The 121,896-nt window shown below is 46.1% G+C and overlaps 1 protein-coding gene across 1 annotated transcript; it reads left to right on the top strand.

Annotated features, from left to right (window-relative positions):
* The first annotated feature begins 6,405 nt into the window (after positions 1-6,405).
* Positions 6,406-110,610, top strand: Clmp (CXADR like membrane protein). The gene is made up of 7 exons (XM_052188624.1): positions 6,406-6,791; positions 87,949-88,106; positions 102,599-102,800; positions 103,612-103,779; positions 104,974-105,096; positions 108,722-108,863; positions 109,825-110,610. The coding sequence occupies exons 1-7, from the start codon at positions 6,767-6,769 to the stop codon at positions 110,123-110,125; spliced, it is 1,119 nt and encodes a 372-aa protein (XP_052044584.1). The 5' UTR covers positions 6,406-6,766; the 3' UTR covers positions 110,126-110,610.
* The last annotated feature ends 11,286 nt before the right edge of the window (positions 110,611-121,896 follow it).

Below are 121,896 nucleotides of genomic sequence, written 5' to 3'. Positions count from 1 at the left end.
CTCATCATTGTACAGATACTGTGGAACACATAGGTGGTTACCGTTGATCTTAGCACATAAAAAGGCTAGCAGAACGTCTGGTTCCTGTAACCCAGCATGTGGGAGGCAGAGAAAGGAAGACTATCGTGAGGACTGGATTATAAACACATTCTAAAACAACCCGGGCTCTGCAGCAAGACCCTGTCACAAAACAAACCTGGCACATGGAATACTGTATTAGGTCCCCTGTGCTCATTTTTGACGCCTCTTCTGTCCACCCCACCCTCTCCCATGCACAGTAACTGTTAGACACTTTGCCCTGTCTAATCGTCTTTCCATTTGTCTTCTGTTTGTTTCCCTATGTTCCTGACATCAAGCATTAAATAAGACACATACTAACTAGCTCCTAGGTCACCCCCAAAACATCCTGTACCCCCAACCTAATGCAGGCCCCAGGAGTTTCCTGGAGGAGAGGTTTAGGATGTTACTCTCTGGTGCCCCAGAGAGCAAGAATAAGTAAGAGTGCAGGGCATGTGTCTCTGCTTCATTTTGAGATAAGGTCCCCCCCCATCTGTAGCCCGCAACAGTCTTGAACTCAGAACAGTCTCCCCTAATATAGAGACTTCAAGCGCATGTCACCACAACCAGCTATACAACAAATGTTTCCTACCTTCTTTCTTTCCTTCTTCATATTCCTCCTCCTTTCCTTCCCTCCTCCTCTTCCTCCTCCTCCTCCTTACTTTCCTTGGAGGGCAGATCTCATGTAACCCACACTAGCATCAAATGTGATACTGAGGATGAACTTCTGATCCTCCTGTCTCTTCCTCCAGCAACTGAGATTGCAGAGTTCACCACCATGCCCACTTAAGGCTTCTTGCATGAGATGCATCTCTAGATGAGAGATTCTTTTTTTTTTTAATTTTCTCTATTCTTTGTTTGCATTCCAAATGATTTTCCCTTTCCCGGTTCCCCCCTCCCCATAAAAGTCCTCTTCCCTCCACTTCCCCAATCAACCCCACTTCCCCAATCAACCCCCTTCCACTTCTCTGTACTGGTAATCCCCTATAACGCTGCATCAAGCCTTTCCAGGACCAGGGCCCTCTCCTTCCTTCTTCTGGGGAATGATTTGATATGTGAATTGTGTCTTGGGTATTCAGAGCTTCTGAGCTAATATCCACTTATCAGTGACTACATTCCATGTGTGTTCTTTTGTGAATGAGTTACCTCACTTAGGATGATATTTTCCAGTTCCAAACATTTGCCTAAGATTTTCATGAATTCATTGTTTTTCATTGCTGAGTAGAATTCCATTATGTAAATAAACCACATTTTCTGTATCCATTCCTTTGTTGAGGGACATCTGAGTTCTTTCCAGCTTCTGGCTATTATAAATAAGGCTGCTATGAACATAGTGGGGCATGTGTCCTTATTGCATGCTGGGGAATCCTCTGGGTATATGCCCAGGAGAGGTATGGCAGGGTTCTCCGGAATTGTCATGCCCAGTTTTCTGAGGAACCACCAGACTGATTTCCAGAGTGGTTGTACCCAGCTGAGAGACTCTTGAAGCTGAATATTCTACAAAATCTGGAGACATCTGGACTTGGAAGTACATTACGTACCTGTAATCTAAACACTTCAGATGTGGAGGCAAGAAGATGAGAAGTGTAAGGTTTTCCTAGCTATATATCAAGTTAAGGCTATCCTGAGCTACAGGAAACCCTGACACAAAAGAAACCAAACCAAACCAGCCAACCGAACAAACAGAAAGTCAAAATTCTGAGACAATGTTTAATGTTCATCATAAGAAAGCTTAGCGTGGGAAGGTGAGCAGGCATGAGGGAGATGCTAAGCTAAGGGAGATCACCAACCCTTGTGGTCATCAAGATGTTTCGAGTTAACATGATTTTGATGCTGAACAAATTCCAGGAGCTTTTACCGGACGCTCAGTGGCTCAGTGGCTCAGTGGCTTTCTCAGTCCGATTTCAGCTCCATGTTCTAGGGCTTTTTGCTTCAATCATTTCATTTTCCTTTTCAAGCTGTGTGGACTCCACGGCTTGACCCACCTAGGGTCCTGGTTCAGTCCTGTTCATCCTCCAAGCTGAGGCATTGCTCTCCAACCACCACACTCCACAGTGTGCTCGGGATGCCCAGAGTTTATTTGTTTTTTAAAGATTTATTTATTTTATTTATATGATTACACACTGTAGCTGTCTTCAGAAACACCAGAAGAGGGCATCAGATACTACAGATGTTTTTGAGGCACCATGTGGTTGCTGGGAATTGAACTCAGGACCTCTGGAAGAGCAGTTAGTGCTCTTTTTTTTTCTTTTAAGATTTATCTATTTATTATATGTAAGTACACTGTAGCTGCCTTGAGACACAACAGAAAAGGGCATCAGATCTCATAATGGATGGTTGTGAGCCACCATGTGATTGCTGGGATTTGAACTCAGTACCTTTGGGAGATCAGTCAGTGCTGGTGCTCTTAATCGCTGAGTCATCTCTCCAGCCCCCAGAGTTTGTTTTTACTGGAAACTTAACTGTCTTCTGTTGTTGTTGAACTATTTCACAAGCTGATGTCTTCTCTCCATTGGACTTGATGGTCCACTAAAGGTGAGAGTGTCACATACATCCCTGGATTCTCCCAGGGGACCCAGCATCAGCAGGCAGTGGAATGTTATTACAGGTTGCCTCCAGAAGCTCTACTTTGGATTTAGGTCAATGGCAAACCCCTACCCCAGGAAGATGCATCTGCTCCCTAGTGGCCCCAGCATGTTAGACTTGTGGAAAGTGAGTGTTTAATCTCAGCAGGATCTAAGTACCTGGGTCAGTGGTTACCAACCTGGGACCCGAGGAGTCTTGATAGCCTCAGCTTGGGTGATATGGACCTAGACACACGTCCGCTGCACTTACACACGTCTGTCTTCAGGCACACATCCCTCCAGCCAGAGCGGCAACAACAAGAAAAGTAGCAGTGGGATAGAAGCGGTGCTTTAGAAGCATACAGAATCAAAACACACCTTTCCTAAGAAGGGATAAAGAGGGGAAACGGAGGAGAGGGCATCCAGAGGCTTTTGTACTGTTGTTACTTTGTGGTATGTCTGAAAAGATGTCAAGTTTTTTTAAAAAAAAAAAGCTGCAGATCAGAAATATCAAAAGAGTATCTTTCCTGTATCTCTCCTACTCTCTCAGCCTTTATAAAGAATTCATTTTTCAACATAGTTGTGAATATATTCTATTAGATAAGTGATTAAAAATGAAAATTTTACCTATGGTGTTACACACACCTTTAATCTTAGCACTCTGGAGGCAGATGCAGGAGGCTCTCTATTAACTTAAGGCAACCCTGCACAACATTGTAAGTTCTAGGCAAAATATGGCTATCCAGTCAGACTCTTTCTCAAACACCCCCCCCACAAACACAAACACACACACATGCACACACTTACATACACATACACTCACACACACATAGGCACATACATACACAAACATTCCTATACATAATAACATATACACACATATACACACACTCTCAAACACGTATATACACAGATACACACATATACACACACCGATATATATACATATACACTAACACACATATAAACACATATACACTGGTACACACATATACACACACTGATATACACACATATACACTAACACACATATACACACATGCACATATATACAGTAACACACATATACACACAACACAAATACATATACACTAACACACACATTCAACACAAATACACAAACATACACACATATACTCACACATACACACATATATGCACACACATATACACATGCACATATATATGTACAAACATACATATACACATACTCATACATATATACACACATATACACACATACACATATACACATACCTATACACACTCATACACATATATACACACACAAACACAACATATACACACACAACAATACAGCCATACACACACACACAAACATACATGCTCAACACATACAGAACACATACACACATATCCACACTCACACACATACATGACACATACACATACAAGCATACACACACATGTACGCACATACACATATGGGGCACATACATACACAAACACACAAGCATACACACATGCACACACATACATACACACACATGTACACACATATACATATGGGGCATATACATACACAAACACACATGCACACACATACATACACACACATGTACACACATACACATATGGGACACATACATACACAAACACACAAGCATACACATGCACACACATACATATACATATATATACACACACACACACACACACATTTACTCCAGAACCAAAGAAACCTTTTAAATATTTCATAATATAAATGTAGTGTTTTAAATGCTTGGTTTTTGAAAGGAGATTTTAACATTTTCTGAGCTGGAGCAGGATATTTTACCCTCCTAAAAGACAGTTTCCTTCCCTCTAAAACAAAATGAGAATGCCCATGCACGAAGTCTGGGTTGGATTTTCAGGATAGAATGTGGGGGAGGGGAAGGTTGGAGCTAATATCCTACAACCCCAAGGACGGCTCAGGCTTTTGTCAACATTTCAGGGTAATGTACAATTGTGTAAGAAGTCTCTCCTGGACTCTGCCTTCCTTGCCTGTGCAATGGGCCTGACTTTCAGTACATCTGGGACGGCCTAAGCCATCCTGAGGTGCTAAGGGGCCAGGAAGCAGCTGAGGGGCAGCCCGCCAGCCTCTAGGGGACCGTCAATTGCTCGTGTGAATTATGATTAGGCTCTGGCCCCAGCCCCGAGTCTAGGTGGTGGGACTAAAGGTGAGTGGCAGCAGCCTCAGCCAATCCTCCAGGGCCATCCGTAGGCTGGGACTACAAAGGACTGATCTTTTCTGCAGTGCCAGGACGAGTGCCAGGAAGAGCTCTGAGCCCTGGAGGCCTGAGCAGCCCCCCCACCCCCCCACTGCTCTTTTCTTCTCTGCTCCTTCCTCAGGTTAAGCACCAAGGGTGACTGACTCCGCGCTCTCCTCTGTGGGCCCACCAGTCTCTTGCCCTCTACCCATCTCTAATGCAGTTCCTGGACAGAAAAGGGAGATCGATTCGGTCTCATGCCGTCTCATTGAGAAGAGGGAGAGAGATACAGTGGCCCACTGCTGCCCCAATCCATGTCTTCGGTGTTCTGCACTAAGGCTTAAATAGAACCTGAGTTCTTATCTGCTTCCCAATGAGGAAGTGGTCCTGCCCATCGCCGTGCTTCTGTCTCTCCAGTAAGTTTGGGTCTGACAAACTGTAAATTCATTTTCAGGAAGACAGTTTTCTCTCTGGCTGACCCAGGCTCTTTCTTCTCCCAACATGAGATTCCCGAGGGGGAATTCCAGCTTATTGGCATTCATTGTTTTAAGAGTCTGAGGATGGCCAGATTGCAGAATTCAGGTGTCTAGCATTTCTTTATCCCTGCAAGGCTGGTTACAGTTAGCTCAGGCTGTCATGGAACTCACTAAAATAGCCCAGGGTCGATGTGAACTCCTGGCTATCCTCCTGCCTCAGTCACCCAAGTGGTGAGATATATGTGTGCATCACCATGATGCTTCTTAATGCATCGCCATCTCCTTGAACTCTGGATTCCCGCTTCTCTAGGAGAGTGGCTGGCTCGGCCCTGTACGGATTTAACAGCAGTTGACTATGAATAGCAAATGAAAAGGCCACTGTGGGCCACAAAGGGTCCAAACAGGGAAGCCTGAAGAACTGTTTTAATGACCCACTACTGCACAAACCCACTATTTATATGGTGCCCCTAGTGATTTCACACCGACCTAACCAGACCTGGAAGGAACAGAAGAGAAATAGGAGGCTGGGGGAAACAACGAGGTAGAGGAAGAAAGGAGGAGACAAGAGAAGCAAGAAAGTGAACAAGATCTGGTGTAGTGGTGAGCTCAGCGCCAGGTATGTCTTTGTGAGTTCGAGGCCAGCCTAGTCTACATAGATACACTTCCAGGCCAACAAAGAGCTACATGGTGCGACCCTTTCTACACCCCCCCCCCATTCCTCCCACCGGAACTGGGAGAGAGAGAAACAGAGAGAGAGAGAGAGAGAGAGAGAGAGAGAGAGAGAGAGAGAGAGAGAGAGAACCATAGAGCATTGTGCGGGAGAAAAATATACAAAAGAGCAGAGAGATTAGAGAGATCGAGGAGAAAAAAGACAGAATTGAAAAGGCCGCATCCACCGGCTCTTGGCCGAAGTGCTGCGGATTCTCTCCTGCACCGCATCGGTTGGCACCGAGCGCCCCCCTCAATCACCCCGGGCCGCGGCCCTCCCTCCCGGGTGGGAGGTAAAGCAGCCCCAGCAGCTAACCCCAAACGCAGAGAGGGAGGGCGTGAGCGAAGAGAAGGGAGGGCGAGGGGAGGGATGGAGGGAGGGGCTGCGGTAGGAGGCAGCCGTGTGGTTCCAGCTCATTTTTTTTTCTCTTTCTCCAGTCGGTTTTCTTTCCAAACAGGGAAAAGTGTTCCACGAAGCGGTAGCTCCTTGCTCCTCGCCTTCTTCTCCCTTACCCTGGGCCCGGCCCCCGTCCCGGCGGGAGCTGGTGGAGCCAGGGCTAGAAGCCCTCGGTGCCCCCGGAGCGCAGCGCGCAGGGGACCCGGGCGCGGGGCCAGCGCCCGCACATGGCTGCAGCCCCCCGCGCGCACCCCGAGGCGCCGCGCCCTGCTCACAGAAGGTCCGTCGGCTGGGCTCGGTCGCCCTGCAGCCAGGCTGCCCTGAGCCAGGAAGTGTCCGTGTCCGGGGATCGGGATGTCCCTCTTCTTCCTCTGGCTAGGTGAGTGCCTTGGGGAGGGCGGGAGTTCGGATGGCCCTGGGGACACGCCACCCTGCGTTTGGGTGGAGACCCGCCCTCAGCACCGTGGTCCCCGCAGTCCGGGAGTGCGGCAACCACTCAGTCCCTGCCTCCGCGCCACCGAGGGGCGCATCTGGCAGCGGAGGACCGCCCAGTCGGCCATCGAAACGTCTCACACATCTGGGCCCTCCAGCTAGCTACGGGGTGGGGGCGTTTCCTGGTGGAGTTTGGCGGAGAACCGTTTGGTGTGGAGGGTACTTTTCAGCGCGTGGTTTGGTTTCAGGAGTACCAGGGGAAAGTGGAGAGCTGGGGAGGAAAGGTTCATCCAGGGTTTTCTGTGCCAGGTTTTGAGGGTGGGGGGAGCTTTTTGTTTCAAACAGGCGCCTCTGAGCGCTCAGATTAGAAACAGATGTGTTGAAGGGGAAGAGGGAGGGAGAGGGAGGAGGGATGGAAGGAGAAAAGGGTAGAGAGGGAAACTGGGCAGGGTATAAGGAGCACCAAAGAGCCAGGTGACCCCAGAAGATGCAGGCTGAACGCGAGCCCGAGAAGGAGGGAAAGAAAGAACCAGAGAAGCAGAGAGAACGGAGGACGGAGGACGGAGGACGGGAAAGTGAGGGCGAGCCTGGGAGAAGGGAACCTGGAGTCCTTGAAACCAATGCAGCAAAGGAGGCTACAGAGGGAAAGAGCATACTCCGGCCCTCCTGAAGCTGGCTCGGGGCAGAAAGAGCCCTTCTAGGTGGTCCTCATTTAGGACCAGGCCGGTCCCCTGAGGCGGGGCGCGCGGGGCTGGGGGCGGGGGGGGGGTGATGCCCTAAGACACAGTCTGGCATTCTTGGGCTGGACTTGGCAGCTTTGTGACCCAGGACACAGGAGGAGTGCATGGAAAGAGCTAGAGGAGGTTGTGAACCTGTGAGGGACCAAGCCCGGAAGACTGCAGGACGACTGAACAAAGTCCAAGTGCCGGGCACTGGTCCACCAGGACTCAAAACCCAAAGTTAGCAGGCATTCAGAGTAGGGTAAGTGTGGTGGCCCCCGAGGGTGGCAGAGAACTAAACAGCAGATCCGAACTGACTGGCCAGGTGACTCTGGGCAGCTTCCTATGTAGGGCTTTGTTTGCTTAGCTCTCCACCCCCCCCCCCCCCAAAAAAAAGAGACCGTTTTTAGGGCGTTTCCAGACCGGAGAGCCAGTATCTCCTTGAGTTGAATGGAGACTGGAACCCAGAAAAAACAGCAGAGGTGAAAGAGAACTGAAAAGCCACTTGGTATAGTAACTACAGCTTGTAGACAGTCCCTGAAAACTTACACATTGGTTGGCAAGCCCGTGTGCCGCCCCCACACTGATAGCGGCTAAGGCGGGGGGGGGGGGAGAGAGAGAGAGAGAGAGAGAGAGAGAGAGAGAGAGAGAGAGAGAGAGAGAGAGAGAGAGAGAGCTACAGCCCAAGGAGGGGAGGGGCTCTTTTCCAAGCTCTTTGAGATATTGGCCAATTGTTGCAGCACAACTGGCATAGCTAGATGGCACCTTTGTCCGCCTCCCAGAGTCACCTCTAAGCTACCGATACTCAGATATGCAGTAGAATCAAACTCAGAACTGCCTTATCAGAGCCAAGTAGCCTCTAAGTCCTTTTTATACTGAGCATTTTGATGTGGATGAGTTCATTGATGCCTCAGCAATTTGGGTCAGCCCTACCAGATACCTGGTGAGCCTAAACTCATAGTGCACACGAAGAAAGCAAAGTGGACAGAAGCTGGGTGACTCCGGTGAAGCCACACGCTCACGATGAGCAGATGTGGGATTTGAAGGTAGATTGCACATGGTGTGCACATTGGAGTCAGCCGGCAGGTAGGCCTGGTTGTGACCAGAGATGGTGGCCATTCTCTTGGTTTATGAGAAAGGATCTGACTGAGGTGGAGATCAGAGGATATACCTAGCCACTGTTTCTTCTTTATGTGTTTTTTAATTTCACTTTTAGATTTGCTTATTTTACCCGTGTGAGTGTTTTGCCTGCTTGTGTATAGCTGTACCATGTAATGTGCCTGGAGCTCATGGGGCTCAGAGGAGGGCATCTGATCTCCCGAAACTGGAGTTATGCATGGTTTGTGAGCTACCATGTGGGTGCTGGGAACTGAGCCCAGTCCTCTGCAAGAGCAACAAGTGCTCTTACCCACTGAGCTATCCCTCCAGCCCTTGTTTCTTCTTTATTAAGCGCTTGCTAGGCGTAATCATTTCCTTAGTGAGAAAAGTAAGCTGCTGAGTGAACTCCCCACATATTTGCTTTCTTGGGTTCGCTCACCAAAGTAAAGACCCAGGGAGAAGAGAAGGGAGGTTGACCGGCCTGGATCTCATCTACATCTTCATCTACACCGCCTCTTAAGCTGTTGTGTCATCTGGCTAACAGCAGATTCAAGTTTGTGATGTCCTGGGTCCCAGGTGCCTCAACTATTCAAGTCAGAAAGAGCCATCAAAAGGGGGTGATTTTGCATTTGGGAGGCAGAGGGCGGGCAGATTTCTGAGTTCGAGGCCAGCCTAGTCTACAGAGTGAGTTCCAGAACAGCCAGGGCTACACAGAGAAACCCCGTCTCGAAAAGCAAAAACAAAACAAAACAAAACAAAAACAAAAAAACAAAAACAAAAAAAAGGGGGAGTGATTTTAAAGGAACCCTCACCCTGCAAATGACATTGTGCCTTGGGTCAGGAGTTCACAAGGAAACAGTTGTGCTGGCTGGATCAACTTCTCTCTGCAAAGCGGCTTTGAGCGTTGCTATGTTGAGAACCCTTCAGCAAAGTCAAATTAAAATCCAGATTGGCCAAACAAACAATCAACAAAACAAAACAAAAAGACCAACCCTTTCTTATTCCACTGCTCCTCTAAAGAGTTAATTTTTCATGCTGTTTCCTCTGCATTAGAGTGGCTCTGCATTAGAGCCTCTTTTTGTAAGGTACAGCACTGTATAGCAGGAGACCTGGGAGGGACGGGAGAGTTTAACAGACTGTGCAGGGGGTGGGGGCAGTTGGCTTCTTGGTTTGTTTGTGTGTTTGTGTGTTTGTTTGTTTGTTTGGTTTTAACCTGCTAATGAGTAATTCCATCCTGCACTCTGCTGTCTTGTCTGTAGCTGATAGGAGCCCAAGAGCAGCAAGCTCTCTGGGTTCCGGCTCCATCTCTCTTGTTTGTAAAAAGCTGGGTAGGGTAGAGGATCTTGAATTCAAAAAAAAATTTTTTTATTCGATGACATTTTGTTCCTCCAAAGTCCTTAAGAGTTCTCCTTTCTCTCTTTCTTTCTTTCTTTCTTTCTTTCTTTCTTTCTTTCTTTCTTTCTTTCTTTCTTTCTTTCTTTCCTTCCTTCCTTCCTTCCTTCCTTCCTTCCTACCTTCCTTCTTTCTTTCTTTCATTCTTTTCTTTCCTTCTTGTCATTTTAAGAACAAATTTTCGGTTAGATTGTAAATAAGCCATTGTGCCCCCCCCGTGTGCCTCCCCCCCTCCCTGTGTGTGTGTGTGTGTGTGTGTTGCTGGGAAGTGAACCTAGAATATACCAGGTGAGCTTGCTTCCTACTGAGCTCTATCCCTGACCCAGTGACCATTGCTTTTGATACTGGGCCTAAACCCTCCCTTCCCTCAGAGGACGGACAGGGGAGGAGCTGAGCTCCCCAGCACTGAGCTTGAGGAAAGCTGGTACGCAGATCTGAGCAGGACCACAGGTCTTCCCACATTAGTGATGGTGCTCACAATAGCAGTGTCATCCCAGTGGACTCATGTCTTGTCCTAACTTATTTATGTCTTAGGCTCAGCTGTGCGAAACATGAATGTGTTTCATCCAAGTACCTAATAATGGTGAACTATTAAACGGATGGTTTGAAACATAGACCCAAAGATTGTCACAAGGGGGAAAAATATTAACTACTACCTAAACCTCTGGTTCTTAAAAACTTAAACTCAGACCCCTCAGAGAGTCTAATGAAAACCAGTTCTTAGAAGAAGGCACAAGTGTAAGATTTTCCATTGATCTCCAGGGTTTTGCTGACTTCCTGGAAGCCTTCCTTGGTATCCAAATTCATCCTTCATCTAAAGGTACCTCTTCTTCTTTTATGGTGAAGAAGGACCAAAGTTCACAGAGACCCGGCTAAGGTTACCCAACTAGCTTAGCCAAAGAGCCAACACCAGTCCCCAGATTCCAGGATGTGTCCTGCTACACATCCATGAGGGAAAAAAAAAATGTCTTCCCTGCCCTTTCATCTTGCACAGTTAAGCTGCAAGATCACAACTGGCCTTCCAGTGTTTCAGTTAGATGAGCTAAATGCTGAGTAATTGGCATGCTTTTTCATGTTGAGAAATTGCTTGGAAAATAGGGCAGATGTCGAAACATTTCAATTCAGCCATCATAACTGGAAATCTTGGAAATTTTCTTAAGCATCATGTGTTTGATGTGTTCAGGAAAGGAAGAATTAGGAACCCAAGTTCCAAACATGTGGTTGTGTGCACACAAAGAACAGGATGGCCTGTCAGTGGCTCCCTTCTGACTTATGTTCGCTCTATTGTTCCAAGCTCGCTACACCCCACACTCCACAAGAATGTTCATCTCTGAGAAAGATGTGGTCTTACCACTGCGCTCGCTTGGTTCTTGCTTTGTTTCAGGTTCGGCCCTCGTGGAGCAATTGGTGGCAGGTGATTATAAACCCGTAAGAGTCAACTAAGTACTATGAACAAAGTGGCCCATAACTCATCTCACAGTTGTGGTGTGTGAGCCAGGGAACCTTTTTCAAGGTCAGACTGATGCCCCCCTTGTGCTTGGGGAGTTCATGACTAGAGCACCAGGCAAAGTTACCTTCAAAACAACCCCCTAAAAAGGGACACCCAGGAAAGACCAGTTTTGAGGGTTTATTGTGCAAAACTATTTGTAAGCATTAAACCCTTTTCTTCTGCTTAAAAAAAAAATACATCTATTTGTGTGTGTGTGTGTGTGTGTGTGTGTGTGTGTGTGAGAGAGAGAGAGAGAGAGAGAGAGAGAGAGAGAGAGAGAGAGAGAGAGAGAATGTTGATGGCCATGGTGAGGCTACTGAGTTCACAGGACAACCCACCAGAATTGGTTTTCTCCTTCGACCATATGAGTTCCGGGAATTGAACTCAGGTCCTTAGGCTTGTCTGGCAGCAAGTTTCTTTATCCCTAGCTGTCCTATTAACTTCCTCACCACCATCCCTTTTGTTTGCTTTACTTTATCCACAATTTACACATAATAAAATGCACCCATTAAAGCGCAGAGCTCTGTGGGTTCCTTGCATAGACCAGAATTTGTGTTTGTGCTTCCAAATTTAATCCTATATTATTCCCTACTTATAATTCACTGAGAGGATTCCATGAGTCTGAACAGTAGGGAGAGATTCCGGATAGTTTTGGTGTTTGTTTCTTTGAGAGAAGGTCTTACTCTGCAGCCCAGTCTGGCCTCAGACTCCCATCCCAGCATGCTTCTGCTCAAGGATCTCAAGTGCTGGGATACAGGTGTGAGCCAACACCCTTGATGCCATTTTTAGCATCCATACAAGGCTTGAGAGTTTATGAAAGAAACTCTGCTTCTTATGTTTGAAAGAAGAGGAAAGTGGCAATTGGTGGGTTAGGAAAAGACCCTTTCTTCCATCAAATTCATTTTTAGAAATTAGTTTGGTAGAAGAAAGGGTCTCCCAACTACAAGATCCAGAACCGGGCCGCCAGGTGGGAAGTCATTAGAGGCAAGATGTGACTTAAAGGTGAAGAGAGGCTTCCTTTTACAATTTAGAGAGGGCGACCTCCAATGGAGAAATAGCTTAATGTAAAAGGAAGCTAGCTGTCAGTGCTGAGGAGAAGCTCAGAGGAGAATGCCCCCTACCAGCAACTGGCAGGAAACTTCACATCACATCAGTTAGTCTGGGGTAGCCTACAGGACAAGGATGAGGAACCAGGTCCTGGGTGGGACCATAAAGGAAGGGTTGTTAATCCCTCTTACCACCATCACCACCACCACCATGCCCAGAAGCACATGGATCCTCTGTCCCAGAGAGAGGCTGCAGGGAGAAGTGTCCTGATTCCTTCCGCCTGTGGGATCTGGCCAAAGTGACCAGTGTCTTAAAGAGATAGGTACAAGTTCTCCCACGAAGTCTGCTCTCATGCCTTATACCATCCTCACATTGTTCTTCCATAGTATACGACTTACTACTCTACAAATAAATAAGCCAAGGCTCTGAGAAATGAGAATGAACTAGCAAAAAACACCCCAGGAAACAGATGAGCAGAGACACTAACCTAGGACTGGGGATTCCCAAGGCTGTGAGTGTCCCTTTTACCAGCAGACACAGTTACACGACAAGGCTCAGTCACTACTACTAAATGAGGGGGGGCTCTAGATGGCGGGCCACTTATCACACCCCTTTTCCCTGTCCCATTCAAACAGTTTGTTTGGATTACCAACTATTGTTTATAAATGTCTCTGTACACATCCTGTGTGCATCCATGGTCAGCGCTTGGTAATAACTGGAGGCCCATCGCTGTCCTCAGGGTTCTTGGTGAGATGCTTTGTCCTGTGTGGGGTCAGACCCAGGAGCCTCCTGTGTTAACACAAGGTCCTGTGGCTATGGATGTAAAGGTGTGGCGATCTGTGAGAATTGCTCATGTATTACAATTTTCTGGTTAAACCCCACTTTTAGCAGCTCTGACTTCCTTGTATCCTAAAGAGTACAGACCCTAACTCCCCTCAAAAAAAAGAAAGAAAAGAAAAGGAAAGAAAGAAAGAAAGAAAGAAAGGAAGGAAGGAAGGAAGGAAGGAAGGAAGGAAGAAAGAAAGAAAGAAAGAAAGAAAGAAAGAAAGAAAGAAAGAAAGAAAGAAAGAAAGAAAGAAAGAAAGAAAGAAAGAGAAAAGAAAAAAGGTTTGGGTTCTCTGAACTCCAACTGTCTGGATTCTGAAAACATAAAAGTTTATTTCCTTTGGCACCCTACAGACCAAAATAGGGAAGAATGCTGAAACGAACCTTTATTTTGTGAGTGGCAGACGGCTGGATCAGTCTGTGCAGCCTCAGCCAAAGTCTGGCTGTGATAAGGCTGAAAACTGCTTTGTCTCAGGAGAAGGCAGGGAAGAAAGCCTGCTCCCCATTGGGCCCCTGCTGGGAGGAGAAAATGGAACTGTTCTCCTCAGAACAGTTCCTCAGTGAGTGGAAGCTTTCTGAGGAGGGAGCAAAGGGAGTCTGAAGAGGTCAGGTCAAGAAAGCCAAGTGATGAGAAGGAAGAAGATGAGGACGGAGGAGGGCGAGGAGGAGAAGGAGAGGTGGGGAGAAACAATGGAGGCAAAGCAAAGCTGACTGACTGGGGTCTGCAGAGGAGCCTCTCTGGCACTGTCCTCAGGTTGGCTGCAGCGACCCATCAGCTTTTCTCTTTCGGCGCTCACGTTCATCCAAGATCCTTCTTTATTCACATCCCCTCCCTCACAAACAATTTCAGAGATGGGTACCACCCCTGAGCTGGGCTCTGAGATCCTGATAAAACAGAAGGCCAGTCCCTACCACAGAACCACTGAGCCGTGAGGGAGATGGTCAAAAACAAGGGCTTGCACACACAGGAGACGGTGAACCTGAGGGATGTTAGGAGGTCCCTACAGAGTTCTCAGAAGTCATATAATTCAGTCTGCATGGGAGTCAGGGTCTCCCCCTTGTGCCTTCAGGGACCTTATGAACTTCAATCTTTTACTACACGTCCACGTTATCAAGGTTGGCGCTAAGAAAGCAGCTGGCAGGCTGGTAGGGTGACCCATCAACATCAGAAAGGCTGGATTAATCAGTGTGTATCCTTGGCAACCTGCCAGGTGCTTCCTGGAGGGACTAAAGCTCCGGGCATCCTCTGTGCCCTTGCCTTCTGAACCGCACGGTGTCATTCTTCATCACAACCTGTCACCTCCATTGCCGCATCCCTCACGGGATGCTAAGAAGGAAAAGATGAAGAAGGACCATATCGGTGGGGTGATGTGTTCATTGAGACTGGTGGACTCCACGGCTGGGTTTGAAGTGGTTTTTACTCTACATGGAAAACAGATAGGATTAAGCCAAGAAGGACTTTTCTGTCCTCAGAGAAGTCCAGTGTACAGAGCAGAGCTCCAGCCCCTGACGTATTCTGATTTTTCTCTCCTGGGTGATGAAAGGCAGCAGGAAGAATCCAGTCCCTCTGAGGGACATTGTTTTGTGACTTCATTGTTTAAATTTGGGCTCGGGTTTGAGGGGGATCGTTCAGACTTGGAGCGTTGTGCCTTCTATCCCAAGCCCTGTCACTTCTCATTACTTCCAATGACAATTCCAATTATTTGCAATCACTCTTCAAGGGAAGAGCATGGGGAAGGCACAGAAGGCTTCCATGTGGACCAGCTATGGAACAACTGCTGTGAGAGCCAACCCTTGGGGTCCCAGACTCTGGCTCCATGCTAGCTTGGGGCACTTTGTAATTGTATGACTTTGGGCAAATTACTTCACCCCCCCTAAACTCCATTTTCTCAGCAGCCATCGCGTGTAGCCACAATGTCATAGCAGTGTGTGTGTGTGTGTGTGTGTGTATGTGTGTGTGTGTGTGTGTGTGTGTGTGTGTAAGCTAAATGAAGTAATGCTCTTCGAGTTTTAGCTCCCTGCATGCTACATAATCAGCAGTAAACGAATGTCTGTTGTCATTATCTTGACTGTCTTTGCTGAGGGACTGTCGGCCCATGGGGTATTTGGTGGGCAGCCTTCTGGAAGTAAGCTGACACCGCACCATTAGAGCCAGTCTGCAGTGGCCACTGCCGGTTCTCCATCCCACTAGCATGTCCCTCTGTGTCCTTTGGGGAATATTATTGTCCTTTAGGACCTCTCAAGGCTCATAGCCCCATCTGTACTCCATCTGTCTTGCTGTTTCTCTGGGAGAATAATTTTATGTGTTCTGTAGTTGTAGTTAAGATGGCCCTTCCTTGGCTGCTTAGCTTACTGTCTTCAGGTCCCTGGAGCAGTAGCGCAGCCTGAAAAATCTTTTTCCAGTGCCCTTTCCTGCATGCTCCATAGTGCCTGCCTGCGTGGAACGGCCCAGCTGGTGAGTGACGCTTTGTTGAGCAGTACTGTCACTAGCCACTCGTGCCAGAGCTTCATGCAGGTCGACTGCTGCCCAACAACCTCTGAGGTGGTTCTTCTTCTTTACCCTTAGAAATGGAGACAGGAAGCCAGGTGCCTGACAGGACACCGTACTGCCTGAGTGCACATGGTGAACCTTTGCTTTCTGCTTCAGGGTTGCTATGGAAGGCCAAGAACAAAGAGGCAGGGCTGGGAAGAGGGCTCTGCAAACAGGAGGCACTTAGTATGGATTCCTAGCACCTGGGTAAGAGCCCGGAAGTGCACTTCTGTGACTGCGGTGCTGGGAAGCAGAAACAGGTGGCTCCTCACAGCTCCCCAGCTCCTCACAGCTCCCCAGCTATCCCAAACAGATGGTGCACTGATAGACCAATCAATGAGAGAGCAAAGACACCTGAGGTTGACGTCTGGCCGTCACACAACTGTGCGTGTATGCCCTCCCATACATACAGAGAGGGGGAGAGGGAGGGAGGGAGAGAGAATGAAAGAGAAAGAAAGAAAAGAGCTAGATCGGGGGAGGGAGAGATGGGGAGGGAGAGATGGGGAAGAAGAAATGGGGAGGGAAAGAGAGTGGGAGAGGGAAGAGGAAGAGGCATCTTGGGTAACCTGTGCTACACGACAGGTGTTTCTGTCTGTACAAATAAGATGGCTAAAATATGACTAGGAGACATGTTCTCAGGCTCCCCGTGGTATCAACCATTGTAGTCTCCATCCTTACACAATGAATAGCTGACTGACACACAGGTAGAGCAGTCTGGGGTCTAGCCTTCCACAAATCCAAAATTCCTTTGTTCTTAGCTGGCCACATACTCACCAAAATTAGACTCCAAAGAGCCCAACAGCCAGATCCAAGACATGCTGAATTAAATTTCCTTTTTTTAAGGTTGGGGGGCGGGAGGAGACAAGAAAACCGCAAGGTGAGAAGAAAAGCCTTCTTTTTTTTTCCATTGACCCAAGGAGCAAAGTGTGATTTTTTTTTCTCCCTACAAAAGACAACGAGGCTGGTGTCCCAGATTCCCACAGGCCTCGAATTCCCACTCTGCACACTTTCTGGAGCCAAGATGCTGAAGTCTGGGTTGTTCTCTGAGGCCCAGTCTCCATCTGCCTTCCTCTGGGGGTAGTTCGATCTTCCATCCTGCAGCCAACAGCCAGCCCTGCTTCTCTCCACTCTCCACAGAGAAGAGGCCAGAAACCAGGCCATCACACCACAGCCGCCTTCTCTGCTCCACTGCCTCTCACACCCTGTTCCCAGAGCTCTGAAGTCCCCGTGGCCCCGAGGAATCTAAGTCCTCTGAACACGGCCACAGTAGCCTTATTATCTTCTTGTCCCTCTCTCTTCAGGCCCCAAATGACCTGCTCTTAGAGGAGGGAGAGAGGGAGGGAGAAGAGACCTGTGATGCTCACTTACTCTGTCCCTACACAACCAAAGCTGTTCCCTGCAGGGGACTCACCCCTGAAGGACCCCTAAGTTCATCACGTGACTTTGTCTTGGATCCTACACATTACTCATAGAGACCTCCACCTTGATGACCTTCTAGCCTCTTTGCCACATACCAAACTCCCTCGTGGCAAAGCCTTGCCAAACTCTCCAAGCAGAGAGCTCTGTGCCCTAGAAGTATCTTGTTCATACCTTCCCAGTACTTTGCATTACACTATAGTAGCATCCAGGCTCTTTCCTCTGTGATCATGTGGGTCACTGGCTTGTGTTGGAGACTTGAGGATGCAGGCAGCTGAGATGAAGAAACACATTAATGAATGGGGAAGAGGAAGCTTAGGAAAGGCAAGATGTTTCCTCTCCCAAGAGTCTCTTCGTCACCAGAAAGGTCCAGAGAGGGAAGGATAATGAGGATGCTGAACAAAGATGGAAAGGGCATCCGCAGGGAGAGGTGCTTCCCTGGCCAGTCTCAGGGTCAAGGCCCCAAAGGCCTCGCAGTCTTCAGAGCACTGACCCCAGAAGGGATGGGCTGGAGCTTGCAGCAAAGCGGATGTCAGAGAGGGTAGGCTATCACAGTCCTCTCTTGCCACCTGACTCTAGAGCCAGGAGCAATGCAACCCTTCCAAGTGGTTTATTTCCATTTAATAACTTTCATGACATGTGGCTTCTCCTTCCAACGGTGTCTTTAGTGGACAGGGCCAACCCAGCAGTGCTGCCTCGTTCCTGTTTTATCCATTTTAGGTCCTGAAGGCCAAGTGGCCAAAGGATAGGGCATAAGCTCCTAGCCAGTTCCCTAGTGTGTAGAACTTAGGGTCCTCTTCCTCCACCCCAACCCCACCACCCTGTCTCCCTCTCTTCTTCACTCTGTGTGCATCTGACTGACTGACTGACTGACTGACTGTCTGCCTGTCTGTACATGCACACGCTCACGCACATGTCCATGCCCATGCATGCACATTATGTCTGTATGTGCATTTGTGTGTTAGGAGGTATGGATGCTCCTATTCATCATACATGGCAGCCAGATGTTGATGCTGGGATGCCTTCCCCTCTCACTCTCCACCTCATTTCTGATGAGAAGCTCTTCCGTGAATGTGAAGCTCTTTGGAACTAGACAGACCCCCAAGTCTACCTGTCTCCATCCTCAGCACAGGGATTACAGATGCCCATGGCCACACCCAGATTACACCTGGGTGATGGGAATCCAAACTCCGATCCTCATGCTTGCCCAGCAAACGCTTTGTTCACTTGGGCATTTCCCCCAGCATCTCTGCTCTGGTGGGTTCTCCTCACTTATCACTCATCTTCCCGAGGTTTCACTGAAGCAGAGCAAGAAGAAACACTCGTCAGGCAGTCACCCCCCAAAGCTGGAGGGGGCTTTAAGAACGTGCACATTCCCTCGTTTGCTCTTGTGATTCTCATGAAAACACCTTGAGGCGCGTAGTGTCCGCATCCACTGCGCAGGTAAGGATCAGCTCAGCTTTCCTGATGTAATGCGGTAAGCAGGGAACAAGAAGCCAAACCTCCGGCTCCCGTCACTGGTCCCGTGCTTCACAAGATCGCGGGAAGCTGCTCGCATCCCAACTCATCAAATGGACCTTCCGAGAACTTCCTATGAAAGACAAGCATCGGTGCTCCCTACATGGGGAAGGCCTCCTGTTTAATGGATAGAATCACCAGCTACTCCAGTCTGCTGAGGACTGTGCGCTCCCTCAGGAGGCAGAGTGTGCTGAAACCTGGACAGCCCTGAGAAAGCCATCTGTCTGGTTACTCTCAGGTCTCCCCATTCACAATGGGAGCCTCAGACAGCAGTAGGACTTGAAGACCCACACACCAAGCCCCTGACAAGAATCTGCATATTTTATCATCTGAGAAGCTCTAGAGAAAAACTCACAGTACCGATGACAGGCACTGAGGAGTTGAAGGGCCACATTAGCTTATATGATCATTCCAGTGGCCACTCGAACAAAAGCCTTAGGTGCACAGACAGAGGAAGGCAGGAGTCCCCCATTTGACCCAGTTGGAAGGAAATGCTGGGGATCCCTAGTGTTGTGGGAGATGAATGAGCAATGGTTCATTCTTCTACCCCAACATCAGTGGTTCCCAACCTGTGATGACTCGAGAGCAGGCTGTGCATCTAAGTGCTGCAGTTCTTTGGTCCCCAAGCCTATACCCTTGGACATAGCTAGAGACTGGACCATGACAGCTGACTGCAGATAAGCAGTGTATACAGCAGGCTTAGGGATGGGAAGAACTGCCCAAGCCTACACTTGCCTCCGTTTACCGCACGTCTGGCTCCATTATAACAAGAAACAAGCTATCAAGGATGAGTGAAGCCTTCCATAGGGATAGCAAGTGTCATCTTATGCTCATCTCAAAAGAAACAAAACCATTTATGTATTTATTGTGTATACGTGCTATGCAGCACACTAGAGAGAGCAATATGAGGACAACCTGTAGGAATGGGTTCTCTTCTTATACCGTGTGGGTCTTGGGGACCAAACACATGTCTTCTGGCCTTATAGCAAGCGCCTTTATCTACTGACCCCTCTCATGGGCTCCTATTTATCTTTTCTTTTAATTTGTTTCCAAATCTAGTTCAACAATCAGATGTTAGCCTAACAGACACCAAAGGTGGGGAAAGATATTTGTATTTCTGGTACTGCAGAGCTGACTTAAACTAAAACAAGCAACAACCCACATTTGTCAACCTTCTCTCCAGTTCCAAATCACATGCCCGGTGGCCAGCTAGAAAGGAGGACAGTCCCGGGCAGGGGGAGGGGATGACTGGCAGGCTCCAAGATAGATGTGTTTATCACGCAGTCAGAGCTGTTTGAGACCAAGCTGATCTTTGCAGTGATCTGAGTCCTACCCTGACGCCAAGACATCAAGCTGTCACCTCTCTCAGAAGAGGGAGAACATCTCTGACCTCAGTTTGGTTTTATTGACAACTTTCTTCACGCATGTTATTTTTCTTTGGCTGGAGGTGGATCTTCTGAGAGGATAAATTTTCCAATCAAGGAGCAACTCCCTGAGCTTGATTCTGTGGGTGGATGTGGAACCACACATGACTCACAACTCTGCTCATTTCAGTGGGGTCAGGGGACCGGGTTGACAGAGGAGAAAGAAAATGGCGGCGGGGCTAAAATGTTTGCAGCAGACAAGGACAGGAACGGGAGTTCTGCAAAAGGATGGTTAGGAAGATGGATGATTCTTGGCTAGCAGAACAGCAAGAATATGTAGTGGGGGAGGCACAGTTGCACAAGAGCACTGGTCCAAGGACAGAGGCAGGGTGGGGATGGTGAGGGTGGCAGGGTACAGGGTGGAGCACGGAGCTTCAGAGAGCCTGGAGCAGAGGGTGGAGGGGAGGACCTGTGGGAGTGGTGGCTGTTGTGACATCTTGGTCTCACTCTGGAAATAGTACATATTTGTAGTTCACAGACTTAGGGGTGGGGGTCACCTCAGGCAGTGTTGGGGAGCATTGGTAGGCTGTGGTATAGATGTGTTTTTTCCACAGAGGTTCAGGTGCTAGATGCTTGGTCCCTTGTGTGGTGATGTTCAGAGGTGATGGGACTTTTAATGGCTGCTGTCCTTGGTAGGAAAGGAGAGAGGGAGGGAAGGAGAGCTGGGGGAAAGAGAGAGGGAATTACTGAGAGACCCTGGATAATTCCAGCAGTGATGAGTGACCCTGCTTCCTTGGTCACTAAGTGTCCTCTCTTGCGTTTGCTCTTGCCGTGATACATCCCGCCATGAGATCATAACCAGGAAACCTGCTCAACCTTGGATTTCCAGGATATTCACTTATAAATAAATATCTTTTGTTTATACATTAGCCAGCATTACTATTTTGCTATAGCAATGTAAACTGACTGAGCCAGAGGGGACTCTCACCCTGAGTGTCTGCGCCCATTCTGCAAAGACTGAAAGGGAAAATTTCTGGGTCCCTTCCCCCACTGTAGCTGCAGAGAGCTCTGGAGTTCATCTACAGAAAAGCCAAAGACCTACGGCTTCTCCTGGCTTCTCTAGTCCAGGTGAGAGCCAGGGCTTTTGCGGTTGAGGTTTGAGCCACAGCCCCCGTTGCCTAGATCCTTGTAGCACCGCAGCCTCTGCCCTCTGAGGCTTCCCTGCACTAAGAACAGAGTCTAGTCATCTTTCAGGTTCCCCATCCTGTGCCATCCAAGCCTGCTAAGACCTCTGCCCTCAATGATGCCACAGTGGCTTCTGCCTCAGGGTGTCTGCTCCACTCCCCTTTCCAAGAGTCTTCTTTGCCCAGATGGTTGCAAGCTTGGCTTTCTGCCTTTCAGGTTTGAGGGCGCATATTGCCTCACTGAGACCTTTCCTGAACTCCCTCCCCATTCTGCCCAGAACGCCTGCTTGCTTAGACATCACTGTCACTTTACCAGGCTATACTTTCTCCCCGACATCTTCAACACCCTTGAATATCTTTTCTCATGCCTGTCGGAGTGTGTCTTAGCCCATTCAGCATACTGTAGCAAACTGTCGTAGATTGGCAGCCCATAAACAACAAAAATGTCTATGTCTTTTACAGGTTGAGATAGTCAAGATCAAGTTTCGGGCCGATTCAGTGTCTGGTGAGGGCTGTCTTGTGGGTTGCTAACTGCTGTTTTTCCTTGCGTCCTCACTGCATCCCTCAGGGCCTGAGTACCTTCCAAGTGTCTTGCTCAAAATCATCACACACAGAGCTGAAATTGCAACACAGGAACATCAGTGGGGAGAACCCACAAACATCTGTCTATAGCGAGGCACATTTGTCTAGTGTCTGTTTTTACCACAGCCTGGACTTCATCTTTTCCTCTCTACCCCCTGAGTTTACAGCAGTGTCTGACACAAAAACTCCATATATACCTGGTGGGAACCCTTGTGCTCCTGTCTGCAGGGCTCATAGCAATGTGGCTCAGGATTGAACCGTCATTAGCTAAGCCTACAGAGCTCACATGTATCACAACATGTCTATCAAGTAGGTACCGTTGGGATCCTATCTGATGGATGAAGGGTTAGTCCTTGAGAAGCTATAGAGTGAGAGAGCTGCAGTGTGAGGACAGGACCCCAGGCCGTCCATCCTTCCATCCGTCCGTCTGTCCATCCGTCCATCCATCCGTCTGTCTCACTGATGCATGTTGTATGTAGCCTTGCTGAAAACCTTTCCAACAGAAATGGCTTTCGGGGACTTGATCTTCTGCCCTCCATTTGAGCACACAGCAGGAACAATCTCAATAGTCCTTCTTTAGACAGCTCTCAGCATGAGGAACAACTTTCTTCTCAGAGTATGTATGGGGTCTTCCTTCCCCAGCCACTAATCTGTTGAGGCTGCAGAGATTTACCACTTTGTAAGTGAAGAGAGATTTTAAACATTCATCCATGACATGCCCTATGCCTGCCAGGTTCATATGCATGTCACCTCAAGAAAAGCAACTTCTCCCTGAAGTATATTGTACCCATGAAGTATGTTGTACCCATGAAGTATGTTGTACCCATGAAGTATGTTGTACCCATGGACCTTTAACCGATATGGAGACTGAGACACAGAGTAGATTGGGGGATCCAGGCTAGGCTCAGTGACCCAGGCTAGGAAGCTTCAGAAGCCATGTTCTTTGTCTTTACATTGGCCTCGAATCCTTCTACCCAGAAACCTTTTAAGGTTTTTGTTTTGATTTGTTTGTTTGTTGAGACAGGATCTTACTCTGTATTTCTAGCTATCCTGAAACTCACTATGTAGTACAGTGGGACTTTCTGGTCCTACTTATTAATATCTATTATAGCTTAGGACTTTAGCTGAGTAGACTCTCAGCTAGCTCAGTCTAAATTGACTTGACTCTTCTAGCCTTCCATCCTGCAGCATGGATATCCTTTCTTTCGGTCCCAGAACCTCTATTTTTTTCTCTATGTTGTGCTGGTGAACCCCACTTCTGATTTCCTCTCCAGAGACCATTTCTCTGCCTGAAAGCTCCTCACTCTACTTCCTGCCTAGCTTTTTGTCACCATATCTTTATTAAGAAAACCAACAAGGTGGCTGTTTACAAAATATGAGGCCAGCGATGAATAACAATACCAAGATCTGGCTATTACTTAGCTCCCTGCCAGGATAACAATCAACAATTGAATAGGCAAAGACAACCTCACTTAATGTATGCCAGATGGAGACCAGGGTGGCCTCCCCGAGGCCTCACTCACAGAGTGAGTGGCTTGACTCCGCCTCCCAAGTCAGAAACTAGCAAGAGACTCCTTTGTCTTTGTCTCTCTTCTGTCTTCTCATTCTCCTTGAAACATTTCTCCTTGGTTTTCACAACCATGGTGGAAGCCATCATTACTTCAGGCTTTGTCAGGTGCCAGGCACCTGATATGCAGACTCAGCCAGTGTCCATCAGAACTGGGAAATAGCTGCAGTTTGCAGAAGAGCAACTGGTGACACTCAGGGATGTCATTTTTCCAGGGCATTCGGTTAGGGGCAGAGAGCTTGGGTGTCTCTGGGTGAAGTAAGAAAAGCAGGAGAGTGAAGGGGTGAGAGGCAGTGGGATCCTGGAGGGAGAAAACACAAACTTAGATGTCCCAGTGTTCCAGCATCTCTGTTGCACTGGCGTGTTTACCTTCCTTTAAAGAGTGTGTTAGCGCCGGGCAGTGGTGGCACACGCCTACACTCCCAGCACTCTGGGAGGCAGAGGCAGGCGGATTTTTGAGTTCGAGGCCAGCCTGGTCTACAGAGTGAGTTCCAGGACAGCCAGGGCTACACAGAGAAACCCTGTCTCGAAAAAACCAAATCCAAAAACCAAAACCAAAACCCAAACCAAACAAAGAAAAACCCAACAGTGGGTTAGCGATGAGGGTTCTTTTCCAGAGCCCAGTGTGTACCAGGAGCACTAACGACGTCACTCCGTGGAAGACATCTGATAGTAATTTGAAGTGGTTTGGTAAACAGCTTCATGGTGATATGATAGTGATACAATATACTTCATGTGTTTCAAGGGTACAGTTGGCTAGATTTGGACATATGTATGTATGATGTGTGATATGTATGTATAAGCCATCGCCACAGTGAGCTGTTGTAAATAGATAGGTCCACGAAGCATGGCGTGAGAGGAATCAGTGTTTGGGGTTCTCATTTTTTGGTTGGTTGCTTCATTCACTGGTTTCTCATCGTTTTAGTTTTTGGATTTGGGGTCTTTTTGAGACTGAGTCTCACTATGTAACTCGGGGATCCACCTGCCAAGTACTGGGATCAAAGGGGTGAGATATCCAGTGAGGTTTTCATCTTAATAAGAGAGATAAGAGGAGTCAGGAAGGTGGATGAAACTTGTATCTGATCCTGCCTGAGCCTTGGAGACAGGCAACCTAAGGCTCAGTCAGCTACGATCCTGGTGCTGCAGCGCCTGTCGGCCTCCCTTGGGGTTGTTTTTGTTTGTTTGTTTATATCCTATGTGTATGGGTGTTTACATGGATGTATATATGTGTACTGTATGTGCATAGTATTCATGGAGACCAAAAAGGGCATCTGATCCCCAGGATCTGGAGTTACAGATGGTTGTGAGTTGCCATGTGTGTGCTGGGAACCGAACCTGAGACTTTAGCAAGAACAACAAATGTAGTTAACTTCCATCGCTCCCTTAGGGGTGAAACTAGTTTTCTGTCTGATCTTCATCTCAGGGCCACAGCTCACATTTCCAGCCTTGCTTGGCCTCCTGGGATCCCCACGAACCCTTCATCTGAGTTCAAGAACCCATTCACACCAAGTCCTTAGGACTAAGGTTCAGCAACATGCAGCCTGAGGAGGCCTCTCCTCCAGCTTCCGTTCTCCTCTTTTCAGGATCCCCCACTCTGAGGAGGTGGAGTGACACACCAGGGCCTCCCAGAAGATACCCAGAGAAGCAGTGCATCACTTGTCCTCGGGAGATGGGGACAAATGTCTGTTTATCTGCGATATGGCCCCAGTGACAGACCAAAGAAAAGATCCCACTCTAGTCTAGCTTAGTGAACCAATGAGATTATTGTACTTACTTACAGGAGTTTGGGTGGGAGGCTACATACGGGAAAGTAGACGGTCCCAAGCAGATGCATCACCGAGCAGCATCACCCACCTCAGCATAGATGAGGACCCTTTAAAATGGCAGAGACAGAGTCTCCATTTCAGTTCACACTCTGCCTGGGAAAGAATTGCACACAGTCCAGTGGAGGAATAATGGCTCGAGTCTCAGATGAAATCTGCTGTTCTCCCTTTCCTCCTCTGAAGGAATGTTTGTAGGCTAAATCTTATGTGGGCCTCCTGAGGGCCACCAGGAGGTTTGATGAAGATGACCGCAACGCATTATATGTGCTGCAGACAGCATTCCAAAGCATGGGGGTATAGGGTGGGCGTGTGCTTCTCACCCTCCCCCATGCCCATCCCCCTCACTTCAAACCCCAAATATGTGCTACACCAAAAGGAGAGGGAAACACCCAACAGCACTGAGAATTTCAAGGGAGGTCTCTGAATTCAAAACTCAGGCTTGCTCTAAGATAGCCTAAGTGGTGGGATGTGACCTTTACCCTTGGGGCTCCCTCATTGCCCCGTCAAAGGCAGACATTTCAGAAGCAGCTATTCGTGCAGACACATGCTCTTTCTCACCTGCCAGGCAGGAAGCTCTCATTCCTCTCTGCATCCCCAAAGTGTGTGACACTACCCTCGGTGCTCGGATATACATGGAACAAGGGAATGGACCACAGTGTCCTCATCCTCAATGACGGCCTTGACCTTAGGGTCTCATAAACTTGCCACAAGCAGCCATATCACATGCAACGGTGATTCTCGTATGTGTGTGTGTGTGTGTGTGTGTGTGTGTGTGTGTGTGTGTGTGTGTGAGTGTGTGATACAGAGCCTCTAAGAAGGTGCTTACACTGTCTTCTTGATGTGCCCGCTGCCGCTGGTGAGGCTGCTTTGGGGAGATGCAGCTTCCATCTTTCCCCAACCTCAGGTGCTAAGGGGGCAAGAGAAACAGACACAGGGAATGAGAGGGGAGATGAGACGGGGGAGGGGATCTCAGCAGCTGGGACAGACCTCCACAGAACACTAGCTTCCTGGCCACCAGTGTCTCTGCCGCCTCCCGGACATATCCATTCCTTGTGAATGCATGTCTTACATTACTTAAAAAGGAATGTAGTTACTGAGTGGACAAAATTTCGTTTGAAGTGCAGTGCCTGGGTTAGTGTTTCCCAGACTTATATTTCAGGGATCCATAAAGTTTGCACTGGAATAGCACTGCAGAGAAATAAATGTGGGCACAAGGCTGAGTGTGGTGGCGCACATCTTTAATTCCGACACTCAGGAGGCAGAGGCAGGCAGATCTCTGAGCTCAAAGCCAGCCTGGTCTACAGAGTGAGTTCTAGGATAACTCGGGCTACACAGAGACAAAACAAAAATAATAAATTATTAACATGTAGAAAATCAGAAACTTACTATTACTAGCTATAGATGCAAACAAAACCACAAAACAGAGGGGGCTGGGGAGATGGATCCATGGTTAGGATCACTGTCTGCTTTTCCAAGACTGGGGGGTGGGGTTAAATTACCACCCACATGGCAGTTCACAACTGTCTATAATTCCAGTTCCAGGGGACCTGACACCCACACACAGACAAACATGGAGGCAGAACACCAATGCAAGTAAAATTTTAAAAAATTACCCACAAGTCATCATTCTTTTATTAAATTCATTCCTTAAAAGAAGTAGCATTTCAACCAGCATAAAAAGGTAGCTGGCTATACATGGACAGTTTTCTGTTCACAACGGCTAGCATTTATTAAGTGCTTACTGTATGCTAGGCGCCACTCTAACTATTTTATTGACAATCTTTCCTTTTCCATGCATGTAAATCACAGTCTTTTTTTTTTTCTTCCCTGTGATGCTATGAGCTTTTTCATTCTGGTCCAGCCCCTGCAGTTTATACCGTCCTGTCAGGATCACTAAAGGACCCTTCTTAGGTAACTTTACATTTTCCACCTGAAGACAGAAACCAGGATGTGACCCTTCAGAGTAACTTATTCTGGATCCAGATGACAAATGACTCCCCTTTGAAGTTCTCTTTGATGTATGTGGCCGTCAAGTTCTGCTCCCAGAAGACTCACGTGCCTGCAGCCTTTGTTGACAGCCGCAATGCCCCCAGGCAAACCTGAATCCAGCCGCTGCAAAATGCGTCCAACCTCCTTTGTGAGGCCTGGAAACTAGAGAGCTAGAAAAGCAATAGAAAGAGCCCCCTTCTCCTGCTGTACTATGCAAAGGAGAGCATCCCACTATCAGCTTTCTCAACAAACCCAAACCAGATGGCTCTAGTCAAAGGGGGAGAAAACATGAGGTTGAATAAGGAGGTATGAATTAAATAACTCTCAAGGACCTTTTTTTTTTAATCCTAAACATTCCCCTACTTTCTGGATTAAAGAAGACTTAAACAGAAAAGAGGCTCTAAAGGGCTTTGGATGTTGTCAGAGGGGTGTTCCCTGGAGACCGTACACCTCTTCCGGAAGAGGCAGCAAATAGAGACCATGTTTATTTTTTTTTTCAGTCCCAATGTCACCAAAACAGCTCAAGGAGACCCAATGTCAGGAATATGAAATATCACATTTCAGGAGATGGTGCTGTCACATACAGAAGAAAAAGGAGCCAGATTCAAAGCAGAATGTGATCTGTATAGACCATCTTGGCCAACAGCATCCCTTCCGGTTGGCCATCTTATTTCTGTTAATAGAAAAGATGAAGACAATCACAATTTCCTGTCATACATACTATGAAAAATAATGTCTCACTACATTTTGTCCCTGAAGTGGGACTGGCGGAAGGTCATGTGAGATGGCATACGTGGTAGAGAGAACACTCAAATATGCATAAAAGGAATGGCAGAGGGCGGGCTTTGACCTCTACTTAAGGCAGAACGCTAAGCTTCGAGGATGTTCACATGCTGGGGGCGAGGGGGTCAGTGGTAGAGGACTTGCTGGACATGTAAGTGGCCGTAGGTTCAACATTCAGTCCAGGGGGGAAAAGAAAACCAGTTTAGAATCTAAGCTTGAATTTTCATTTGCTGGAGGTAGGGAGGGGAGGGTGGTGCCATCTGTGTATTAGCTCTGAGATCTTAGGGAGCTATCTTGCCCCTGCCCTCAGTTTTTATATCTGTAAAGCCAGTATGTGAACTGCCGTGTGGCTGCAGGCTGAGGAAGCTGAGGCTCTCAGAAGCCACAGAGCTTGAGCAGTCCCAAAGTCACGTCCATCCAACTGCCACGCCTATGTGCTGTCCCTGAGTCACACAACCCTGCAAAGGAGAGACCAACCACATGTCAAAATGTCACCAGCCAGGCATGTGGTGGTTTCCTCCTAGTTCCATTTGGCACGTATGAAAGAAAGATCATCCCACATCTCCACCTGTATGTAAACACATTCATGTAAGGCTATTAACATCATTGTTGTGGTCTGGTTCGAGTAAATATATACATAGGCTAAAGAAGCCAGAAGCAAGAGTGATGGCTCAGAGGAGAAGGTCATGTGCAGCTCGTCCAGAGGACCTGAGTTCAATTCCCTGCACTGATTCAGGTGGCTCATAGTCACCTGTAACTCCAGCTCCAAAAGGATCCCACACCTCCAGCCTCTTCAGGTAAAAGGGTGTGGACATGCCAACCCTACTCCCTAACTAAAAATTGACAGACAGACAGACAGAACAAGCAGGCTAGAACCACAGATTTTCTCGACTAAGCTATTATGTGGTGGCTCCCACCATGAATCAGCCTACAACCAACACTCACTAATTTGTCCTCCACTAGGTGAGGCTAATTCTGAAGTGAAAACCTATCACCCTGTCCCAGGAAGGAACATTTTTTAATCATGCCTGCTCTATTGATAATTATTCTGAGGAAGTTTGAAGAAATACAGTAGACTTGGATGCTCCTGGCCCAGATCCACAATGGTGTGGGTGTGTGTGTGTGTGTGGGGGGGTGGTGTTAGGTTGATCTTGTTCCCTGAAGAACTGACATCAGAACGGTGATGGGAAGACAGGACAGCGGCCCTCACGGACTGTCACTCTGGGAATGCGGATGAATTTATTCATCGAGGGGAGAGATGCCAATCGGTACACAACCTTTTAAAGCAAAGATTAAAAGCTTGATTCAGCAATTTAAAAGACATTCATAATTTTGGCCCAAGGATCCCACTGTTAGAAACTTATGCTAAGGATACAATCTAACGTAATAGTCACCAAGCCAAAGGTATCGCTAGATAAAGAAATTAAGCAATTATGCCTGAGGCTCCCAGTTGGATCTCCAGCATGGTAAAAAACAGAAAACTTGCCTGACTCAAAAGTATATAAACAGAAAACAAAGCAAAAGACCAGCATGAGTTGAAAGCCCCAAATAGGAAAGTAGTTTGGTGACAGCCGGTCCTGAACCCAAAGCCATGAGTAGGATGTGCCCAGGAAAACAGGTAAAAGAGAAATTCTATGACCTGGGTAACTGCGCATGGTATAATGCTGATTAATAATATTACAGGACTGGAGGTACGCTAAGATGTGCATCCTATCAATGCGGTATTCTTCCGGATTACTCAGTACTTGCCTTACCACATCAGCCAGACCCTTTCAAGTCTGTTTTTCAAGCATGTTTTCCTCTACTGAAAATGCCCTTTCATCCCCCTGCACAGCCTTGTGCACTATCCGTGCGTGACGTGGGTGCATACGTGAGTGCGTGTGTGCGTGACATGGGTGTGTGCGCAGGCGCGTGCGTGGGTAAGCGCATACATGCATGTCCTCCCATGTAGTTCAGAAGTTGATATCAGTGTCTTTCTCAATTGCTCTCTTATCTTTTGACACACGGTCTCTCCCTGAACCTGGTGTTCCCCAATTCAGCTAGAGTCGCTGACCAGTGAGGTTCCAGGTCTTCTTATTTCCCTGTTTCCCGGGTACTAAGATTAAAGGTGCGTGCTATCTTTGGCTTTTTATCTGGATGCTGGGGATTGGAACTCAGGTCCCCAAATTTGCACAGCAAAAAACCTTCCCAAGTGAGCCATCTATCAAGCCTCCCTCGCCCTCTTTTTATACCGAGCTTAGGAGTTAGCCCTCCTGGGAAACCTTCCTCATCACCCCCAAGCAGCAGGGTGGTCGTTGTTTGCTGCACATCCTTACGGAGACTCTCACTCATCTCTCCATTTCCACAAACACCATAACTAGTGATTGTCCCCACGACGTATGTTTGGGAGGACGTACTCGTTCTTCTCTCTATGCCCGGTGCCTGGCACAGAGTCACTATCTGGTGACTGAAGGTGGCCACTGACCTGGAACCAAGGTGGCATCAGGCAGCTCCAGGGAGATGCTCCTTCTGTAAGGTGACAATGGCTAACTGATTTTCAAGCCCCAGCAAGGCTTTGCGGTTAGGTCTGCAAAGCTGGTCTGCTAGGGAGGGCCTTCCACGGGGTTCCATTCTTGGAGTGGATGCGTGGTGGGGGGTGGGAATCCCTTAGCAATGGAGAGTCCAACAGCTCCCTATCTAATAGATGTCAGGCACTGCCTCTTGGTCCCTGGGAGATGGACAAACCAATCTCAGTCAGGCCGAGGATGCAGTGTGCTTGCTCGCTAGCTCGCTCGCTGGGACTCTGCTTCCTGCTGGTGCCCCTCCGATGCTGCTGCTGCTGTAGGCCTGGCAGGTGTCCATGTCAGCTGCGCTTCTACGCTCAGATCTGCAATTTGAACCTACAGCCCTGCACACAAAGAAGCTGATGTTGAGAGTAGACCCAATGGCTCACAAAACGCAGTGGGGCGCTTGGCTCCACAACACTCATTAGCATCTTAAGTTCACATAAATATATATGAGGCCTGTGGGTTCCCCAGGGAGTCCCGGCGGCCCTCATAGCCAAAGAGAGCATCCTTCTCTTTGTACCTCCCCCTGGACCTCTGAAGTCAGCTGTGATGGTTCCCTAGGAGGGGCCCAGCAGCTCATTTTCAAAGTACAAGAATTAGACACACGGTCTTTTGGAGTTTCAGACTTTCTATGCTTTTCTTATAGTGGGCCTTCATATTAAAGGCCTCTGAAGACCAGGCAGTTCCCCATTACCACCTCATATGCCTGATCCCAGAGGATACATGGATACAAGTCTCTCTCTCTCTCTCTCTCTCTCTCTCTCTCACACACACACACACACACACACACACACATACACACACACACACCCGCACACGCGCGCGCACACACACACACACACACAGATTCTGACAACCCAGGGAGGGCAGGCACAGGGGAGGAGCAGAGGAGGAGCAGGGTAGGGGTAGGAGGTTTGGAAGATAAGGAGACAGACCCAAGACTTTCTGTTCTTAAAAGGCTCCTGGTCTATTGGAACATACAAACCAGAGAGAAACACAATGTAAAAAAGGGGTGGCCCGGCATCTACACCAGAGAATTGTCAATGGGAACACAATTAGCAGTTCACAGCCTTGTAAATTTCAGAGATGAGGCAGGACCAGAAGGAAGTGCCATGGAATCTGAGCTTATCCCAGAGGGCTCTTGTAAGAAGAGAACGTGGAGAGAGAGAGAGAGAGAGAGAGAGAGAGAGAGAGAGAGAGAGAGAGAGAGAGAGAGAGAGAGAGGTGGGAGAGAGGGAGAGAGGGGGGAGAGAGAGGGGGGGAGAGAGGGAGAGGGAGAGAGAGGAAGAGAGAGGGGGGGAAAGAGGGGGAGAGAGAGAGGGAGAGAGAGGAAGAGAGGGAGAGGGGGAGAGAGAGAGAGGGGAGAGGGAGGGAGGGGGGATCTTGGAGAGCACCTACTACGGACAATGACCTGCCTTTTCAGGGCAGTGCAGAACAGCTGAGTGACAGGGAGAAAAGCAGTCAGTCCCCAAGTTCCAGATTCCAACAGCTCTGCAGTTGAGCCAAGTGCCTCACCCAGCATTGCAATCTCCATTTCTGGGAAAAAGGGGTCTCAGAGAAAACTCCTAAAGAAAGCCACTCAAATCCACTGTGGGTGCTGTCTGGTAAAGTTAAGATGCCCTGGCCCCAGTGTCAATATAAAGCTTCAGCACCATCCAAACGATATTGTGGAGATCTCTCTCTCTCTCTCTCTCTCTCTCTCTCTCTCTCTCTCTCTCTCTGGAGATGCTTTCTAAGGAAAGTGCATAAAGCACATGGTAAACATTGGTAAGGCTGGAGGGGCTAGAGCAAAGAAATGAGTAATGGGATTGAATATTCAGCTCGACCGTTTTTCTGATCCGATCTGGTGCTGCTAAAAGAAAAGGTTTCCCCAACCCCGATGTCTCTGCTGATCTCAGCAAGTTGGCAGCCTGCAGTCAGTTTAAAAAGAGAACTTTCTAGGACTGGAGAGATGGCTCAGCAGTTAAAATCATGCAGCGCTTTTGCTGAGTTCAGATCCCAGCACCCACATCGTGTACCTTTAACCCCAGCCACAGGGGTTCTGACGCCCTCTTCTGCACTCTGCAGGCACATGCACACACACACACACACACACACACACATACGTGCATAGGCGCACACACACAAAAAAAACCTACATAGGAAAAAAAAACTATAGATACAAAGGGACCTTCTGCTTTCAGAGCATCATGTTTGTGTTTGTACTGGTTGCCAAAAACAAAGGGGTAAAAAGTATCACATAGAATGATCTGTAAGATTATTTTTGAGAGAACCAGGCATAATGACACCTGCCTCTAAACAGCACTTGGGAGGCACAGTCTGGCAGAGGTCAGCGAATTTCAGGCTACCTAGGGCTACATAGCTTGACCCTGTCTTGAAAAATGTAATTCATCATGCTAAATTGTAAACGATTAATAATGGGGGTTGGCAAGGCAGTTGAGCGGTTGAAGGCGATTGCCTCCAAGCCCTGCAGCCTGAGTTCAGTCCCCATACAAGTGCATAAGCACACACACACACACACAGATGCACAATAAATAATACAAGTGCATAAGCACACACACACACAGATGCACAATAAATAATACAAGTGCATAAGCACACACACACAGATGCACAATAAATAAATGCAATTGTTAAATTCAAAAACAAAAATGCTGTTGATGGGACTGGAGAGGCGGCCCAGTGGTGAGGAGCACAAGGCTGCTCTTCCTCAGGACTCACATAGCAGTTGACAACTATAACCTTCAGTTCCGGGGACCCGGCACCCTCTTCATGCCGCCTCAGGCCACCTCAGCACATGGTGTACAGACTTACACACATGTAAAACACCCATGTGCATATGATAAAAGTACACGTTCTTACAGAGGACGTGGATTCGATTCCCAGCAACCATATACTGGCTCACAACTGTCTCTAATGCCAATTCCTTAGGCTCACTTCCGTAGGCACTAGGAATATCTATGGTCTACATATATGCATACATACATATATATATGGAAGCAAAATACTCAAAACACATAAAATAATTGAATAAATATAAAAATTTAAATTAAGTAGTTGTAAAGGATTTCAAAAAGATTATCAATAACTGTAGCTATCATTTAATGAGTGCTTCCTGTGTGCTGAGTTCTGTGTAAATGCTATACACTCATTACCCCCAAAGTACTTAGCACTAAGTCTGGCACACAGTAATGTGAGTTGTAATGATCGCCACCCTCAGACCCAAGAAGTGTGTATTTTCTGTGAACAGGTCTCACTTTCAGCAGATAGTGAAAACCCTACTGTCGTGTTTCTGCAACTCCCATTCATGCCGTGCAGTCTTCCTGACCTGTTCCCCCCCACACACTGGGGAAAGGTCACTGGCCTTTGAGTACAAACACCAGCCTGCTCTTGTCCTGTTTAAACAAGGCCAGGAGGCAGGCAGGCAGCCTGGGGTTGAGGAGGAAGGAACAGGGCCTATTTGGGATTCCTTGCAGACTCTGGGCTATTGAAGCTGTCAGGCCGATATACAAGTTCTGTCAGGCTCATAGCTCTTGGCATTCTGGCTGCCTCCCCTTGATGACCATTTATAGTCAACCCCACTGAAGAGAGCAGAACCCTGGCATTGGGCAAAGAGACGAAGTTGGAGAAGAGGCACCTGGTGCCTGGGGAGGCAGGCAGTGATCGTGGAAAAATCTCCTTATATCCAAAAACCTGTTTCAGAGAACCATGGGCCCTGGCTGCTCCCACTTTGGGCCAAAGGGCAAGAACAAGCCAGTTACAGACTTCTATTTTCGCACAAGGAGGCACATCTCGCCTGGCTTGTTAGTACTGTTGCACTCAGGGTTTAAAGCATGAGAGGACGTTGGAATGTGGAAGGAAAGACGGGCCATGTTTATAAATAACATTCACATTCACATAACATTCACATATATTGATTATGCGTAATAATGGGTTTCATTGTGGCATTTTCTTACAGGAACATAATGTATTTCCATCATATCAGTCCCACTTGTCCTCTTCCTCCCATGAATCACTTTCCTCCTCTCCATTAACCCCTCTTCTACACGTGTGTGTGTGTGTGTGTGTGTGTGTGTGTGTGTGTGTGTGATGAGAGTTGAGAGTTGCTGTGATGGTTTGATTGACAGTGGCCCCATAGACTCATATATTTGAATGTTCGGTTCCCAGTTATTGGAAGTGTTTGGGAAGGATTAGGAGGTGTGGCCTGCTGGAAGATGCACGTTATTAGGAGTGGGCTTTGAGTGTTCAAAAACCCAAACCAAGCCCACCTCTCTCTGTCTCTCTGTCTCTCTCTGTCTCTCTCTCTCTCTCTGCCTGTCTCTCTCTCTGTCTCTCTTTGTGTGTTTCTCTGTGTGTCTCTATGCCTCTGTGTCTCTCTCTGTCTCTGTCTCTCTCTCTCTCTCTCTCTCTCTCACACACACACACACACACACACACACACACACCTTTCTGCCTGGAACTTGTGGATCAGATGTGAGGTGAGCTGTCAGGCACTGCTCCAGTCCCACGCCTGTCTCCCTGCAGCCATAGCTCTAACATGATAATCATGGACTAACCTCTGAACCTATAAAAAGACCACAATTAATTATGCGTTCTCTTTTAAGTTGCTTGTCCATGGTGTCTCCTCACAGCAACTAAGGCAGTTGCTAGGAAGAACATAGATGAGTAGCTAGACCACTGAAGAAAATCTCTCTCCTCTCATGCATCACTAACTGCATAGTCTTTTGCCTTTTCTTTTTCTTTTCCTTTTTCCTTTTTTTAATTTTTATTGGTTATTTTATTTATTTACCTTTCAACTGTTATCCCCCTTTCCCATTTCCCCCTCCTCCCTCCTCCTGCTTCTATGAGGCTACTGCCCCCACCCACCCACCCACTCCTGCCTCAGCAGCCTAGTGTTCCCTTATCCTGAGTCATTAAGCCTCTACTGGACCCAGGGGCTCCCCTCCCAGTGATGCCAGATAAGGCCATCCTCTGCTATATATGCAGCTGGAGCCCTGGGTCCTTCCCCGTGAACTCTTTGGATGGTGGTTTAGTCCCTGGGAGCTCTTGGGTAGTCTGGCTGGTTGATATTGTTGTTCTTCCTATGAGGCTGCAAACCCCTTCAACTCCTATAGTCCTTACCCTAACTTCCTCATCGGGGTCCCCACACTCAGTCCAGTGTTTGGCTGTGTACATCTGCATCTGTATTGGTCAGGCTCTGGCAGAGCCTCTCAGGAGACAGCTGTCTCAGGCTCCTGTCAACAAACTTTTCTTGGCATCCGTAATAGTGTCTGGGTTTGGTGTCTATGTGGGATGGATCCCCAGGTGGGGCAGGCTCTGGATGGCCTTTCCTTCAGTCTCTGCTCCATTCTTTGCTCCTGTAATTCCATGTGTGTTCTTTTGTGACTGAGTTACCTCGCTCAGGATATATTCTAGATTCATCCATTTGCCTGTGAATTTCATGAAGTCATTGTAATAGCTGAGTAGTATTCCATTGTGTAAACATCCCACATTTTCTGTATCCATTCCTCTGTTGAGGGACATCTGGGTTGTTTCCAGCTTCTGGCTATTATATATTAGATTATATGAACATAGTGGAGCATGTGTCCTTATTACATGTTGGAACATCTTCTGGCTATATGCCCAGGAGTGGTATAGCTGGGTCATCAGGTATTATGTCCAATTTCCTGAGGAACCACCAGACTGATTTCAAGAATGGTTGTACCAGCTTGCAATCCCACCAGCAATGGTAGAGTGTTCCTCTTTCTCCACATCCTTGCTAGCATCTGCTGTCACCTGAGTTTTAGATCTTAGCCATTCTGATTGGTGTAAGGTGGAATCCCAGGGTTATTTTGATTTGCATTTCTCTATGACTAAGGATGTTGAACATTTCTTTAGGTCCTGTTATTTTTGTTGTTAGAGGTGTTAGAGGTTGTTGGTGTGGCTATCTTCTTTTAGGTTTGTTGAAAGATTACTTTCTTGTTTTTTCTAGGGTGTTTTTTCTAGTTTCCTTCCTTGTGTTGAAGTTTTCTATTGTTATTATTATAACAGAATATTATAATAATATTCTGTTATTATTCTTTGTAGGATTGGATTTGTGGACAGATATTGTGTAAATTTGATTTTGTCATGGAATATCTTGGTTTCTCCATCTATGGTAATTGAGAGTTTTGCTGGGTATAGTAGCATTTGTGGCATTTGTGTTCTCTTAGAGTCTAGATGACATCTGTCCAGGATTTTCTAGCTTTCATAATCCACTTAATAAGATATCATTAGTATCGTCCCCTGACCTGTGACAAGGCCAGAAGTTCTGTCAGAATCTTGACATGTAGCAAACACACTTGGGGTTTTGAGGTAAGGTATTCAGATCATATGCCTCTTAATTGTTTTTCATTTTCCCCTTAAATGTATGCCCATAAGCAGTCCAGACCTTTACCAGGGCCTGGAAAGGAGAAAGTCGGATAGGAAGTGTTAACAGTCCACTGCGAGCACTGGCTACTCCCTCGGTCTGCCCTTTGCATCTCCTCCGTCTCCGTGGATTTGAGTGCACCAGGTTTCGTGGACCCCGGGTAGACCCCGTGATCTTAGTTCCTAGGATGACAAAGATTAAGGGGAGAGTTTTAAGATGCCTGGATACCTAGGGGTGAATAAAAAGAATAAATGGAAACTGGTGGTGGCCTCTGCCTATAATTCCAGCACTTGGCAATTAGAGATGCTTGAGGTCATGAAGAGGTCAGCCTGGCATCACAGACTTCAGACTGAGATGCCAATTCAGGAAAGAAGGGCTGGGGATGATACAGTGGGAGCATGCTTGCATGCTGCCTGAAAATGATCCCCGGAGCTAAAATAAATAATAATAGTAATAACAACAATAACAAACAACTACTGTTGGGTAAAGAAGCAAACCCTTCACAGAGATGTGTGGATTTCTTTTCCTCCTTTTTCTAATCACTTCATTTTCTTTTTAATTATTTATTTGAGGGGTTTTTTTTGTTTGTTTTTGGGCTTTTTTTGTTTTGTTTTGTTTTTGAGACATGGTTTCTCTATAGCTCTAGCTGTCTTGGAATTTGCTCTGTAGAGCAGGCTGGCCATAAATTCAGAGATTAGCATGTCTCTGCCTCTTGAGTGCTTGGATTAAAGGCGTGTGCCACCACCAAGGTAGTTGTGTGGATTTCTAACACGTTTGGAGACATCAAATAATATTACCAACATAGGAATGCTTGCTGACTGCTGAGGCTACAGGGAATCAGAATTTCAGGATTGTCACCCTGGACATTACAGTGGACTTCTGTGTACCTGCTGGAATATGGGGAAGCTATCAAATGTTTGCTTATCATGAGAGAGACATCTTAGGGTCGGGGTGAAGAATAGCCCAGGACAGAGATGGGTAAAGTACCAGGTACGGGGTTTGTACACCTCAAGGGGCTTCATAAACGTCTTTTATAAGGCTGAGAAGTTGGGTTAGTTTTATTCTTATTTTATAAGTGAGAAGCTAAGGCTCTGAGAGACAAGTGACCTGCTCAGTGTTATACAGAGCTGGGGGCCAGACATCTTGTTGCAGCCTAGCTGGTTTTACAAGCCTGTTTATACCAAGATTACATCCTTGCTTAGGTCTTCACCCTCCAGGAGACTGGTGACAGACCAGACGTTGCTCTGAGGGTTGGGGTGGGGGGGGGGGGCGGGCAACAGGAATCCCTCTCATCAGGCTAGTAAAAACAGAGAAGCTGTCTCTATTTTTGACAAGGCGTCAGTTTTGTAACTCTGCCTCATACACAGCATTGAGCAATACTGTCAACATCACATTTTTATAGTTAAAATTGCTAGAACTTTGTGGCTATTATTACCCTTCCGTTATGACATCCTTTCTTTCTCGGCCAAATGATAATATACTCATGTTATGAAATTCCCTGGTTGGGGCTGGAGAGATGGCTCAGAGGTTGAGAGCACTGGCTATTCTTCCAGAGGACCTGGGTTCAATTCCCAGCACCTAGATGGCAGCTCAAAACTGTCTGTAATCCAATTCCAGGAGATCCCATACCCTCACACATACAAACACGCAGGAAAACACCAATTTACATAAAATAAAAATAAATACATTATTGGGAAAAAATTCCCGGGGTGGCTTCGAGTCCGAGGGGCCTGAGGTTACTTTCATTAACTTTTTTAAGGCAATTGTCATTGTGCTTTAAAAGCCTCTTGTTGCAAATATGACTTGGTCTAGTCATCCAAATTCATTGTGCAGTTATTATATGAAATAGCTGACGACACCATGTTCAGCCCTGGGAACAGGAAAATTGATAAAGTCATCTCTTCTCGGAGGAGGCAGATGCCCAAGCAAGAGCACTATGACTGATGTCACGGCGTCACTATGCTGAGATGTACTCTTCACTACATGAGATTTTTGATCATAGAAAATGCAATCAGTGAGTTACTTACTACCAATTTTAATACCTTAATTAAGATACTGAAACCTGGGAGAATCTGGTGAGGGCTGTAAGCAAACAACTAAAATGGACCAGAGGACTTCCTGTTAACCTTGAACTCTGACTCCTGTTTCCAGCTCCTGCCTCTGTGCTCGGTTCTGCTAGGGAGCAAACCCAGGATTCGAACATGCTAGACAAATACCCTACCACTTGAACGCCACCCCCAGCTCAAGCACAATTTTAAATTGCCGCCTGCATAGAATTATCTTTAGTTGTGGATATTGTTGCCAAACAAGCAATGGATAGGCTAACTTGGATTTTATTGCTCTAAAGGTTTTAGACAATATTACCATTTCTCCACTTGACAAAAGAATCCTATATGCTACACAATGTGACTAAAGTGGCTTTATTGAACAATAGTCTGGCACAAAGATACAAAATTAAGCCTAAGTACCCTGATTCCTTTTAGCAACTGGTCTCAGAGCTCCTCAGCCAGCCATTAGTCTGGCCCTCCCAAGCTCAGTGCAAACTGATTCTGACCGGCCAAAAGCCCTTATGACCCAGACTTGGAGATATAGGATGTACAATTCTCCTCCCCCTACTTCCTGCACACAAAGCAAGCAGTAGCCATGGGAACTGTTTATGTGGTTGTGTGTTTGTTACCTAGGGCTTTAGTAAAAATGCAGTTTCCAGTCGGACAGTGGTGGCGCATGCCTTTAATCCCAGCACTTGGGAGGTAGAGGCAGGTAGATTTCTGAGTTCAAGTCTGGTCTACAGACTGAATTCTAGGACAGCCAGGGCTAAACAGAGAAACCCTGCCTCGAAAAACCAAAAAAATAAAAAATAAATAAAGGGCTGGAGAGATGGCTCAGTGGGTAAGAGCACCAACTGCCTTTTCGAAGGTCCTGAGTTCAAATCCCAGCAACCACATGGTGGCTCACAACCATCTGTAATGGGATCTGATGCCCTCTTCTGGTGTCTGAAGATCGCTACAGTGTACTTACATATAATAAATAAATACATACATACATACAGACAGACAGACAAAATACATAAATAATGCAGGTTCTGGGTTCAGCAGTGTCCAGATGGAACCAGAGACTCCTGGCCTCACTCGCTCCCCATGAGGAGTTGTGGGGCCACACTTGAAGTAGCGAGCTCTAGGTGATAACCACGAAGCGCTCCTCAAACTGTTCTCCTTTCTCTAACATCTTCTGTATCCTGCTCAGGCCCTGCTTCCTTCTCCCTTAGTGTCTAGACCAGGCTCAGCCTCCTAAGAGCTTCCCTACCCCCCTCTCTTTCCCACTCCATCCTACGTGTGTCAAGTAAATGAATTTCCCCAAATTACAATTTTCCCAGTGTTTTCCTGCCCTACCCCTCTCCCGACGCCCCCCCCCCCCCAGGGAGACGCCGGAAGTGAGCATCGCTGACTAGCCAGCCAGACTGACATCCCCACAACTGAGGATAAGACCCTCTCAGGTTGGGCTGTGGCTCTTTTCAGCAGGAATTTGCTCTGTTCCCGCCGCTTGTCCCACCCCCACCCCTCCGCTGGCTCCTCGCTTTGCGAACTTTGTGACCATTTTCCACCTCGCTGGTGCTTCTTCCTGCTTCCATCTGCAGCTCCGACCTCCTGTTCCTTCTGAGTTCAAACTTCCTCCCTCCTCCTGGGCGCTGGCACTGTTTCTCCACAGCTCGGAATGATCTTGCCTATCTGGAAAGTTCCAAAGCTCTTTGCCTAAATGTGGTTTCTTCTGTGCACTTCCGCCCTCCCTGCGGACTCTTAAGCTACTTCCTCTCACTCAATAAAGCCCACAGCACCTCTGCAGGGCTTGCTCCCAGCAAGCTTTCAATTAATCCATCCCCGGTGCTTGAGAAACTATTCCCCAGAACCTCTTAATGGTTCTGTGTTCTATTTATGTTACTCACATCCCTGTTTGGGATGTGTTTTAAATCACCCCAAATCCTTTTTGGATGTCACTGAACTATAAATCAATGATCAGCTGTAAGAGCGGACACTTGGGAGATGTTTGTTGAATGAATGCATAAATGCCTTCAAGACAGTGTAAAGAGCAGGTGTTGTCTCCTCTTCTTACTCTCCCCTGCCTCTGGCCCTTTTGTTCGTCTTTTCCTCTATGTGGTTTTATCTAAAACGCTTTGGAATCCTGCTGAACGCCAAAGCTCTTCTGTCCACTTCCTCTTGGGTAGAGCTGTTCCGTGGCATGTAGTGGCATTTGGATTAATACCATCCCACTGAACTGAGAGCGGCTCCGTGTCAGGGACCGTGTTCTTTGAATCTTTCAATTTGTCAGCACCGTGGCTCCCTACCCTGACTCCATAGCCACAGATTCTGCACAGCTTTGTGAATATTCAGGTGCCAAGCCTGTCACATTGCCCTGCAGTTTCCTCTCAGACTAGAGCTTGCTGATATCCTAGCACCCCCAGGGTGAGGCACAGACTGCTGAGACCCACTCCCAGGAAGTTCACGTGTGCAACGAGTCTCCGGATGATGTCCACTAAAAACTGCTCGGAAGACAGCTGCTCTGGGGTATGAGATCCAACCATCCTGGGTAAGAAAGAAAAATGGAAGGTCAGAAAACAAAATCAGTGTTCTCACACACAGGTGGAGTGCATGAGTCTGACACGTGGCAAAGGTTTGATAAATATTTCATGGGCTAAATCACTCGTTGCACCTATCTTAGCGTGACATTCCCCAGACGATAAGTGGTTTGCAGTTGGAGATTAAGATGACAGTGCAGCTTTGGCAGATGCCTTGGGAGAGGCCAGGTGGAGCCTTTCGCCTGAACTCAGTAACTGCTTCTTCTGACCCGTGTGTGATGTTGCTGGCTGAGGAAATCTCAGGAAACGGACCCCTGACTGTTTCTTGGAGAGTAAACAGGAAAACAGTGACGGAGGAGAAGGAGGAGGAGGAGGAGGGGGAGGGGGAAGGGGAGGAGGAGAGGGAGGAGGAGGAGGAGAAGGAAGGTTCAAAAGGAAGAGAAGCATAGCTGGAACCGGGCAGGCACTCTGTGTCAGGAAGTCAAATTCTCATCTCTGACAGGACCCATGCAGAATTCCATGTGATTCAGCCTCTGCTTCCATGAAACTCGAGTTACAGAGTTGCTGTGCACACTGGGTTTTTCCTCTCGAAATACACCGTGGTCATGTGAGCTGGCCTCTAGGAAGTCACAAAAGTGAAGCAAAGACACACAGCCAAACTCGCTCCCAAGGCTGTTCATCATCAATAATTTACCTTCTTAGGAAAAGCGTTAAATTCATGGAGTACAGTTGGATTATCAGGGTAAATTCTTAGCACCGATTTCTCTCTTTCAGCTCTCCAAGCATTTAGAAAGAATTCATAGTTATAAATAACAATGTATAAAAGTTCCATTTGCAAAATAAAAGTTCATTCCTATCAAGAAGGAGGGACGAAAGCTGGTAGACGTAAAGGGGTATAAATTCATCTTTCCCCCTTTTGAAAGCAACCACTGTCAACTGAGTGCACTGACAAAGACTTAAGAGAAGACTCATCCTCTGCCTTGCAGACACAGCTATCCTCTGAAATCCACACCCCCACGGGTGCTCCGTGCACACCTAGGCCTCTCACCAGCATCCAGCAAACACTTACCTCACTGCCTTGTAATTGTCCAGCCCTGGTCCTCTATTCTGTCAAGTGTGAGAAAATTATCTCCAGATTGAAGCTGCCGAGACAAAACAACATCAATTAAAGCTGACAGAGGACACCGACTTGATGCATCTGTGGACTCCATGCCAACAAGAGATTTTTTTCCCCTCATTCAGATGTGAGGCTTGTGTGGGCACTTCCCACACCTATCTTGGCTCCTACAGACAGTGATCCACAGGAGACCACCTTTCCCCCTCGCAGCCACTGGCTCTCTGTTCCTAGCTTCCTCTTGGTGTCAGGTGCAAGCCCTCTTTTCGGTGATTTGCAGTTTGATCCTCATGCTGGCCTGTAGGTGTGTGCTGCTCCTTGGTACTCTGGTATGCACACGTTCTGGAAGACCCACAAGCTGCTACCCTTGCATGGAGGACACATATATAATTCCCAGGAAGAGTAGCTTTTGGAAAGACCATCTAGAAACTCGGTCTTTTTTTTTTTTTTTAAATAGCACACATGAAAATTGAAACACAATTATTTCTTTAACACTCTGACAGATCTTGAGCCTTCGCTACCTTCTCCAAAGGTCTGAGAATTAAGATTGCGTGGCAGCTACTTCACAAGCTTCCTCAGACTCTTTTATTTCTACCTCAGCACCACACAGAATATCTTGTTCCTCAGAGGAGGCTCCATGAATTAGCCGTGGACCATCCGGTAGTCACCACTATTATTCACTGGTCCCCAGGGCCGTGCAGGGCGAGGCCCTTTATGGATAATCCTCTTTGATGCTAAAGCTACCTTCCTCTGTATGGTTAACACAGTGCAGTAACTCGCCCTGCACAGGGTGGGAAGGGTGAAGTCACTTGCCCGCTTCTAACAACTGGAAAAAGAATAAAGCAAAGTTCAAAACCAGATCTGCTTCATACCAAATCCCCTTGTGCTTCAGAGAGCAAAAAAATACAAGAACAACAATTGAATCTAGGGGCTGCAAACATCTGTGCTGGCCGTCGGCTTCGTGATTTATTATAAAATTAAAGTGGTACACCCAATTGCAAGACGTGCATGGCAAACAATGTGAGGAGGGTTTTTTGGGGTTTCTTTTGTTTTGTTTTTAGGAAGTAGTGAGGCCTCAGCAAGAGATGGGTCCACCAAAGGCTGCAAAGCCTTCAGACCAAGGCAGAATTGTCTGGACCAAGTCTATTTCCTAGAAGTAGAAAGTGATTTACAAGTCTTCTGTCCTTCCCTTTAATTCAGATACTAGGAATGCTTAAGACAGATGATTATGAAAACTGGTCTCAAAATGATTTTTTTTACAAGCTGCAGCAGACCCAGACAAGCACTACCTGCTTCTCTCATATGTCAACTTATGAGGTATAGGATTTTGAAAGTAAAAGGCAGCCCAGAAGAGTGTTAGAAGAGCTCTTAAGTGGGTAGGGAGGGGTTACAAAGAAATAAAGAGTATTGTAATACAAATGACATGAAAGTCAGATGGGGGCTTGTTTGAGGGGAGGAAACAGAAGAGAGGTGGGTAGAAGGATTGGAAGAGGGCAGTAAGGGAGGGGGATAAGTTAAGAGCAAAGCGCAGTGAAAAATACAGATGAAAATGTCAGAATGAAACCTAATGCTTCATATGCGAACTTAAAAGGCATTTTTTTAAGGAATGCATGTGGTAGCACTGAGCATGTGGCTTAGTGTCAGAGCATGTGCCTAGCACCTAAAGGACCTCCCAGTTCAATCCCCACTACCATACATGGTATACAGTGTATACACACACACACACATACACACACACACGTAAACCTTCTGCAACTACAAAGCCTACATTGTCCACCATAGTGACTGCTCTTGAGCATGCGTCTAAGAGAAAAACATTATATCAAGACTGCAGCATTATATTATCTAGGCACGCTGAGCGTTAGCTAGCTAACTCATTAAAAGGGATTGCTTTCTCTGATTAATGAGACAGCAGGCTATAATTGGAAGGGCACTTAGAGGCTGGGAAGCAATACGTGACCTGCCTACAATCCCTGGGTGGCCCGGTGGCAGACGTGAGAGCCCCACTCTAACCCTGCCACCAGTGGCACTTTCCATTCCACCTTCTCTCTGTCCTGCCAAAGCCTGGCTGGACATCAGTACTTGATCCAAGAAGTGTGCTTTGAATGCAGACTGAGTGATCTATGGAAAAGCCTGAGAGACCAAACCTGGGAGTTTGGGGCAGAAGGGACCACGCAGGAAGAAAAGAGACTAAAACAAGTGAGTTGGCAATGGAGTAGTACTGAGGGTCTCAGTAGAAAATGTTCCCCCTCCCCTACCCCTAGAGAGAAACAGAATATTCCAAACTCAAAATATGAAGACCAAATAACCAAACTAGGTATAGTGGTTCATATCTGTAACACCAGCACTTGAGAGGCTAAGGCAAAAGGCTATTAAGCCTGGGCTACATAGTTAAGAGTTCAAGGCCAGCTGTGCTACATAATGAGATCCCTTCTCACAAAGCCAAACAAGGGACAGTGAGAGAGATGACTCAGTGGATTAAAGTGCCTGCCACCAGACTTGATGATTTGCATTTGATTGTTGGAGGCCACATGGTGGAAAGAAAGAATGGACTCCCCCAAGTTATCCTCTGATTTCCACACTTGAACACATACACACACACACACACAACTGAGGTGCAAATGTAAAAGTTTGATGAACCCTACCACACAGCCAACCAAGAGAACATAACAGCTCAGAGTCCTAAGCCATGCCTTACTATTCTAGGCTATGCCTTATTATTTTATACCATGAACTATGCAGAAGAATAACATAGCTTCTCAGCCTTCTCTCTCCATTTCTCACAATATTAAGAGGTGGTCTTTCTTGGATGGGTACTAACTTTGACATTCTGTGATTCTCTTGAGTGATTTGAAGTGATGTCTTAGGCTATTTAGAACACCCTACTCTGGGGTGCCTGCCCTGTGACAAGTTATCTCCCCAAGTTCCTCTAAGTCTTATTTTGGAAGCCAGAGCCAGCTAGTGAATTGGTGCCAACCCCCAAGTCATATCTGTACATCTTCCATTCACCAACAAATGGATGTATCTCTGAAGGTTTCTATCCTAAAGCTGGTCATGAGTCTCAGCAATGTAATAGAAATCTCAGCAAAAATGCCCTAGCAAAGTAGCAAGCCCCAGGAAGAAAGCATCCAAGTGCGATATCTAAGGAGACCATTCACTACTCCTGGAGATGCTACACAACACTTTGGAGGAGAGGAATATCAATTACTAATTTCTTATCTGTGAACATGAGTACCCCTGGGTGTTTCTTTAACACATAACCAACAGGAAGAATTGTTTGTGAGCCTCTCTATCCATGGAACAGAACAGGTTTGGAAAACCTTATAAGCTATATACCATGCCTTCTGTGGTATTCTGCCTTGAGGTAAATCCCCACCCTATTTTGTTCATCAGCTAATTATTGCTTCATGTAAAAATTATACCTCCAACACAGTGGCTGAAGCCATCAAACACTGATCAGGTCACAGTTCCTGTGGAGCTGGAACTGGAAAGAGGCTTAGCTGATCAGTTCTGGCTTAGGGTCATCCTGAGGGTGTGCTCACAGTCAGACTCCATTTATCTAGAAGCTTGGTCAGGACTGAAGGATCTCCCTTAGCAAAGCATCCCAGCTACATGGCTGAGACAGCATATACTTACTTTCTCCGAGCTCTGTATGCTATATGTTGATATCAAGGTGCTAGAAATTTGCCGTATGGTGCGAGCGCTTCCTCCAGCTTATAGACAGCTGTCTTTCCATTGTGTCCTCACGTGGACCCTCTCCCATGTGTAACTACAGAGAGAGCTCTCTGTCGACTCTTCTTATGAAGATGTTTGATCAGGCCAGGCCCTCTCATTATGATCTAATTTACGCCCAGTGACTTCTTAGAAGCCCCATCCTCACACATAGCTACAGAGGGACTGCAGCTTCTGCACATGAACTAGGACTGGGAAGGCACGGCCCTCAGTCCACTGCTTCCTAGATGACACATTTACTTGATGTTTGTTTATGCAGGAAGTATGTGAGACTCTGTGGCTGGCTTATTTTCTTGGTGCTGTGGTGCCTGGCTTCTAAGAGGAACAGTCCAAAAGAGCAGGGTAGGAGCCACAGTGTGTTATCCGACCCAGCTTTGGAAGTTAAACACCACCATTTCTGGTGAAAGAAATACTACTGGCTAAAAAGATCAGTCTTTCCCAGGGGAGGAAGTAACTCCAGATGGATGCACATGCCAGGGAGCCATCTGGTAGACCAGGTCCCACACCAGTGTGAAAGATCAGGACTTGACTTCAAAACCAGCAGACCTGGAGAGACAACAAGGTTCTACATCTCTCACTTGTAAGCTGTGGGTAACTAAGGATCTCCGAGCCTGTTTCTCCATTGTTGGGACAGTGATGACTTCAGTTTAAATGGCCGTTAATTAGGTATTGAATGAGAAAATGGACTTGGCAAGTCACAAGCGGTTAGCATCGGGTAAATGCTCCTCCCCTCCTCCAAATGTGCCCCACCTGTCACTAGCCTCGCCTGTCGATACTCCTGTCTGCAGCTTTGCCCTGGTGCTCAAAGGTATTTAAAAAATATGGGGGCTTGGGAAAACACACAACAGAAAAAGACTTAATGGTTAAAAATGTGTTGAATTATTAGATTAACTAACTGATAGAGAAGTCCTTTCTAAGTGACCACCAAACAAATTATGGTAATTGTATACTTGTCTCCCATTCTCCCCATTAACTCCTCTGCCCCTGCCCTTCAGAAATTCCTATCAGTGATCTCTGGTTTATCCACCTTGAGAACTGGGGCTCTCACCTGGACCCCCTGGATCCCAAAGCATTGAAGCAGTTCCTTGATTCTAAGTGGCCATCTGTGTGTGTTATATAAACATGATCTGTTTTATGTAGTTGACATAAGGGTGTAAAGTTCCTTCTCATCTAACAACAATTAAACAAACAAACAAACACCTATCCACCTTCTGAGGCTCTATTTTCAGGGGCCCGCACAAACAGGCTCAACCTCCAGACATACAAATCTGGGCCTGTTTGGCCTCCATGTAAGGTTTTCCCAGCAGCCAATACAGTTATTCTGAATTTAGGATGGGGATGAAGTCTATGTCTTCAGCTTGGCTGTAGCACATTCCCATCACAAGGAAAAAACCTCAGCTTCTCGCTGATTCTCAGAAGGCGCTGTAAGGACAGCGTCTAAGCCTTCCTGAGGTGTCCGCCTCTGTGGAGAAGGGCTGGCTGAGAGGGCTGTTTCAGCGTAGGTCCTGCTTCTGAGGAATGGAAGGCTCCTTGTTCCTCTTGAGCTGGCCCTCAGCTTCAGGCTGGGGTAGGAAGGTCAGCGTTGCGATAGGTGTCTGATCTCTCTGCTTCTCCAGAAAGGATTAGAAAAGAATCGAGTAAAGAAAAGCCCGAGAATTAAAGCAAAATCTCTCCTGGCCTATAAATGTAAAGCACTGGTGTTTAACGAGCAAGTTCAGTGGGCTAGTTATCTAAATGTCAATAGGAAATAAGTAGGGCTGGAAAGATGGCTCGGTGGTTAAGAGCACTGACTGCTCTTCAGAAGGTCCTGAGTTCAAATCCCAGCAACACCATGGTGGCTCACAATGAGATCAGATGCCCTCTTCTGGTGTATGTCTAAAGACAGCTACAGTATACTTACATATAATAAATAAATAAATCTTGAAAAAAATAGTAAATAAATAGTTTTATGCTGGTTCTCTCTCTCTCTCTCTCTCCCCTCCCCGTGTGTGTGTGTATGTGTGTGTCTGTGTGTATGTGTGTGTGTGTGTGTGTGTATGTGTGTTTCCCCATTGAGTATATTTACTGTTTCTCATAAATGTTCCAGCCTGCTTTAGTTTTACTAAAGGGCAGAGGAATGAGGATTTTTATTTTCCATTTGTGGCCCAAATATTAAGTAAGAGAGGTACAGACGACTGGGAGGGGGCAGATACAGTCCTGGTAACGGGGCTCAGAGGCACTGATAGGAAAGAAAGGGAAGTTCAGAGGAAAAGATCAGATAAAAGTTTCAGTTGGGCCCTACCCCACAGAGATACATCTGAAACTCTGGCTTGCTCCAGCCCTGCAGGCTGTTTGTGCCCGGGGAGAGGACAGTTCAGTGTTCCAGATGACTGGCAAGCTTGAATGTCACTGCTCACTGCCCTGCAAGCCCTGAAACCTTGAGCGCTCGCAGAAGGCAGTCCAGAGTGATGCTTTAATGTCAATTACACTTACCGTCACTGTCCTGCATTCTCTCTGCCAGACATGTTTCATGGCAAGAAATTATGATTCCTGGGGTGGGGGGAGACAGAAAAGAAAACACATTTACAAAAATAACAGTGAGCTGCGCTGATGGTACTCTGCATTGGCCCAGTGACTACAACGTTTTCAGGTCCGGCTCCCCTCAAGGCTTAACCTCTGTGCTTAAGACCTTTGACTGCAGAGTTTGGCTGGGGTCTATATTATATGAAACATGAAATTATACAGGGGTCAATATGGAGGCCAAAGGAAAACAAGACTAGGTACTTGGCAAACATTTTCCTAATCTGAACTCTAAAGCAAATCAAAAGTAGTTGTCTGTAAGAGGTGCATTTGTCTGTCAGGGTTATCATACCAAAGTACCATTGACTGGCTGACTTGAAGAGCAGGCGTTTGTATCCTCACAATTGTGGGAGCTGTGGGTCTGGGATCAGGTGTTAGGATGGTTTCTTCTGGAGTCTTAGATGCCTTCTCTCACATCTTTGCATGTTCTTCTCTCTGCACCGTTTTGCATCCTCCATCCTTCCGTCTATTTGTCTGTGAGATTGGAGCACTCCCTTTGTGGGCGAGAACAGCTTGAGAAAATGAGTGGAAATGATAAGGGCAGAGGGCCAGGCTGCAGATCAACTTTCTCTTCCAAGCTGGGCAGTGAAACAAACGACGCGCACATCCAGGCCCGTGCTATTATTAAGAGTTTCGAAAGCATCACCATTTTCATTACTATGATACCACGCTAATAGCCTCATATTAGGAGAGCTCAGATTTGAAAGAAGTCACCGGGTGCTGAGAACTGTAATCCCAGCACTCTGGAGGCTGAAGCATTAGGCTTGCAGCAAGTTCAAGGCTAGCCTGGACGATGGTGTCAAACCGTCTCAAAATGATAACAGTAACAACAAAAGACGCTATCTCTACATACAGCCGCATTCCGAAGTCCCAGAGGTTAAGGCTTCAATAGAAGGACTCTGAGAGCGCACAGGGCGATCCCCACGTGTGAAAAGCCGTGACAGTCTATCAGCAGAGCTTCCTTACCACGTGCTTTAATGCTATAGGAGTGAATTCAGATGGGAAAACCACTGGTCACTGGTGGGATTTGAAGAAGGCTTTACTGGCAGGTGGAAACTGAGTCGGCTAGAGAAGTGTATAGAGTTTGCCTGGGGGTGGGGGAGGGTGTGGGGGAGGGGCAGAGAGCATTCTAGGAGGAAGGGCTCGTGTAGAAATGTCCAAAGCTGGCCGTAAGAAGTCATGCTCAGAGACTGTTGAATAGACTTAATTGGAACGTTCCCTTTGAGAAAGAAGAGAACAGCAGGAGAAAAATGATAAACTGACAAGCAGAGACCCAAACTGCAGTCAGACTTTCTCTTCAAATCTGGGGTTACAATAAAACAAAAACAATAATGTGTACATATAGCCCAGTGCAATTATTAAGATTTTTTTCATAAACATTATCTCATTTTCATGGCTCTGATAGTCAATGAAGTCACCAGGGCATCATTCCAACCGTTATATGATGGTTATTGTTTGAAATTAAGCTGGAAGGGATTGAAATGGCTCAATCAGCAGACTTTTAAGGGCTACCATCCGGATGGTGCTACAGGCAAAACAATCTGATGGCATTAATTATGAAGAACATTCTGTAATGGGGAGAAGCGGAAGAAAGAGAGTTGCTTAAGATTAGATCAGGAGTGGGCTGAGAAAGGAACAAAGGTGGTGGTATTAAAACTGAAGAACTTTGGCTGGAGAGATGGCTCAGCAGTTAAGAGCACTGACTGCTCTCCCAGAGGTCCTGAGTTCAATTCCCAGCAATCATATGGTGGCTCACAACCATCTGTAATGAGATCCGGTTCCCTCTTCTGGTGTGTCTGAAGACAGCTACAGTGTACTTGTATAAATAAGATAAATAATTCTTCGAAAAAGAAGTTAGAAAACTTACAACAGATATCAGATGTGCTATACTTAATATTAGTTAATAGATATGCTATAAATAAAGATTCTATGAAGTAAGGACAGTGGCCTGGACATTAGGCTTCTAATGAGACATTAGTTCTCATTAGACTTCTATATCTGGGTGTAACTTAAGTGACCTGATTCTCTCCCAACTGTGGTAAGCAGGGCTAGGGAGAGAGGACACCAATTTTGCGTTCTTGGTGCCTCTATGGGCGTTTGATGTATCTATACTGTGATTGTGGATCTATCTACCTGTCCCTCTGCCTGTCAACAGGGAAAGTGACAGTGCATTATTTATCCTTGCTTACTTCACAGCCTGTAAAATGCTTCGAAAGTTGATATTCAATAAATACCTTTAGAGTTAGCAGCCACGGAAACCAATACAGGAGTTAGGTTGAAGTTGAACTTGAAAGAAAAGAGGTGTTTTATACTACATTCATGGATTGAATGGAAAACATAGAACCAAGTCTGACTAGAGATCACTCAGTAGATCTAAGTGTGCAGTAAGCAGGGCAATGGAGTGGAGAAAGGTCAGAATCAGGGGTGTTCAGGATACAGAATCTACAGGGCCAGGACCAGGGTCAGGTCAGGGCCAGGAGGGAAAGCCAAGGAAGAGATAGGTCAAGTATGAGTGCCTAGCTCTGACTCAGGAAACTGGGTCAGAAAATGGATGAGGCAGTGGTACTAGAGTTAGAAAAGTTACCCTTCATCAGGTACGAAATGCAGGCAGTGCAGCACTGAGTGAGGTGCCTGAGAGATCTGAGAGAGCTGCTTTACATGAATGTCCTGAGGACAGCTGCCCTTGCCAGATATCCTGGCTCTAAGAGGAGACATGTCTGGGTGGTGGAGCTAGATTGGGAAGCTATTAGCATCTGTGTGCATGGAGACCTTGGCGTTGACCAAACATCAGGGCAAGTGTGGAGGGGAAAGGAATCTGGAACCAATCTTCACAGTTCATATCCATGAGAAAAGGAATTAAGGAAGGGCTGAGAGAGGGAGGGAGAGAGGGAGGGAGGGAGGGAAGGTAGGAGGGAGGGTGGGGATAAAGATGAAGAGTTGGGGAGCCAAAGAGCGGGTCTGCTCCTTTGACTGCAGAACATACTTGTGTCTGACTTGTGCCTGGTCTTCAAACCCATAGGGTTCTTAATATTTGAGGAATAAGGAACTGTAAGAGCCAGCAGTGATTGAGTGTACACATTGGTTAAGCACTAAACACTTTTCTTCTATAATCTCATTTCATCTTCAAAATCATGCTCTAATGGTAGTGGGTGGGGAGCTCATGTAGCCCAGGTTGTCTTCAGACTTACTATATAACCGAGGCAAACCTTGAACTCCTAATATACTTACCTTGCTTCCCAAGTGCTAAGCTTGCAGCTAGATCACACACAGCTTTCATGATATTTTTTTTCTGAGCGACAGAAAATATCATTCAGACATAGAAATATGCAATATGCAATGTATATTATATGGATGAACTTGCAGACATGATGCTAAGTGAAGTAAGTCTGTCATTAAGAGACAAAAGCAGTGATTGCACTTCTATAAGGAGTCTAAGAAGAGCCAAACTCAGAGGCAGAGAAGGAAATAGTGGGTGCTAAAAATTGAGGGGCTGAGAAAATGGTAATGGTATTTCTAATCAATGGGTATATTAACTAAAATGTTGAAGATATTTTAAGTTATAATTAATATAAAAATTATTAACAGTGTCTCTCATACTACCTTTCTTATTGTGTCTATTTTATTCTTACAATGAGTATCTCTTCATTCAGATGGTCACATTTCAAGTGCTTAATAGTCACGAGTGGCTTAGTGCTAGGAGTTCTAGACCAGGGAAACTTGAGAATGGGACTGCAGTGAGGCTATGTAATGGGGACAACCCTGAACAATCAGAGCGATGAGGCAGAGAGGGGTCTGTTACTGCTGTTTAACAAAGTGGTAGGCGAGGGTCGGAGAGAAAGACTGGCCATAGTTACTCATCTCACAGGGGGAGAACCAGGCCTGGGGTCCGTGTGCTTTGATCCCACAGCCAGTGTTCCTTCCACCATACAGTGACAGCAAGAGGTGCATCCCAGGCCCTGGGAAGTTTGCTTAAAAGAATAGGAAGTGTGGGCTAGATGCAAGATCTGCTGGAACCCTGCAGAGCCCCTCCAGGTGAGAGGGCTGCCTCACAGAAGGGACTCTGAAGTGTAGAGCATCCACTGGCTTCTTTAGATTTATCTTTATTTTATGTTCACGAGTGTCTCACCTACATGTGTTGTATGTGCACTGCCGGTGGCCTGGTGCCTATAGAAGCCAGAAGAGGGCTTCAGAGCCCCTGGGACTGGGGTTACAGACACTTGAGAGCACCTTTTCTTTGAATCACTGAGTCACCTCTCCAGTCCCATCCGTTGGTTTCTTGATGTCTTCCCTGCATCTATACAGAGACATCAGTGAGGAATGGAGTCACAGACGCATGTGGAATAGAGACTGCTTGTGTCTTAGGGTTTCTATTACAATGTTGAAACACCATGACCAAAACCAAATTGAGGAGGAAAGGGTTTATTTTGCTTGCACTTCCGCATCATAGCTCATCACTGGAGGAAGCCAGGGAAGGAACTCAAGCAGGGCAGGGACTTGGAGGCAGGAACTGATGCAGAAGAACTGACGCCATGAAGAAGTACTGCTCACTGGCACTCACTGCTCACTGGCGTGCTCCCCATGGTTTGCTCAGCCTGCTTTCTTATAGAACCTAAGGCCACTAACCCAGGAAGGCACCAGCCGCAAGGGCTTGGGCCCTCCCACATCAACTGCTCATTTAAAAAATGCATTATAGACTTGCTTACAATGCAATCTAATGGAGGCAGTGTCACAGTGGGGGCCCTCTTCTAGTTTGTGTCAAGTTGATGTAAAACTAGCCAGCACAGCTTGCTTGCTTGCTTGCTTGCTTTTTTGTTTTTTAAAATTGATCCATGAGGGTTCAGTGCTATCCTTGGCTATATAGTAAGTTTGAGGACAACCTAGGCTACAATGATACTCTCTTTTAAAGAAGAAAGGAGAGGAGAAAAAAAGAAAAGAGAATCTATCTTTTTTAAGAGCATCATCCCTAACTGCTCCTCCCTGGCTTACTTTTGGGATGCCCATGGCTCTGGAAGCTTGCCTGTAGATTGGGTCCACCCTCTCTGTACTATAGATGTGGGCATCTACCCCTGAAAGGGGAGAAATCATAGCAAGACCCTACAAGTTGCCAAATAGCAAAACCAACTGTAGAGCCCGGGCCCCTAAGCTCCTGTCAGTGCCTGTTCTTTTATTTTTACATCTTATGTCCAATCATTTTCTGAACCTCTTCTCCAAGGTGGTTCCCTCTGAGTTAAAAAACCATTTCAGATCTCGGAGGTTTGCAAAGCTTTTCTGTAATGGACCCTCTGATAAGTATCTCAGGCTTTGAAGACTAAGCCAGTTCTGTTGCAAATACTCAGCTCTGCTGAGTAAAAGCAGCCATAGACCGTAATGAATTTAAATTTCATATAATTTCCCAAGTTCAAAGCAGGTCAAATGAATCTGCAGTAATGAAAGTTGGAATGTTGATTTGGAAGATCACCAAGCATAGGGAGGATTTCTGGTCCTGGAGATGTTATGTCTCTTGATATTTTTACATAATGTAAGACCTGTGTAGAGAAATATGAATGAGGGGGCTGGAGAGATGGCTCAGCGGTTAAGAGCACTGACTGCTCTTCCGGAGGTCATGAGTTCAAATCCCAGGAACCACATGGTGGCTCACAACCACCCATAATAAGAAACAAACACACACACACACACACACACAAAAACAAAAAAAACAACAAAAAAAATCTTTGGGCCAGATCGAGTGGGGGGCTGGAGCAAGGGAGAGAAGGGAGAGAAGGGAGGGGGGAGAGAAATATGAATGAATCTCACGCCATTTTCATGTGCCAGGAAACACTTTCATCTTCAGTCTCCCACATGCAAAAGGCTAAACACATTCGCTTAGAGTGTGCAGGGGCTTAGGTTGAGCCCAGCACTGTAACACATATCACACACACACACACACACACACAGAGAGAGAGAGAGAGAGAGAGAGAGAGAGAGAGAGAGAGAGAGGTGCTATTGCCGATTTGGTCCCGTAGAGCCCTATAGCTCATCCCTCTTGTGCACCAGCCCCTCCTTCTCATGATACACGAGAAACTCAATCACAGAGTAAAAAGTGAGTCTTTGTTATAGTCTGGGAATCGTGTCAAATCTATCAGGAGCCGGAGCTAGAGAAAAGGCTCTGTAGTCAGAAGCGTTTGCTTCTCGTGCCGCCGTGGAGCTGCGTTCGTTCAGTTCCCAGCACCCACCTTGTGGCTTGCGAGGGGATCTGACCCCTCCTCTGACTTCCAAGAGCACTGCGCAAGCACACCGCGCGTACATGCACTCGGGCAAAAATAAAGCTAATAAATCTTTTAAAAATGTACTACAGATTGTGGTGACTGAATGCCCATTTAGTTAAATGTATGGGCTATCTTCATCTGTGTACATGCGCTGGTCGTTGTGACCACACAGGAAAAAGTATTTATAAAAATAATACCGATTAGGAGCTGGAGAGCTGGCCCAGTGGCTGCATAGAACCATAGAACCACCTCCTCAGACACCAAGTCCGAATGTGGTGAGCACAGGTGCATGCAGGCAAAACACTCATACATGTAAAATACTAAAAGCAAACCTAAAAAATGTTTTGCCCATGGTGGTGGCGGTGGTGCATGCCTTTAATCCCAGCACCCAGGAGACACAGACACGCAGCTCTCTCTGAGTTTCAAGGTCAGCCTGGTCTACAAAATAAGTTCTGGGACAGCCAGGTCTACACAAAGAAACCATGTCTCAAAGAAGAAAAACAACAAGAACAAAAGCAATAATTATTTGAGAGGTTTGAAGGCCTGGGTCAAGGAAGACATCAGTGTTTGTTTAATTAATAATAATAATAATAATAATAATAATATTAATAACAATAGAGTATGTGTTTGTCCTGAGTGTGAAACCTTCAAAAAAGGCTTAAAAGTATCAATAGTGTGTGTGTGTGTGTGTGTGTGTGTGTGTGTACTGGCTATCCTTGATAAATTCACCTCACAACCACAAGTAAGACTCATCCCTTTTGCTGTGTCCTGGGAGGGGACTTAGGACCTCTTTCACAACTGAGAAATCAAGAAGTTGCCCGATGCTGCCCAGTATACTTGGAAGCAGAAACCCCAGGCCTCGGGGTTTCTAATTATTTTGTTATGGCGTGGGGGGAAGGGCTCCTTTAGGATGCTTGTGGTCTAGCGCTCTCAGTCTCTGTAGCTGGAAACCCAAGGGACTAAAGAAACGCTAGAGGCCACAGCAGCAGCGGCCGCCGCCAGGTCCCTGGTGTCTGCCCCCAGCTGTCGCAGACCTCCCGCACATGTGGTTTCAATCACCCAGCCTGGCGCCTTCCGCCCGCGCAGAAGCCCTGCAGCTCGGAGAGCTCTGCGACTCTTTGTTTAGGGAGGAGCCGAGCCCAGCCGGGGTGGCCACCCTCGGGAGTGGCTCTGGGCTCCTCTTTGCAGGTCTATCAAATTGCGGCCATGGCAGGGCAGCCCCCAGGAGGCAGGCTGCAGGCTGCTGGCTGCAGGCTGCAGGAGGTGCGGGAAAGCCAGGCTGTTGCGATCTGGGTCTCCGGGGAGAGCGGGGCCCCGCGCCCTCTCTGCAGATGCTTGCCAAAGCAAACACCCAGCAGATGACCGGAGCGGGACCCTGGAGAGACCGCTGGTTCTTAGCAGATGGCCATCTCCCCAGCCTGTCTCTCACTCGGACTTTCTCCCGGTTCCGTGTTCCATGTGGGGTACAATTTTGTGAGCTACAGAAATTGAGCTTTCTAATTTGATTTTCTAGAGAAGGGTTTGAATAGAAATGCACATGGGACCCAGGGAGGTGGGTACAGACGGTTGACTTACTTGGTTTGGAAGGAGGACAAACCCTGACAGCCTAATTTAGCAGCCTGTCACGCTGAGAGCCAACCGACGACGTTCTTCAGCCTGTGAGCCCAGTTCTTTTACCGTCAGTTACTAAAAGAACCCTTTGGGCTTCACGTTGCGCACAGTATTTCTTGAATGCGGTAACCTGGGCTGCAGCCGTGAAATGTTACACTGGAGGTAGAAATTTACTGCAGACAATCAACTTCTTCCACAACCCCATACCTGGTCTGCATTCTTGAAATGTCTGTTGCCAGGGAAACGGAGATCTCCCTTTGCGTTCTTAGTCTCATTAGTAAAAGAATTTTAAAACGGACTCAGAAGGAAGCTCGAGAACAATTTTATTATTAAAGTTTGACAGAAAAACAACAGGACAAGTAAGCTTAAAGGGAGGAAGGAGATGGAGGAAAATTAGGAATGGAAGTCAGAGAAAGTGCGAACGCCCAGGGAGTCAGGGAAAGCCTGTTCAGGATTTGGGCTGGTGTGAGGGGAGGAGCTAAGGCAAGGGGAAAACAAGCTAAAGAGGAGCCTAGGTTCTGAGCTACATTGACATCTAGTAAACAGGCTTTATAAAACAGGGTTGGTATATTTACAGGCATAACTTAAAATTTTTTTGAAAGTTTTTTTGTTTTGTTTTGGTTTGGTTTTTTTGTTTGTTTGTTTTTTTGTTTTTCAAGACTGGGTTTCGCTGGTCTGTGGTGGCGCAGGCCTGTAATCCCAGCATTCTGGGAGGCAAAGCAGGCGGATTTCTGAGTTAGAGGCCTGTTCTACAGAGTGAGTTCCAAGACAACCAGGGCTATACAGAGATACCCTGTCTGGAAAAAAACAAATTAAAAAAAAAAAAAAAGACTGGGTTTTTCTGTATAGCCCTGGCTGTCCTGGAACTCACTCTGTAGACCTGGCTGGCCTCGAACTCAGAAATAGGCCTGCCTCTGCCTCCCAAGTGCTGAGATTAAAGGAATGTGTCACCGCTGCCCGGCCTCATTTTATTTTTTAATTGTGTGTGTGTGTGTGTGTGTGTGTGTGTGTATGCCCATGTACATGTGTGCACGTGCATAGGTGTACAGACACCCACAGAGACCAGGAGAGGCCATTGGAGCCCTGAAGATGTAGTCACAGGTGATTGTGAGCCACCCAAGGTAGGTGCTGGGAACTAACCTTGAATCTTATCTACTGAGCTCTCTTTCCCTCCCCAGACATAACTTATTTTTTTAGAATATCCATATAAACATTGCAAAGATGTTTGATCATCTTCCCAGGTATTTTATTGTTATTGAAATAATTCAAAAACAGAAAATTTCACAGGATCAAGAACAGTTCATTGATTATCGTGACCCTCAGATAGACTGCAGCTGGTCTCTGAGACAGCAGACCCTCCCTGTGTAGCATCTGTCACACTGCTAACAGCTCACGTGCTAGCTTTATAGACTCAGACATAAAGCACCCCTACTTTAAACCCCCTTCTGTCCCCTTGGCCTGTGTACCAAGAATGATCTAATCCCCTCAGTATGTTATTGCAAAAGAAAAAAATAATTCATAATACTTGTTGGAGGTGGAAAGGAGGAGTCTTTTCAAAGAAAGTATAAGATTGAAAAACAAAAACAAACAAACAAAAAAAAAGATTTTCCTTCTACCCCTCCAGGTTCTCAGCCAGGTCCCTATAACAAAAGAGATTAAGAGAAAAGCATCTAAATTTAATGTCTCTTCTGACATCAGAACATTGGTAAGGAAATGAAGGCTCAGAGAAATGATTCAACCTGAGTGTTTTTATAGTGGATTTAATGAGGAATGGAAAGTTATGGAGAGAGAGGAATGGACTGGGAGGCCTGGCTGAGTGCGGCTGCTCAGGGCTCCTTCCGTATCTCAGTCCTTTCCCTCTGCGTGTAGGAAGGGCAGCGCTCCCAGAATCTGCTTGCTACAGGGGAAGATCCGTGGAGATGTCTCATCTTTCCCAGGTTACTCAAGAGCTTTAGGATTCCTTTAGTGCGTAAGTGTGACCTAGGAGTCAGACTTAGGAAATGATGGGGACATAAACTAGCCATCTCTATGTGTCTAGCCCACGTACTGCCTCAAACAGCTTTCCTTTGTCAGTTCCCAAAGTAAGCGTTCATTTGTGAGTTCTTAATAGGGTTGTTCTGCACCCACAAAGTTGGCCTGGGGGCAGAACTGACCTGTAGAGTTGCAAATCATGACCAGCTACTTGTGCTAACAGAGGCTCTGCCCAGCATTTGGGCTCAATTCTGATTCTTTTCAAAAATGTTTATTGTATGAGTGTGTGTGTAGGTACCCACGTGCCGTGACACACCATGCAGGTCAGAGGACAATTTTATAGAGTTGGTTCTCTCTTTCTACCCTTATGTGGGTTCCAAGGATTGAACTCAGCACTCCAGACTTATACATGCTAAGATATCTCACTGCCTTGGTTTTGCATGTGTGTGTGTGTGTGTGTGTGTGTGTGTGTGTGTGTGTGTGTGTGTCTGTGTGTATACAGGTGTATTCATTTGTGTGTGTTGAGATGGTCTAGCCCATCATGTAGCCCAGGCTAGCCTTGAACTCACTCTATTGGGAAAAGGGATCTTGGCTTCCTGATCATCTCAACTGTGCCTTCTGAGGGCTAGGATTACAGTGTATCCCACCATGCCCTGCTGCTCCTCAAACACATAAAATTAAAACAAGGATTCAAAACCACCTGTAAGACTCAAAATATTCTTTCTGGTATTTTTTTCCAACCATTGTGGCTTCTGGGAGATATTTCTCTCTGTATAACTCATGGGGAAAGTAAACTTTCTATACCCTTTACCTTGGTGGTTATAGAATAAAAATCTAGTAGGTGGAGTTATACCAGAGAAGGAAATGATCACCTCAACTCTGCTCTGAAGGAATGCATAATATTTTTGACATTCATCTGGGAAAGGAAAACAAATCTGTCCCCCCACTGTTTACACTGTGTGTGAGTATGTGCCCATCCGGGTACTCTGACCATGTTTAGAAGCAGCATCCACTAAGGTCTTAGACTACTGAGCCATTTCCTATCCCCTTCCAACAGCTGCATCCTCGCTCCAGAATGCTCACTCCAGAATGCTCTCTCTCCAGAATGCTCTCTCCAGAATGCTTTCTCTAGAATGCTCTCTCCAGAATGCTCTCTCCAGAATGCTCTCTCCAGAATGCTCTCTCCAGAATGCTCTCTCTAGAATGCTCTCTCCAGAATGCTCTCTCTAGAATGCTCTCTCCAGAATGCTCTCTCTAGAATGCTCTCTCCAGAATGCTCTCTCCAGAATGCTCTCTCCAGAATGCTCTCTCTAGAATGCTCTCTCTAGAATGCTCTCTCCAGAATGCTCTCTCCAGAATGCTCTCTCCAGAATGCTCTCTCTAGAATGCTCTCTCCAGAATGCTCTCTCCAGAATGCTCTCTCCGGAATGCTCTCTCCAGAATGCTCTCTCCAGAATGCTCTCTCTAGAATGCTCTCTCTAGAATGCTCTCTCCAGAATGCTCTCTCTAGAATGCTCTCTCCAGAATGCTCTCTCCAGAATGCTCTCTCTAGAATGCTCTCTCCAGAATGCTCTCTCCAGAATGCTCTCTCCAGAATGCTCTCTCCAGAATGCTCTCTCCAGAATGTTCCCTCCAGAATGCTCGTTTTACACCTGACCTGCCATGTGCAGGAAACAGAAATGGTGCAGCTAGCTGGTGCTGTTATCAAGGCGCTGTTCTCCCTCACTTAAAAGACATCAACCCACATGACAAAACTTCTCTCTTGACTTGTCTAGTCAATACCATTTTCCTCTCTCTCTCTCCCCCACCCCCTCCTCTCTCTGTGTCCTCTCTCTCTCTCTCTCTCTCTCTCATGTTCATATACGTGCAGGTGTTCATATGAACATATGAAGTCTTGGTTGTTGTTCCTCAAGTGCCTGTATGGCCTTTTGTTTCTTTGAGACAGAGTCTCCTGCTGGACTGGAACTCACCAGGTAGGCTGGCCATCCAGGGAGCACCGGGGATTCACCTGTTTCTACGCTCCCAGTCCTTATGGATTTGCAGTAGACACCGCCACTTCCTGATATTTTACATGAGTCTGGAGGATGAGACTCAGGTCCTTGTGCTTAACAAAGCAAGCACTTTACCAGCTGAGCAATTTTCTCCAGCCTCCATTTTTCTCTTTATTTCACACCACTTGGATGATAAAGAATTTTGCTTCTGTTTTAGTTTTGTCAAACCCTGCCCAGAGTGCAGAACAGACTCTGGAGTCTTGGTTCCCAGGGGTCCACTTCTCCGGGAGTTAGAAAGGTCTCTGGTGCAGTAAAGATGTTGGAAACTGGTCCTTGTCCACAAGAAGACAGATCATCTCAAAGTGTCCCCTTGTGGGAGGGACTTTACGTCGCCTGGACTCTCCCGCACAGAGCAGAAGAACCGTGAAATGAAGCTCTCTGAAGCTCTCAGTCAGTCTCTCAGCTCCAGCCCTCCTCCTGCCTCCCCTTCTCTCTAACTTAGTCTTTCACACCATCTACATTCCTAGGACGGGAGAATTTACTCCCAGTCCTGCTCGAGAATGTTCTTTTCTCAGAGTGGGCAGGCTTCCCTGTGGCTTAGTGGTTTCAAATGCTAAACCCAGCAGGAGATGAAATTCAGCCCTTGGCGCTATAAGTTATATTTATTCCTCTAGTATTTCAGGGCTGGAACTTCCAAGAAAGAAAAAAAGGAGTGTTCAGTTAAAAGGAGGGGGCAGGAGGGTTAGATGGGAAAGTAGCATCTTCTAAAAGCAAAGACAGAGCATTGACAGCAAGAGACCTGGGTTCAAGTCCCAGCGTGAACCTTGCCATTAGGGTTGGCTATCTAATTGGTAAGGTCACCTGGCCACTTGAAAACAAGTAATATTGAACAGCTAAGGACACGATCTCCAAATGACAGACCTTGTATTCAAACACAGGTTGTGCCATCCTGCTGCATGTACTTAGCCAGTTTGACTCCTCTAAACCTCAGTATTATCATCTGTAAAATGGACATAAGAGTTCACCTATCTCATAGGGTTGTTATAATGATTAAATAATATCCCTGGAGGGTTTAACAGGTGCTTCATCAAGGTAGCCATCAGCATAGATATCCGTGAGCAAGCACTCTTACCATTTCTGTACACCTTAAGATTTGGTATTTTAAAAAGGTCAAATCTTTATGATTTAATTTCATATTGATAATTATTAAATTTATTTTTGCCTTTTTTAATTCTTGAACTTCTGGCATTTATTTATTTATTTTCCCTTCCTTTCTCTCTCTTGCTCCAGCCCTGCTCACTCCTCCCACCCCACCCCCACAGCTCACTCCCAGGACTCGCTTGCTCCAGCCCAAAGGTTTTTGTTGTTGTTTCTCATTACCGGTGGTTGTGAGCCACCATGTGGTTGCTGGGATTTGAACTCATGACTCCGGAAGAGCAGTCAGTGCTCTTAACTGCTGAGCCATCTCCCCAGCCCTTTTCCTTCTTTTTAACTGCCCATTTTATTGCTTGTTTTGTTTTTTTTTTTCTTGGTTTACTGGTAATTTCTTAAAAGATACTGTGTGTATGTGTGTCCTGCTATGGATTCATGAGTGCAGGGACCCTTGGAGTTCAGAAGAGGGTGTTGAATCACATGGAGTTAGAGTTCCAGGTGATTTGACTCACTCAGTATGGGTACTGGGAACCAAACTGGGGTCCTATGAAGGAGAGGTTAAGGTGGCTCTCTTAACCTTTGAGCCTTACCCCTGGGCCCTTAAAAGCTTGTAAAGATAATGGACATGTGTGGCATTTGTTAAATGCTTTGTCTTTCTTTTATTTTTGAGCCGAGGCTGCCAGGAATGCGCTATGTAGCCCATGCTGACCTCGAACTCACAGAGATCAGTCATCTCCTTCTACCTTCCGAGCGGCGGGATTAAAAATGTGTGCCCCGCACCTGGCAGTTAAACACTTTCACGCCTTCTGAGAAGATGCAGCTTTTCTTCTTTAGTCCACAAATGTGAGGATTGCAGTGATCAGATTTTATTGTCTTGTTTGGGAAGTTGGATACAGCAAGTTTAGACAGAGGTGAAACTCGGGTGACCCGAGCATCATTCTCAGTGTTGAGTGTTGAGAAAGGCTCCCACTCTTCTACTTTCTGAAAGACCCCAGAATTGGTTTCTTGGTTGGAGTGGTTGGCTCCTTGGTTAAGAGCACTGTTTGTGCTTCTAGAGGACCCAGGTTTGATTCCCAGCACCCACATGGCAACTCCCAACATCTCTAATTCCAGTTCCAAGGGATCCAGTACCCTTTTCTGACCTCAGTAAGTTCTGTATGCACATACGTATGTATACACACACACACACACACACACACACACACAGGCAAAATACCCACACACATAAAATAACAAAATAATAATTTAAAAGAAAAAAGAATGGGTTTCTCTGCTACTGGCAATTTGAGCTCTGTGTCTAAAGGTTGAAGAGGAGACCTGTCCATTAGTTCTCTCTCCTCTAGGGTGAGGCTTGCTCATCATGGTGGAAAAGAAATGATTATTCTCTAAGTGGGACAGTGTGAAGATCTCATACGAGAAGGGTATAATGTCGGTCCAACATGTGTAAAGCCCTGGTTTTGATCCCCAGCATGGGAAAAAAATAATCACTGTATTCAAAGAATTATAGAATTATATATTCCTAACTCCCTACACCTTTCCCATAGAAAATTTGTCACATTTTCATAGCTAGTATTTGATTATACTTAATCTATCCTATTGAGTATAATTAAATACTTATTTTTCATAGCTAGTATTTGATTATACTTAATCTATCCTATTGAGTATAATTAAATACTTATAATTAAGTATTTTTTCTTTTATTCCTAGGTGTCTTCAATTATAAGCTTTATAAGAGAAGAGACTAGATCTGTTTTCTTTGCTATTCATACCGTACCTCAAGAATAGAAAGTTGATATTTAATTAATTCATGAAGTGATAAATGAGTAAAATAACTAATGCCTTTAAATTTAAATGAGCTTTCCAGGCAATTCTCATGTCCCTCGTGGAAATTAATGAGGTCAACTTATATTCACTGGACGCCTGTTGACGACAAGCATGTGAGGTGCGTGTGAGAAATGCCCCTGCCTGGAGAGTTCACAGTCTAATTGGAGAAATGAGTTTAGGAGATGGAGGAAGGAGGAGCAGGAGTTCAAAGCCAGCCTGAGCCTGTCTCAACAGAAAAGGGAAGAGAAGGAGAAAGGGGAGGGGCAGACTGTAGAAATATATCTATAGAGTGTTGTAGAGAAATGCAAGAAGAAGTCATGGCTTCCTGGAAAAGGCTTAATCACAAGAGGGTTTCCAGCTCAGGAAAGTGAGATAAAGTCAGGGCTGGTGGCTCACAGATGTAACCCTAGTACTCAGAAGACAGAGGCAGGGGGATTACTGTGAGTTCTAGCCAGGGCTCTGTAGATAGAGCACGTCTTTAAAAAAAAGGGGGGGGGGAGAAAGAAATGAAGAGGAGGAGGAACAGAAAGAGGAGGAGGAGGAGGTGTTGGTGATGAGGTTTAAACAGCAACATGGCTGTAGATAGGACTGTGTCTTTGTGATGTCCAACCTGGCCCAGGACCGAGTAGCTGAGAACCAAAGTCTCATGTCCTTGTACCCTGCATGCAGTTGTGTGGCCACTAGAGGTTGTTAAGTAGGATGCTTCTCTGCAAGCTTCTCTACCTCAGTGTTTCTTTATTTTATTTGTTTATATTTGTATGTGGATTTTCTGCCTGCATCTTTATCTGTGTATCATTTGTGTACCTGGTGCTGTCAGAGCTCGATCCCCTGAAGCTGGAGTTACAGACAGTTCCAAAATACCATATAGGTGCTGGGAATCAAACCCAGGTCCTCTGGAAGAGTAGCCAGTGTTCTTAACCACTGAGCCATCTCTCCAGCCCCCGTTTGCACTTGGAGACATGGTTTTACAGTATAGTCCCAGCTGGCCTGGACTTTGCCATGCAATCTAGTGTCCGGGAACTCACAGAGATGCACCTGCTTCTGACTCCCGAGCACTGGGATTAAAGGCGTGCATCACTGCTCCTGACTCAGTGCTCCTTTAAGGTCGAGGAGCACACGTCTGCTCTCAGGATTCAGGACATAGCTCAGGACAATTGACATAAGCCCGGGTTTCTTTTCCTTCTTTCTTATTTATCTGTGTGCTTGTTGGTTTTGTGTGTATGTGTACGCCCGTGTAAGGCATGTGCATGTATGTAAAGGTACCGTTGGAGGCCAGAGATGTCAAGTCCCCCTGGAACTAGAGTTACAGGAGGTGATGAGCACCTGAGCCACCTGCTGTGGAAGCTGGAACTGAACATAGGCCCCCTGCAGTTCTCTTCAGCACTTAACTGCTGAGCCATTTCCCCAGCCCCAAAGATGCATTGCTTTAAAAATACACCTGAATCGTGGCGCGCATCGTGTGTGTGTGTGTGTGTGTGTGTGTGTGTGTGTGTGTGTGTGTGTGTGTGCGCGCGCGCGCGCGCGCGCGCACACGCGCGCATACATGTATGTCTAAGTGCACATGTGGCAATCGGGGTTGGTTCTACCTCTGTAGGTTAAGCCTAGGTCCTCAGGCTTGGCAGTCTGTGCCTTCACCCACAGAGCCATCTTGCTTACCCATCCCTCCATTTTATATTTTTTAAACACAAGAAATTGGACTGGTTGTGGTGGCATACACCGTTAATACCGGCAGAGGCAGAGGCAGGTAAATCTCTGAGTTCAAGGTTAGCCTGGTCTAATATCAGGATAGGACAACCAGGGCTACAAAGAGAAACTCTGCCTAGGAAAGAAAGAAAGAGAAAGGGAGGGAGAGAGGGAGGGAGGGAGGGAGGGAGAGAAAAAAGAAAAGAAAGAAGAAATTGGTTTTACTTACTGACATTCAAAACATGACACTTGGGCTGGCGAGATGGCTCAGTGGTTAAGAACGTTGACTCCTCTTCCAAGGTCCTGAGTTCAAATCCCGATAACCACATGGTGGCTCACAACCATCTGTAATGGGATCTGATGCCCTCTTCTGGTGTGTCTGAAGACAGCTACAGTGTACTTACATATAATAATAATAAATAAATAAATAAATAAATAAAGCCAGGCAGTGGTGGTGCACGCCTTTAATTCCAGCACTTGGGAGGCAGAGGCAGGCAGATATCTGAGTTCGAGGCCAGCCTGGTCTACAGAGTAAGTTCCAGGACAGCCAGGACTATACAGAGAAACCCTGTGGGGATGGGGGCGGGGGGGGGGGGAGAGCATGGCACTCCAGGTGACTATTTACACAATTAACTTAATCACTTAATCACTGCACATGGAGAAGAGACACCATGACCAAGGCAACTCTTAAAAGAGAAAGAATTTAATTGTGGGCTTGCCTACAGTTTCAGAAGGTGAGGCCACTGTCATCACGGAGGGTCCTGGCAGCTACATCCTGCCGCAGGCAGAGGGACAGAGATTGGGCCTGCCATGGGGAACCTCTACACCCACGTTGGTGGGCTAAGTGCTCAGAACACCAGCCTATAGAGGGTGATGTCATTCCAGCCACCACACACATTATATAATCACTCTGTCAATCTAAGCACTCCTATCATACTGCTCGTGCCTGGCCTTTGTTTGTTTGTTGTTGCTTGGGACAGGACCTCACTATGTAGCCCAGGCTGACCCACTCAGGATCTTTCTGCATGTGCCAGTGCCAGCTTTAAGTGTCCCTTTTGAGAAGGACACATGAAAAGAGTATCCAGTTTGGTTTTCTTGCTACTATTTTTATTCCCTTTAAAACGTTCACTGGTACCTGACATTTACCCAATAAATGTTTCTCAAATGAATAGGTGATAGAAGGACATGACCAGATATCTAGAAAATGATTGAGAGTATCTAGGTGTGGTGGCATACACTGGTATTCTAAGTACTTGGGTTGTAGAAGCAGGAAGATCATGAGTTCAAGACCAGCCTCAACTAGATTAGTCTCAAAACACACACACACACACACATACACAGAGGCACACATAGAGGCAGAGAGAGAAGTGGGGAGGGAGAGGGAGAGAGGGGAGGAGAGAGAGAGAACACAAAACAAGGGATTGAGGACCATGGCTTAGTTAGCCTGTTACAGAGTCACAACTCAGAGGCATAGAGATGTGTCCCTTCTAGGATCAGCAGACAGGCCCGTCTGCCACTCACCTGCGACTCTACATCCCACCTGGGGTGATAAGACGGGTTACAGCTCAAGACGGGCGGAAATAGATGTCTACCTGTGTCTGCCACAATCTCAAGGAATTGGTACACCAGTCAGGGGGAAAAAAAACAGATGCTTTCTGATAAACCAAAAATAACTGTGTGTGTGTGTGTGTGAGAGAGAGAGAGAGAGAGAGAGAGAGAGAGAGAGAGAGAGAGAGAGACTGGCTATTCTTCAAGGTCAGGTTCCTCCTCCTTTTTCTAAAAGGCTCTACCTCAAGTCCCCCTTCAATAGCTCGCTCTTTCCCCCTGGCTCCTTTTTTCCCCAAGTTTGATCACTTTACTCCCGACCGAAGACCCCACATCACTCCTGCCTCTGTGGCATTGCACTGCCCTCCATCCTGTCTTCTGAGATGCTGTGGTCCTTTGCAGGCCCTGACTTATAGGCCTTCCTCCCTGACTTCCCCATTCAGTCATCACCATCTCCTGCAGGGCTCCCGTGGCCTTCAAAGGGATGCCAATTTTTTGTTGTCTTACATGGCTGATAGACGGTCCATGAGAGTGGAGAGAAGGGATGGTGAATCAGTCCTGCTTGTGTCTTAAACCGAATCCCTGAATGGTCCTGGAAAACACTGTACAGTCCAGTTGTTCACCCACTGGCAGAGACATTTGTCTGCGTGTGCCTGTAGCCCCCTCGCAGACCTTACCACCAATTTCTCACCCACAGGAATATCCGATCCCTCCTGGAGTACTGCAGAGTTCATGGCCCCAGAAAGGTCACAAATGCTGGAGACAAATGTGATATCCTCAGAAAGGCTGATTGCAAGGCTGAAAACCATAGTGGTTTCTAAAGAGCAGAGAGGAAGGGGGAAAAAAATGAAGGATTTAAGCAAATATTTTTCCTAAGCAGACCTCAGTCTCTAGAAGGGTTTCCAAACTGCAGACACAGCAAGAGGTGAGAGCGGGAGAAAGCGCTGTGCTGGGCAGAACAGGGCTTCATTCACGCGGCCGCATGGTGGTTCATCCAGGGGATTTCTGTGCTTCCTTAACCTCTGAAAACCTTCATTCCGTTTCCTCAGTCAGAACCCAAAAGACCCTAAGCTGAAGAACCTGCTAAACTGAAAGAAGGGAGGAGGGAGTGGGAGCCACAGAGGAAAAGAAGAAAGAGAAAGGGGGAATTTTAAAAATCCACACAGTTTTTCTCTTGTGGTGTCTTAGGTAAAAAATAACAGTGCATTGGTGAGGCCTTGGGTCAGACCCCGGCATAGGGTCAGGGGATCGCAGGGCTAGGCTCAGTAGTGCTAGCCCTGGCTGTTTAGGAGATTGAGGCAGAAAGACCACTTGAATCCAAGAGTTCAAGGGTAGCCTGGGTATTATAGTGAGACCTTGTCTTAAAACTAAATAAAGATCAGGAGTTGAGGCAGAAGGACGGTCAGTTTGAGGCCAGCATGAGCTATATAGCAAGACCCAACATTGGAAAAACAGACTGCTGACTGACTGACAGATGGACAGATGAGGAAAGTGATTGGCAGTTTTCTCTTTCTTGTTGAGACTTGCTTCAGCGCTCCTAGTACCTTCTTCTCTCAGGCAGGCTCTGGGGAGAAGCAGAGCCTGGTGGGGAAGGGAGCTCTTCCTGCTCTTGTCTCATGCCGAGCAAAGGATGTTGACACAGCAATGGTTCCCAGCCCGAGTGTGAACACCCAGGATCCAACGGGAGCCGCTGAGCACAAGGACCAGCTGTCCTCTTCTCCAAGGACTGTCCCCTGTGGTGCAGAGCTGGGCAGCAGGACAGCAAGCACTCTGGCAGTGGAGGGACTGAACTCAGCAAAGATGACGGTCGATACAGGAAGTGGGAGGACAGAAAGTCACAGACAGGTCCAAGTTGTCGATGTTCTCGAAATGGAGCAGAGGAGATGCCTACCAGCCCTCCCTTCCAAACCACTTCCTGTAAGTAGCAGTGGGTTGGACATAAGAACTTTCCTGTGTCTCCTCCCAACTCCCATTAAGGTGAAAACAAAGGAACGAAGTGGACAAGAGTCCCCAAGGGCAGGAGAATGGGGAAGGAAATGAAAGAGGGGAGAAACCTCAGCAAGTGTTAGCGATAAGAGAGCTACAGGAGAGAGAAGACTGTTCAGTGGATGAAGACTTACAGGGAGCAAACCAGTGCATCACCAGACAGGAGTCTACCAGAGTACAGCAGGCAGCTGAGCTGAGGCTGGGTCTCTGCTTTTAAAAGGTAGTACCCAGAGTGTGGCGGTACACATTCATAATCCTAGGGTTTGGGAGATAAAAGTGGAAGAATCAGAAGTCTAAAGCCAGCCTGGGCCACATGAGACCTTGCCTTAAAAAAGGGTAGGGGTAGTGTCTTAGGGATTTACTGCTATGAACAGACACCATGACCAAGGCAACTCTTGTTTTTTAAGATTTATTTATTTATTTATTTATTTATTTATTTATTTATTATATGTAAGTATACTGTAGCTGTCTTCAGACACTCCAGAAGAGGGAGTCAGATCTCATTACAGATGGTTGTGAACTACCATGTGGTTGCTGGGATTTAAACTCAGGACCTTCGGAAGACCAGTCAGTTCTCTTAACTGCTGAGCCATCTCTCCAGCCCCACCAAGGCAATTCTTATAAGGATAACATATAATTGGGGCTGTCTTACAGGTTCAGAGGTTCAATCCATTATCATCAAAGCAGGAGCATGGCAGCATCCAGGCAGGCATGGTACAGGCAGAGCTGAGAGTTCTACATCTTTACCTGAAGGCAGCTAGCAGAATACTGGTTTGCAGGCAGCTAGAGTAAAGGTCTTAAAGCCCATGCCCACAGTGACACACCTACTCAGAAGTGTGTTTAAGGAACTGGAGAGATGGCTCAGTGGTTAAGAGCACTGGCTGGTCTTCCAGAGGACCCAGGTTCAATTCCCAGCACAGGAATGGCAGCTCACAACTGTCTGCAACTCCAGTCCCAGAGGATCTGGCGCCTTCATACAGACACACAGGCAGACAGACAAAGCACCAGTGCATAGAAGTGCATTTAGAATAACTGAATTCTTTATACTTTTTTGGTGTGTGTATGTGTGTGTGTGTGTGTGTGAGTGTGAGAAAGAGAGAGAGAGAGAGAAAAGGGGGGAGCTGGTGTCAAACTCTCGGGGATACTCCTGCAGAGATTAAAGGTGTGAACCAGCCAGGTGGTGGTGGCGCACACTGGGAGGCAGAGGCAGGTGGATTTCTGAATTCAAGGCCAGCTTGGTCTACAAAGTGAGTTTCAGGACAGCCAGGGCTACACAGAGAGACCATGTCTCAAAAACAAAAACAAAACAAAACAAAACAAAAAAACAACAAAAAAACAAAATAAAAAAAAGTGTGAACCATCATATTCAGCTTTAATTTTAGTGTCCTTGGATTCTGTACGGTTAATTCTCCCATTTTATAGTGAGGAAAAAAACCTAAGATACAAGGATGAAAAGGGAAGTGCTGAAGGTCACAGAAGCAGGATAGACCAGATCTGCAAGCTGAATGGCCAGGTTTAACAGCTTTCTTATAATGCCTCCCCAGAGGGCCCTCAGGAAAACCCTTGGAAGGCTCAGTGGAACAATAGGAGAGAGCAGACAGGGAAGGTGGAGGACCGATCCAAGGAAACCCGGCATCTAAGGAAGAACGCCTCAGAGGAGTTGTGTGCAACCATTTTTAAATAGCCCAATAATACCAGATGCATGAAATAAGTCTTTATATTAAATGGCTTGACAACAAATGAGAGAAAGAAGAGAGAGAGAGAGAAAAAGACAAAGTCCACACTGAGACTCAGAGTAAAATGTTACAACTCCCAGGATGACAATAAAAACCTAAAACTTGCCTGTTCCAGGCAATCCCAGCATCAAGGCAGTAGAAGCATGCGGCACAGCCTAACCTCACGTTGGACAGGTAAGGGAGGTAAAGTCCTATTTCCAGTCAGTAGGGATACCGCTCACTCGCACACCCACATTCAAGAAGTGCCTCTCCGGCAGTGCCTTCGCAAACATCCCTGAAGCTGGGCTCTCCTCATCCCCTGGGCGTACCTCTACCCAGCCGGGTTAACAGTCAGGGCTGAGTATCAACCACACTAATGGAGCAATCTGTCTGAAACCTGAGCAAGGTCCATTTCCAACCCAACCGTCTGTACCTAGCCGAACTGTCAATCCGTGTGGCACACAGACTGCACACGAGCACGCAGTGAGTCATCGGAGGCAGGGAGGGAGGGAGGATGGGAAAAGGAGATTCAGCCCTTACTGTGCACCTCTGGTTCTGTTTGAATGTTTACTTACCGTGTGGTTACAGCCAAACCCTTTTAAGGGATGCTACTCAGTAGCTAGACTGGGGGACACTCATCGTGGATGATAAAGCACGAGGGTGATTTTCACGTGGGTAATTTCTTCTGCCCCTAGCATAAAGGCTGCCTGTGTGCAGGAGGGGAGGTCAGGCCGCACTGGTTTTCGGCTCTGATGGAACAGCAAAGACAAACTAGCAAGACAAGCTCAGGTCTCACAGTTTGATGACGTGAAGAGAAACAGGAGTGAAGACAGCAGATCACAGGATGCAGCCCTTTGAGTCACTTGGGCGTGGGTCACAGGAGTGACTGGAAGGAGGAAAGTTCCAGAACCCACTTCCCTTACAAATCCTCCCCTGCTGAGACTGGCTGCTTTCTCCAGCCAAGGCCTGGATTCTCATCGACATTATCAGCCCCTGGAAGAAAAAAAGTTGTAAGATTTTTTTCCCCTTGTGGAAAAAAGCCAAATCTGACTGTGGTTCGGTTTACACACTGTAAGAAGGATATTAAAGCTTACTTTCGGGTGTGAGGGTTGTTCACTAGCTGTCTTAGTCAGGGTTTGTATTCATGCACAAAACATCAGTTGGGGAGGAAAGGGTTTATTCAGCTTGCATTTCCACATTGTTCATCACCAAAGGAAGTCAGGACTGGAACCCATTCAGGTCATGAAGCAGGAACTGATACAGAGACCATGGAGGGATGTTACTTACTGGCTTGCTTCCCCTGGCTTGCTCAGCTTGCTCTCTTATAGAACCCAAGACTACCAGCACAGGGATGGCACCACCCACAAGGGGCCCCTCCCCCCCTTAATCACTAATTGAGAAAATGCCCCACAGCTGGATCTCATGGAAGCATTTCCTCAAGGGAGGCTCCTTTCTCAGTGTTCTGCATATATGTGTCGAAGGATCTTTAACTAAGTGTGATAGCGCAGACCTGTAATCCTGCCACTCACGAAGCTACCAAAGAGAACCATGAGTTTAAAGGCAGCCTCAGTAAAAGGGAGGAGGTAGAATAGTAAGGAAGGTGGGTTGGCTCAGTGGGTAAAGGCAGTGGCTGCCAAGTCTGGCTCTCTGAGTTCCATCCCTGAGATCCACATGGTAGAAGACAAGAACAGTGCCGCTCGTTGTCCAGTGAGCTCCACGTGTGTGCCGTGGCACATTTGCACATGGCTGCATGCATAAATACACAAATAAATGTCTAAAATTATGTTAGATGATCAGTTTTTATTAAGCAACATTTCTACACAGGGGAGTTACATGAATCCCATAGCAAATTTGTATTGTCTTTTGTTGTTTGGTTTGGTTTGGTTTGGTTTGGTTTTTATTTTTGAGACAGGATTTTTCTGGGTAGCCCTGATGATCCTGAGACTAGTTCTCTAGACCCAGACTGGCCTCCAACTCACAGAAATCTACCTGCCTCTGCTTCCCGTGTGCTGGGATTAAAGGTGTGCACCACCACCACGCAACTGTAGTGTCATGTTTAATCATACTGGATGGGATTTTTTTCCCAAGCTCTTTTGTCCGTGTCCTGACTGTGCTGTCCCCTCCTAGAAAGTGACCAAGGAAGGAGAAGAGGTGAAGTTAAAAGCAGTCACCTTCTGTTTGCTAGCTTTGATAAAAGGGTAGAACAAGCCAGGCAGTGGCGGCGCACACCTGTAATCTCAGCACTCTGGGAGGCAGAAGCAGGTGGATTTCTGAGTTCGAGGCCAGCCTGGTCTACAGAGTGAGTTCCAGGACAGCCAGGGCTACACAGAGAAACCCTGTCTCGAAAAACCAAAAGAAAAAAAAAGAAAAAGAAAGGAGGTAGAACAAGAAAGACAGACACCCAATCAAAGCTTTCATAAGGATGTGAATTTCAGTCATCAATGTCCCTTCGGTCCCTCATTGTTATGGGTCCCTTACTATCTATCCACTGTCACTCCCAGTAAGTGCCTATTTTTAAGTTCCCGCTTCTGTTCAGATCTCCTCTGACAGCAATAAAAGATTTAGATATGAAAGCGCCTTAGCATTTGGAATGAGACCGAGGCTGTAAATAGATCTCCTGAGGAAGTAAGCCAGGGTGAGATCTGGATCTCTGCAAGTGCCATTCATAATCAAAGGCGCACACTCCGTGATGTGTGGATTGGCACAGGCATGCACGCAGAGGACCCTGGACAGGGATGTGTGTGTATGTGTTCCTGCATATGTGAGCCAGAGTGTGCACACGGAGGATGAAGGAAAAAACTCAAGGGTCACTATGTTTCTGAGTGTGACACCCTTCCTTTGGTCATTATTTCTTGAAGAATGAGGATAAGGCCTTCCAAGCTGGCAGTGGTGGCACACACTAGAAATCCCAGCACTTGAAAGGCTAAGGCAGAAAGAATGCCTGAGTCTGAGACCAAACAACACAAAAGCTAATTCGTCTTCCTCCTCCCCACTGTCACACTCGGAGAACATGTCAGGATGAAGGGTCTCCTAAGCCTGTGCCACGGTCAGCTTGGCGACTTAGGTATACCGGGTAGTCAGACTGTTATTCACAGTTTATGGCATGTCACCTCTTGTCATTTACAGCTGCTAGAACATCAACCAATTCAAGGCCCAGAGTAGACCCCCACCCTTTTTGCAGATCTTCCTCCTCCGAGTTCTTAGAGAACTCCCGACCCTCACACATGCTCACTGAGCAGTGTGTGTGATTTGGTGTCTGCGTGTTTCTCTGTCAGGCTGTGGTCTTTTCATAGACAAAAGGTGATTCTCCACCGCTGACAGTACCCAACACAACAAGAGTGCCACTTGTATTTGTAAACAATGATGTGCTCCTGGTGGCAACTACACTGTCAGAGTCCTTGCTGGTTTGTGGCACTCACAGAATCAGGGGATTTGGTGCTTGTGTAAGGAAATATGGCATCAGTTGGTATCCCCGAGTGTGTGATATACAATAATAAAGAGGTGGTAACCTGCAGCACGGTCACGATCTCAGGACTGTCTCATAGCTGAGCTGAATGATTCATATTCTCAGCTATAATCAGAGTATGTCTGACACATCTCGGCAGACTACCTTGATTCATGGCCTGAAGCCATGACAGTGACTTAGATGACCTTCCACACGCCTGCTCTTGTTTGAGTCTGGAGTCCAAATAAGCAGCCTCTTCCAGGACTTTGTAGATAGGGTAGATTCTTGGCCTAGAACAGAGTCTAAACTTCAAGGCTAAAAGTGTCTGGGGCCCCTTACTGACCTCTCTCTCAGCATCGTTAACCATCAAGGCAGATTTCTGTTGTGCTTCGTTCTTTGGATTTTAATTACATTTAATTTAATTTGTGTGTGTGTGCGCGCGCGCGCGCGTGTGTGTGTGTGTGTGTGTGTCTGTGTGTGTCTGTGTGTGTGTGTCTGTGTGTGTGTGTGTGTGTGTGTGTGTGTGTGTGTGTGTGTGTGCATGGATGCATACATGTGTGTACTCATGCCTGGGAAGGTCAGAAGAGTTCCCTTGAAGCTGAAGTTACAGGTGCTGGTGAGCGCCTGATTTGGGTGCTAGGACCCAAATGCTGGTTGTCATAATTGAGCAGCACCTGCTCTCAACTGCTGAGCCATTTCTCTAGCCAATCCTTTGGCCTTTTGTTGTTTGTTTGGTTGGTTTGTTTTGTTTTAAGATAGGGTCTCACTCACTCTCTAGCCCAGATCTACCTTCTTTTTTTTTTTTTTTTTTTGAGACAGGGTTTCTCTGTGTAGCCCTGGCTGTCCTGGAATTCACTCTGTAGACCAGGCTGGCCTCAAACTCAGAAATCCGCCTGCCTCTGCCTCCCAAGTGCTGGGATTTTTTGTTTGTTTGTTTGTTTGCTTGCACGCTTTTTAATTAAATTAATAAAATTTATTTTGAAATACACAATTCAGCCAGGCATGGTGGCGCACGCCTTTAATCCCAGCACTTGGGAGGCAGAGGTAGGCAGATTTCTGAGTTTGATGCCAGCCTGGTCTACAGAGTGAGTTCCAGGACAGCCAGGACTATACAGAGAAACCCTGACTCAAAAAACCAAAAAAAACAAATACACAATTCAGCATTGAAACTTTTAAGTCATCAAAATAATTTGTAATAGTTAAGTGCCTCTTAAATATACATGATATTTCAGAAGTAGAAAAATATTTCTTATGAAGTCTTCTATGAAAGAAAATTATGACAAGTTCCTGATTAGACAGAAACCGTTCCATCTCTAAGGGAGAATATTCAGTGAAACTGTGGCTTCATAGAACAAATTAGGTAGTGTTCCTTCTGTTTCTATTTTGTGGAATAGTTTTTAAAATATTGGTATTAGGTCTTCTTTGAAGGTCTGATAGAATTCTACCCTAAACCCATGTGTTCCTAAGTTTTTTTTTTTTTTTTGCTTGGGAGACTTTTAATGACAGCTTCCAATTTTTTAGGGTTTTTGTAACTGTTCAGATGGTTTATTTGATCCTATTTTAACTTTGGTATTCAGTATCTGCATTTTATCCAGATTTTCCAGTTGTGTTGAGTACAGGCCTTTGTAGTAGAATCAGATGATTATATACACAATGGAGTACTATTCAGCCATTAGAAACAATGAATTCATAAAATTCTTAAGACAAATGGATGGAGCTGGAGAACATCATACTAAGTGAGGTAACCCAGTCTCAAAAGATCAATCATGGTATGTACTCACTAATAAGTGGATATTAGCCTAGAAAATTGGAATATCCAAAACATAATCCACACATCAAATGATGTACAAGAAGAACGGAGGAGTGTCCCCTGGTTCTAGAAAGACTCAGTGTAGCAGTATAGGGCAAAACCAGAACAGGGAAGTGGGAAGGGGTGGGTGGGAGAACAGGGTGAGGGAAGTGGGCTTATGGGACTTTCGGGGAGTGGGGGGCCAGAAAAGGGGGAAGCATTTGAAATGTAAATAAAAAAATATATCGAATAAAAAAAAAAAGAACACCTGAAATCTTTAGAACAAAAAGAAGCAAATATACCCAAGATAAATAGAAGGAGGAAAGAGTCAAGCTCAGGGCTAAAATCAACCAAGTAGAAACAAAAATATCTACAAAGAATCAACAAAATCAGGAGCTGGTTCTTTGAGAAAATCAAGATAGATAAACCCTTAGCCAGACTAACTAGAGGGCACAGAGACAATACCGAGTGCTGGGATTAAAGGCATGTGCCACCACTGCCCGGCCCAGGTTTACCTTTACTCTAAGCAATCCTCTTTCCTCTACCTACCAAATGTAGGTACAACATACATGTAGCTCTGGCACAAGTTGTGAGTTTTTATTGTTGTTGTTTGTTTGGTGTTGAGAGACAGGGTTTCTCTTTGTAGCCCTGGTTGTCCTGGAACTTACTCTGCAGACCAGGCTGTCCTTGAACTCACAGAGATCTGTCTCTGCTTCCGCCTTCATGCAGGGATTGAAGGCTTTTAGCACTGCCTCTCAGTTTGGGACAGGTTTTTGTCTTTCTCTTCTTTGTTTTACTACTGAGACAGTATGTCACCTCTACCAAGTAACTTTTTTGTTTTGGTTTTTTCTTATAATGTATTCTGCAATTGAAATAAATATTTTTGGTCTTAGACAAACAGAGTAAACATCTGTTTTAGTTGCACGGAGTGAAATATTGATCTTGAGATGTTAAAATTAATTATAAACAGGGGCTGGAGCTATAGCTCAGTGTAGGAGCACTGGCTGCTCTTACAGGGGACACAGCTTTAGTTCCCAGTGCCACAAATGCCTTTTTTGTAGGCACCCAGCACCCTCTTCTAAGGCCTCCGGGCAAGCATGTGATATATAGACATACTTACAGACAAGGCACCCAAAACCACAATTTTTTTTTTATTTTAAAGTTATTAAAACACTGCTAACTCTCATTTCCTGGATAAAATTCCTCTGAAAGCCCTACTATTTTCTGAGGTTTCCGTTTGTTGTGTGGGCCCTTGAGAATTTAGCACGTGTAGTTTTAACACAAGACACCAAAGGCATCAAGTGCTGACCAAGCTTAAGACCAGGATAGTCTATGATTCTTTGTCAATTGTGAGATTTGTTAGGAGAAAATGAGGTTGGGTGTTTCTTACTTCTCCCTGAGTGAATTCCGCCCCCTTGTGGATTAAGACGTCTATAGAGCAGAAAGGAGAGTGGAGCCCTACGGACCAGTTCCCTTCCGTTCCCAACGCTAGACCCTGTGTGTAAACCGTAAGAACTCAGTATGGTGAGGAAACACACCAGCATGCAAGAGTACACGTTTCTGTGTTTCATACTCTGTGTGGCATACATCCGCCAAGTATATGTTCTTCATAAGGAGAAGTTCTTTTAGCATTCAGTCTAACGTTGATGTAGAAGAACCCCCTTTGCAGCCTCTGAATAACCCTCAGTGGATGAGAACGTTACTGAATTCCGCGGCTCACTCTCCTGTCAGACCGTACTGCCAGCAAGTCTACCAACACATTACCTCCAGATTCTGGATGTAGTTCCGTGGCAGAGTGCTTGCTCAGCCTGTGCCAGGACCTGGGTTCGTTCCCCAGCACTGCAAAAGCCCCACAACAACAACAATAACAACAACGTACTCACCCAGACAGTGTTAATGTCTCTCTTATAAGATAATCACACGAGCCGGGCAGTGGTGGGGAGTGCCTTTAATCCCAGCACTCTGGGGGGCAGAGGCAGGCAGATTTCTGAGTTCAAGGCCAGCATGGTCTACAGAGTGAGTTTCAGGACAGCCAGAGCTACACAGAGAAACCCTGTCTTGAAACCTCCACCCCCCCAAAAAAAGATATTCACGTGATTCCGTTATCTGTGATAAGGAAAGATTCTGGAGATCTCCCAGTCTATCGTGGCCCCGGTTGACTCAGTTATGCTATATGGCTGTAATCTGCCCCAAGGAACAATCCCCAGGCTTATGAGGTGACTGATTTTTTTTTAATCTAAGGAAGCCCTTTTTTCCCATCTGAAGAGTTCAAAAACAGAAACAGCACAGCAAGCTTTAAGCTTTAATTTTAAAAGCTCATGTTGGGACTGAAGAGACGGCTCAGTGGGTAAAGTGCTTGCCACTCAACCGTGAGGATCTGAGTTCAGTCCCCAGCACTCATCCAAAACACAAACCAAAAAAGCTGGGCACAGTGACACACACACACACACACACACACACACACACACTTGTAATACCAGAGCTGAAGAGGTAGAAACAGGGAGGTTCCTCAGGGAACTGCCAATCTCGCCTACTGTGTGAGTTCCAGGCCTACTGTGTGAGTTCCAGGCCGGTGAGAGACCCTGGGGGGAAAAAGAAAAAGGGTTGATTTCCCAACTTCCACAGCCACTCAAAGCCACAAACACCACAGATACACATGTGTGTCCCCTTGCACACACAGACATAGAAAATCATGTTGAGTATGGTTTAAAAAAAAAAAAAACAGATACCCATAGGTATTGGTTTAGAGGTTGTAGCGGTGAAATCTAGCATCAGATAACGTGCAATTGAACTTCCAATGTTCATTAGCTGCTTCACTTGTGGATATCCATTCACCCTGATGCTGCGATAAGTTTGGAGGCTAAGAACTCACAAGAGTCTCACTTAACTATGGCCGCTGGCTGGCAGCACCCCAAGGTGGGGAGTCCACTGGGCTGAGGTGGCAGGCTTTTCACCAAAGTCACTGATCTCCCTCTGATCTGGAGCCAGGACACTAAGGTGAGCCACAGACAGGTCAGCAAGTCACACAGTGATTGACACAAAGGCCATGAAGAGCCCTTCTGACACATCAGGTCAGCCTGCCTCCCCACACAGAAGTTCTGTTCATTGGGGGTTTTGTAAATGCTTTCTCCTCTGGGTTGGGGGAATAGACCTACCTAGGGCCGTGTGTATGCTGTCCAAGGGACCTACACCGGAGGTCCATCCTCAGTCATCTCTTCATGCTTTGTTTTGGCATGGAACCTCAGTAAATTGCCCAGTAACTTGCTGGTCTTGTGGTCACCCTATGTAGTCCAAGCAAACCTTGAACGTGTGAGCTTCCTACTTCTGCTTCTCTAGTCGCTGGGATTACAGGCCTGGGCCTCCAAGCCTGGCTTTTTCGCCATCTTTTAAATATTAGGAAGGCAGATGTCAGCCAGGTGGTGGTGGCACATACCTTTAATCCCAGCACTTGGGAGGCAGAGGCAGGAGGATTTCTGAGTTCGAGGCCAGCCCGGTCTACAGAGCGAGTTCCAGGACAGCCAGGGCTATACAGAGAAACCCTGTCTCTAAAAAACAAAGCAAACAAACAAACCCAAAAAAAAGACAGATGTCAGACCACCCTGTAGTGTTCCATCCTGCTGATAGTCACCTATAATTGTGCCAGCTGTACTTTAGACACGCTTCTCCAACTCCATCATTTCCTGGTTACGCTCCTCCGACCTCAAATTTCATTTGTTTATTCATCGAAGCCTCACCCAGCGTTCACTGCCTAGCACCACACATAGCTGAATGTGATAGCGCGGCTCCTGTAAGCCGCCATGGGCTGTCACTCCTGTGTCTGCGCCAGCATGCCACCATGAGTGCAGCCCTGCACTTCATTCACAGTCATATCAAACGGTAGTCGGTTAAACTCTTGATTCCAGGTTCTGACCCTGTATTTGTGTCTGGATGTAACTTCCGACATATCTCTATTAAATTACTCCTTCTGTTTGGCTCAGAATCCCAGCTGGCAAGGCAATTATCTATTTCCAGAGTGCCCAAGGAGATTAACTTGTCTACCTCGCTTGGCGCATATATATTTAATAGAAAGGATCTGTTTCCCACTGATGCTGGAGTGCAGGGAGAGGGTGGCCAGAAGTGAGCTATCTCCATGGTGCTTCCTATAAACCACATGGCTTCAGTTTTTGCTAAACAGAACTGATAGCATCAGTTCACTCTGTAGTCATGGGCCTCACTAGGGACAAAACTTTTGAAGGAGCTGAGTTAACAGTTAAATTAACTGAAGGTATCATTAACCACCAGCTTTCCGAGGACTTTAGGGGACATGAGGCCCACATTTTTGTATTACCAGTGCCATCTTCACTTGGTAAGTAAGTGTAAGTTCTTTTTTTTTTTTTTAAAGATTTATTTATTATATGTAAGTACACTGTAGCTGTCTTCAAACACACCAGAGAGGGCGCCAGATCCCATTACAGATGGCTGTGAGCCACCATGTGGTTGCTGGGGTTTGAACTCAGGACCTTAGGAAGAGCAGTCGGTGCTCTTGACTGCTGAGCCATCTCTCCAGCCCCTACGTGTAAGTTCTTAATGTGTATGTTCACATTAAGTCACATGAGCCGGCCTGTCACAGGCGGGTCCTCATCCCTTTAGTTTCCTTCCTGTGTTGAGACATACATTCACTATGTCACCTTAACTGGCCTGGCATTCATTATGTAGCCAAGGCTGCCTTCAAACTCAGAGATCCACCCGTCTCTGCCTCCAGTGCTGGCATTAAGGGAAGCCACTACCACACCTGACATCAGGCTGTGGCTTTGACCAGCCTTTGTTTCATCTGAAAACTTAGTGTTGGAGTCCAGGAATCACTTCACAAACCATGCAAACACTGATCATAGTGGGACAGGACTAGTTTATTGAGCATACGCACGCCCCAGATTCGGGAACTGAACCATGACCCCGAGTTAAGATTCTATATGATTTTTAAGCCCAAAATCTACAAATACCTATGCCAAGTTATTTCATCAATTAGGATTTAGGGATAGGGGATTTCCTTAGGATCGTGTTTTTTATTGTACATTTATCCTGTTTCCATTGGTTGGGGTATTCAATTATGGCAGGGGACTTGCCTTGTCTAACATTCATGTCCTAACTTGTCTACCAGGATGGGACTTGTCTTGTCTAAGATTCATATTTTAACTTGTCTACAAGGATTGGACTTGTCTAACATTCATGTCTTAACTTTGCCAACCAGGATGTCAGTTAACCACATACATGTCTCTGCCAAGCAGGATGTCAGTTCCCAGAGAGGTCTTGAGAACTTAAACTTTCCCCGACCAATACTCAAAATGAAAGTCTTACTCCAAATAGTCTCTTATGTTAGCGCTTATGTTGGGGTCCATTCCAGGGGCAGCTCATATCATGAAAGTGTATACGTAGGTGAGGGAAATGCTGTTAGGCTATTGGTTCGGGTCCAAGCTTATTGTGGGTAATTGTACAAAACAGTTCTACTGACTTCTATCATAATTGGTTTCCAAGGGCTCAGAATATAACAGAATATGTAATCAATCTTGGCATTTGAGAGTTTCCTAGTAACAGCAGATACATGAGAAAGTTTCCTATAATGGCAGGCTAGCCAGATAGCAGTTACCTAGGCCTTAATATTTTACCTAGGCCATAACATTCTTAATATTTTTCCTAGGTCCTAACACCTAGGGCTGGGGATGTAATTTCCTGGTTAAGCACTTGCCCAGGGCTTTGAGCCTCAGCACTACAGTAACAAATCACAGAGTAAAAAGTCTATCACATTATCCTTTAAATCAATATTGAGCTCTCCCTTCCCCCCATCCCACTCTCCTCCTTTTCCTCCTCCTTTTGTCTCCCCTCACCAACTCCTTCCTGTCACCTTCTCCTTATCTCCAACCCCTCCCTTTTTTTCTTCTTCCTACTGTTTATTTAAACCCAGCCCATGGATTAGGGTGTGGAACTGAATCCCAGTGTCCCACTTCCTGACAGAAGCCTAGTCCTTGTACCCACCCCACTATTTCAGAGACTCCTGGAACAAATGTCCTCTCAGGGGAAAATGCTAACCAGACACCATCCCAGTTTCCAGATGTTTGAAATTCCACTGGCCTCCTTCCTTTAGCTTGTGGCTTTGTCTAAATACCAAATACATTTGCACTAAAGAAATCACTGAGATAGGTCTGGTGGTTAGCAACTCGTAGCCTATGCAAGTTTTTTTTTTCCTCTCTTCTGAAGACCCTCATAAGGAGATCCTGGGATGGGATGGGTGCAAGGCTTGGAAGGAAACATTCTAGGTAGAAGAGGAACCTCACTAGCAGCCAGCGAGGCTAAGAAGAGAGGCCAGGTGCTCCCCCAGCTCCAGATGCTCCCTCCACCTGGTGCGTTCTCCCTTCCCTCCAATCTGCAGCCACAGCATGTCTGACTCCCCAGAACTCTCTCTTTCAAACACCTCACAATCCTGGTTTGCCTCCTTGGTGCCTATTCTGTTTCTCTTTGTCTTTTACAATGTAGTGTGACAGTCATTAATAATAACCATCGTTTGTTGAGTGTGTGCCATGTTAGATCCTTAACCCAGGCCATATACAATCCTTCCAACAACCTTTCTTCATTTTACAGAGAAGAAAAGGGGCGGGGAGAAGAGGATGGAAGTGGGGGAGTAGTAGTGCACGCCTTTAATCCCAGAACTCAGGAGGCAGAGGCAGACAGATCTCTGAGTTCGAGACCAGCCTGGTCTACAAAGCAAGTTCCAGGACAGCCAGGACTTCATAAAGAAACCCTGGGTCAAAATAAACAAATAAATAAACAAAAAACAAAAACAAGCAGAGAAGAAAAGGCTTTAGAGGTCAGGAGACTGTCTAAATCCGGGTCCACGGTGCCTCATGAAGTATTCTAGGAAAGTTTGGGTCTCTCAGTCACGCATGCACATACCCCCCCACCCTACAGGACTCTGCAAACTTGGCTTATGTCACGCTGCGTCTTACTTCTTGATCTATACAATGAGCGGGGCCTTTTCTTTGTTTTTGTTCACTCTGGGTGTTTTGTTTTGGGCAGGATGATTTAGTGTAGCCCAGACCAACTTTGAAGTCACAATGCTCACAGCTTTTCTCGTGTCTCAGGCTTGCAAATACCAGAATGGCCCTTTCTTTTACTCTCTAACAATGTATATATGATGCCACAGTTTTCCTGGGGCTTACTGGAGCATTCTGGGTAAAGCAAAATATGGGAAAACTCCCACTCAGGTTTAGTGAATTCTTAATGTCCCAGAACCATTGAAAACAGTTAATCACTCAATGGGCGAAAAGGAGGCTACATTTGTGTCGCCACTAGAGGGCGCTCTACTGTATACTACAAAAGGTGCAAGACCAGACTTCTGATCCCAGCCGCAGGATGCTCTAATTCTGTAAACTCTGACTTATGCAGGCTAGTAAATGACTTGGATGGTAAGTCCTACACCAAGCACTGTGGCTTTACCTAGAGCCTTCTGTGATTACACATTCAGGGATCATTTCTGTAGTTCATGACTCAGAGCTTGGGAGAGTGTGGGGAGCCTGTACTTATGGGGTAACTCCTGAGTTCCCCTTCAGGAGGAGTAAACACGGGTGATTAGGGACAAGTTGTCCGCTGCGGACATTCAACGAGCTTTGGAAAAGTAAGAAAGTCCTAGTTAAGAAAAAGAGAGGTTAGGGACTGTACTTTGGTCCCTGCCCAGCCCCACTATTCCTTATGAGAGGGGGCAGGGGATATGGGAAAAAAAAAACAAAAACAAACAAACAAACAAAAAAATTCCACTAGCCTGGTCTTTAAAAAAAAAGTTTAGAATGATCAAAAGAATCTAATGAAACCCAAGGTTTTAGAGAGCAAAATCTTAAGCTAACCTTAGCGGAAAGCCGCGAGTAGACTAAGGAATAGTTCCTCCTCACCACAGAGGAGCACAGGAGGGAGTTCCTGTGTGCTGACCCCAGCTGGGGGCCTGATATCGCTAAGGTTGAGAGGTTCCCACCAGCACCTTATTAAGAGTCTGAGTTGCCGTTGGGCAGTGGTGGAGCACGCCTTTAATCCCAGTACTCTGGGAGGCAGAGGCAGGCGGATTTTTGAGTTAGAGGCCAGCCTGGTCTACAGTGAGTTTCTGGACAGCCAGGGCTATAGTGAGTTTCAGGACAGCCAGGCCTATACAGAGAGACCATGTCTCAAAAAACCAAAAAAATAAAAATAAAAATAAAAAATAAATAAAAATAAAATAAAATAAAATTTAAAAAAGTAATCCCAGCACTTGGGAAGCAGAGGCAGGCAGATTTCTGAGTTCGAGGCCAGCCTCATCTACAGAGTGAGTTCCAGGACAGCCAGGACTACACAGAGAAACACTGTCTCAAAAAACCAAAAAGGAAAGAAAGAGAGAGAGAGAGAGAGAGAGAGAGAGAGAGAGAGAGAGAGAGAGAGAGAGAGAGAGAGAGAGAGAGAGAGAGAGAAAGAAAGAAAGAAAGAAAGAAAGAAAGAAAGAAAGAAAGAAAGAAAGAAAGAAAGAAAGAAAGAAAGAAAGAAAGAAAGAAAGAAAGAAAACCCCACTGGGAAAGCCCACGGCTTCCAGGAAAGTATTTTGCAAAAATGCAAGAAGCCTCTTTCCAAATCCCCCTTCCAACACTACTTCCTACAGATAAATGCTAGAGCAAAATTTCAAAAATTCTCCCTTTCCCTGAACCCCTGTGACTCACTGGCTAGGCCAGGCCGCAATATCTTCTTAAGTTATACTGACTGTAAGGATTTCTTCCCCCTAAAGATGAACCGGGCTGCCCAGGGACTCCAACGCTAGCAGCCATAGGGTGGTTGGGCCTGCCCATTCGCTCTTACCCACCAGATGGCAGGCAGGCGCATGCCAAACAGTTCCCACAAATGCTACCGAGGCCCCGGACAGCTCAGACTGTAGACCCAACATACAGTAAAAATTATTTCTTAGATGACAAGAAATAAAAAAAAAAAGTCCCAGAAATCTGCAGAGATCCTGGTGGTATCTTGGGAGTCTGGGGGCTTGAGGTTCAAGAAACAAGGCAGATCAGTAGGCTCTGGTTGACACTCCCTGCCTCGCTGAAGTCGTTTGTATTCACGAAGGCACCCTCCTGGCGCTGCTGTATTTAATTCTGGATGTGTTATAAATAGAAGCTAGAGAGCGCAGAACGCACCGCCCACCACTGTGTTCAGGCCCTCTGGGGACATCGGCCAAATCTGAGCTTTTGTTTCCCCCTAGTGGCCTTCCTCAGCAAGTCGCACAGCCGACCCTCTGCATTTATTTATTCTGCACTTAGCAAGGGCCTCCCGGATGCACGAGGGTGGTGTAGGGCTCTCTAGCTTTGCGTGAGGCTTGGACAACTCTGCGGGTTTCAGCAGCGATGAAAGCTAGCGCCTCCTCCTCCTCCTCCTCCGAGCTCAGCGCAGTACAATGGAGTCGGTTTCTCCGCTTTCCTGGGGTCGCCGCGTGGACTGGAGGAGAACCCGCAATGTTACAGAGCACTTCCGCTCTAAATGGCTTATCAGGACCTCATCTCGTGATGCTCCTCTCCTGTGCCTAGGTTCACTCAACTGTAAAATAGGCCTAAATGCTGACTGGCTATCTGCCATGTATTCAAACCCACAAAGCAAAAACCAAAATCAAAACTGTTAGTTTACAGGAAATCTCTCTCACACGTGCAGTAAAAGGAAACTGGAAGTATCATGTCTATATTGGCCGCACCACATAAGCTAGGCAACATTTGTTCAAGTATGAGTGTAACACGTGGGTGGCATCTCACAGCCTTGCGCTACTTTGTACCATACTTGTTCCAAAAGAACTTGACATCTGGGGTACACGTGATAAGAAGTGGCAAGAAACCTGGCTTGGCGAGGCCAGCGTGGGCTACAGAGTGAGTTCCAGGACAGCCAGGGCTACACAGAGAAACCCTGTCTCGAAAAACAAGAAAGAAAGAAAGAAAGAGAAAGAAAGAAAGAGAGAGAGAGAGAGAGAGAGAGAGAGAGAGAGAGAGAGAGAGAGAAAGAAAGAAAGAAAGAAAGAAAGAAAGAAAGAAAGAAAGAGAAAGAAGGAAGGAAGGAAGGAAGGAAAGAGAGGGGGGAGGGAAGCAAGGAAGGAAGGAAGAAAGAAAGAAAGAAAGAAAGAAAGAAAGAAAGAAAGAAAGAAAGAAAGAAAGAAAGAAAGAAAGAAAGAAAGAAGGAAGAAACCTGGCTAGAAGAACTAAACTGTGGAAAAACACTCAGTGTTCTTAACTGCTCAACCAGCTCTCTGACCCCATCTTTTTAATGTTTTTTGGAGCTCGGGTGTCTCCAAACGTTTGATTCTCCTGCCGTAGACTCCAAGTGAAGGGATTACAGGCACATGGATGCCAGACTCGACCCTTGTTTTCTTTTTTTAAAGACAGGACCTGACTGTCATGCTCAGGTTCAAGTGACCTAGCCTCAGCCTCACGACGAGCTGGGATTACAGATGTGGGCCAGCATGACCAGCCAGGCAACCCGCAATAGCAGCAGTTGCCTTTCTTTCAGAGAACCCTGAGGTGCTTCACTAGCCTAGACAGCTGATTTACATACAGCACATCTAATATTTACCAAGCCCTTGGAAGATTGTCCTGGACCCTGTAATTAGATGCCCGTGTGCTTCTCTAGATTTACATAATTCTCCTAGCATGAATAATTCCCCTTTATAGTACAAGGGTGTTTGTCATGTTTTCATTCTCCAAAATACATGCCGCTAGAAAGCAGAAAATCATTCTGGGGTTAGAGCAGCTCATTTGAAACATAAGAAGGTTTGTGCCTTTGAGCCTGCAACTTCAGGAACTAGCGCTGCCCGTGTTGAGGCAGAGTTTCTGTGAGTGCCATCCAGAAGCCTCTGCTAGTAGAAAACAGATGGAAGACAGCTGTGGTCGGGCAGTGGTGGCACGTCCCTTTAATCCCAGCACTCGGGAGGCAGAGGCAGGTGGATCTCTGAATTTAAGGCCAGCCTGGTCTATAGAGTGAGATCCAGTACAGTCAGGGTAAGAGAGAGAGGGGGAGAAGGGAGGGAGGGAGGGAGAGAGAGAGAGAGAGAGAGAGAGAGAGACTCACGAAACAAAAAATGAAAAACAAAAAGGGCTGTTAACTTGTTTGTTTTATGTTGTTACTGAGGTACTAAGAACTGAACCCAGATCTTCTCACAAGCTAAATAAACACCCTCCCACTGAGCTAGATCCACAGGCCTCTCTCTCCCTCCCTCTCTCTCTCTCTCTCTCTCTCTCTCTCTCTCTCTCTCTCTCTCTCTCTCATATTTGGTATTTTTGATACAGGGTCACAATGTGTGACCCTGGTTATCTGGGAACTTACATTGTAGACCAGGCTGGTCTCAAACTCACAGAGATCGTCCTGCTTCTGACTCCTGAGTACTGGATTATGCGCCACCACTGCCCGGCTCGCCCTTCACTTTGTATTCAGAGACCCGCTCACTAGGCTACAGAGGCAGGCCTTCATCTCCTCTGCAGCCTGGCCGACAGGGATCCATTCATCTGCCTGCTCCTGCCATCTAATCGATAGGCTGTAAGGCTACGCCACCAGGCCGGGCAATTACCTCATGACTTATTTTAAAAAGCAAATAACAACAACAAAACTAATAAGGGGAACTGACGATGGTTGCTAGCGAGGCGGGGAAATTGGAAAAAGCCAACCTGGACTAGTCAGAACAGGCCTGGTCCACCCTGCTACACCGTGAAACTTTGTTGCAAAACAGAACACCAAAAAGATCCAGGGAGTCTGAAGAATCTTTGGCTCTGCAACTGGGAGGAGCCTAGCATCCCGAAGCCTTGGCTCGCCCCTCCTTGCCCACCCGTACCGCCCGGACCATGCAGTCATACAGAATCTGCATTGCTCACTAGAGGTTTTTGGTTTTGCTTTTTTTCTCTTTCCAGTATCCTGTTGTGTTGGAACACTGGGAACTCACACTGAGATCAAGAGAGTGGCAGAGGAAAAGGTTACCTTGCCCTGTCACCATCAACTGGGGCTTCCCGAGAAAGACACCCTGGACATTGAATGGCTGCTCACGGATAATGAAGGGAACCAAAAAGTGGTAAGTGCCCTCCCAGCTAAGGTCACTCGCTCGCCTCTCTGCCCTCGCATCGCCTTCTTCCGCACTCACATCTGGGTCTGGAAAAGTTTGTTTTCTCCTCTAACATCAACCTGAAGGAATCCACGCACAAAACTAGAGAAAAGGACCCAGGCGCTACACATTTATACTCTTAGCACTCGGGAGGCACGGGTAAGAAGAACTCTAGTTTGAAGCTAACCTGGGCTACATAGTAAAAGCCTATCTCCAAAAAGAAGGGAAAATAGGGTCTTTGGGCTGTGCAGAACCTATCCAAAGGCACCAGGCACTGGGGAAGGGAGTCTGTGCTGTTAGCATCTTCACCTATGAAGGGGGCTAAGATCCAACAGCTTGATGCCCTGGTCTGGTGAGCAGACCCCAAAGCCCAGAATTCTCTTTCTCCTGCTTCTCTGAAACTGTCATCTGAAACAAGGCCTGAGCAGGCCTTGGCTTTGCGAAGTCATAACTTCCAGGTTCTGAAGATGACAAATGACATGTGACACAGAGGAGCACGTACGGGGCACAAATAACCGCGCCGCTCCCAGATGTGGCCAGCTCTTCCATAGCCAGCTCTGAAAAACAGTTGTGGACTTCCACACTCAACATGGGGAGGGCTGTGATGGGCTTGGTGTCCCGTGCTTCTGGCAGTGTGGGCAGAAGTTGTAGTGCTCGGACTCCTGGGGCACCCCATGCTACCTGCCTGCCGTTAGACACCAGGACATAACATCCTTTTCTGCCGGTCTGCCTGTAGCAGGGCTCTTCCTCATTTAGGTCCTTACCACTTAGCTGTTCTCACTTCTACAGTGACTTACCATTGCTGTGATTCACAGACTTACCTTTTTCTTCAAACTCTGTGATGGAGGAAGATTGGAATAACGAACGATTGGAAACCTAATTCTTTAGCAACACCAGCCAGTCACAGTACTTGGGGGTGGGCTGCTGAGTTTTAAAATCCAGAACGTGTTCTGTTCTTACTAGCCTTGCTGACACACGATGAAGTACCTATGCTTTTTGTCTTGGGCCACCCTAGGATCTAAGGAACCATATCCATTGTGAGAGGTCCTGGCATTTCTCACCTGCTATCGAGATGTGTAGCAATGTCCCTTCATAAGGTGTGGTCTCGCTGTGTGTCTGAAGCAGAGTCCACTCTTCTGAACCCATCTTTGCCTTTAGACCTTACTATATAAATGTGTATGCCCTGTACCCCATTAGGCAAATTTTTTCATAAGCATCAATGCTCTTCAACTTTGGATATGATTACATTTCCATAAACAGGAAAGATCACAAATTCAGCATACGTTTAACATACCTATCCACTGAATATCAAAGCGAGACCTATACGACCTTAATATGTTCATATTGTTTGTTTTAGCCTAGGGTTGGACAAAATGGACTAGCATAATGCCTACTTCTGATTACTAGTGTCACATGTGTTATGTGAAATAAGATTTTGTGATTTTATTTTTTAAATCTACAGCTCAGAGTCTTTTAATCTTGCCTCCTTTTGAAGGAGTCTCTCTCTCTCTCTCTCTCTCTCTCTCTCTCTCTCTCTCTCTCTGATTTAAAAAAAGAAAGAAGGTTGTCCTTTCCTCAGAATGTCCCTGCTATTAATTTTATAGGATGGTTTGTACTGGGAGAAGCTAAGGTTTCCACTAAAAATACATCTCAGGATCACACTGGAGTTTTTAACCTGCCTACACGGCTGCCTGTGTCACCTTGTTGTGTGATTCTGCTTGTCATCTTGTTCCCTCACAGCACGTCCTCCAAAGACGACCTGTTCTCTGCAGAGCAAGGTCACCTTAACCTGAATGTGTTTACTCGGAGAAGGTCCTGGTCAGTCGTAGACATGATATTCTCAGCCCTGAATAGAGTAAGCAGATCTGTGTTTCTGGAAAAAAAGCCAAAGAACAACCCTGAAAAAGACCCTGTCCGGACCATACGTGAGTCAGGCCCCGGGTTCTTCATGATCTGGGGCTGCCTTTTCTGTCCTGGTGGGATCCATTTTGAGTGAGAGTCCTGCCTAGTTGGTTCACTGTGCAGTTCCCATCTTCTGTATCTGGCCATCTTCAGCATCGAATCACCATGCTCGATATTCAACACCAATCTTCTCCAGTCAATAGAGACAGAAGCTCTCTTAACTCTGATGTTTCTTAATAATTCAAGGTCCCCATTTATTCTTTGAATCAGAGGTAGGCTGGCCTCTCTCCCTGACTCAAGGCCTGGCAGCAGTAGTGCCTACCAAAGTCATTAGTCAGCCAGTGGAATAGATGTTCCGCCATATTTAATTAATCTTGCCAGAATATTTTCTCTCCTGTAGTGTTTGTGTTTATCCCACTCACTCAAAGCACCCACAACCACACATCTAACTAACTTCTGCCCAGAAGTTTTCATTGAAAGGAAAAAGGAAGAGAAAAGAGCTTCTTGAGTTATAGAGCTGAATGACTCCAGGAGGGAAGAAGTTTATGAGGCTTAAAAACACCACACAAGTGGCTTTGCGCAGTCACAGTTTCCAAACGTCCCTTTGGCTGATGAGCGGGCGTCATTTATTCGGTCATTTGGACCCCACAGATTCATTTAGCATTATGCCATTCTAGGTGCCTAGATACAGCTGTGAGGAGACCTCCTGGGAGTGCATCATGGAAGGACAGGATCTGAGGAAGTAGTGTACCTGATGAACCACTTACCCAGAATGCACAAAGCCCTGGGTTCAACCCACAGCATCAAATAAACTGAACACGGTGTAGGACCTCCTTTTGGGGAGACCCCCACTCCATTCTCGGGATAGCGTACACCCAAGGAAACGTGAGAGACTGACTTGATGCAAACCTGACTTGAGGTAGTTTATTATCAGAGCTCTGGATCGATACGTATCTCACACAGGAGACAGAGGAGTCGACCCTGAGGCTCAAAAGTTAGGGGTTTATATAGGAAAAGTCAGGGGGGTTGACGTGGTTACACATGATTTACTGATTCAACATTGGCGGGGGATTCTGGCGTGCAGGGTGGGGTTTTTTGGCATACGTGCAGATGGGGCCGTCAGCAATGTAGGAGGGCGGTTTATTTTTGTTAGCAGGAAGGTCATTTTAAACTGCATCCAAGGACAGGAGACTGGAGACTCCAGTCCAGATAGTGTCTGACCCATAGGAGTTTTCCTAGGCATGCCCCTTATCTTTTATGGCCGGTCTGTTTGTGGAATGGCTCAACCACAACCTTGCTACAAGCTTGTCCAGCATGCCCTGGCTCTAGTCTGCTTGCTGCCTCAACTATGGATTCTGAAAAGTCCCAACTCCCTTCAACAGCAGTGCCACACATGCAATCCCAGCACTCGGGTAGAGATGGGAGATCAAAGTTCGAGGTTATCCTCCGCTACCTAGAGAGAAGGAGCAGTACAGTCTTTGTGAACAAAGAGTTAGTCTTCCCAGAAACCATAGCGATTTCAGCACATGGTGTTTTGTTTGTTTTGTTTTCTCTTTTAAAGGCAAACATTTTCACCTTTGATTAAATGAAGACTTTGTTTTTCTAAATTGTATTTAAAGTATGAGTGCCCTGCTGCATATACATCTGCCTGCCTGAAGAGGGCATCAGATCCCCCTATAGATGGTTGTGAGCCACCCTGTGGTTGCTGGGAATTGAACTCATGACCTCCGGAAGAGCGGCTGAGCCACCTCACCAGCACTGAAGAAAGACTTTTTTAATGTCTTTTCTTCAGTGTTTCCAAATTTTCACCATTTCTACTATTGAGTCTGAGAGTCAGGGTCCAGAGAGTAAGTACCATACACTCTCTGGACAACCATCTAAGAGCAGCCTGGTGCTAAGTGACTGAGTCACCTACACAGCATGGACGGGCTGGATGAAGGCTCAGGCGGGACGGAGTGAGCTGCGAAGGCTCCCCACACCACCCAGAATGATGGCGCACATATCAAACTGTATATATTGTTTCTGGAATTTTCATTCAGGGCTTTGGGACAATGATTGGCTGCAGTGAAACCCTAGAAAGTGAAACCAGAGATAAGAGGACGGCTGTATAAAGCCGGAACCATCCGCCAAGACTTGATGGAGGGGAGGGTGTGGGGGAGACAAGGACAGCCTCCTTATTTAAAAAAAAAAAAAAGCTGATGTAAAAACTTTGGATTTTGTTGTTGTTGTTGTTCTGAGACAGAGTCTTGCTGTGCAGCCCAGGATGTCCTACCTCTGTTTCTAGGAATGATAATCTGATAGGTATGCACCACCACACCCCGTTTTTAAGATTTTAAGATAGTCTTCAGTAGACTCAGGCTGGCCTTGGATTTGAGACTTTTTCCTGAAGCCCCCCAGGTGCTAGAATTACAGGCATAGGACGACAGCATGCAGTTTTGATCTAAATCTTTTCTTTTTTTAACTTTTATGTATTCACTTTATATGAGTAGCTGTCTTCAGACACACCAGAAGAGGGCACCCAATCCTTCACAACAGATGGTTGTGAGCCACTGTGTGGTTGCTGGGAATTGAACTCGGGACCTCCAGAAGAGCAATCTTAGCCTCTGAGCCATCTCTCCAACCCTTTGGATTAAGTCTTTGGAAGGAAGAAAACACTGCAGCACAGACACAAAGACTAGGAATTCTTTGTTTTTTGTTTTTGTTTTTTTTGGGGGGGAAGGGAGGAGTGGTTTTTGGATTTGGTTTTCAAGACAGGGTTTCTCTGTATATCCCTGGCTGTCCTGGAACTCACTCTGTAGACCAAACTGGCCTCGAACTCAGAAATCTGTCTGCCTCTGCCTCCCAAGTGCTGGGATTACAGGCGTGCACCACCACCACCTGGCAGAAGGCTATGACTTCCTAAGCAGCTCAAGTGGCAAAGTTTAGGATGTAAGCCTGACAGCTGAAGAGGTGGGTGACTCAGCAGTTAAGAGCTCTGGCTGCTCTTCCAGGGGTCCTGAGTTTAAGTCCCAGCAACCACATGGTGGCTCACAGCCATGTACAGTGGGATCTGACGCCCTCTTCTGGTGTGCAGCCATGCAGGCAGACATACATGCAGACAGAATACCCATACATAAGTAAATAAAATTTAAAAGACGAAACAAAAAAACAAAAACAAAGATGTAAGCCTAGAGGGGGCTTCAGGGCCTGAACATGGGTGATCTCCCTGCTAGACACGGGGATTTAAAACTATTCCTGTGTATATTAGTCATAGAGTTTTAGAAAGATTTTAAGAGGACTGGAGAGATGGCTCAGTGGTTAAGAGCACTGGCTCTTCTTCCAGAGGTCCTGAGTTCAATTCCCAGCAACCACATGTTGGCTCACAACCAGCTGTAAAGGGATCTGATGCCCCCCTCTGGTGTGTCTGAAGATAGCTACAGTATACTCATATAAATATAGTGAATCTTTTAAAAAAAAAAAAAGGTAAGTGTGCTAGGGACAAGTTTCATTTTAAGGCAATCACTCTGACACAGGTGCATTGATTTAAGAGGGCCTCAACTAAAGCAAGCATAACCTCATACTATATAATAAGGCTTATCTTCCCTCCCCTCCTCTGCCCACTCATCCTCCACTTGACTCACACTTTAGCAAGTACACAGATATGCACACACACACACACAGGTACAAAGAAAAATCTAAAAACATTTTTCAGGGGGCTGGTGAGATGGCTCAGCAAGTAAGAGCACTGACTGCCCTTCCGAAGGTCCTGAGTTCAAATCCCAGCAACCACATGGTGGCTCACAACCATCCCTAATGAGATCTGATGCCCTCTTCTGGTGTGTCTAAAGACAACTGCAGTGTACTTACATATAATAATAAATAAATCTAAAAAAAAAAAAAAAAAAAAAAGCCGGGGCGCTAGTGGCTCACGCCTTTAATCCCAGCACTTGGGAAACAGAGGCAGGTGGATTTCTGAGTTCAAGGACAGCCAGGTCTACAGAGTGAGTTCCAGGACAGCCAGAGCTGCATAGAGAAACCCTGTCTCAACAAAACCAAAATAATAATAATAATAATAATAATAATAATAATTATAATAAATAAAATAAAAGATTTTTCAAATCTCACTGTGTATCCTAAATTGGCCTTAAATTCCCATCCTTACCACCTGGAAAACCTCCTGAAAGCTGAGGTTGCAGGCTTTCGCCACCTCATTCCATCTACAATAAGTTTAAACCACAGGCATGAGTACTTGGGAATCTCAGCATAGAGACAGGAAGTCAATAGTGGGTAAAGCTGCCAGGCCTTTATAACTTGCAGGGGGCGGGGGGTGGGGGGCGTGAGTGTGAGGGTGGCTGACAAGAAGGAACAGGAAAGGCTGAAATAGACGTGCTGCGTACAGTGGGCTAACGAATGACGCAAATCACAAGTTTAGCTCCGCATTTCAATGTGAGAAGTGTTTTTATCTCTTTTGTCTAGGATGCTTGGAGCAAGCAGGGAACATCTGGGGGTGGCTAGGCAGTCCCCGGAACACAGTATTTATTTCAGTCTTGGTAGAGTAGAGTGACCAAAGAATTCAATCACTTTTCTCGTTTATTCTAAGGTTGGCTACATTTTTAAAAAGGAGGACTGGCCATCCCCTCCCAAATTCGCTCAGCAACATACAACAGAATTTTTCTCTACGCTCTCAGATTAAGAAATTAGAACAGAAATCCTCCGGTTCCCATGGTAACCTCTTACATGTCACCCTTTCCTTTTCCACGTGGCTTTGAGGAAGAAAACCCTGGACGGAAAATAAGCAGAAACCCGTGCTGCTGGGTTGGTGCAGAGGCCAAAGGTGCTTGCAGCCAAGCCTGGCTCCGGAGTTCCATCCGTGGGACCCACCCAGTGGAGGAGAGAGCTGAGTCCCGCAAGCTGTCCTCTGACTTCCACTCACATGCCACAGCGTGCACAAACACACCAAGAAGTAAAAAAAGGTCAAACAGACAAGCAATTTTACATCGCTTCCCAGGCCACGGCACTGCAGAGATGCTGCCAAACAGCTGAGCAGCTCCGGCTGTTCCACATAAGTCATAACAAGTTGATTTGTCCTCTAGGAAGTTCATAAAACACAGCCTCACAGCAGCTATAATCCACATATTTTCCTCTTGTGTTTATTCGGTTGATAGCCATTGTTCTGTCACACCATATACAGTTTACTCTCATCCCTAACCTTTTCTACAATTAAAACAAAATAATCCGGCCAGCCAGATGAGTCAGTGGGTAAAGGCACATACAGCCAAGCCTGAATACATGAGTTCGATGCCCAGGGACCAACTTGGTAGAGAGAGTTCCGCTCCTACAAATTGTTCTCTGACCTCCATACATGCGCCGTGGTTTGAATGCCTACATGTCATGTGTGCGTGCATACCTACACACAGGCACACAGACACAATAAATAACAATTTCCAGTGCCTGCTTTGTATCCCAGCACTCAGGAGCCTGAGCCAGGAGGGTCTCTGGCAGTTTGAAACCAGCCTGCTCTCCAGTGAGTTCCAGAACAGCCAGATCCACATAGTGAAACCCTGTCAAAAAGAGGTTGGGGCCGGAGGTTACCATTCTAACCAGGGAGCCAGGAAAGGCTACACATATGTGGGTATTCCTTGACCAAAAATAAGAGAGGCACCCTGACAGAGAAAACTGCATGATCGTGGCAAGGACCCCAAAATCAGGCAACATCAGAGCTAATCTAGGTGGAGTGGCAGCACCTGGGAGCCTAGCACTTGTGAGGCTGAGGCAGGAGAATCATGAGTAGGAACCTGACAGTATCACTCGCATCTTTCTTTCTTTCTTTCTTTCTTTCTTTCTTTCTTTCTTTCTTTCTTTCTTTCTTTTTTTTTTTTGACAGGGTCTCTCTGTATAGCCCAAGCTGTCCTGGGACTCACTCTGTAGACCAGGCTGGCTTGAACTCAGAAATCTGCCTGCCTTTGCCTCCCAAGTACGGGATTAAAGGTGTGCGGCACCACTGCCCGGCTCACATTTCTTTTTTTTTTTTTTCTTTTTTTTTTTCCTTTAGCATTTTTTTTTATTCGATATATTTTTTATTTACATTTCAAATGATTTCCCCCTTTCTGGCTCCCCACTCCCTGAAAGTCCCATAAGCCCTCTTCCCTCCCCCTATTCTCCCTTCCACCCCTTCCCTCTTCCCTGTCTTGGTATTCCCCTATACTGCTGCACTGAGTCTTTCCAGAACCAGCGGCCACTCCTCCGTTCCTCTTGGACATCATTTAATATGTGGATTGTGTCTTGGGTATTCCACGTTTCTAGGCTAATATCCACTTATCAGTGAGTGCATACCATGATTGATCTTTTGAGACTGGGTTACCTCACTTAGGATGATGTTCTCAAGCTCCAACCATTTGTCTAAGAATTTCATGAATTCATTGTTTCTAATGGCTGAATAGTACTCCATTGTGTATATATACCACATTTTTTGCATCCATTCTTCTGTTGAGGGACACCTGGGTTCTTTCCAGCTTCTGGCTATTACAAACAGGGCTGCTATTAACATAGTGGAGCAGGTGCCCTTATTGCCCGGCTCACATTTCTTAGTCTCAGCAACAAAAGTCACTGTTGCTCACAGAGAAACAAATCGATGTTGTTCAAAGGAAGCACACACTGCTCTTAGTCCTAATTCTCATGTGCTCTGGTTGTAACATCTTCCTGCTCTTGCTTGTTGGTTTGTGTTTTTAGACAGGTTTTTGTGTTTGAGACAAGTTTTTCATAGCCTAGAATTTTCTCTGAGGCCCGGGTTGGCCCAGAACAAGATCCTCCTGCCTTGGCATCCTGAGGTCTGCGATTATAGGTGTTTGTTACCACACCTTGGTTTCTCACCTTACTGGTGTTCAGTCTTTTAATGAATGAAATAAAAATTCCTGTCAGCCTGCTCACCTTTCACCAACTGAGTCATGGTTTTACCTCTTCTCCAAAAGCTATCCTTTAACATTCCACCACACCCAGCCCTTTGTGTTGTTACAGTTTCCAGCATGGAGCCAAGAACTCAGTGTGTGGGCCGGTCTTGTTTTAAGACAAGATAGTGCTGTAGTCCAGGCTGGCCTCGAACTCATGACACCTGACACTCATGTGCCTCAGCTCCCAAGTGCTGGGACTATGGACTATGGCTCAGAGTATGAGTTTAGTAAAGGCATACTGAAGCAGAGCTGGTAAATAGCCCAGCCAAAGACTACAACAAGGGTACATAAAATCAAATAGCTACACAGGGTTCCCAGGACACACCCAGCATTATACAAAGTACATCCGGCGGCCTGGCTGCCCATTTTCGAAGTCCTTCACAATTGTCCCTCTAAGGGAAAGGGTTAAGAGACTGAAGTAAAAGTCAGCGGCAGCTTGTGCTCAAGACAGGCAAGGCCCTGGGTTCAATACTCTGTCCCCAAAAGGAGTAAAACAATGGAAGAAAGAAATACTTTGTTCCAAAGTGTTTGGATGAGACCAAAGTGAAATCACCCTTCTCAATCCATCATATAAGGAAAGGTTTGATGGGAAGTTTACATTGACTTTAAAGGTCAATGCATGAGCAGGGCTTCTTTATGTGGAGAGAGAGCGGGAGAGGAAAGGAGAGGAGAAGAGAGGGAAGAAGAGGGGAGGAGAGGGAAAGGGAGAAGGGAGGGGGAGGGGAGGAGAGAGGAGAGGGAAGGGGGGGAGGGGAGGAGAGAGGAGAGGGAAGGAGAGGAGACGAGATTGCCTAAGTGGGGCAATGCAGTAGACAAAGGCCAGGTGGGCCCACAGAAGACGTGACCTGTATTGATGACGAGGAAACGAAGCAAGCTGCTTATCCTCCGATGTGTGAAGTAGACCAGATGGGAAGGACATTAGGACAGTAGTATGGTGTTGATTTTGAAACCCCTAGATTGAGTCTGGTCCTCTTTCACAGGTGGTAAGGAGCCCTTAGAGTTTAAAGCCAAAAAGAATGAGTATATGTTTAACATTAGTAAGATGTACATGACAGCATTTTGTATCGTAGATTAAAGAGGTCAGAAATACACCATAGCCAGGAAGCCAGACACAGGTAATGAGCTCATTCCAGATGTGTTGCTGTGTACCTATATATAGTCCCAATTATTTGGTTGCTAAGGCAGGAGGTTTGCTAGACCTTGCCTCTATCTCTCAAATGCTAGCATTACAGACCTGTGACCATGACTGCCCCCACAGTACGGTATTTGAAGGTAAGAGGACACTATGAATAAACACAAATATTACACGATACAGTGTTCAGTGTTCAGCATTCTCAAGCTTATGTCTCTTCCCCCACCTTTGTGAACTAGATCTTCAGAGTAGGAGCTGTGTCTTTAACTTCTCTGTGCTTCTCTGGGTGGTGGCGCCCGCTTTTAATTCCCAGTACTTGGGAGGCAGAGGCAGGCAGATTTCTGAGTTCAAGGCCAGCCTGGTCTACAGAGTGAGTTCCAGAAAAGCCAGGGCTACACAGAGAAACCCTGTCTTGAAAAACAAACAAACAAAACAAAACAAAAACTTCTCTGTGCCAAGCAGTGTCTGACACAGAGGCTTAGTAATATTTGCTGAGAGAGAGAGAGAGAGAGAGAGAGAGAGAGAGAGAGAGAGAAAGAGAGAATGTCTAGAAACATTATGACCAAGAAGTTGGGGAGGAAAGGGTTTATTCAGCTTATACTTCTGTGTTGCTGTTCATCACCAAAGGATGTCAGGACTGGAACTCAAGCAGGTCAAGAAGCAGGAGCTGATGCAGAGGCTATGGAGGGATGTTACTTACTTACTGGCTTGCTTCCCCTGGCTTGCTCAGCTTGCTTTTTTTTTTTTTTTAATTTTTTTATTTTATTTATATGAGTACAGCATAGCTATCAGACACACCAGAAGAGGGCACCAGATCTCATTACAGATGGTTGTGAGCCACCATGTGGTTGCTGGGAATTGAACTCAAGACCTCTAGAAGAGCAGTCAGTGCTCTTAGCCTCTGAGCCACCTCTCCAGCCCATCAGCTTGCTTTCTTATAGAACCCAGGATCACCAACCCACAAGGGGCCCTCCTGCCTTGATCACTAATTGAGAAAATGCTCCACAGCTAGATCTGGATCTCAAGGAAGCATCTCCTCAAAGGAGATTCCTTTCTCTGTGATGACTCCAGCCTGTGTCAAGTTAACACAAAACCAGCCAGTACAAAAAATATCTTTCTCGAAGAAGAGGCAGAAAGGGTTTGGAAGACAGCAGTAGAGTTTGGATTTAAATAGAATGGAGAGACTGATAGTTTCTTTGTTTGTTTGTTTGTTTGCTTGCTTGCTTGCTTGTTTTTTGTTGTTTATTTTGTTTGGTTGGGGGTTTTTGTTTTGTTTTGTTTTGTTTTTTGGAGAAGGGGTGTCTCTGTGTAATTCTGCGCTCTCTTGATACTCTGTAGAGCAGGCTGTCCTCGAACTCCAAGATCCCTCTGCCTCAGCCTCTGAAGTGCTGGGATTAAAGGTGCCCAGCTTGATGGTCGAGTTGACTCTCTTCTGGAAGGCCTCTGATGAGTGGCAGAGCAGCCCCACGTGGCTGGGGACCCACTGAGGCATTTAGAGTGATTTGGGACCTCTGCATCCAGAAATGTGCCTGGGAGATCCACACATGCCTCTGTGCTTACTGTGGGGCCCGTCTGTGTGTCCGTCTGGAGCGCTCTCCTCTTCCCGCCTCTCATCCCTTATTTTGCCTGCTCATCTTTCTGATTCAAATACCAGCAACTTTTCTGGCACCTCCTTCTTGCTCTGTTCTGAGTAAACAAGGAAATGCATCCTGGGTCTATAAGCCTCTCCTTGCAAAGCTCACCCAATTGTAATTGAAATCAAGAGGAGTAGCTTTTTTAGTGGGAAGCAGCCATTCCTTTGGTTGTGGAGTTTATACCGAACACGGAAGCAGAGTTGCAGTTAGAGACCTAACTTTGGTAGACCGGATCAGCATGGCTTATGTGACTAACAGGAATGACATCCAAGATGGTCTACGGGCCTCGGACTGATAGGCAGGCAGGATGCACTGACCAGTAAGGAATTGTTGTCTTCTCTTAGGGAAATCTAAAATTTATTTTTATGGTTTACTTGCATATGTGTCTGTGTGAGGGTGTCAGATCTCTGGAACTAAAGATACAGACAGCTGTGACCAGTGAGCGCATCTCTGTGAGAATTGCACCCATGTCCTTTACACAGACAGCCAGTTCTCTTAACTGCTGAGTCATCTCTCCAGCGTCATAAGAAACTTATTCTTATCCATGGAGAAAGCAAAGGGGGAGGGGGAGACAGAGGCCAAAGAATGACCTGACCCTCAGAGCTAGGCCTAAATTCTAATCCTTAATTATTCAGTTTGGCTGGGCTTTCAATTTTTAAATGTTTTTTTTTTATTCATTGCCTGTTTATTTATTTGCTCATTTATTTCTTTAGTGTGTGCGGGTGTTGGGGGAGGGGTGTCAGCATTATGCCCAGCTGTTAACGTGAGTGCATGAGGTCCTCAGAGTGGAACTGCAACCTCTTTGCCCACGGAACCATCCATCTCTCCAGCCTTGATCCTTGATTCTCAGCTTTGGCAAGAACAAAACATTATTGGCACTGACTGGGAAGATAGCTCAACCAGTAAAGGTGATGAACCCAGTGATCTGAATTCCATTCCCCCCCCCCCCACTCCTGTGGTGGAAGGAGAGAATCAATTCCCATAGGCTGTGCTCCGACCTCCACATGCTAATGTACACTCCCACACACGTGCAAGACAGATAAGATTTAACAGGTTTTTTTTTTCAAAGATTTATTTATTTAATGTAAGCACACTGTCGCTCTACAGACACACCAGCAGAGGGCATCAGATCTTATTACAGATGGTTGTGAGCCACCATGTGGTTGCTGGGAATTGAACTCAGGAGCTCTGGAAGAGCAGTCACTGCTCTTAACCACTGAGCCATCTCTCCAGCCCCAAAAAGTATTTTTTTAAACATTATTTTTCTTCACTTTCATCTTTTCTCCTCCATTTCTAAATCTTCTGAAAAAACTATTACTAGACAAATACAAGCCGGGCGGTGGTGGCGCACGCCTGTAATCCCAGCACTCTGGGAGGCAGAGGCAGGAGGATTTCTGAGTTCGATGCCAGCCTGGTCTACCGAGTGAGTTCCAGGACAGCCAGGGCTATACAGAGAAACCCTGTCTCGAAAAAACCCAAAAAATCAATCAAAAAAAAAAAATAGACAAATACATTTGAGAGCAAAAAGAGCTGGGCGTGGTGGCACACACCTGTAATCCCAGCACTTGGGAGGCAGAGGCAGGTGGATTTCTGAGTTAGAGGCCAGCCTGGTCTACAGAGTGAGTTCCAGGACAGCCAGGGCTATACAGAGAAACCCTGTCTCGAAAAAAAAAAAAAGAGCAAAAAGGAAGAACAGGGTATCTGTGGAAGAAGGACCTTCACCTGCAAACCCTGCGGTTACCTTGGGAGGTGGTGATGTGGGGCGGTAAGATCATCCTCACTACACAGACAGCTGACGCAGGCTGGACTTGCTCCCTGTGGGTCTCTCTGTTCCCCATCCCCTCTCTCTTTCTGTCTCTCTTGGTTTTTCAAGACAGGGTGTCCCTGTGCAGCCCTGTAGGTCAGGGAACTTGCTTGGGTAACAGGCTGGCCTCCAACTCGGAGATCTGCTTGCCCCTGCCTCCCTAGAGCTGGGATTAAAGACGTGCACCACCTCGCCTGGCTGTTGGAGATCCCATCTCAACGAACTCGGTGGCTACAGAGACAAATGTCCTGCTGCCTGGCTGTGGAACAGTCATAATAACTACCTGTGGGGGGAGGGGACTGCTGAACAAAATGTGAAGAGACAGATAGTGTGACAAAGTGACGAGAGAGAGAGAGAGAGAGAGAGAGAGAGAGAGAGAGAGAGAGAGAGAGAGAGAACGCGAAAAAAAAAAGAGCAGTGAAAAGAGTCCACATCCCAGCGGTAGAAGAATGCGGAAGAAAGGGTCGTAGAAGGGCGTGCTCCTCCATCCTCTAGCCTAAGGCAAGCACTGGTAACCTCTGCTGCGAACCTTCCGGAAGCCCTAGGCTCAGTGTACGCGCAGATGTCCACACCCAAGACATCCAAAATGGAGTCGTTCTGAGTATTTAATGAAGGAGTTAGGACTTTATAAATAAACCCACGGGGCAGTAATGGCACATGCGTTTAATCCCAGCACTTGGGAGGCAGAGGCAGGAGGGTTTCTGAGTTCGAGACCAGCCTGGTCTATAGAGTGAGTTCCAGGACAGCCAGGGCTACACAGAGAAACCCTGTCTGGAAAAAACAAAATAAATAAATAAGTATAAATAAATGCAAGGCAGGCCGTGTGTGGTGGCGCTTATGTTTTTTGCCCCAGCACTGCCCCAGGTGAGGCAGGTGGGTCTCTGAGTTTGAGACTAGCCTGGTCCACATAGTGAATTCCAGGCTGGCCGTAAGCTGTGATCCTACTTTCTCAGTCTCCCGACTGCTAGGATAACAGATGTGCACTACCACATCTGGCCCTCTCCTCATCTTGACAGCAGGAGAAGGTTGAGTCCCACCTTTTGCCTCCGTCTCTGTGTCCTCAGGTTATTACGTATTCCAGCCGCCATGTCTACAATAACTTGACAGAGGAGCAGAAGGGCCGTGTGGCCTTCGCTTCCAACTTCCTGGCGGGCGATGCCTCGCTGCAGATCGAGCCTCTGAAACCCAGTGATGAAGGCCGATACACCTGCAAGGTGAAGAACTCAGGACGCTACGTCTGGAGTCACGTCATCTTAAAAGTGCTAGGTAAAGTAGGACCCCAGATAAATGCCTGCATCTTTTTGTTGTCGTGGTTTGGTTTTGGTTTGGTTTGTTTCTTTATTTTTTAAGACAAGCGGTGTGTGTGTGTGTGTGTGTGTGTGTGTGTGTGTAGCTGACTGTCCCAGAACTTGCTCAGTAGAAATCCAACTTGCCTCTGCCTCCTGAGTGCTGGACTTAAAAGCTTGCACCACTATCACCCGGCAATGCATCTTAAAGGGTGTCTATGAGGCAATAGACAGACAGCTGCAAATGGTAAAATCACCTATGCAAAGTGCACTTAAGTGGTGTGTACTTTGACATCACCACAAAGAAACAATTTTTTTAAAGATTTACTTATTATTATATGTAAGTACACTGTAGCTGTCTTCAGACACCCCGGAAGAGGCCACCCGATCCCATTACGGATGGTTGTGAGTCACCATGTGGCTGCTGGGATTTGAACTCAGGACCTTTGGAAGAGCAGTCAGTGCTCTTAACCGCTGAGCCATCGCTCCAGCCTTATTCTTGTTTCAATCAGTAAAATTATACATAGCTTTCCTTAAATGTCCCTATAAATAGCAGTGCTGTCTTTTCTGAGTCGCCGCAGGTTCCAGCATTGCTAGTAGCAGCTGGGGGCGGGCGAAGGAGGAGAGGGCGATCAGGGCTCCAGGAGGTGAAGCATGGCTGGATGAATTTCAACACAAAACTGAATAAAGCCAGGCAAGCCGGAGAGCTGAACAAAGCGCTAAGTGCGGCGTGCTTCCTCCACTGGCATTTGGAGACGCTCTGACTGATGGCCCTTAAATCGTTTCGCCAGTGAGACCATCCAAGCCCAAGTGTGAGCTGGAAGGGGAGCCGACCGAAGGAAGTGACCTGACGCTGCAGTGCGAGTCTGCCTCGGGAACCAAGCCCATTGTGTATTACTGGCAGCGGATCCGGGAGAAGGAGGGAGAGGATGAACACCTGCCGCCCAAATCTAGAATTGGTAAGTCATCCCCTGCCAGTGTGCTGGGCCCAAATATATCACTGCGTCCACGCCTCCAAATCTTCCCTGTCGGAAGCTCACCAGACGTCCGGGGGCACGGCAATCTCGTGCGTGCGTGCGTGCGTGCCTGCGTGCGTGCGTGCGTGCCTGCTTGGTTGCCTGCCTGCGTGCGTGCGTGCGTGGTTGCCTGCGTGCGTGCGTGCTGCATGCGTTGTTGCCTGCGTGCGTGCGTGCTGCATGCGTGGTTGCCTGCGTGCGTGTGTGCGTGCGTGCATGCGTGCGTGTGTGGCTCTCAGTGGCTTGTTTTGGTCTGACTTGGTTTGATTTGGAGTTTTTGGGTTTTGAGGCAGGGTCTCATACAGCATCATGTCCTAGTTTGCTTTTCTGTTGTCGTGATAGAACAGTACGACCAAAAGCACGTTTTGTTTGTTTGTTTGTTTGTTTGTTTGTTTTGGTTTTTCAAGACAGGGTTTCTCTGTGTAGCCCTGGCTGTCCTGGAACTCACTCTGTAGACCAGGCTGGCCTCGAACTCAGAAATCAGCCTGCCTCTGCTTCCCAAGGTGGAATTACAGATGTGCGTCACCACCGCCCGGCCCAAGGATGGTCTTGACCTCTGGATTGTCCTGGCTCTGTCTCCCAATTGCTGGGATTATAGGGACTTAAGGATATGACTGGGTTGCTTTCAAACCTCTTGAATTTCATTTTTCATTTGTAAACTCGGACCATAATAACCAAAAAAAAAAACCATTTCTTTCTTCAAATGGCACAGAAATGAGAGAGGTTTTCTTGTGGGGGAGGGTGGGAGTCTATCTAAATTAACTGGTTTAGTATCCACTAAATATTCTCCATCTTTTTTCTTCCTTTTGGTTCCAACTGGGGGTTGGACCTAGGACCTTGTACACACATCCCCTTCTCCACAGACTCAGGAAGTTGCCCAGAATAGCCTTGAACTCACTTTGCAGCCCATTAGGACTGTGGCAGGTAATGTCATGTATGCCTCAGCTTCCCAAATAACTCCAGGGCCTCTGTTGCCAATGGTTTGTAGCTCCCGAGGATACACAACAATTTAAAATAATATCTTCCCATTTCCCGTGCTCCAAAACAGGATCTTGTCTGTAAATTCATCCATCAACCCATTCACCATCACGGGTCTGTCGTGGAGGGGATTTACCATCTCTGCTTCTGTCTCTATAGATTACAACAACCCTGGCCGGGTGCTGCTGCAGAATCTCACCATGGCCTCCTCTGGGCTCTACCAGTGCACAGCAGGCAACGAGGCGGGAAAGGAGACGTGTGTGGTGCGGGTGACCGTACAGTGTGAGTATCTTGGGGCTGTCTTTCTGTTATGATGGAGATGAAAACCCAGGACCTTTAGAACACTAGCTAGCACTCTGCCACTGAGCTAAACCCCCAGCTTTCCAATAATGACTTTTTTGATGTTTCATTTAAAATTTGTATTGTTACATTGCAGTTTAGTGTAAGATGTTTTAATTGTGAATAAAAGTAAAGTGAAGGTCAAACTCTTTATTTCTAGAAAACCATTTAATGATTTCGGCTGGGTGTGTAGTTACCAATGTGAATTAGCCAGTCCTCTGGACTAGAACTGAACTATGGAGCCGGGAATGCCAGCACCTACACACACACACACACACACACACACACACACCATACACTGTACAAGTGTGTCAGACATAGAGAGAGACAGAGACAGACAGACAAAGAGACTCTAGAGACAAACAGAGCCCGGAGTATGTTTAGAGATTATACACGTAGTCCTCATGCTTAGAAGGTAAAAACCAGGAGCTGGAGAGACAGAGACGGCTCAGCGGTTAAGAGCACTGACTGCTCTTCCTAAGGTCCTAGGTTCAATTCCCAGCAACCACATGGTGGCTCACAACCATCTGTAATGGGATCTAGGATCTGACTCCCTCTCCTGGAGTCTCTGAAGACAGCTACAGTGTACTTAAATATAATAAATAAATCTTTTTTTAAAAAGGTGAAAACCAGATAATCTGGGGTTGAAGGTCATCCCCCCCCCTTACACACAGAAGTTTAGAGCTAATCAAAGCTACATTAAAAAAAAAAGTCTGTCTCAAAAAATATTAAAACAAAAAAGTAGGGTCAGGTGTGTTTTGATTAAAATGTATGCTTTTGACTCTGAGTTTCTGCAAGCGGCCTAGCTGAGAAGCCAGGCTCACTGTCTTCCTCAGGAGAGGTTACAGAGTGGCTGCTATCTGTGCTGCACACATGGCTAGACCTGGACGCTGGAGGCTGGCCCTCTAAAATGGCGCCCAGAGGCTGCTGAGTGTAGGCCTTTCTTCACATAGGCTCTCTAAAAAAAAGAAAAAGAAAATTTACAGCTGTCTTCCCTCATGGTGAACATCTGAGAAAGTGTGATCAGAGAGGTCAAGCCCAGCCTGAGCTTCTTGATGAGATGCGGCCTGAAACAGGCATCTGAGATCTAAAGACTTGAGAACTAAGAATTGCACTGATTTTGTATAACCAACGTCTCAGACATGGCCTGCCCTCACTTCTGATCACGTGTGTATTTCATTTACTCCAAGTGAGTCATGGGCCTGGGAGAGTGTTCGGCAGATAAAGGCTCTTTGGCCCCAAGCCTAATGGTCTGAAGGTCTACATTCAAGACTCCGGTGGAGAAAAGAACCAACTTCCTCTAGTTGTCCCGTGGCAGCCTCTGGAGAGTGCTGGGGCATGAGCATACCCAGCACCACCCCACCCCGCCCCACAGGCAGCACACAAAATAAATAAATAGATAAAGCTAAAAACCAACCAACCTGCCAACCAACCGAAAACTACTTCATCACTTAATAAAAGAAAGAACTGTTAAGATGTTAAAACTGGTCCAAAGGCCACTTGAGACATTAGATTAGGGACAAAGACACTTTAACTTGGAGACTGTGAAGATTGCTGGGGCAGGCAGCAAAATAGTTAATGTTCTACAAAATCTGTGATTTCTGTGGTCAGTTGGTCACCTATTTAACTGGAATAGGAATCTTTCTGCTGTACAGAGGTCTGTTAAATTGTCATCATCAATTTACAAATCGAATTGTCAAGTACTGTACTTTTCTTTTTTCTTTTTTTTCCCTTTTTTTCCCCCAGAGACAGGGTTTCTCTGTGTAGCCCTGGCTGTCCTGGAACTCACTCTGTAGACCAGGCTGGCCTCAAACTGAGAAATCCGCCTGCCCCTGCCTCCCAAGTGCTGGGATTAAAGGTGTGCACCACCACAGCACAGCTCTGATTTTTTTTTTTTTTTTTTTTTTTACTTTTACTAACATGATAACTTCAAATAAAAAGGGCAGATGTTTAGTTGACATGAAAGCCAGCTCATACTTTTTTCAGAGAAGACCTTGTTAAATTTGTAAGATAACTGATACTTGAAAGGTCAGAAATACAGTACTTGCCGGGCAATGGTGGTACACAACTTTAATCCCAGCACTGTCTCTAAAGAAAACAAGAAGGAAAAAAATACCAGGACCAACTGGGCATGGAAACTCATACCTAAAATCTCAAAGTCAGGAGGATCATAGATTCAAAGTCAGTCTGGACTATAAACCAAGGCTGGGTTTCAAACACACAGAGAAGCCCTGTCTGGGGGGTGTGGGGTGGGGGAAGACAGGCATGGTGGGTGGTGTGCACCTTTAACCTGAGCAATCTGAGGCAGAAACAGGAAGATTTCTGTAAATGAGGACAGGATGACCTACATAATGAGTTCAAAGCCACAGAAGACCCTATCTCCGGAAGGGGAGTGTAGATAAAAGGTAAATTTTTGTAATAAGAGACCATGTCGTTTATAAAAATAGGCAGGACAAGAGTCAACTACTTTCTGTTGACAACACTTTGAGAATAGAAGCCGCCACATCCTTGTGCACATTAGGTCCGGCCTGGCCCACTCCCCGCCATCTGCACTGTTGGAAGCATCCAAGCTCATCCTTGCTTCCTTTCTTCCCCGTGAGACACTCCATCCCCCCAAGAGCAGCCACCGTGTGCTTTCTTCAGTGTACCACAAACCATGCAACTCTTCAGTTGCCTCAACAGTCAGATGGTTGCCTGGCCTATTAGGTCCCATGAGAGCAGGTTCCTTCCTGTCTCTGTGACTTCATCTCCCCACACTTTCCCTTGTTCATTGTGCTCCAGACACACTCACATTCACCGCACCCTCTGGACCTTCTGCCTGGAGCACTCCGGCTCCAGTTCACCACAGGACGGTCCTGACTTTTGTCAACTCAACTCAAACACCGCTTTTCCAGACTGAGACTGTAATCCCCTATTCTCCTTCCAAATTGCCAGTCGCCCGCTTTTGTCCTCACCTAGCCACTGTCTGAAATTGTTTGCATCTCTTCTTTCTTGTTTTTTCCCTTTTGTGGAGTGCAAACTCAAAAACAGAGAAACTCCTATGGATCTTTGCAACACTGCTGCCTTGAGTGGGCACTTGATAAATATTTAGGAGGTGTCATATATGTTACTAATGTGCAAATAAAATTTTGCCTTGAGTTCTGAGTTTGAGAGCCACCAGCAGTCACACACAGAATTGTATGCTGTGGGTTATATTCTATCTTATTTTACTGGTAGAAAGGGGTAGTTAGAGAAAGAAACCTGGGGGGGGGGGTTCCAACAGAGCTAGGAGATCGCCCAGAAATATCCTATGAGGGTTGAATTTTTTTTAACACCACACAATAACTTTCCCAACCGTTTTACCATGTGAACCAAGACAGACTTAGTCATTAAATCTGAGCAAACTAGTAAAGTAAAGTAACTTCAGCTTGCAAAAATGTGGAAAGGCACAGTTACACAATATGAAAGGGTCGCAGGGTAGGTGTGGCCCTGGAAGTAACCCAGTCTGGGGCTTCTCTCTTGGGAATGCACACACACATCTCCGAGCTTGTGTTTGACGTTACTTCTGTCTGTGCTTCTGAGGAAACAGATGTGCAGAGCATTGGCATGGTGGCGGGAGCAGTGACAGGCATAGTGGCGGGAGCCCTGCTCATTTTCCTCCTGATATGGCTGCTAATACGAAGGAAAAGCAAAGACAGATACGAGGAAGAAGACAGACCTAATGAAATCCGGTAAGCCTCCCTGTTTGTGCAAACCCCCTTTACAAACCAATTCCATGGTAGCCAGTCATTATAAACATCCCTTAGGTCCTCTGCACTATTAATCTCTTCAAAAGGTTATCCTGGCAAGTGGGAAATTACAGTCTAGGACAGAAGATGTGATTCACTTTATTGTGAAACTATCTGTGTCCTGGCCTGCTTTCTGTTGCTTTGGCAAACTGGCATGACCAAAAGCAGCTTGGGGAGAAAAGGGTTTAACCCCTTAGAGCTTTTACAGACCATTACAAAGGGAAGGCAGGATAGGAATTCAAGACAGGAAGGGGGAGGGGGTCCACTGAAGCAGAGGCCATGGAGGGGTGCAGCTTACTGGCTTGCTCCTCATAGCTTGCTCAGCCTGCTTTCTAAGCGAACCCAGCACCGCCTTCCCCCAGGAGTGGCACCACCCACGGTGAGCTGTACCCTCAGACAGCCATCATTAATCCAGAAAAAAATGCCCCACAGACTTGCCAACCAGCCATTCTGATGGAGACATTTCCCTCTCTCCAGATGACTCTAGCTTGTGTCATGCTAACAATCACCCAGCACAATTCTCAACTTTACCTCTGACTCATTTCCACTTAGCAAGGATAGATAATTAAAAGGGGGATAACCCACAGGACATGAAAGGGTTAAAGTACACAAAACCCCAAATCAAAGCAATTCTATCTAGACAGCCCCCTGTTGAGCTGGGTCCTCCTGGTGCAACCGGCTGGGCCTCTCTGGCAGTCACTCAACAAACATTTTCCTAAACTGAGCATTAAGTCTTAGGAAATGAGGAACTGCTCAGTTCCTTAACCGCCCAGACTTGAAGGTTTATGGCTCCAAGGAGTTTATTGAAAAAATCTCAGGAGGAAGTAAGTAATTTCTTGAGCATCTTCACCGCCCCGGCAGTACTAAAGTTTATCTTTGCCGTCTGTTCTTTGTTCGCTTGCAGAGAAGATGCGGAAGCCCCCCGAGCCCGCCTCGTGAAGCCCAGCTCCTCTTCCTCAGGCTCCCGGAGCTCGCGCTCGGGCTCCTCCTCCACCCGCTCCACCGGGAACAGTGCCTCCAGAAGCCAGCGGACGCTGTCGAGTGAGGCAGCCCCGCAGCCGGGGCTAGCCCCCCAGGCATACAGCCTCATAGGACCGGAAGTGAGAGGTTCTGAACCAAAGAAAGTGCACCATACGACCCTGACCAAAGCAGAAACCACACTCAGCACAATGCCCAGCCAGAGCAAAGCCTTCCAAACGGTCTGACTTAGAGTGGACTTGACTTGCACTTTCCCAAAAGTCAGGATCTTAGCCTAGTCACTGGAGCTCGTCCACCAGCCACGCAAACCCCTCTGCCAGATAAGAGCTCACTCCAAGTAGCTGCAGAAATGGCACGGACCAGTTCTGAGGAGTACCCTCCTTACATAGGATACCAAACAAACACGAGGACCTCACTGTGCCTTCAGGCAGAGTGGAGGGGAGGAGGGGCCCACGCTTTTTTTGGTGAAAATAAGGGAAGGGTAAGGCTACACACACCTGAAACATCTTACCTAGGATGTCGCAAGTCACCACAGTCAAGAAGAAGCGGGAATCTCATAGATCAATTTTCTATTCATTTCTGCAAATTTATTGGATTAGTGTGATTATTCAGATAGTCAAAACAGAAGCCCACGCCTTATAATATACCTATCTGCAACATGTACTGGGAGAACTGCGTTTACGAAATTCACATTAAAAAAAAAAAAAAAGAAGGAAACTTTTTTTTCTCTACTTTGACTTGACTTCTTGTGTCATAAGGTTTGAACGTTAATTGGGGAGGATTTGAAATGGTGGGAGACAGAAAAGTGATTTTTTTTTCTCTTACCTCAACAACAGCCAATCTTCCTGATTCTGTGGAACCCTAAGATAATAACTAAGGAAGGAGTCCAACCAAGATGTGACATGATTCTCTGAAGAGCTTTCCATTTCGATATTCAGAGGATCGCCAACAGCTATCAAAGCTGTTATCCCGGGGCGTTGTGGTTCACTGCTCCAGTTCGACTGGCTCCCCTAAAGACTTCTCTGCTGGATGTTTCTAGAAGAAACAAATGCTCACTACATGTCACTTAATGTCCTTAGGGACAGTCCTCTAGAGAAAGTCTCTCAGGGATGTTGAAAGATTCCCTTGCATACCACTTCCTGCTCCCCTTTCTGGGAACACGTGAAACCAGAATTTCAAGACTGGTTGGAATCGAGAGGGAGAGTAGACCTTTCTCTCAATAGGTCAAAGGACGTTTGATACTGGCCCAAACTTAGGATTCTCTCATTTCTTTCATTCTAGAAGGACGTGAATTTGGGACTTTTTGATGATTCTAGGCCTTAAATTTTCAGCGATCATTTCCTAAGGGCACTGAAACCCCCATTCCCCTCTCCGCGCTGAGAGGTTGAACGGTATTCCCGATGTCCTTGTTCTCAGAGATAGACTCCAAGAAAAGTGTTGCGATGGGCTGGAAGGAATGAACTACCATTAGGGAGCAGTTGGTGAGCGAAACAAGTGGGCGGTGGGAGCGGGTTCAGCTCCTGGCTGTTAGCATTTTTGCTGTGGCGTTTGGGAAGGGATTAGCAGAAAGGATTCACTACCAGCAAAAGTATCAATACAATTCACACTTGGAGAAGGAAGGTGTCTGAGAAATTTAAAAGAAGAAAAAAACAAACAAAAAGCCTCTCCAGGACAAGTAACTTGCCTTTTAAAATGGTTTTGCCGATCAGGGCACTTAAGGCCTAGCTGCTAAACCAGAAGGAGCCCTTCAAGGAACAAAGCAAGGTCAGCTGGTTGTGGTGGGTGGAGCCAAGAGTTTCCTATTGTTGACCAGGGCAAAGGCTAGGGGAAAGAGGAAGTCCCCTGTGGCTGCTGAGATGAAACCTTCTCTGAAAAAGGACTCCGATGCAGCCAGGGGAAAGGTCGATGCTCGCCCACTACTGCCCCGAGTCTCTGGCGTCTTGTTCCTACGCTTAATTGGCATAAGAGCATTCTCACTGGATGTGCACACACATTTCCTTCAAAAGTGCCTAGGAAATGATGCTTGTGTTAAGTTGTCTGGGTTCGTTTGGGTGGGCTTTGTGCATGCTAAAGTGACCGTCCTAACCAGAGTTTTGTCTTCCTTTTAAAGAGATACATTGAGGGAACAGCACCGGCGCCTGTCCATTCGAGAGAGCCGGCATATTTGAGTGTTTCTTATACTAACTCTTATCTCACTAAGATTTTTTTTTTTAAGCCCCTTACTCTGACTACATTTTATCCTTCTTGGAGGATGGTATCCAAGCAACACGTCTCTTCTGCTATTTAATTCTGAGCATTCTCATTCCTGGAGTCCCTGAGCCCAACAAGCTTACGACGGGCTTACGACGGAAAGGCTGCAGCCGTGCTGTCAGGGGCAGCTTTCTTCCTGCTCCCTGCCTTTCAGCATCCGGCTTCCTGTTGGTGCTTTGCAAGCAGGGATCAGATCCCTTTGTCTGAAAGGGAAATTCCAATCCTTTAAACGCGTTGTTAGAAACCGAGACCACCGAATACCCAAATTACTTTGGAAACTCTTCCCAATGGAAAACTACATTAAAATACACCAAATATTATACTAGGAGCTGAGAAATTCTGAGAGATAAGGCGCTGAAGTCTTAGTAATGACAGAACCTCAGAATCAGCCATTCACGGTCAAACAAGACAGAGAGTGGCCCCAAAACCGTATTCCATTGACCCTGCAAACCAAGCCAGCTGAGTCTTTAATGTGAAACAGATAGAAAAGGGGGAAAAAAAAAACTAATGGGAAAAAGCAAAAAAAAAAAAAAAAAAAAGAAGAAGAAGAAGAGGAAGAAACGTTTGTAAGAAAATGCAGATGGGGGAATGTGTATGTTTAAAGAATAACCGTTTCAATAAAATATATAAGCCAAACTTAAATTTGTAAAATAGTAAAATTAATGTTTTTGTTGTCATCTTGTATCTCAAAGCATTTCAGAATTGCTGTTCCAAAAGATATTTATGATTCGCTTCATTCTGGTACTCTGCCATCTGAGTGCCAGTCTGCTGTGTTGCCCTGCAAATGGGATGGTAAGTGTCACAAAAGCAGTTATTAATTGTCACTCCATTGGTAACAGCAATGAAAAAAATAAATAAGGGACAATGGCACCATAGGAGGAGCTGGGGCTAGTTAACCTGCACAGGAAATGTAGGTACACCTTGCTGCCAGAAGAACAGAACTCAGCCATAGGTGATTAGTGATTGGTTTCAGTCACAAGTTTTATTTAATTCAGTCACAGGATTTAATTAATCCTGAAGATGTGAGGAGAAAGACCACAGACCCAAATCATCATGGCCAAATTAATTACAGCAGACAAGTAATTAAAGCAGGCTGGTTTGATCAGTATACGAAGTACTTTTTTTCCTCTCTAGGCAGGATGTTAAGGGTAAGTGTCTCAGAGCTGGCTGCCCTGAAGGATTTTGAATAATTGTGAGGCAAGTATTTTGTGCCAAGACCAAGTACCAACAGAGACTCGTACACTGTGGGCTCTGATAAGAGAAGTGACTCCTGAGAGTCACAGAAATCTGCAAGGAACTTTACGGAACTCTACATAAATCTAATAGAAAAAGGTAAAAGGCGGGATGTGCCTGGAATCTTTGCACTCAGCAGGAAGCGGGGCTTCAAGTTCACCCAGTCTGGGATATTGAAGCCTGCTTCAGAAAGAAAGAATAATGGTAATTATTATCTACCACTTACTGAAACATCATGTGACAGATAAGATATCTTTTCTTTAGAGACAAGGTCTCTAAAGAGGTTCAGGTTGGCCAAATACTTATAGCTAAGGATTCCCCTAAGGGCCTGTCACTCCTTACCTCCTAGAGTGTTAACACTACAAACAAATTCCACTACAGTTAGTTTTTGCTTTGTCTCAACTTCATATTCACATTAACTCTATGAAAAAGATGTTTGCGTTCAAATTTTAAAAATAAGAAAACTAGGACTGGAGAGATGACTCAGCGGTTAAGAGCACTGACTACTCTTCTGAAGGTCCTGAGTTCAAATCCTAGCAACCACATGGTGGCTCACAACCATCCATAATGAAATCTGACACCCCCTTCTGGTATGTCTGAAGACAGCTACAGAGTACTTAGATATAATAATAAATAAATCTTTAGGCCAGAGCAAGCAGAGGTCCTGAATTCAATTCCCAGCAACCACACAATGGGTCAGAACTTTCTGTACAGCTACAGTGTACTCATATATACATAAAATAAAATAAATAAATCTTTTTTAAAAAATTAACAAAGCTAGGTGTTGGAGAGACGACTCAGCAGTTTAAAGCACCGGCTGCCTTTGCAGAGGACTAGGGTTTGGTTCGAAGTACCATGGCACACATGTTATCTCATGGTTGCCTATTAACTCCAATCCCAGGAGACACAGTGCCTTCTTCTGGCTTCCATGGGCACTGTATATATGTGATGCATATACTCATACAAATGCATACACATACATACCTACAAGTAAAAAAAATAAATAAATAAAAAATAAAAAGGCTGGGTGTTCAGGGGGAGTGGGGGTAGGACAGGAGATTTTCGGAGGGGTAACTCAGAAAGGGGATACCATTTGAAATGTAAATAAGCAAATATCTAATAATAATGGGTGTTAGTAAGGCTCACCTTTAATCCCAGAACTGGGGAGGCAGAGGTAGTCAGATGTCTGAGTTTGAGACCAGCCTGGTCTACAGAGTGAGTTCCAGGACAGCCAGGGCTACACAGAGAAACCCCATCTAGAACAAGCCCTCAGTAATGTAAAGAAGAAGAAGAAGAAGAAGAAGAAGAAGAAGAAGAAGAAGAAGAAGAAGAAGAAGAAGAAGAAGAAGAAGAAGAAGAAGAAGAAGAAGAGCCCAGCCATATACATTGTGTTCCATCAGCACTGCTAGATCCTGACTGACTGGTCTTCTTCTCCCTAAAGCCCTTATTGCCTTACCCCAAACCGTGGGCTTCACTCCTTTCTGCTCGCTTTCTCGCCCCTAAGCTCTTCACGCTACACACCAAAGAGCGTTCCTACAGTGCAGCATTTATAGAAGAATTTCTTTGGGTTGCAAGTTATGAAAATTTTTTCTATTTTTTTAATTGCCCCCCCTTTTTTTTACAACAAAGTAACCATTGCCATAGATGAAATAATGCATATAATTTTCAGAGAATGTTAAATGTAGAGTATTTTGAACACATTGAGATTAAGTTGATAATCATACTGAAGGCCTATCAGTTCTATTAAAACTATTTAAAGAGCTCACACATTTGGGGAACCCCATATTTAGAAGCCATTATGTTTACCTCTGCGTTTAATGGCTCATGCCTACAATCCTATCCCTTGGAAGGTTCGTGGAAAGACAACCACTGAGAGTTTGAGGCTAGCCTGGATTACAAAGTAATTCTGTTTCAGTAGTAAGGACCACAGGCTGCCCTTCCAGGAGATCCAGGTTCGATTCCTGGCACCCACAGGTGGCTTACAACAATCTGTAATTCCAGATTCAGGAGATCTGGTCCCTTCTTCTGGATTCTTCAGATACTATGTTAATGTTGTGTACAAACATACGTGTAGGCAGAACCCCCTTACAAATGAAAAAAAAAAAAAAAGATCTGGGTATGGTGGTACACATCTTTGATCCCTGTATTCCGGAGGCTGAGACAGGCAGATCTCTGAGTTCAGGGCCAGCGTGTGACCCGTCCAGCAGGTCCAGTTATTCCAGGGTCTCGAAGAGGCACTACCTGAGGGTCAAAAATGGGGGGGGAAGAGAGAAGGGGAAGCCAAGCACGCTAACAAAATCTGAGTCAGTCTGGGTTGTGTCAAGGCTTCATTCAATGTCGGGGAGGTAAGTGGGTTTTAAGGCTTACAGAGAAGGAATTAACCTTCACACCAGATAAAGGAGGGAAGGGCAGAGACACCCCTAGCGATGGAAGCAGGAAGCGAGGAGGTCATCCAGGTGGGGACACCCGGAGTTAACGCCGGCAGGAACATTCCGCGGTTAGGGCAGGAACATCTTGTGGTATTCTCGGGAATCTTCTTGCACCGACAGTTCACGGGGAAGTCTCTAGTTAATTGTTCTCGTATTTAGCAGCCGTCACCTTAGGGCCATGAGTAAGCATAAGTCGGAATAGCTCAGGACGGCTTCCCACAAGCGTGGTCTATATAGCAAGCCCCAGGCCAGCCAAAGCTACATAGCATTACCCTATCTCAAACAAATAAATAAATCTAAAAAAGAAAAACAATGTGAGTTCAGCCAGCATGGGCTACACAATGAGACCCTGTCTCAGAAACATAACGAAATAAAGTCCCCACCCAAGAATTGTGTTTATAATTATTTAAGGCGTTCTTTTCCCTTTCATCCCCTGCCTGCCTGACCGCTCACTGTCTAAGACTGCAAACTCATGGCCTAAAAAGAGCTGTGCAAGTGGTCTACTACTGTGCTACCGAGCCAGGTCTCTCTTCATTTATATCTCAGTTTTGTCACCATTGCCAGATAGAGACAGAAGAAACTTTTTTTTTAACAATTAGTCTGACTACTAAGCACCATTGACCATAATTTTTGTTTTGTTTGTTTGTTTGTTTGTTTTCGAGACAGGGTTTCTCTGTGTAGCCCTGGCTGTCCTGGAACTCACTTTGTAGACGAGGCTGGCCTTGAACTCAGAAATCCGCCTGCCTCTGCTCTGGTGGGATTAAAGGCATGCACCACCACCTCCCAGCACTGACCAAGATTTTAATTGATGGGAGAAAAAAAAAAAACCCATACTTCAGAGACTGTGGGAAGCAGGTCTCTCTGAGTTCAAGTCCAATCTGGTCTACATAGGAAGTCCCAGATCAGTCAAGGTTTCATGGTGAGCCCCACCCCCCCCAAGCCCCAATAATAGTAAAGACAACAACACAGTTATTGGAGAAGCTTCTCTTTTCCACACTACAGAATTAAACACAATGTTTACATCGAGTTTGAAGCCAGATGTGGTGGTACTCATCTTTAATTCAAATTCATCCTTGGCTATATAATAAGGCCAGCCTGTGTTACATAAGACTTTGTTTCAAAAATTTCTTTAAATAAGTGAGTTATTGCCTAAACTTGAGTAGGCAAGATGGTTCACTGGGTAAAGATGCTTGCCCTGTAAGCTTAACCTTCTGAGTTCAATCTTTTTTTCTTTTCAGTGTGTTTTTATCGTATATATGGTATTAGTCAGGGCTTTCTAGAGCCTTCCTTCTTCCATTGTCCTTATGGTGGAAGCTTTTCAAGGCCACTATGCCTCAAGATCTGGATCAAAAGCATGTGTCATTCCAAGTCAAAAGCCTGTGCCTTCCAGCCTCAAGATCTGGATCACAGGCATGCCCTCCATTTCTGGATTCTAGTTCATTCCAGATGTAGTCAGGTTGACAACTAGGAATACCATCACATGTACATTGGTATTTTACCTGCATGTGTGATGGTGTCAGATCCCTTAGAACAAGAGTCATAGAACAGCTATGAGTTGCCATGTGGGTATTGGGAATTGAACCCAGGTCTTCTGGAAGAATAGCCAGTGCTCTTAACCACTGTACCATCTCTCCAGCCCAAAAGTTTCTTCTTCTTCTTCTTCTTCTTCTTCTTCTTCTTCTTCTTCTTCTTCTTCTTCTTCTTCTTCTTCTTCTTCTTCTTCTTCTTCTTCTTCTTCTTCTTCTGATTTATCTATTTATTTTATGCATATGAGTACACTGTAGTTGTCTTCAGACACACCAGAAGAGGGTGTCAGATCTCATTACAGATAGTTGTGAACCACCATGCATTGCTGGGAATTGAACTCAGGACCTCTGGAAGAGCAGTCAGTGCTCTTAACCTCTGAGCCATCTCTCCAGCCCCCAAAAGTCTTTCTTTCTTTCTTTCTTTCTTTCTTTCTTTCTTTCTTTCTTTCTTTCTTTCTTTCTTTCTTTCTTTCTTTCTTTCTTTCTTCCTTTCTTTCTTTCTTTCTTTCTTTCTTTTGTTTTGTTTTTTCAAGACAGGATTTCTCTGTATAGCCCTGGCTGTCCTGGAACTCACTCTGTAGACCAGGCTGGCCTCGAACTCAGAAATCCACCTGCCTCTGCCTCCCAGAGTGCTGGGATTACAGGCGTGCGCCACCACCATCACCACCACCACCACCACCACCACCACCACCACCACCACCACCACCGGGCCCCAAAAGTGTTTCTTATTAGTGCTTTTGTTTTTGTTTTTTGTTTTGTTTTTTTGAGACAGGGTTTCTCTGTGTAGCCCTGGCTGTCTTGGAACTCACTTTGTAGACCAGCCTAGCCTCGAACTCTGAGATCTGTCTGCCTCTACCTCCCAAGTGCTGGGATTAAAGATGTGTGCCATCACTGCCCTGTGTTTAATCTTTGGAGCTCTTGCAAAGACAGAAGCTAGCCTGGTCTACAGAGTAAGTTCCAAGCCAGCCAAGGTTAGATAGTTAGAAACTCTTTTTTAAAATGTGAGCACGTGCCGGGCAGTGGTGGCTCACGCCTGTAACCCCAGCACTCTGGGAGGCAGAGGCAGGCGGATTTCTGAGTTCGAGGCCAGCCTGGTCTTCAGAGTGAGTTCCAGGACAGCCAAGGGCTATACAGAGAAACCCTGTCTCGGAAAAAAAAAATGTGAGCGTGTCTATGTAGATGCCGCTCCACAAAGCTGTCCTGATGTGTGCAGACAAGCCATGTACTTTCCTGATAACAAATGGAATATTTTCAAAGTCCATAAACTGTAAACACTCTTGGCTAAGAGTTAAAGAATAAACTGTGGAGTAAAGTAGATCTGACTTTGACACTAGGTTGAGGTAGAACAGATTAGTCTTTCAGGGACTTTCTGTCAGTATCATAAGACAGGATAAGATCTTCCTAAAATAAACTGCACATGGTGGTAGCCTACAGCTTCAATCCAAGCACTAGGAAGGCAGAGGCAGCGGATCTCTGTGAGCTGAGAGTTTTCCAGGCCAAACAAAGCTGCACAGTGAGACCCTGTTTCAAAGCAAAAATAAACGAAACAACACAGATCTGCCTGAAATAGTTGCCATCCGAGCCACATGAGAAAACACTCGTGGAGTGTTTACTGTGTTCTTGCTTCACACACAAATAAAAGAGCCACAACTTTACCAGTTATAAGGCAGGCTGCTTTTAATATTCATTGTGACAAAATACTTGTTTTCCTTAATGGTTTTTTTTATTTATCATCATTTTGTATAAGGAAAGTAAATGATGTTAGGGTGACTTACATGTTTAAGTAATTTATACTTTCTTACAATTAGAAAGGCAAACTACTAATATCCGTTTGAATCATTCTGGTTTCAATCTTCCTGAAGGAACGCAGTAACACATTCAAGTTTTGGGCAATCGGGCCACATGCTGCAATTTTTAGCCTTGTCATTGGTTCCTAGAGGGGCTCCTTTTGATGGAATTTCCATGTCCATCCACCATTCTTTGATCCTGAATAACTTACTATTTTCTTTCTTCTCTACCCCTCCCCCTTCACCCCTTCTGCTCCCTCTCTGCCTCTTTCCTTTTCCCCCTGAGTGAGGCAGGATCTCACTCAGTCCTAGGTTGACCTCAGGCTCCAGGCAATTTTTTTTGCCCCTCCCTCCCAAGTTTTGGGGTTGCACACAGGAGTCACTATCTCCACCTTGAATGCTTTTATTTTCCTATGTTGGGGTTTTTTTTTGTTGTTGTTGTTTTTTGTTTTTGTTTTTTGTTGTTGTTGTTGTTGTTGTTGTTTTTGTTTTTTTTGGGTTATTTTATTTTGAAACAGAGTTTAAATGTAGCCTTAGATAGACTCAAACTTTCTTTGTAGACCAGTCTGGCCATACGAAGATACACCCGTGTCTTTCCCTCAGGAATGAGTTCCAGTGTTTAGGGCATAAGCTACCACGCCCAGCCCTAGAAGCGCATACTTTAAACTAGGCTCCAAGACGCATATCTTTAATTCCAGTGCTTGGGAGGCAGGGTGAGTGGGTGGCTGTGAGGCCTGAACCTTCTTGGACTACATATAGTTCCAGGCCAGCTAGATAGGGAGACCCTGCCTTAAAAAAAATGTACACTTAGAAACCCCCATACTATGTAATTCTTTTTTTACATCTATTTACTTATTTTGTGATATCTGTGGAACATATGTATCAGGACATTCGTATACAGGTCAGGGAACCAAGGTGCCTGTGTTGGTTGTCACCATCATGTAGCTTCTAGTGACAGAACCCAGGCTTGGTAGCAAGTTCCTTTACCTACTGATCCATCTCTGGTTCTTTTGATTTTGATTTTGATTTTGTTTTGTTTTCTTTTAGTGTAGTGCTAGAAATGGGACCCAAGGCCTCACAAATGCTAGGCAAATGCTGAAAACATTATCCATGGCCTATCCTATCCTGAAATTGATTGACTTGCTGTTGTTCTCTTTTTGGAGGTGTGTGTGTGTGTGTGTGTGTGTGTCTGTGTGTGCACATGTATGCTCATGGAGGCCCAAGGTTGAGAGTAGCTAGCTCCGGTATCCTGTTTCCATCTGCCAAGCTCTGTAATTACAAAGCAGCTCATTTTTCCTACTATCTGTGATATTCAGCTTTTGGTACCACACAATTCTAACACAAACCATTTAACTAAATTCTTTTTTTTTTTAAATATTTATTTATTTATTATATGTAAGTACACTGTAGCTGTCTTCAGACACCAGAATAGGGTGTCAGATCTCTTTACAGATGGTTGTGAGCCACCATGTGGATGCTGGGATTTGAACTCATGACCTTTGGAAGAGCAGTCGGTGCTCTTACCCACTGAGCCATCTCTCCAGCCCTTAACTAAATTCTTAGCTTAAGCTAGATAGGGTTAGCACAGTAACTCCGACACTCTCGATGCTGAGGCAGAAGGATCACAAGTATGAGGCCCATCTTGCCTACATAGTGAGACCATCTCAAAAGTAGACGCATAGTCGGCTGGAGGGGTGGCGCTGTTCAGCATTGTTACTCTTTCAGAGGACACAGGTTCCCACTACTCACGCTGTGGCTCACAACTACCAGTAATTCCAGTTCCGGGGGATCTGAACTCTTCTGACCTCCACAGCACCAGGCATACACAAGATACACAAAAATACATGAATGTAAAACACTCATACACATCAAAAAATACGTAAATTCTAAACTTAAACCCCTGAGAAAGGAAAAAAAAAGCAAACCAAAAGGCTGTCTACCGTAGGCCGAGTTACTTAGCATTTGCATACTAGATAATAAATTATAGTGGTCTGAGTAGTTACTTTGGAATTTTCTTTAATTGGTGGTACCACCACACTGCTCTAATGAAACAATTACCCATGATGACATAGCAGAACAATTTTACAGATTAATACCTGTAAAGCCTGCTTGTGCTGGACCTGGTGGTTCAGGCTCATGATCCAAGGGACTCACAGGAGGAGACAGAACTGAAAATTGAAGGTCTCCCAGTCTTCAGAGAGCTCAGACCACCCTAAGCAGTCTGGTAAGACCTTGTGTCAGAATTTTAAAGGACACATCCATATAAGTAATTGCTATCGGAGAATATATACGCCTGTGAATCCCGTTTATATTCTAGACACAGTATAAATTTGGGGCCCAGCCCACTGGCCTTTCTGTACTGCCTGTCTTATTAGACAAGCATTAAATCGTAAGGGCATGGCAAATTCAGAGTTTCCATGAACTAAATGTTCCATAAACTAGATGTCCTAAACGTTCTGACACTCCCAGACTTAAGAACCCCAAGGGACCAAAACCATAGACGATGTTAAAAAAGAAAAAGATCCTGCACATTGTATTCAACCTCTACAGCTCTGAAGGCTTTGCTCTATAGGAAGAGAAGCAGAAATTTTGAGTGTTATAGACACTTGTAATCAGAGAACTCAGGAGACGGAGGCAGGAGCATTGCTATGAGTTTGCGACCATCATGGGGTATATATGAAGTACCAAGCCAACACGGTAAGATGCTAACAGAAAGAGAGAGAGGGGCTGAAGTGATCTCCCTGTTACCACACAAGAGAATGTCTGGAATTTA

The sequence above is a fragment of the Apodemus sylvaticus genome, chromosome 7 (assembly GCF_947179515.1).
Source record: "Apodemus sylvaticus chromosome 7, mApoSyl1.1, whole genome shotgun sequence".
NCBI classification, from domain to species: domain Eukaryota; kingdom Metazoa; phylum Chordata; class Mammalia; order Rodentia; family Muridae; genus Apodemus; species Apodemus sylvaticus.
Note: the sequence above shows the minus strand (reverse complement) of the source record. Positions and strands in the feature narration are given on the sequence as shown.

What these genes read in the sequence shown, in the direction of transcription:
- Clmp (XM_052188624.1), top strand. Translation starts at nt 6,767, where the DNA reads ATGTCCCTCTTCTTCCTCTGGCTAG. An exon ending in CGTCATCTTAAAAGTGCTAG is followed by an intron (nt 102,801 to 103,611) that starts GTAAAGTAGGAC and finishes TCGTTTCGCCAG; the next exon opens with TGAGACCATCCAAGCCCAAG. An exon ending in GCCGCCCAAATCTAGAATTG is followed by an intron (nt 103,780 to 104,973) that starts GTAAGTCATCCC and finishes CTGTCTCTATAG; the next exon opens with ATTACAACAACCCTGGCCGG.